Genomic DNA, 144,179 nt, shown 5'->3' with positions numbered 1-144,179 from the left:
CGTTTCAACAGCAGTAACCAGTGTCTGTATGAGCAATTGTTTGAACGGTCTCTTCTCCCTGTTTATGGAATTTGCAGTGTTCGTTTAACAAAGTGTTTTGGTTTCATGCTGACTTTCTGCAAATGGGATCCCTGATTAAAGTGCTTCTTTTGTGTTGTGCCACCCTGGAAATCTATGGAACAGGTGAGAGATACAGTACAACAGGTTAAATGACCTGGAACAGGCTTAAGCCAATTGTAGAGCTGTAAAACTTATACACTGTACTGAGTATGTGTTTAATTTGTGCTCTAGGCTTTTAGAGGAACCAGGTATAACTGGGGCACAGCAGGAAAAGTATGCTGGGAGAAAGTAGTTCAGCTGTGTGTTTATCATGTTGCAATTAAATAACTAATGTAGCAAAAGTGATGATTATACTGTGAATCCTTTGTAGGAATTATTTTTTATTACACATTTTCTATTACAATACCAAAAATAATTTAATAAAGACAAAATTGAGTTATGTGAATATGGTGTCTCTACCGCATATGTGCATACGTTGCCATAATACTATGCTCAATGGCATTGCTAGGCACACAAAATTCAGATTGATCAGATAGATCAGCCCATTCTGGAAATCCACACATTTGACTGTACTTCTTTCTAGTCTGTCATCCAGTTGTATGCCTGTACATTATGTGCCCAGATAGAGACCTGTCATTTACAGTAGCCTCAGATGCATATGCTAGAGCACAATTAAAATCAGAACCCCTAGTGCTCATTTCCCTAGCACTTGCATCCTAGGCATTTCTGCACTCCATACCTCGTGCTGGAATAAAAATGTTGCACAAAGTGCAGACCATAACACTGGCTAGCACAAGGCAGTCCTGTATTAGGACTATAATGCTTAGCACTGTATGCCTTCTAGTACGTCCCATGCTCATCTGAATGAAGCTCAAGTTAGGGGAGGTAGTGGGTGGGATGGAGGACACCTATGTGCCAACCCAGCTGGCTCCTAATAAATACAGTGCTGCTGAACACAGGAAGTGCTGCACTCGTTAGGAAAGTGCAGGTCCTTGTCCTTCAAGAAAAAGTGCCTGTGGATGATAATGGGGCAGGGTGTAAAAAACTTGACAGCTTGAGATTGTTTTTTGAACTTTGCACCCTGCCACACTATTTATACATAAAGGCTTTGATCTCTAGATAGTCTCAGTTGTTCAGCTAGTGTATTGCCCATGGCCTGTGTGAGGCCAACCCATGTATTTATTAGTACAGACAGGTGAACCAAACTCTTGATGCCCAATGCATGGTGCCTAATTATTATATAACATATATATTGGACTGTATTTAAATCTTTGTTAAATACAGTCCAATTATATATCAGCAAGTTATATAATGAAAAAGAGAGTTACATGTAGCATCTTGCCTAATAAACAACACTTCCCACGCTGATGGATGGCTTGCACATTTCTTCAGCCTATTATAAGGATTGCCCTAGGTGCCCATGTCATTTAACACCCTGCTGGATCACATGCATTTAAATGTCTACTGAGTGTAAAACTTACATCACCAGCCTTTAAAAAAAAAAACGAAAAAAAAACAAAACATTCACACTTCAACCTTTCACATTCTGCTCACATAAGTGCTTGTGGCTCCTCTCTTGTCTCCTTCACCCACACCCATAGTAATCACCAAGCAACCTTCTGTAGCCCCCATACATTCTCAGGCTGCAGCTACTCACTGCTCCACTGATGGTAGATACAAAAAAAGAGTATATTGACATTGACATTATTTTACATGCAATTAGACTAGGTAGGGAGTAAAATGATAAAAACAAAGACATTTTAATGGTACAAAAATACAGCTATGGCATCTGTTATTCGGAAACCTATTATACAAAAAGCTACAAATTACAGAAACATAATCTCCCATAGACTCCATTTTATTTAAATAAATCAAATTTTAAAAAACGATTTCCTTTTTCTTAGTAATAATTAATTCTTACTGGAGGCAAAACAATCCTTTTGGGTTTAAAGGACAAGTCAACCCAAAATATAAAATCTTGCCTAATAACATTAGTGTAGTGGTTACATATATACAGTATATATATATATTTATATTATTTGTATATATAATTGCTATTGGAATTTTCTATTCTCTGCCCTGGTGGCTCTAGCATTTGAAACAATGTAACACAAGCCAGCAGAATAACAGACCTGTCTTGCTGGAGGAGACTGACCTTTGTAACATTGTTTTAAAAGAAACAACCAGGAGTTCAGCAAATGCTGCTTTCAATAGCAATTACATTTACAAATAACTTTTAAAGCACTAAAAATGTTCAATAAATTCACATTGGAAAGTTGCTTGGAATTATGTTTTGTTTTATTAGGCAAAAAAATATTTTTGTGGTTGACATGTCCTTTAATTAATATTTTAATGATTTTTTAGTAGAGAAAGTATGGAGATCCAATTTACAGGATGACCCCTTCACCAGGTTTGATTTGTCGAGTCCCATTGAGTCCTATGGAAGGCTTAAAACGCAAGACATGGAAGGCATCAAAGCTAGAGAAGTTTTTGTGGCTTAACGAACTTTTTGGCGTGAAAATTTTGTGACTTTCGGCATGCAAATGACATTTTAGAACATCAGAAATTAAAGTGGTTACTACAAATTTTTTACCATATCAGGATTTTAGCCCAGAAAACCCTCGGATATTAGTAAATGTGCTCCTTAGTGTTGATAAACAGCATCTGAAAAGAGTGCATTAAAAGTCACAAAAGTCACTAAGTTTATACCTGGAATAGAAACCCCTTGTGACTAATAAATGTTCCCAGCTGATTCAGTGCTATGGGTTATGTTACAGAGGTGTTACTGAACTGGGATCTACTCACGTTCTTGATATATAATAACTTATGCTTATACCTTACTTATACACTGCGCTCTGCTTTTAGGGCAAAATGATGTAAAGAAATTGGTGACTACAAAGTATGGACAGCTACTTGGAAAAACAGTGGGTGTAAAGGGAACAGACAGATCAGTTCATGCTTTTATGGGCGTCCCCTTTGCAAAGCCACCTACTGGACCACTAAGATATGCTGATCCACAGCCCCCGGAGCCATGGAGCTCTGTCAGGGAAGCCACGGCACCTCCATCCATGTAAGTCCCTCTAGCATTGTAGTTACATTAAAGCTATAATGTTTTCTTTTAAACTATTTTAATTTATGATGAACTGCTGAAATTTTTTCCACTTTGCCCTACTCTAAAACAAGACTGTGTCTATTATATCTAATTGGCATTTTTCAGGTGTATACAAAATCCAGCAATAATGGAAAAGTCTGTGACTGTATTCAAGGCAAATTCTGTGCTGCCCCCAGTCTCAGAGGATTGTCTGTACCTAAATGTCTTCACTCCAGCAGGCAGAGAGGAGAATGCCAAGCTACCTGTAAGTTTAACAGCAAACTAAGATGGCGTGCCTCTGCATATTTTTTTCAAAACCTTATTTTAACCCATGTAAAGATAATAATATTTTAAACAGCATAATATGTAAATATTTAGCAGCTGCTCTACATGACTATTAGTATAATTTATAGCCATATCATGTAGCCACTCCTTATTATATACATGCAACATATTAAAAAACCATACATATTAATGGCCCAAGGTATGTCAAAAAGTATGTGAAAATATCAGCCTGTGTACATGATATCAGGTATTTTAATTGCATTCTGTCAAATTGCGCCTACACTAACTTATTTTATTGAAAGGGGTAGTTATTGTTTAATATTACTCTCTACATCATACTAAAAGCTAACTGAAAGCTGGACAACCCCTTTAAGAGGTCTGAATGGATCTACCTAAACTCAAGTGCACAGAGAAAATGTAAAAGTATTTAGTTCTTTAAAATAAATGTTTCCTTTTGTACAGGTCATGGTGTTCATTCATGGAGGAGGATTGGTCATAGGATATGCATCCCTTTATGATGGCTCTGCTTTAAGTGTCTACGAAAATGTTGTAATGGTGTCAGTGCAATACAGACTGGGTCTTCTAGGATTTTTTAGGTAAAACATACTGACTATCTCTTCTCTATGTCTTTTCTGTCTCTTCACTGCCTATTATATACTTAGTTTCTGTTTAGTTTGGAGGTGCCACCTGTTGCAGATTTGATTCAGGCTTCATTGACCTATTTTATGTATGTCGTGATTAAGTCTAAGGATCAGTGAAACGGAGTATGTTGCCAGCTTGTGACTGGAGTAAAGTATAGGGTTTGTCATTTCCTGTCGGCCACCTATGTAATAAGGGTTTAAAAAAATATTATTTTAAGCTTTCAATAGTAATTATTCCCTGTAATGCTTGATTTCCCTTTCTCTCTTAGTACTGGTGATAAGGAAGTTCCAGGAAATTTGGGATTCCTGGATCAAGTGGCAGCTCTTCAATGGGTTCAAGAAAACATTAAGGCGTTCGGAGGTGACCCACAGTCTGTCACATTATTTGGGGAATCTGCAGGTGGACTAAGTGTTTCTGCCCACGTATGTACTTCTTTAAAATTTGAAAATCAGGCACAATGCACTGAGAGGGCTGCCTACACACCAATATTTTTGGTTCAAGAATAAAATTTTAAATGGTAGAGTGAACATAAAAATCATGATAGAATCCCTTTAAAGTTTAGTATGACTAGAACTATGAATTTAGTTTGGAATAGTGTCCAGCTGATTTCTAATGATTCATGTGCCAAAACAAAGTAATTTTTCCCAGTTTGGTAACTTTACATCTGAGACCAAGACTGCATAAATTGTAAATGTTCTCCTCACTTTGCCATAGAACTTGGGTCTAGTTACATCTGTCACAACAAGAAGTTGTGTGGCCTTTTGGTCGGTAAAAAACACACGCCAGAAAAGAGTCATATTTACCCCCTCAGACCCGGATTCGTGGAGAGGCCACAAAGGCCTGGGCCTAGGGCGGCTGAAATGTAGGGGCGGCATGCAGGGACCTCTCCCTACAGCTCCATATCGGACTTTAAATGTATGCGCATGAGCGGGGGGTTGTCCAGGAGTTTGCGCATGCACTGTATCCCCTGTGGGTGATGCAATGAATAAGATCATTATTTGGTGCGTTTTCCACCAGTGTTAAAAGTGGGTTACAAGTAGCACCAGGTAAAATGCCTGATTTTGCAGCAGGTAATGCTGTGTTCAAGTTACTGGCTTAGGAAAAGCCAAATGAATAGGTCCCTGGAGCGAATGGAGGGAGAGAAGGAAAGACCCTCTATTCCGTACTCCAGTTTAGTGTTTTGATTTGGCCCAGCTGTAAGTAGCTGCCTGATTAGGGTGCAGGTGAGCAGCAAATAAAAGGGCTGTGGGATTACACAGTAAAGGGCTGAGTTGGAGGTTGGTTCTTGACTCAGAGTAGGCCACTCTCAGAGCGGGGCACAGGGCAGAAAGGCTGCCTGCCTGTGTTAGGAACTCCCAGAGGGAGTCAGCAGGGCTTAAGGTGAAGCCGGAGTGTTCACAAGAGTGAGTCAACGTGGATGTGTGAAAGTCACTGGGGATGGTGAGAAACCCGTAAAGGTTCCAGAGTGTGGAAGTTACCCTGGACGGTGAGAGCCCTGAAGAAGGGACAAATCATGAACTGTATGTTGATGAACTGTGTTCCTAGGAGCTTTATGTTAGTAAGAATTAGCCCTAAATAAACCTGTGTTTTTGCCTGAAGAAGTGGTGTCCCTGTCTCTATGCTCCAGATCCCCTGCTTACCTGCCTACCACAGCTAATTTTCCTCAAAAATTACATGTAGCCCCATATCTCTTTACTGGAACTGAACATTCAGAGAGAAATCTAAACTTGTTTAAAATAGTATTTGTGGTTTAATGCACAACAGTTTAGTCACTGATTAAATTAGGCAATGGTACGTTCTCTGATTAAAACTTTAGTGTGACGTGATTTCTCTTTAGATACTCTTCATTGTTATAATTGATTTTTCAGATATTATCTCCCCTATCAAAGAATCTGTTCCACAGAGCCATAGCTGAGAGCGGGGTTGCAGTATTTCCTAATCTGATGGTCCATAAAACCGAAGATGTTCTTTTTGGTCGAGATGTAAGTTTCTTCATTACTTACAAGACCTATCATGCTTAACTTTAACATATAATTAAACTGTTTAACATCATAGAGAAATGACATAGCTAATTATACCAAATACCAGTTCTAAGCAATTTAACGTGCAAGCACAAGTTGATATTGACAGAAAGCAAACCAAAAATGAAGGTGTTTTTAAGCAGTAGTTATTTGTTTCATATAGCATGTGTAACAAACTATAGTTCTAGGTTTCTGGATTAGGGGCTTTTACCTGTGAACCAGCCATACATACCAAAACTGTAAAATTACATTTGAGGGTGCTGCAACACTGGGCTGTTTCTCGGCTTACAAATAAGCAAGTATCTGTAGCCAGAGATACAGTGTCAGCCTTGATGCAAGACACACGGAGCAGATTTTAGCATGAAAATGCATACTCATATGTTTTGGCATCAAAATCTGCTCCATGTGTCTGCACCTTGGCTGATGACTTTCCTCTGCGTGCCGACACAAGAAAGAATGGAAATGAACAGAGGGCTGTTTCTTGGTTTGTGCTATTACGCAGGCTCAGTGTGGCAGTACCTTAAGGTCATGCACAGATCCACCCTGGCCATGCCAGGGTAAGCACTGATCTGCTTTAAACCAAACCCCATCATGGCTTTTTAAAGCAACTGTCCCAGCAAATTTGAAACAGCTGAAAAATATACACTAGCATTGCATGTAGACTGTGCTCATGATTAAGTGTATTTTGAATAAAACTAAATTTTCATATCAGACTCCAGATAATGCAAAGCTAGGGTTCTGCACCATCAATTAACTGACTTCACAAGGAATGATATGTATTTCTTTAGATTTACATGGCCATTTCAGCTAAAAATGGCTATTGATTTGCACGTGACCTAAAATTCCCGATATCATTTGCAAGCCGAAAATACCAAATATTTGTATTAATTTTTTGTTATACATATGTTATGTGATTGCATGTTTTAATATTAAAAGACAAATGAAAAATATACATACATCTGCACTCTATGGCTGCTTGTACTAAATAAAATCCCATATGGATGAGCCATCTTTATGGCAAAGAAAGTGTACATTGTGTAAAACTTAAGCTTCAGAAATGGGCAGGCTATTCAATATCCTGGTAAATCCCCATATAAACCCTGCACACCAGAAAAAACTTCCTTAGGGAGGTATTATAGTTAAAAAAGCATTTTATTCATCAAAAGCATGATAATGATTATACTTTAACAATATATATCTATCAAGAAACAAGTACATACATACCACTCGCAATCTGATCGAAAAAAAAAGCGGATATGAAGGCAGATACTCTGGATAAGGGAATACCCCAAAGTTTCGGCTCAAACGCCTTTGTCAAGGGGGCTCTCTATTCAATATCCTGGTTCAGAACAATAGCTTCTGTAAAAATGTCCATTCTCCCGAAATTTTTTTATACCTTTTTGAGACCTTGCCTATCCTATCCTTACGTAAGACATTTAGAAAGTACAAACAATGTAACATACTTTTATTTGGTGGGGGAAAAAGGATTAATAAAAAGACTCTTACTGCCCCGGACCATTTAGAAGCATTGGAGCTTCAACATTATTATGAAGTGGCCCATCTTGGCCAAATATTGGCATGGCCATGCTGTACTTCTGATATTGTTTGGGCAAAAATTGAGGCATTTTCTCCCTTACCAACCTAATGCACACATCTGGTCTGCAATAAGAAAAGCCAAGCCCCTTGTTCCTATACTCAAGGTCACAGAATACACTGTGACTATGGTGGAAACTTAGATTCAAATACAAGTTGTTGCTGATATCCTTCTTCACTGTACCAGGTATGATTCACCAAACCCATAAAACATTTTTAAAATGAGAAATTGAAAATGATAAATTACCTGGCCTTCCCTTACTATACCCCAGAGAGGTTTAATTTCTAGTACAGGTATAGGACCCATTATCCAGAATGCTCGGGACCAAGGGTATTCTGGATAAGGGGTCTTTCCATAATTTGGATCTCCAGACCTTAAATCTACTAGAGAATCAATAAAACATTAATCAAATTATGGGATTGTTTTGTATCCAATAAGGATTAATTATATCTTAGTTGGGATCAATTACAAGGTAATGTTTTATTACTACAGAGAAAAAGGAAATCAGTTTTAAAATTCTGAATTATTTGATTAAAATGGAGTCTATGGGAGACGGGCATTCTGTAATTCGGAGCTTACTGGATAACGGCTTTCCGGATAAGGGATCCCATACTTGTATATATAAACTCCTGAATAGTGATGAGCAAATTTTTTCGTCAGGCATGGAGTCGCAGCGAACTTCTGCATTTTACCATTGGCAGAAAAATTCAGGGTGCATACAAAAAATTGTCACGCGTCAAAAAAGGGTGCAGTCGCGTAAAAATAACGCAGGTGACAAAAAAAGACACGGGCGGCAAAACATTTTTTGCTGTTTCGCAAATTTTCTGGCGAAGCGCAAAGGGGCAGGTTCGCTCATCACTACTCCTTAATGATCGTTCCTTGACTGCAAGTTATAAACATAAACTTAAGCAGAAGTGGGATGCTCACACTGGCAGGGAACTGGATGAGAAGGAATAGAGGGCTATTTGAGACCAAACAAAGATCATTGTATTAGGCAAAAAGAAATTATCTTTACAATTCTTATGTATTGGTATTACACCCCAGTTAAACTCCATTTACTATTCCCTGAAGTGTCACAAAAGAAGCTGGAAAGGCTCTGGGCAGCCCAGGGATCTACCTCACTTATTCTGGCCCTGCCCCATCCATGATTTGGTTTGGGATTTGGGCAAGATTCTGCCGAATCCATGCCTCTGGCCGAACCAACCTGAATCCTTAAAATCATGTGACTTTTTGTCACATAAACACGGAAATTGAAAATGTATTTAATCCTTCCTTGCCCTAATTTGCATATGCAAATTAGTATTTGGATTTGGTTCGGTATTTGTGTGAATCTTTTGCAAAGGATCCTAAAATAGTGGATTTGGTGCATCCTTTATATACAGGTATGGGACCCATTATCCAGAATGCTCGGGACCAAGGGTATTCCAGATAAGGGGTTTTTCCGTAATTTGGATCTCCATATCCTAAGTCTACTAAAAAATCAATAAAACATTAATTGAACCCAATAAGGATTATTTATATATTAGTTGGGATCAATTTCAAGCTACTATTTTATTACTACAGAGAAAAAGGGAATCAGTTTTAAAATTCTGAATTTGATTAAAATTGAGTCTATGGGAGACAGGCTTTCTGTAATTGGGAGCTTTCTGGATAATGGGTTTCCAGATAAAGGATCCCATACCTGTAAATATATATACTGTATATTTAAGAAAACAGAAACATCAACTTTTTCTATTTCTTTTAACAGCTGATTGCCAATATATCTGGGTGTGATTTACCTCTTTTACTAAACTGTCTGAAAGAGAAGACAGAAGATGAGATTTTGGCAATTACTCTAGCCATGGTAAGGGAAATATAACTAAGTCACCTGTTTAAAAGCAGTCATCTTATAGGCTGCTATGGGTTACCACACATAATTAGGGCATAATTATCTAAGTATGGCTTTAATTCTGTTTATTTTAGTAGAATTTTTAGTTGAAGTCATGGGGACTGTGTATCTAAACTAATATTCTGTCACTATCAGTGTCGGACTGGCCTGATGGGTTGCTGGGATTTTTCCAAACTGACCTTCACCTTAGTTGGTCATTTGCCCTTTCTGGAGTACAGAGCATTAGCTCTTTTCTACCTTTTCCAGTTTCTGTTTATTACTAATTCATTAATGTCTCCTGATTCCATTTTGCCCACCCTGCTCAATTCTTTGCCAGTACTACACCCACATTTCAGGATTTGGTCAGGCTTTTCCTAGCTGAAGGAATCCCTCTTTTCCTATTCCAACCATCTCATTAAGCGCCTCCCTGCTTCTTTGCATCTGTCTACCACCACCCATCTCCTTAACACTTCAAGAACGTCAGGCTTCTCAGCGTTTTAGCATCTGTTCTGGCAACTCCCTTCACCTTAACCCCAACCATCTGTTAGGCACTTCTACATGCCATCACCACTCTTTGGTTTCTCAAGCCTTTATTCTCTTCCAGCCCCCCATACACCTGCCCCCATTGTGCTTGGCGCCTGTGTCCTTTCTTACCAATTGCTATCCCTACTTAAGCCAGGGCTTTTCTCATACCCTTCCCAAACAAATGTACTCGGTTTTTCCATCACACTGTCTAGCACAGAGGATTTAAGCATACAATTCCTAGGAAAGCTTTTCATTCTGAGAGGTTCTTGCAAGCCCTTCTTCAGGAAGAAGGAGGAATATTTGGCTCTGTATTTCCTTATGCTACAAAGTGGTCTTGCCTGTTTGGTTCTTCATTGAAGCTCCATGTTGATATATACATTTTCAGATACTTTTTAAGGTGGTCCTTTACTAATAACCAAGGCAACTGTAACAAAGCCACTAAAAAAAACAGAAGCTGCAATTGACCCCCCAACTTTCTGCTAATAACACAGCTCACCTAACTACTACTCCATTCGAATACTACACTTGTATAGGCAAATCTAGTAGCAGGTGCTCCTTCATGAATAACAAAGGTCACTGTAACCAAACCATCCAAAAAGCCAAAGCTTAATACTTGCAAATCTAGTGGCAGATGGTCCTTCATGAATAACTAAACCACCAAAAAGCCTGAGTTGTATGCAGAAACTGCATTATGGTATGAACATCTGTGTATAGTGCCATGTAGTGGCAAATCATACCTTTATTATGATGCCAAAGGAAGTGATTAGTGCTCGGTCATATTCTATACTCCTGTTCCTGTGTATTTGCTGTAGTTTGACTAATTGCTATTGACTACCAATTTTTGCTGCCTGTCTTGAAGTTAGCCTGCTCTTGACTAAGCCTGAAGTCTGCCTGTCCAGACTTCTGTCTTTTTCTGGACTCCATTTGCCTTTCTGCTTCTCCCTCATTGGACTGAGCTCAGTTCTCAGCCTTAGATGCTGCACTTTCGGAATGCTCTTGTCTCCATTCAGTCCCAACACAATGAGTACATATAGCTGTACAGAGCAGAAATATCATAAGTCATATTGACATTAGCCCAGCTTGGGGAGGCACATTTGGAGCTACAGTATTTCCTGTCTGAAGTTTTATTCTTTCTCTACTAATAGTTAATGTAAAGTATTCCACTCTAAAAATCTGGCTGAGGTATAATGCTGAACTACACAGTGCAACAAACAGTTGAGCATTCCTTCTTGCTTCCATGTAACTCTGTAAATTAGCTATAAATGTAATGTATTAATTGTCCTGTTTTCATTATTATTTTTCCTGTATAGGGATTCACAATCTTACCTGCCTGTGTAGATGGTGTGTTTCTTCCCAAGCCTGCAGAAGAAATCTTAGCTGCAAAGGAAAGCAATCCGGTCCCCTTTATTATTGGCGTTAATAACCATGAGTTTGGCTGGGAGATTCCTATGGTAAGTATTGAGGTTTTGTTTAATAAACAGTATTAAACTAAAGACAATTAAGTTACATTTTTTAGTTGTAGTGTTAGGTGCATTTCAGCTTTCACTATGGTACATAAGGTTCATTGTATCACTTCCAGTGATGGGAGCCTGCAAAATATATGAGAATACACAAAGTCCTAAACTTTCAGTGCATTTTTCTATTATTGCCTGTTACTAGAAAGCAGTCAATGTCTGGTATATAACAGTATCAAAGCAAAATGAAGCATGATACTCTATTTTAACCATTTTGTACTTTTCCTGTCAGTCCCTCAATATCAGTGGATTCAGAGGTGGAATGGAGAAGAAAGACATTGAGGCACTACTACAATTTTCTATATTGGTAAGATGAACTTTCCAATTGGAAATCTGTGTTTTCACTGAAAATACATGTAAAATGGGTTAATGTTTTAGAAATATTTCAGTCTTATTTGTTGAAAACATTTTAAGATAAATACTGTGGCAGGTTGTATAGCATAGCATGGAGTGAATGAAATGCTAGTAGGTTATTCTCTTCCCCCCAAAATGCTCCAAGCAAATCTCTCCCTTCTCCCTAGGACAAATAAAGACCCAACCAAATTCCAAAACTACAGGAAAATATCTGGATTAAATGTCAAACTATTTTCTAAGATTCTAGGCTTTAGACTAAGCAATATATGACTAAACTGATACATCCTGATCAATGAGGATTCATACCAGGTAGACAGACCACAGATGCTGTACATTGACTGATCAATATACATACCAATACATCAAATACACCTTTGCTATTACTGATGCTCGATATATACAAAGCATTTGACTCTCTCTACTGGCTATACCTATTTAACATCTTGCCCAATTTTAATATCTCAGGCCCCTTTCTAGACAACTTATGTGTTTTATATAATACCCCAATCACCACCATCAAAATATTAGATTTACCCACTTCTCCCATAAAGGTAGGTCGGATGACAGATCAGGGACGCTCCTAATCTCCACTTTTGCCCTAGCTATCGCATGACCATCACTAAACCCCCCGACGAGTCTCCCCAACCAATTTTGCATTCTAGAAAAATTTCAGATTTCAGACCTACCAGTCAAGATTTCTTAAACCAAAGCCTTAACAGTTAATATTCTCTCACACCAACTTAAATGTTTAGAGCATAATTTTCCCTTACAATAAAAAACAACATTCGGTATCATATTTAGGGGTCCATATAACTAAATCTTCTATATAAGGCCACTTTTCCACTTGTGTTTAATTTTTTACAAAGGAAATGAAAAGACTGGTCCACACTCTTAATTTCCTGGCTAGGACGTATTGCCTCCACTCATATGGTTATTTTGCCTAAACTCCAAGCGGTACCCATCGCAGTAAAAATTAAAGAACTAACTATGCTTCAGAGAGCACTATTACAATTCATCTGGGCCAATAAAAGACACTGCATAACCAAATCCACCATTTTCCAATCATATCCCCAAGGAGGACTCAGTGTTCTCAACCTTATACTATATTGCAAAGCTGCTAGGATAAGTCAACTAACACAATGGCATAATCTACCCCTTGGGTAGACTCTGAAATTGCCACAATGAAATTGCCTGATTAAAACCTCCTCATTACTTTGGCTACCTAAACAAGATCAAAAAGTGTACCACATACGAAATCCTATTATTTTATTTAATCTCCAACTATGGTCCACACTTAAACATAAAGTGATGGGACATAGTTCACACAGTTCCTTACAACTGATCACAGACAATCCAGATTTCCACTCCTGATTATGCTCCCACAGATAAGTGATGGTTTGGCTCTTATAGGTAGATAGTTTTATTGTATAGTTTTACCTACCTACTAGCTGTTTAGCATCAGCAACTAAGGTAATAAGTGTTTTCTTCTTGATTCTTACAGCATCTAGATTCCAATGCCATTTCTTCCATTATGGAAGAGTACTTTGGAGACACAAATGACCAAATAGAAATCAGGAACAATTTTCTGGAACTGGGAGGAGACATGCTATTTGTTATACCTGCCCTCAGGACTGCTAAATATCACCGAGGTATGTGTGGGACATTGCTTAGACAATTAGTTCCATACATATTTTAACTTTGATAAAATCATTGTTATTTTAGCTCATTACCACTATTTACAGTATATATATATAGATCCCTCCATTTCAAGGAATCAAAAGTAGTTGGACAATTAAATGACAAGCTGTTTCATGGCCAGGTCTGGCTACTTTTCTTATTATTTCATTAACAATTAAGCAGATAAAAAGTGTGCAGTTGATTTCAAGTGTAAAATTTGCATTTTGAAGCTGTAACAGTGTACTCTCAGGTCCAAATAAGTGTTAGTGCAAGCAAAGCAGCCAATCATTAGGCTAAAAAAATAACCCATTGGAAAGATAGCAGTAACAGTAGGCGTGGCCTAGCAATTTGGTGCATTCTTAAAATAAGGAAGGCACTGGTGAGCTCAGCAACACCAAAATGCCTGGATGACCACAGAAGACAACTGCACTGGATGCTCACATAATTCCTTCCAAAATGAAGAAAAACCATATCACAATATTTAACCATTTCATGAAAATTCTCCAGGACATAGGCATAATATTGTCAAAGTCTACAATTAAGAGAATTGTAAACTGGTGGCCTTGTTGGAGCTCTGGCTGCTCATGATAGCTATCCAGAACCTGTCTTTCACTCCTAGAGTGACTATAACAGAACTAACCTAACTCTAGATTTCCTAAGTGGGTCTGTTACCTGCCCAGGCCCAATCCTGTACCCAACTCCCAGGAAGGTGAGGTCCCAGGCAAGATCTCTCTTTCACTGCCTGAGTAATGTGCAACTAAATTCTCAGGGTCCCTTCAAATATTTTTTGGACATATGAAACTAAGATGTGCAGCTACTAGAATGATAGGAAGAGCAGAGTATGGAAAAGGGAAGGAATGGCTCATGATCTGAATCATACCACATCATCTACATGGTGGAGGAAGCATTACTGCATTGGTTTCTATTCCTACTATTAGAACTGGTTCACTAGTATTTATGATGCTATAAGTGCTGACAGAAGCAGCAGAGCGATTCTGAAGTGTATAATTCTATACCAGGTGCCCAAATTCAGCCAAATGATGCAACACTGGTAGGAAGTTGCTTCCCAGTACAGATAGACAATGGCCAAAAACATACTGCAACAAAAAAACACAAAGAATTTTTGAAGGGAAAGATGTGGGCAAGTCTGACCTCAACCCATCTGAACATAAATTTCAAAGAAACTGAAGACAGAAAGATCAACAAACAATCAGCAACTGAAGATAGCTGCAGTGAAGGCATGGCAAAGAATCACAAGGGAGGATTTAGTGAAGTTCAAGGGTTCAACACTTAGGGCAGTCATTGACTACAAATGATTTTATCAAATAGCATTTGTTTATTACTTTCTACAGTATTTGGTTTCAGTATTGCTTTCTGAAATAGACAGGTCATGATAAAATCTATGCTGCTTTGGTAGTCCTTCTTTAGTGTTACATGACTGAAGCCTGTTGGTGCTAAACTGGTAATGAGGGGACATTTGGGGAGACCAGCAGGCAGGTCAAACACTCATTCAGGTTGGTGTATGTTGGTTTTTGATGGTTAAGTGATTCTACACAAGCCCCATAAATGTATATAAACTTTCATAAACACTGGGAATACATGTGGTGGGGGGGTCAATGATTCAGTAACTCATAAATGATAGGTTTGAAAAGATTTGATTAATGTAACTTTAAATTGTACCCTGCATCCAACACTACTGTTTATTTGCATCAACTAGATTCGGGGCTTCCTGTTTACTTCTATGAATTTCAGCACCGCCCTTCATTGTATGAAAACTCAAAAGATGACTTTGTTAAAGCCGATCATGGTGATGAACTTTACTTTGTCCTTGGTGGGCCGTTCCTAAATGGTGATGTAACATTCCAAGGTAGGAAATCAGTATATTGTGTTATTTCTTAACGTATGAATATCCATATCATTCTCTACTAAAATTAGAGTCTCTGACATGACTTATCTCTTCACAAGGTGATGGAACAGATGAAGAAAAAGTCCTTAGTAGGAAAATCATGAAATACTGGTCGAACTTTGCTAGAAATGGGTAAGGCGTTTCTTAGCTTTTTGTACATATATACATATAAAGTGTATAGCACTACAGAGAGGATTTCCTCTATCATGGGACATATTAACATATTTGCATGTTCATAATAATGCACTTGTAATGCACTGCATACATAATTTTTTAGACTTTAGACCAATTTTCATGTCCTGAGTTAGATTAAGCCAAATGCTGATCTGAATCTAAACTGGATTTAGAAAGCTAAAACATCTGTGAACAAAAATCGATCTTTTCAGCAGAACATTTTGTACAGTGTGGGACTGGGGTGCACAGGGCCCGCCAGGAACCTACATCTTAAGGGCCTGCACCTCCCCATACAAAATATTACACACAAATAAATATCAAGATTAAAATTTTTATTTGGGAAAAAAACTGGAATGGCTGTAACAATATTAGGACAGGAGAAAGACCAGGTTTTTTTTAAAATAAAAAAAGTAGACAGAGTAAGTTCCTGTGGCACCTTCTGTAATGCTGCAGCAGGGAATTCACAAATGGAGCCTTCAATTTAGCCAGTCACATCCTGAAGGTTGGATGTGCTACCTGGAAGTTGTGCCACTGCTAAACTCTGCACTTTTGCTCTCTGTCTGTGATGTGAATATAGTTCACTACCATGGTACCCCCACAGTTTGCTTGTTCACTCACTGACACCCAGTCAGACCCCACCTGCAGCCTTACACTCATAGAACCACACCTATAGAAGTGCATATGCTGGGTGCAGGCCAGCCGCTTGCATCACATAGAGTAGGGTCCATTAATCACGTGAGCAGGGTCCTTGGCTCTGACAGGGTTACATGAGGTACACAGCTACTGCCTAGAACTACAAATGCATGATGCAGGCGGCAGTGGGCCCACTGCCTAACTATTTACTGGTGCTATTCTGATTTTAGTGGGGCCCGCTGCCCAAATACTGTAGGTCTCACTCACCTGGACTGATCAGCTGGCACAAAATTATTTATTATAAGGGTGCACTGCGAAATTAACTAGAATTAAGGCCTAGGGGCCCTCCGGGTTTTTTCCCAAGATCCCGTTGGCCAGTCCGATCCTGATTTTGTTACCCTTTTTGGATGTTAAACAGACAATGACCAGCTAGAATGGCTAAAGAACATGGGGTACATTGGACTCTAACACACAGGATGGGCCTTTGCTATGTGGGAGGATCAAAGGGAAGGTAGTTTAACTACAACTCACTTATGCTGTGTGCAAAAATAATGACATAAACGAAACCAGATGGTTCTTGCAGCAAACTCAAACAGAACTGATTTATTTGTCTAAGACAATTGATCCACAGGACTATGCCATAAATACTCACAATACAGAGGTAAAGCAATTGGTTTGGCAGGTTAAAATACAGAGCAAGCAGAATAGATGAACTACTGTGGAGATTAACTTGGGTAGTTACAAAGCAGTTACCAAACCGTTCTAAAGAACCAGAAACATTATTCTGCTTGCTTCATTTAAATAATGAATAGTCTTTAAAAATACCACTTACTACTTTGTACTTCCCCAACTTTTTGACGGTCACTTGGGAATCAAGTTGCATGAGCCTTCTAATTGGTTGCATGATTTTATTTTACTGCATATTCTGTTTTGTGTACAATACTAAAGGAACATACAGCATTCAGCAGAAATGCAATGTTTGGTGAATATAGGACACTATATTCTATCTTTATTTGCAGGGATCCTAATGGGCCTGGTTTGACAGAATGGCTAAAATATGATGAAGATGAAGACTATCTGGAAATTTGCCTGGAACAGAAGTTGTCTCAAAGACTAAAGGAAGAGAAATTTAAGTTCTGGACTATTACCCTCCCTGAAATAATGATGAGGATAGAAAAGAGAAAAGACCACATCGAGCTGTGAACTATTACCCCATATCCTAGTTAGATAATAAACCCCATAAACAAATGAAATATGCCAAATATGCATATTTAAAAATAGTTTTATAACAGTTTTTTGCTGGCTAACAATGTTTAGTAAAAAGCATTTATAGCATTGACATTGCATAATACATACGGTTAAATTAATGAGTCCAAATATGGGTAAAATTACTTTGCATCTACACTTGGACTTGCGCTGATGGCTAGCCATATTTGAGATGGTTAATTCAACCTTTTGTATTAAGCTTGTTTCATGTTTTTCAGCTGAATATATTGGTAGCATTCACTTAATTTTTTATTGATTCATTCACTTAAGATTCACTTATTGAGCATTCACTTAAATTTTATCTTATTTGTTGGAAAACGAAGTTGTTTATCTTTTAAGTATTTAAAGTTCAGTTGTTTGAAAGTGCTCATATATGATGTGTGCTAGGCACAAAAAAATGTCACGGTTTTTACCCACTATAGGTGGTTTTGCACAGAATACTAGCATAATAGGGGGTGCCCACAAAACAAGCACTTGAATTGGTACATGTTATGTTTGTACTTGACTGTTATTGAGAATAATGCTATTAGGCACGGTGCAAGTTTAGAATAAGTATTTCAGTGACCGTCTTATTTCTACCAATATCTGTCACAAAATGTGTAACTTCATATATGTTTAATCCACATAGTCAATGTAGAAAGTACATAATTACACAGTATGGGAAAGTGTACTAGTATAACAGCCCCCTCGCCCAAAAATGTGGCAAACACTGCGTAATGTTGCATGATCTGGATGACGATGAAGGGGGTAGGGAGGGGGCAGTTCTGCAGTATGGCAATGCATTTATGAACTGGAAGATCTTCACTATTCAATTCTTTGTTCATGGCAACATAAGCGTGGACTGAATTGTTAAAGGAACATAGCTAGATTGTATTTGTGCATCCAATTGCCACAGTGATTGTTTTTTATATATTAAAGGAACAGTAACACAATAAATTCATACATACATTTAGAGGAATCTTTCCAGTAAGGTTTATAAGCGAGAGGGCCTTTTTGTGCCTTGTGTACCAATTTCATGCAAACTGTAATTCCATCCATAGTGTACCCCTTAGAAAATGTTGTAAAGGACAGAATCAAATAAAAGGATTAAACCTGTTTGAATAACATATTCTATTTGCTGTTTTAAACCTTTCGTAACTGCCAAATGTCCTCTATTATAACAGGATAGTCACAAGTATGGGTGTAAAAGGGGAGGGGCTTCTTGAGTATTGGGCAGCGTAAAAGTCAGCCCTGGCCTTTCGAGGTTGACTAGAGCTCTAGGGTGTAGTCTAAGATCTGGATATGGATTTTTTAGATTTTAATTTTACTAACGTGTCCTAATTGGCATGTATGAGGCTTTCTCACTACAGATCAGCAAAAACAAAGTTTTAACACACATTTTCAACTGAATCTCTCAAGAATCAATGCAATCTTAATTTAAAACTTGCCCTATGACAAGTTTCCAAAACTACATCTTTACTTTTATTTGTTTACCTAATGTAGGTAAAAAGTTCTTGAAGGCAAGGGAAACAGTTCTGACCAGGCACAGTTCAGATTAGCCAGCATTAAACATCAATATCCATATATTGGAGTTGCACAATAAAAAACAGGGCAAATAAAAACTAAAAACAATTAAAGACACAATTTAAGAGATGTTTGGCAGCTCTTGTGCAGGTAAACTGAATATATTTAGTAGCTGATTGTCCTTTCTTGGTGTTTGCCAGTGGTTGTTAATCAGTGGTTGCTGATTTTTTTAATAGATATAATTGTACCCTGTAGTATAAGAAAAACAAATATATTCAGACTTTGAACGCCGTAATAGCACATTGTCCACAATTCTTAACTTTGACTAATGTAATATCTGTATTCCAAGCCTCTGAGTGGGCCTTCCAACAAAGAGAGGGGTTGGCAATTGTTAATGTTTATGGAGTTTATCTTTCCACTTTAGGGTAGGAGACCACATGACTACATGGGGCCCAATGTTTCCCATAAGCTTTGCCCTTGTGGGTATGCACACAAGTTTTGAGTCCAGCGCACACAACAAATTGTGTTCCTAAACACTTTTGTGTAAAAATTTACTAACCTTTTCCAGGTTTTCTATTAGATAGGAAAGATGGGCAGATGGGGTTGAACTTTAGATGCCAGTGAAGAATTGTTGGACCACTCCCACTCCTCTCTGCTCAGAACACAAGCTGCCTGTCAGTACTGAGCCAAGTTAAGCACATTCCTATTCATGATAGTTCCCTTTTAAGTAAACAATGATCCTTTTCTATGGTATTCTAAGGGGACTGTACATGAGGATACTGCTTGCATACAGCCTTGGCTGATATTTGCTATGACTTATTCTGCTACATATATGTCCCTTTTTATCAATGGGTCTCCATTCTACTTGTTGCCAGGGCCCTCCACCCAGGTGGTCCAATTGCCTCCTGGGCAAAACTCCTTGCTAACTTAGTAGTATGGGGCGATGTGATTCCTGATAGTGGCTTTGTCTGCATACATAAACTAAAAAAAGAATTGGTAAGTTGGCAAAAGATACATTACCAAGGTGGTTCCTGAGTGTTGTCCTGTCCTTTATGTGGTTATTAATTGGTGGTAAAGATATTCTTCTTTTCCTAGAATAAGCAGCATTTATACTTAATCTTAGTCATCACCAGATCTGAGAAGCAGTAATATTAGCTGGCCTGATAAAGTTACTGGCTAAGGGTGGTGTGACAAGGAGGTCCAATGGCCAGGAAACAGTTTTGCCATAATTACATTCCTTATTCAATTCCATGTTTGGTTTCTTTTGCATGGATCAATCATTCCACACTAGGTAGCACTTCTCTGCCATTTGGAGTGAGCATCATGGGCATTTAACAACTGACTGAAAGTTCATACCTAAATATCTGCCATAATGTGTCCCTGTGCAGCTCACTTCTACTAGGCAAGAAGCAATACATAAAACTGTAATTACACGAAGGGAGAGAGATTGAAACTGTCAAAACTAAAACCCACTGGAAAGTTAAAGCAATGCAGGAAAGAGAGTCAAAAAAATGCAAAGGAGTCTCATATGTGCTTTGGGAGGTTAAAGCAGAATTCTGTAATACAAAAGGGAAGGCATGTGGGAGTAGTAGGGAAACTATGGATATTCACACATATACAACAGGTTATGCTAGTAATAATTTGTAATAGTGGCCATCCAAAATACTGTAAAAGGACTAAGCAAGAATTCTCAGGTCTCTGCTCCACTTGAATAGTGAAAGGAACACTAGGGACAGTGTGGAATATTTTTCTGAATGTTATATTGTTATGAACTGTCCAGTGAACTTCTGCTGGAGTATCTCATACTTTTGACCCCTATTTTAATCAGATGAAACAGCTCTAAGTATGAGAAAATAAATCATTGTGGTTCTAGGTAAAAGCTTATACCTGGCATTCAAAAAAGCTCATCAACATTTCAGTAATGTTATTTTATTTATAATGAAAGACAACATTTATTAAGCCTATTCTTTCATATAATGCCTACTAGTATAAGTATAAGTAGTTTATGACATATTCCATAAACTATACGTATATACAAGTGCTATACTAGTATGCATTATATATGTACACATTACATATGCATTACAATATATATATATATATATATAATATGTTGTTTACCTGACAGACGGCAGGGTCAGTTCCCTTATGTGTTTCCATCTCTCAAGAAAATTTATAGAACATTTGTGTTTCTTATTAAAGTAAATTAACACTTTCATGAGTTGGGGATCTTCTCTGCACCTGTAATGCACCAATGTAGATACATCATAAGCTGGTTCCCAACATCCCGAATAAGTGCAATTGCATCCAATTCACACTGAAGTGCACACTCAACTGTGTGGTTTTAGAGCTATCACCCGCAAAAATCTCGCACCTGCTTTTACACTGGAGTTTTAGGAAAACTAGCACATTGTGAGTAAAAACACAACAATGTATCTGAAATTCCACTTTCTACACTACGCTCAGGGGCGCTTCTGCCATTAGGCGAGTTGAGAAACTCGCCTCAGGCGGCAGAAGCGCCCCAGTTACCAGGGGCGGCAAAAAGCCGCTCCTGGTAACTTTAAGAGCCGAATTTCCGGTTTTTAATTGCGCTCTCTGCACTAGCGATCTCACCGCTCCCAGACCCGCTCCTGCGCTCAGAAGGTAAGCGCTGGGGAGCGGGGGCGGCATCCAGGAGCCGCCTCAGGCGGCGATATGTACAGAATCGCCCCTGACTACGCTTGTACTTGTAGATGAGAGACATTTACTTTACCTCAAGAGGCAAAAGGCTAGAGGGAAACCACTTGATTAGGAAGCTCTTGTGCCCCAGGGTAATCTGAGCTCAGCTCCTTGCACCAGACTGCAGCATCAGAAGGCACAGTGAGCCCTGTCCTGTCTTCTATTGTCATATTATTCTCCTTAAATCTCACTGTTACGTAAATAGGATGACACAATAAAAGAGAGAAAAGGGTTTAAATTTACAAAGTATTTATTCTCAATTTAAATTTACATTTATGGGATTTTTCAGCTTTGCCAGGATATATTAGTTTACGGATAGACATTTATAAGCTTCCATGTGCTTTCCTACCATTAGAGGGCAGCATCATGCCATCACAACTTGTATTAGGTCTGATTTACAAAAGCAGCAACTATAATCTGAGGTGTATAATGATAGATAGCCCATTGCATAAATACGGCGTGGTACAATACCTCTTCAGAAGCTGCCTTTGTGCCATATGATTAAAGCTTAAGTAATTCAGTGCAATAGCAGCTGAGCCTTGAACTTGTTCTGATACACTGGAAAGCAGCTTACATAACATGCTGACAACATCTATTGAGACCATAGCAGCTGGAAGACCTAAAAGAATGGTGAATATTACTATTGCTAATAACATTCTAAGCAACAATAAATAGGACTTCCATTTTTACTGACTGTAACACAATGAACAACTTTGAATATACTCACTCAGTACAACATTGAGCCCAATAGTCTCAAGGCTAAAGGAGTTAGAAACCTGTGCTTCACATAAAGTTATTTTCAGTTCACAGCTTAGCACCAAAAAGTGGGGTTGAATATCAGTGCAGTTGAGGAAACCACTGGCCAACAACAGCCCTCAAGAAGCATTACAGTGTTAACTGTTATAGTAGAAACAAACTAAAAATATTAAAAATGTTTAAAATGTAATTATGCTTTGCTTTAATGCAGGGCTAATCTGTTTTATATGCATGTCTCACAGATTTAAGACAATGAGTGAATTGTTTTTAAAATAAACACTTTCCCAATGCAGAAAGAAACAAAAGAAAGCATTTATCCTGGCAGCAAAACTGGTTAACCGTAAAGCCATCTCAAGTCTGGGCAACAGTGTTTTTTTCTGCAGCTAAAACAGTTCCTTTCTCTTTGTTAATGTGCACTTGTTCATAGCTCCCATGATGTGAAAATTCTTCTGAGGAGTCACATTATTCACAGGTTATAAGACAGTGGTTCGCAAACAGTAGGACTGTCTTGGGAGGTAGGGTTGCCACCTCTGCCGGCATTTGTTGCCAGGTGGGGGGCGGGTAGTGATGTCACAGGGGCAGGGAAGGGGCAGCACTGGGCAGGGCTATGGCACAGTGACCGTGATTGGCCGATTGTCGCGTCAATCTCAGTGTCGTCCTGCCCGGTTTTCCTAATTTTAAAAACCAGGCAGGAAGTTTTGACCCGGACAGCCCTTCCAATAACAGGGTGGCTTTTTGGAAACCAGATTGGCGCTGCCAACATGGCTGGAGAATACCATCACTCATTATACTGTTGTCTAAACTATAGAGATAAATATGAAATTTGTGATCAAACGTGAGAACAAAAAAAAAGTCAATTGGTGCTAAGCAATTCACAATGTAGATTTATCTTGCATGGGGGAGTTTCCACAGCAGTGTTGCTCTACCAAAATAGTGATGGGCTACATATCCATGCATATTCTTTTTTATCAAGGATGCTAGGAGCTATAGTCTGGCAGCTTTAGGATTGTATAATAAAATGTATGCTGCTTAATAAACATCCTTCTTCACTCTCCTGGGCAAATGGCCCAGTTATGTCAATGTTCATTGTCACCATTAATCCTTTACCTGTCAGTAAAAGATGGGGCCAGTTGCACTTTGGAGGAGACGTGTTGCTAGGCATGTCACTTTCCCTACTTGATACCTACTTTTTTTGGCAGCAAAAGGGTTAAGAATGCATTTTCTAGTTCTGAACACCTGGACAGCATTGTACCTGCCCTTCTGATTCTGAATAGTGAATCCACTTGTATCTCTAATTAGGTTTGAGATACCTATTATAGAGAGCAAAATGTAGCAAATGAAAGAGACTAAAGAATGTTTACATCCTTATAAGCTTGGGCTACCTAATAGGGAAAGTCAGGACAATAATGAGGATGATTTAAGCAATATTCTATTAAAATAAAACTGGTAGACATTTATACAGATATGTAATTGTATATATAGAGGCTTATTATGAGTTTGGAAAGCTAGAGTTACCTGCCCTTGAGTGAGACAGTCTTGCCACACAGTCTGCTGCCAGGGCAAGAGTCTCATCTGAGGTTGAATGTTCTAGCAAACTGGTAAGAGTCTGAATTCCAACAGCGCAGGTATACGATGGCTTCTTGTCAAGTATGATAGGTGCAAGAACAATTAACTTCAAAAACAAAATATATAGACATGTCTATAATTATTACTTTTCAGTTCTGAGCCCCTATTTCGTAATCTGATGTTGCACACCTAACCATCAAAAGCCAAACAAACTTCATTTACATTGTGGGGATTCTAATAGTTTCTTTGTGAGCAAATACTGGCCTTCAAATATACTTTGTACAATAAGCTGTAAGTCCCAAATGGAAGGAGAAATGTGTAACATATCAGGAAACATATGAAAATACAGCTTTCCTCTTAATAACCATCGAGTCAGGGAGGAATTTCCAATCCTTATGTTTAAAGTCTCTGTCTCTAGAAAATATACAGAATCTAATAAAAGTATGCAAGTTAAGACTGGGGTTGTCAAACAAGCTCTAGTGTAGGTACAGGCAGGTCATAGGACTAAATTTTAGAGCGATAACTCTGTACTGGTGACATTATTTACCATACCCAGCTCACTGTGATGTTACCGACCATGTCAATCTCTGAAGGGGACCATCAGGTGTGGGTTTTACCATTTTTAAAAAACTTTAGCAGAATTGTGAAAGGGGCAGGTTAGGGCGTGGGATGGAGCGGGAAATTACCAACCCTGACATCACTACTCTTAGTGCCATGTTTACTGTAAGTTGTGTTTCAAAGCAGCCAAGCATGCACTGAGTGCCAACACGAGGTTGTTCACACAATTTTAGATAGTGTAGTGATAGTTCAGAAGTGTTTACTCTTTAGTGTCTCTGATTTAAATACCACCTACCATGATTTCTTTCCGCTATTATTTTGTTGAGTAAACAAATATTAATATTCAAAGCAGGGTTTGTGCAAATGTTGTAGTTCATTCAACTGTTGAAAAGCGTGTGGTAGCAATGCCTGCGTTATGCAAAGGTCATGTGTTTGTTATTCACGGAACTGCAGTTTTATTACCTTTGGTAATAGCTCAGTGAAGTGAAACAATGATTTAATTTAGCAGTTATCTTGCCAGGTTTTTTTTTTTTAAATACCTTGCCAACTGCTTTTAATACCACCATTATGAATTGCTGTTCATTGCAGACATATGAATGTGTGAATGGAGAAACCATAGGTACAGTAGAAATAACAAACATTTGTTTGTTTCATGAGAAAAACAGTGTAAAAGGAGTGCCTCATAGATTGGTGTCTGGAACAAAAAGAATTATGTTTTTTTCTATATAATGCATGTTAATTAACTATGTGTTGACTGTAGATGTTTGGTATATCTGTTAGGTACCTGGAAAGCTGTATGAGCCCTAAACGTCTCCTTAGAAGATTTCAGAAAGGGCTCAAAGTGATACCACCTGACTCCTCCACACCGGGCAATGGCCTTCTGCTGACTTGGACTGTTAAAAGCAAAGGTTGCTAAAGCAGAACCAGCTAGAAGGCCAACATCTTCTCTTTGAGAATGCCACAAGTGCAGAACGTATTTATAACTGAATTCTGAATCCTTGCAGAGCAGGTCCAGGTTCCCACTGTGTCCTGCTCAAAAGAGCAAAAAATAACAAGTTATTAGCCATTTGCTGTGTATACAATAATACTATCAAAATACAGCCATTCTGCAGTACATTTATCTGAAATTTCATAGGAGATCTGAAAGTAAATATTTTACTTAGAGGTGTTTATTTACTAGGAGCACATTTCATTAAAGCAAACCCTAGTACGTATTTACAATAAATCAGAAGAAATTTGACTGCATATCAGGTTATCAAAACATTAAAGTAACAATCCAGCACCAAACCTATCACTAAGGGGGCCTACTAACTTTACTGTCAGATTTTTTTTCCCGATCCTAATTTTTTAGTGCTAAAAGTCGCAGAAAAAAAGTTGTGACTTTTCCGAGAATTACTATGCGTCCAAACGGCTAAAAATCTGAATTCAACAATTTGCCAGCTAAAACTTGCTGAGATTCTGTAGAAGTCAATGGCAGATGTCTCTTCCCTTTCCCATGCATCAAATCTTTAGAGGTTTCGGATTTTTGATGCTGGATTTTGTGTGATAATTTGAGTAAGTCTCTGCAACTTTTTCCAGCGCAGACTCTTTCAGTTCGGATTTTTAAGTAAATGTCAGACATTCGTGGAAATTAGTTTAGTTGAATTTTTAAAAATAAAAAAATGAGAAATGTCAGAGTTTTGGTCAATCTGCTCCTATGCATCCAAACGGCTAAACATCCGAATCTGACAATTCGCCAGCTAAAACCTGCTGAGATCACGTAGAAGTCAATGGGAGTTTTCGTGACTTTCCTACAAGGGCAGAATCATTGCCTGATCTTCTGCTTTCCTTGAGGTAATCACCTCACATTTCCTGCTTCCTACTCCCACTTCCTGCCCTCTCAGAACTACAATTCCTTTCAAACCATCCTGCAATGTTTTCCCAGTTCCCCCCCAGTTATGGTCTTGCTACTCTACCTGTCTCATGATTGCTTATAGGAACCCCTTTAACATGCCATACATAAAGTGGAGGGGCCTATTTATATTATCACTTGGTGATTGTTGTTTCTTCCAACACACTCCTGAGACACATGGAAGTCCTGTACTTGCCATGACGAGGTGGCAAGTACAGGGTTTCCTTTAAAACCACACAGGATTATATCAGAAAGCCAGTCTGGGGACCACAAGCTTAAAGGAACAGTTCAGTGTAAAATTGAAACTGGGTAAAAAAATAAAAATAAAAAATGTTTTCATTATAGGTAGTTAGGCAAAAATGTAATCTATAATGGCTGGAGCAGGGAGATGTCTAACATAATGGCCAGAACTCTACTTCCTGTTTTCAGCTCTTTAAGATTTTAGCAGTCAGTAACCAATCAGTGACTTCAGGGGGAGCCATATGGGACATAACTGTTCAGTTAGTTTGTTATTAAATCTGACCTGTGTGCTTACAAACTAACTGAACAGTCATGTCCCATTGGCCCCCCCTAAAGTCACTGACTAAGAGGTTAGAGAGCTGAAAGCAGGAAGTAGAGTTCTGGCTATTATGTTAGACATCTGCTCACTCCAGCCTTTATAGATTACATTTTTGCTTAACTATATTACAAATATTTTTCATTTTGTGCAGTTTATCAGTTTTACCGATTTTAATTTTTACACTGAACTGTTCCTTTAAAGGAGAACTAAAGTTTAACAGAAGAAGGCTAGAAATGTTGTACATTATTTTTTGGTCTTCGGTACCAGCAAAGGTAACCACAGCCCTTTAGCAGGGAAGATCTGTTCCCCTGAAGATGTCCCCAGTAGCTCCCCATCTTCTTTTCTGCTGATTCTATGTTGCTTTCAGTTACTGAGCTTAGGTACTGATGCACAATATACTGTATATAGAATATAAAAGGTACAATATAAGGCTGATTAGTATTTTATTCAGGTTTATATCACATAGTAGTTCTGAAACCAGTGCAATTAGCATCATAATGTAATAATCAGCCCTGTAGCATCAGCATATATTGAAGACAAACTTTATTTTCTGCACAACCCCTAAGCTCAGTTTATCAACAGCTGCTCAGAGCACACTGATCATGTGCAGTGTCACTGACACTCCTAAAGAAATCCAAGATGGGGAGCTCCTGTGATAACTTTGATGGCCTGGATCATAACTAAACTAAAGAGATGCTGAAACTTTAGGCCGGTGCAATACGTTCAGTATATAAAATATGGCATTTGTAGCCATATATATTTTTAGTGTTTATTTCTCTTTTAAATTTAGTAGCATGTGACTGTTGTCTGTGGTCCTTTTCACTTTAACTATTAATTTAACAAAATTTGTATTCATGGTTTTAGTTGTTTGTCATTTTCAACCTCAAACCATTTCTAACTTTTCTAATAATGTAATTAGGATCTCCTACCTCAAGTCTACTAAATAACCATTTAAACATAGGATTACTTTACCTCAAATAATGATTAATTATATCTTAGTTGGGATCAAATACAAGGTTCTGTTTCACTTTTACAGGAAAAGATGGAAATCATTTTTAAAAATTAGAATTATTTACTTATAATGGAGTCTATGGGGGATGGCCTTCCCATAATTCAGAACTTTCTAGATAACAGGTTTCCGGATAACAGATCCCACACCTGTATATATATCTTTGCAAGAATAAAATTGGTATGCGTGCAAAATCATATTTACATTTTTAAACCAACTTGGACTGATATACATATGAATGAGGATTTATTAACAAAACAATAGACATATTTAATAGGTAAATATATTAACCACATGATAGGCTTGTGTGCACTTGTTTGAAAAAGAAAATCAATCATAGTAGTCAAAAGTCAGTACTTTAAAGATCTAAAAACCATTAGCTGCTCATTCATGCTCTGGTAATCCAAAAGACAGCACACCCAGCAGAGATTAGCAGGGAGAGTAAATATTTCTTTAACTTTCTGTTCTTGTTTCTCTAGGGAGAACTGAAAGGGCTAAGGGTTTATTGACATTTAGATGTACAGTGGAGGAAATAATTATTTGACCCCTCACTGATTTTGTAAGTTTGTCCAATGTCAAAGAAATGAAAAGTCTCAGAACAGTATCATTTCAATGGTAGGTTTATTTTAACAGTGGCAGATAGCACATCAAAAGGAAAATCGAAAAAATAACTTTAAATAAAAGATAGCAACTGATTTGCATTTCATTGAGTGAAATAAGTTTTTGAACCCTCTAACAAAAAAAGACTTAATACTTAGTGGAAAAACCCTTGTTTGCAAGCACAGAGGTCAAACGTTTCTTGTAATTGATGACCAAGTTTGCACACATTTTAGGAGGAATGTTGGTCCACTCCTCTTTGCAGATCATCTCTAAATCCCTAAGGTTTCGAGGCTGTCTCTGTGCAACTCTGAGCTTGAGCTCCCTCCATAGGTTTTCTATTGGATTAAGGTCCGGAGACTGACTAGGCCACTCCATGACCTTAATGTGCTTCTTCTTGAGCCACTCCTTTGTTGCCTTTGCTGTATGTTTTGGGTCATTGTCGTGCTGGAACACCCATCCACGACCCATTTTCAGTTTCCTGGCAGAGGGAAGGAGGTTGTCGTTCAGGATTTCACAATACATGGCTCCGTCCATTTTCCCGTTAATGCGAATAAGTTGTCCTGTGCCCTTAGCAGAAAAACACCCCCAAAGCAAAATGTTTCCACCCCCATGCTTGACGGTGGGGACGGTGTTTTGGGGGTCATAGGCAGCATTTTTCTTCCTCCAAACACAGCGAGTTGAGTTAATGCCAAAGAGCTCTATTTTGGTCTCATCAGACCACAGCACCTTCTCCCAGTCACTCACAGAATCATTCAGGTGTTTATTGGCAAACTTCAGACGGGCCTGCACATGTGCCTTCTTGAGCAGGGGGACCTTGCGAGCCCTGCAGGATTTTAATCCATTGCGGTGTAATGTGTTTCCAATGGTTTTCTTGGTGACTGTGGTCCCTGCTAATTTGAGGTCATTAACTAACTCCTCCCGTGTAGTTCTAGGATGCTTTTTCACCTTTCTCAGAATCATTGACACCCCACGAGGTGAGATCTTGCGTGGAGCCCCAGAGCGAGGTCGATTGATGGTCATTTTGTGCTCCTTCCATTTTCGAACAATCGCACCAACAGTTGTCACCTTCTCTCCCAGCTTCTTGCTAATGGTTTTGTAGCCCATTCCAGCCTTGTGCAGGTCTACAATTTTGTCTCTGACATCCTTGGACAGCTCTTTGGTCTTTCCCATGTTGGAGAGTTTGGAGTCTGCTTGACTGATTGATTCTGTGGACAGGTGTCTTTTATACAGGTGACTAGTTAAGACAGGTGTCCTTAATGAGGTTGACTAATTGAGTAGAAGTGTCTAACCACTCTGTGGGAGCCAGAACTCTTAATGGTTGGTAGGGGTTCAAAAACTTATTTCACTCAATGAAATGCAAATCAGTTGCTATCTTTTATTTAAAGTTATTTTTTCGATTTTCCTTTTGATGTGCTATCTGCCACTGTTAAAATAAACCTACCATTGAAATGATACTGTTCTGAGACTTTTCATTTCTTTGTCATTGGACAAACTTACAAAATCAGTGAGGGGTCAAATAATTATTTCCTCCACTGTATTTCCTGTTAATGGTTTAAAACCGCTTTAAGGGCTCTGGCACACGGGGAGATTAGTCGCCCGCGACAAAACTCCCTGTTCATGGGCGACTAATCTCCCCGAGTTGCCTTCCCCTGCCCGCGACAAATCTCCCTGTTCGCGGGCGACTAATCTCCCCGAGTTGCCTTCACCTGCCATCCCACTGGCGAAAATGTAAGTTGCCGGTGGGATGGCACACGCGGCGGCGCGATTTCGCCTCGCGAGTCTTTTTCGGCGATTTCCCGAAATCGCGCCGCCGCGTGTGCCATCCCACCCGGCGACTTACATTGTCGCCGGTGGGATGGCAGGTGAAGGCAACTCGGGGAGATTAGTCGCCCGTAAACAGGGAGATTTGTCGCGGGCTACTAATCTCCCCGTGTACCAGAACCCTAAACCATGGAGGAGCAGTAGGAGTTTCAGGGAGTACGTGTGTATTTGTGAGAGTCTTATAATACAGAGATGTAAATTGAAATGTTGTGGGTAAGCGGGAGTTTCCCCAGCAGATGCATTTGCACTGTAAAAGGTATATAGTGTCCAGCAGGGTAATTGGATGTTACAACTGGGTAACTAGCACCTAGTAACTAGACTAAAAGCTGAACAGGAGACGGACTCTGCAGAAGGTGAATTAAAGAAATGTAACAATAATACTAAAAATGTTGCATAACAAAACATATGTTCTTGAAGTTGTCAGCATCAGATAACTATATACCATTTTAAATTGCTGATGACAGAGAGAAAGAGGCAAAATGGAAAGGACTTCTCTAAGCAACTCTTGTTTGCTTAGAGTAGGCCAATCTATAACATACTAATGGGGTAGTATGTATTAAAAAGGTCAAAACTTTGCCCAGGTCTGATAGTGACAGTTCTGACTTTATCAGATGCACCAAATCCCACTTTTTTCCGATTATGCCAAACCCCAAATCCCTCATAAAAGATTTGGCCAAATACTGAACCAAATCTAAATCCTAATTTGCATATGCAAATCAGGTCATAGAAGGGTTTACGTGACAAAGTCACATGATTTTTAGGATTCGGATTTGGTTTGGGCAGGAGCCTGGATTGGCTGCATCCCTACTTTCAAATAAGTAAATTGGTTGCTATGGGTTACTAGACATGTAGTAAACTATAGTAACAACATATATGGCAAACAATAGTGCCTGGTTCGATTGTTCTTGAGTACAATGCAAACTACAATGCCAAACCATATAAAGAATATGACCAAAAGCAGATGTTTAAGGTCTGTATTTAGTTAAGTGAGTGAAACAGTGTAGCAGTGCCATCTGCCTTTTAGCTACCTGGCTAAGGACAGCTTACATGGTTACAAAGAAGAAGATTTATCAAAATTTGAGTTTAGCGCTTAATACATAAAAACTCAGCAACATTCTATTCATTCTTGTGGAACTTTTATAAACATATTAATCAAATGGTGAGTTCAAACTTTTGATAACATTTGTACATTTCTTAAAATCCCATAGGAATATAGAACATGGAGTTTTTGTGCATTAAACTCACATTTCAATAACTCCCATAATTGTGATTTTTATCTGCAGTTTGCCATTTTAAAAAAAAATTGGTAACAAACTTGATCTGTTCTAGACTTTTGGATTAAGCTTGATTTAGGAGATTTTACAGAGCTGGCAATAATGATGTTGGAAATACATTGAGAGTTAAAACTGCCTGTTCAGCTCTAGGTTACAATTGCTATACATTTGTATGTGTGGGCAGATTACACTGGCACCAGCACCAATGCAATAGGCACTTAAGGCAGTAAAGCAGGTAGCAAATTATTTTACATTTATAAATAAAAAAAATCACAAGACATTTTACTACATTCTCTTCATTTTGTGGTAAGCACAAATATAAACAATTACCTAGAACAATTGCTGCAATTGTAAGTGCTGCCTCTGCTTGGATTAATTCTGATTGAGAATTGATTAATAATATAACCAGGTATTGAAGGCCTCTGCAATCTGCAACAGCAGTCTGGTTTTTGTGATGAGAAATAAAACCTTAAAAAAAAAGTAAAAATGAGAGTAAAAAAGCCAAAAAGTTCCAAGTTTCTAACAACCCCCAGTATATATATCAGCATGTAAAACACAGAGCACCCATGGGACTTAAATTATATGCAAAAATGTAGTGGTGTAAATCAACGTTTCAGTCCTACACAGAGGACCTTCATCATGACATCACAAGACATCGCAGGCATTTAATAATAACCCAAAAAGAATAAGGGTACTTACTGAGCATCTCACTCAGCAATGCCATACAGAATGACAAAGCAACAAGCTACTACTACAGAGTAAGCAGGATAATGATAATACAGGATGAAAATGAATTAAAAATTATTTATAATGGCCAGTAGGGAAATTATGAATTGAATTACGAGTTGTTTTTTCTCAAATATAATGTGGCCCACATATTGAAAAACTCAGGGACACAAATGTTTGTGATAAACGTTGCCTACCAACACCAAGGCAGATCTGCCGAACAGCTTGAACTGCAATGAGAAGTACATCCTCCATGTCTGATGTCAGCAGCCGGACCAGATGGTGTGCTCCACTGGCAGACGCAACAGCATTTCTCACATCATATGGACCCTGAACCAAAATACTCAGTGCGTTACTGCCAATTATATTCAGCTTGTATGAAGGGGTTTCCAGAAATTCCACTAGCAAGGATACACCTGGAAAACAGTAAGAGGTATAGTAGCAATGAGGGATGCACCGAATCCAGGATTCGGTTTGGTATTTGGCCAGGATTTGGCCTTTTTGGCAGGGTTCGAATTCGGCCAAATCCACGGTACTGGCTGAACCGAATTCGAATGATCATAAATTAGCATATGTTAATTAGGATTTGGAAGGGTTAAATGTTAGGGGGAAAAAAAGTTCACCACGCGCTAACTAGCGCTGATTTTTTTCCCCTTTCTGGATCTTAATTAGCATATGCTAATTAGGATTCAGTTCGGTATTCGGCCAAATCCCTTGGGGCCGAACCCAAAAAACTGGATTCTGTGCATCCCTAGTAGCAATAAATTAATGTAAAGTGCTGTATAACTTGCTGGAATCCAGAAAAGACATCAAGCACTCCGGACCAGCAAATCCGCTAAAATGCGATCTTTATTTCTTCATGTTAAAAACAAAGTGCCTGACGCGTTTCGTTCGTTAAACTTGCTGGCTCTATATAAATGATGATGATAAAGATGAACATAATTAATTAATTATGATGTAGTATAAGTAAGTACTCATTCACTACTGAGCCAGCATGGTGTCAGTTATTTTTTCTTTCCAGTGCTGGGGTTCTGGGTTTCACGAGGGCACTCAATCAAGGTGGAATCTGTGTGTTCCTCCCATGTCTCCCACACTCCACAAACACACAATTAGGATAATCAAAACTGGGACAGAACTTGCAGTAGGCACCTACCTCTGATACATTCTGTAACACTGGCCCTGCACATCATGGAGCTGGGGAATGAGTGCTGTTTGGTGACATGAGCAGGCGTGATACAGGGCAGTAGGGTTTGTGGTAAGTGGGGGTCAGGTGTGGCTAAGGATGGGGACCAAGTAGGCATCCTTATCTTAAACACCTGCAATATTTGGTCTGACTATAGTAGGAAATATATACTACAGTATATGCTTCACTGGGGCAGGAAATTATGTGAATGATCCCACTATAGTTATAAAGAATAGTAATGAAAGAAGTTCTTTTTCAGTGCTATGCCCATTAGTTAATGTTCTGGTTTTATAGCACTGCAAAATAAGCTAATAGAGTAGTACTATTTTTTTCATGATTATTTGGCCACAAGATGTTTTACATCATTACCGCAAGCAATGCAGCATTAAAAAAAGGCTTTTCCCATTATAAAGCTTTCCATCTCCCACAGTCCCACTAAAGACCAATGTGCATGCAATGTATTCTAATATAGACTCCATGGAGCCTGAAGATCACGTGCCTACTACTTCAGAATAGTAGTAGTGATGAGAAAATGTTTTTGCCAAAAGACACCCATTAACTTCAATGTTAATTGAAGTTTTGCCCCTTTTGTGGATTTTTCAGGAAAACAGGATAGATTTGCTCATCAATAAGCAGGACACCAGTACTATGCTGCAAAGTTCATTTATTGATAGTGCACCACTACGTTTCAGGCGAGCATGCCCTTTATCAAGACTATGAATATATTAAAGGAGAAGGAAAGTCATTTTGGCATTTTACTGCCAATAGATTTGCCACATTAGTGCCACCTAGAACAATATATTTATTCAGGGCCCCCATCAGAAATCATGGGCCCTCACACAACAAAATTTTCTAGGCTCCCCTCCTCCCACACCCTGCCCCCCAAACATTGGTAGCCAGGGCCCCCCAGTATCCTCCAGCTCCCCCCCCCCACAGCATCCTCCAGTTCCCCCCCCCACAGCATCCTCCAGCTCTTCCCCCCCACAGCATCCTCCAGTTCTTCCCCCTACACTACAGCATCCTCCAGCCCCCCCAGGCATCCTCCAGCTCTTCCCCCCACAGCACCCTCCAGCTCTTCCCCCCACAGCACCCTCCAGCTCTTCCCCCCACAGCATCCTCCAGCTCCCCCCAGAGTCCTTCCCAGCATCCTCCAGCTCCCCCCCTCCCAAGCATCCTCCAGCTCCCCCCTCTTGATATGTGCCCCAGCGTCCCCCATGCGTCCACCTGCAGCACCCCCCAGTATACTCCAGCTCCATCCCCAGTGACTTCCTCCAGCTCCCCCACCCCAGCTACTTCCTCTGGCTCCCCTGTGGCTTCCTCTAGCATCCGCCAGCTCTCCCACCAGCGACTTCCTCCGGCTGCTTCCTCTTGATATGTGCTGGCTCCCTGTTGCATCTGAACATTTTATAAGGTTGCTCTCCGTGTGTACGGATAGCAACTGCCATTTTAAGTAGCTTCCTGTCTGTAGTTTAGCTGTTATAGCAGAGATGACACATTCCTAAGGGAGGGGGGAGGGAGTTCGTAGCATTCTAGTGGGAGGGGGAACAGGAGAGGGGAGAGAGGAGAGAGCTGCGCAGAGTCCCCGGATATTTCTGAGAAAGGAAGTCAGACACTGGAACATCATGTTTAAAAAAAAAAAAAAGAAATCCTGGGGTTTTTTTTGATAAAGGACTCAGTGCAGCATTACTGTGAATGCATATGGATGTATTTACATAGACCTTTCTGATAAAGCTTACTTAGTTTTTACCTTTCCTTCTCCTTTAAAAGCCTTTCTGGCGTTCTACTTTCCTTATATATGCAGAAGGTATTATATTGGAATCAAAGCAAAATCTGTAAGTTGGCTTAGATCATATCTCTTACTGATACAAAGTAGTGAGAAATCTCAGTAACTTGCTAAGCATTACACTAATAAAGCTAAAAAGGGATGTTAATTCACTAGTACATTTATTACCAGCTTTTTTTTACAAAGTGCTAATAATTCTTTACATGGTTATATAGGTATGTCTGGTCCTCTATTATCTTCATTTGGAGCCCGTGGAACAGGTTGTCGCATTTGCAAGTCCACAGGGAGCTGACACAGATCTTGATCGACAATCTAAGGTTTCCATAAGACTGAGTACAGTAACATAACCAGTCATTCATTTTCCCATTGCTTTTTTACTTTTAAATAGGAATGCACCAAATGCTTCTGAAAGTATTCTCTTCCCAGTACATCTAGTAATTATTAGCATATTTGGTAACTCTTACAATACTGCAGCAGCAACAAAAAGGTCTTCCAAAGGCTTAGTTTATTCATTAAATGAACCTGATACACAGACCCCTGATGCCTTAAGTCAGTGCTGTCCAACTGGCGGCCCGCGGGCCGCATGCGGCCCGCGACCCCCCTCTGTGTGGCCCCCCACCTGTCTGGCTGCTTTGATGGCTTACTCTTGTGTAAGCTTTAAATGGTATCAGTACTGTGATTAACTGCCCCCCCTGCATGGTTCTCACCTCAGATTCAGGCTGTAATCAGGCTGTATTGTTTAAATATGTAATCCCCTGTGTTTTTCACACCTTTTAATACCTGCATTGTTCAACCCCTGCAGTGTTCACACCTCAGTCTCAGGCTGTAATCACCCCCATTGTTCCCCTGTTCACACCTCAGGAGCAGTAGAAACCCACAAATAAACCCTGCACACTACAAAAAGAACATATACTGAGGTGGTACTGCAATTAAAATGTTTTTTAATATATAGTTATTGTGCAGACTGTAGGAGCAGTCCCAGCATTGTGTCACTGTAGGCTGCCTGTGTGTGCCATATACACAGGCAGCATAGGGCAAGCAGAGTATGGCACACACAGGCAGGGTAGGGAAGGCAGAGTATGGCACACACAGGCAGAGTAGGGCAGGCAGAGTATGGCACACACAGGCCAAGTTTGGCACAAACCAGCCAAGAATGGCACACACAGTGAAAGTATGGCACACGCAGGCAGGGTAGGGAAGGCAGAGTATGGCACACAGGCAGGGTAGGGCAGGCAGAGTATGGCACACACAGGCCAAGTATGGCACAAACCAGCCAAGAATGGCACACACAGTGAAAGTATGGCACGCAGGCAGGGTAGGGCAGGCAGATTATGGCACACACAGGCAGGGTAGGGAAGGCAGAGTATGGCACACACAAAGGCAGGGTAGGGCAGGCAGAGTATGGCACACACAAAGGCAGGGTTGGAAGGCAGAGTATGGCACACACAAAGGCAGGGTAGGGAAGGCAGAGTATGGCACGCAGGCATGGTAGGGAAGGCAGAGTGTGGCAGGTTTTTGCTGTACTACAACCATTAATATGGGTATGGTCATGTGATAACATGGGTGTGGTTTCAAGTGGGTGCGGTTTTAAAAAGGGGAGTGGTCAAAACTGGCTTCCATTATCGGCCCTCCACCACGTAGGTCGGAAAAATTCCGGCCCTCGGTACAACAGAAGTTGGACAGCACTGCCTTAAGTAATAAATAAAGCTTTATACACTAATCTGTAATATGATAGCAAGTTGTACAGACCTATTCTGGCCGCAATTGTTCTCTGTCTTTCCTTGTCTGCTCCTGCTAAAGCCCAAAGAGTCTGCAAAATTTCCTCCTGAGTACGCACTGTTCGTGTTCTCTTGAGTAGATGAATAAGGGGAGAAATTCCATTTTGTTCCATGAATGTCTTCTGTGCAGTCTCATTATTGGACACAAGTCTAACAGTAAAATAAGTGATTTTAGCAGAAAGATAACATGGGAATCTCTACAGCACTGACTGACAATAGGAATATAAGGGGTCATATGAAAAAAAATAAATTACAAAAAATAAAAGATACAGGAGATCTAGAAACCAGAAAAGACAGACAGGAAAATGGATTTGATGGAAGTTAAAAGTATCTCCAAGGAATATTGTTATTGGTAATTTATTGGATGGCTGCAATTATGGCACCATTGTGAGGATAGTGTAAATTTTTTAAGCAGTAGCTGTGTTTGGAATAGTTTGGCAAATATGTAACTTTGCCACTATAAACCATATTTTGCAGTAACTTAGCAAGGACACTGCTGTATTTCTTGGGTAGATCATGGTGCTGGATTGATGGAATGGCGTCAAGACCGTTGTACTGTAAAGGACAGTCATTTGTGATCCTATGGTCTGCAAAGTGTTAACATTGGCTTAGCAGGGGGAATTAAAAAGGCAGACATATATATAGGAAGAACTTACAACCTCACTAATAGCATTTACTGACCCTTGCCTCTGCTCATTATAGGTACATATGCCCCAGTGGGACACATACAGTTGGATTATAAAATGCTAACAGAGTCACAGCACTCCATTTACAAAGCTTTCTAACAAGCAGCATCTGTACTAAACTAAAAAGGACAAAATGAGGGAATTTTAGGGGTCTGTTGGGCATTAACAATATTGCATGATCTCCAGTAGGGGCAAATTTTAAGCCAAAAGGTTATTATAGTTGTGTATCTACTGCCTGGTCAAAGACAGGTGTAATATTCTAGACATTAGCATCCTAAAGCGGCATTACTGGAGGGACTACTTGAGCAATCATTGTCAGCACAACATTAACATGACTCAAATTAAAATGAATAGATGATAGAGTCTATGAAGCAAAGCTAGTTTAGATCATCAACTTAATTTTAAAATCACAAGGATATGCTGCATAACATGCTTTTATCAAACATCCCCATTTCTGTAACAAGCACTGTAGAAACACAGATTTTTATAACAAGTATATTACCTGTTTATGGTTTTGATGGCCGACATCTGTACATCCTTGGTTTTAAATTTCAGCATCTGATGAAGATTTGTCCCTATATTCTCACAAATAAAGGCATTTTGGTTGCTTGGATTTCCCTCGGCAATATTTCCAACAGCATCACTCCATGCAACCAACAAGGTTTTCTGTTGGCATTCATAAAACAGTCTCACCAAAAGTGAAACCAGATCAGTTTGTTTCCCCAAGGCATCCTTGCAAATTGGTGAAGCAGCGGCCATTAAGGCCATAGCTTTTAGAACTGGCTGCAAGACTTCCTTGTTGTCTTTTTGATTGATATTAGATAGCAATTTCATAAGTACTGGAAATATGTTGGCAAAGTACGTTTCAGAAAAGCTCTTTTCATTTATCAGCTCACACACTGCATCTAACACATCAGGAACAAGTTGTCTGGGCACACTGGAAACCATAGAAATTAGTGCAGCAGCATGATTGTCTTCACAGACCTGTTTCTTTGCATTTGAGTTTTCCAAAACAAGTTTTAGAATATTTAGTGCATGTTTCTTTACATTTTGGGAAATGTTTTTCTCAAGAACAGTGACCAAGCCTAATACCAATGATTCTGCTAGCAAGCTGTCAACATGGGAAGTCAAGGCATCTTCTTGTTGCCCTATCAGCCCAGCAATGACAGAGCATGCACTAATTACATGGTCTTCTCTGTCCGAGGAGAGCAGTGCCACCAGCTTCTTATATACATTGAGGTTTTGATCAGTAAGATACAGAAAATATCTCAGAAGGTCCACATGCTCATAAATGGCACAAATCTCTATTACCCCTTGACTTTGCCTGTTATGGAATGTGATGTCTGCACCATGTTTAATCAGTAAATTGACCATTTCTTTGCTCCCACTTGCTATAGCTAGAAGTAATGGGGTATTCTGAAAGTTGTCACTTGTCAAGGTTTCCAGTTGTTCTGGTCCAGAGGACTTTATGAGGCGTTCTATCAGTGATATGTGATTTCTGTAAGCTGCATGGTGTATTGGAGCCCATCCATTCTTATCAGACTCTTCCATATTATTTGTGTTTCTCTATTAAATAAAGTATAGCTTAAGTGACTGTGTACAATAGTATTATTATATTGACATCTAAAGGGGACAAAATCCATCCCTAAAACATATGCTTTTGTGCCCTCTAGCTTTCCAAAGTAGGCAACTAAAAGAGAAAAAAAGGATTAACTGGTGTCTTAACTAGCCATTAGCCCTTAGCAAATTACCCATAGTAAGTTCAATTTAGGGCCCAAAACCCTACATTCCTGGCCCCCTCCTGCTTCCTCTGTGGCTACACTGCTGGGATTAACCAATTAGAATCAGCCCATGTAGTGCATAAGTGCACAACACCCGGGCCGGACTAGCAGTCCCGGAACCATTCTTTTAGGAACCTAGGACATATATAAGCTCCGTACTGGACTTTCCCAGGTATCCTGACAGTGACCTTGTCACAACACCTACTAACCAAAAAAAGGCAGCAAATGGTATGTTTAACATATAATGTTCTTTATATGGAAAATATTCACAAAACAGTAAATACAATTATAATGCATAATATACGTACCACCAGTTGGACAAAATGTAATATACAGAAAAAGCAGACACGTGTGGATTAAGAAAACCCCAACGTTTCAAAACACAGTCCTTTGTCAAGGGGATTCTAGAATCCCCTTGACAAAGGACTGTGTTCCTAAACGTTGGGGTTTTCTCAATCCACAGATTGTATATTATATACACAGAATGTATATTATGCATTGTAATTGTATTTACTGTTTTGTGAATATTTTCCATATAAAGAGCATTATATGTTAACATACCATTTGCTGCCTTTTTTTGGTTAGTAGGTGTTGTGACAAGGTCACTGTCAGGATACCTGGGAAAGTCCAGTACGGAGCTTATATATGTCCTAGGTTCCTAAAAGAATGGTTCCGGGACTGCTAGTCCGGCCCGGGTGTTGTGGGTTTACCTGAGGCATCTCAGCTGGCTAATTAAAAGGCAGCCTGAGCAAAGAAGAATGCTGCAGTCTGGGGGAAAGATACAGGGAAGCTGCCTGTGTGAGCTGACTGAGAGATTTTGAAAGCACTACAAGGTTTGAACTTTGTTTTCCTTTTCTCTGTGTGGGAGACAGGTGGTAGGTCTGCTCCTGGTTAGTTAGGACAATTGACCTGTGTTAGGTAGAGCCCATTATGTGGCAAGGATTTTATTTTGAACAATTTTGTAATTTTTTATACAAGTGAAAATAAACTGCCTAAAAGAGAATACACTCTCATGTGTTGTAATTGTGCCAAGGGCTGCTTTGCCCCCCAGAAAGCTGGTCCCCGCTACCTAACCCCTGACAGTGTGCATTGAGTAATTGATTTACAGGTACTAAATATCACAAGTGCAGTTGATTGCCACTGGTAACTGCACTGTACTGTGCAATATTTGCCAATTTTACACCTAAATCAGAATTCAAAATAGTAGGTAGTGTTCAGGGCTACATTAATTCTGATCAATGCTAAAAAACAGAATGGCAAGTGTAAACACAGCAGATCAGGTCCTAATTGGAGGATCTTATTGCAATAACTAAAGAAATGCTAAAGAATTAATTGCTAAAGTTACTGTCTCCCATTATGATTATAAACTGAAGTCCAGCAATTTTTGGGTAATTGCTACAGAATATGTATATCCTATTTAAGAAAACCTTAATAAATATACAGCTCCATACATTTCAAACCCAAATATACCCATTTTCATCCTTAATGAAAATGTCAGACACCTGAAAAGTAACTAGTATTTACCCCTAGCTTTATGATAGTTTATCAAACATCATACAAAATGATTTATTTAACAGTACAGGACTGCAGCATATAGATGTGCTATCTTGACCACAGTAGGGTCAGTCACTATAGCAGGGTTTATTGTGGGACATCTGAAACAAAATAAGTGCACCAATTAAAATGGAAAATAAATGTGTATGAAAAATATGATCTGCATCAAACAGCAAGCTGAAAAGGTAACATATTTTATATCTCCGAAATTAGCCAGAGCATTGTTCCAGAGGCATACAATGTGAATTTTAATTTTCTTTTAACACCTATACTAGTGGATATACTATTTATCTGACTGAAATAGTATAGTTCCTTACCTGATTTGTTGTATGATCCCTTGAGTTTAGTATGGGAGAGAAGAATATAAGTGGCTCATGCTTAGCACCTCTACATGCAATACAGAGGGAATCCTGTTGATGATCCCTGATGATCTGCTCTGCTGAGCTGTGTGCCAAGGGCTGATCCGTGGGTGATTCCCTGACACTTAGCAACTCAACCATATGCAGGCTGCTGTTGGTGCTTTGCTCCCATGGCAGCCACACAAAAGCTGTTCTCTTATCAAGAAGGCCCTCTGCAGGAACTATATCAGGGAAATGTGATGGCTTATTAAATTTGAAGGGAATAATACTGAAATGCCCTGTAAAAGAAAGAATAAAAAAAAATTTGAGTATGTGTGTGTTTATACATAAACTGAAACTTTACATTTTTTTATTAAATAAATAATTAATTTAAAAAAAATCTGGAGATTCTCTAGAGCCAACTTTTGATACAGTAACAGGTATTTCAGGGTAAGTATGTGTAGCAATATGTTATACAACAGTATGTACCATCTTTGCACTGTTAGGGAGTGATTTTGACACATTTTTCAGGACAGACTGTTTTCTCTGTTTTTTTAGGGTCACAGATTATACTGAAATCAGAGCTTTCACAGTGCCATTGTAGGACATTCACAAACTTTTTCACATGGTACAGCTTTGCAGCTAAATCCTATGTTTCAGAAATCAGCATGCATTTTGTTTCGCTAGAAAAGTGCCATCTTTTGTGCAGGAAAAAAATGATTAAAATGCGCTGCCTCTGTCATTATTATGCAACCCTTCCCTTCCACATCAACCAATTAAATTGAAGCCCACCCCTGTCTGCCATGTTTGGGAGAAACTGACAACATGAAAGCCTTTTTTTTCTATAAACAGTTGTAGCATAGCAGAAATGAGCTTTTCTAACAATATATGGCAATGTACATGCTATTGCAGCATAATTTAACAACGTAATTTTAAAAAAATGTCTTCTTATTGACTCCAATGCATTCTTACGAAAATTCGCTCTTTCAGACAGCACTTGTATCTTGGACATAGATAAACTTTGTACTTGGCACTGGAGTTTTAAGAGTGGGATAGATGTGGCATTTGGGAGAACATATTTGTTGTTTGGTAACCACTTTCATTAGCAATTCGACAGTGTTTCGCCTATGAAGGGGATCTTCTGTAATGCATTTTCCACTTACTTTCCTTGCTGTTCATGTAGATTTCTTTGCAGCCACCAGTCAAACTCCTTAGAAATGATCTGTATTTATCACAGGTAGTGGGGTCAGTAAGAAACTATGTTGCAAAGCAGCTCATTTTAAAAAAATTAGAGGAGACAAGTTTCCTGTTAAATTTTTTACATTGTCAGACCCAGAGACCAGCAATGGATAACCAAACACTGCTTTTAACTGCTATTACATTAACAAATAACTTAAAAAAACTTTTAAAAGTATTAATAAATGTATGTCAGAAAGCTGCTTAAAATTACACTTTCTCCCATTAGGCAAAAAAAAACAATTTTTGGGCAGAGGACTGAAGGGGTAACTGATAACCCCTACCTACAACCCTCAATATTCTCATAACTTACGTCAGTTAAAATTTTGGGTGCACTTTCAGGTATCTTTTCTGAAGTGAAATGTCCCCTCTAGGATTGAAAACAACAGGGAAACAATACTACCAAGAGAATGCGAGGACAATGCCACTTAAAAGCCAGAAGAGGGCGCTCTCAGTATATTTATGATCAGTGCAAAATGTAGACAAGCATACTTTTGTAAAAATATGATCTGTAGTCCTGTTTTTTAAAAGATACCTGTTAATATTTACAACAGGGCTTTTGTAAAGACAGAGACGGAAATTGCCCTGGAACCCTCAGAACCAGAAAGGGCACTAAAACTTATGGCCCCAGTGTCGGACTGGCCCGCCAGGATACCAGGAAAACTCACCGTGCGCCCAGAAGTGGGGCCTCCTGCTCCTGACCATTTGGCCTAATCCATGGTCATTCCCTATTTGTGAAAGGGAAGAAAGAGGAGAAATACATGGAAGAATAGATGCTAGCATGTAAATAAAAGAGACTAGGAAAAGAGGAAAAATAGTTTGGAAAGCGGGCCCAGGGTCTAAGGATTTCTGGTGGGCCCCTGGGTTCTCAGTCCGACACTGATGGGCCCTATCTCTTACTAAACTACTTCTTACAGCATCCCACCATCACCTGGTGCATAGAAGGGTAGTGGATGAATATCCTTTCGAAGCATTGCTTTTTCATACTAGTGCCCCCAATCATCTTTTACTGCATAAGTAGCCCTTTTTAGCACCATCCTTGATTCAGATATAATAATTTTAAAACATTAAATAAACATGATGCTGTTTGAGGCTGCTCATCCTCAATTATAGAATGCAGAGACACACATTGTGTAGAAATCCATGGTAGGGTACAGCTATGTACTTACATGGAAATGCTGAGGGTGACATCACACTGAGTGGGAAGTCCTTACTGCAATGCACAGAATGATAGATGGCATCAATACGCTAGATTAGTCAACTGATTGCAGTCTATCAATAAAACAAAACTCTGTATCCTGCTTGTGAAGCTTGCCATTTCTGTTGTTAGTAAGGAAAGTAAAGAGAAGTGATTAAATGAATGCACATAAAGTATTATCTATACATATGTATGATTTAGATGGCAGATTCCATTTCATCTCTCTGCCCGTTTTCTACATTGATCTGCGATATAAACCTGGCTTTGTATTTAATTATCATTAATAGCTACACATTCAGAGTTGACAATCACAGTTTAAGACCACAGATATCTAAAGGCCTACACACACAAATTGTTCAGGACTACTGTAACAGGTAGAAGGGGGTGGAATAATCCCTCTTCCTTTACTACAGCTGCTGACCTCTGTTACTGACCTCTCTTCTACCTGGGCCCTTGCAAGGTGTTGGAGGAGAGACTTAGTGCTTCTCATCTGTACAATATACAATATTTAAAAACAAAATGAGTCAGTGGTCCTTAATCAAACAGTTTATTAACCTGCAGTAACTTGAAACAAGTACTTTCTGAACACAATGGTGAGACAATGGATTCTCAGCTCATTTCATGGCAGAGGGGTCCCTGTCTCCAGACAGTGGTCCTTACACTTATAAAGCTGTCTCCTGGGGAGTGCTAACTCCACACTACTTCTTCTCCGCTGAGCAAAAGCTACTTTTCCTAAGCTGTGTTCCAGTGTGATTTTTTTTTTTTTTTAATATTACAAGTGAGGAACAGGGGCTAGGTACATTTGTCATTTTTCAATATACTGTTAAAAGAGCCATTTTAAAATATTACATGTAACACTATTTTGGCTTAGATTAGGCAAACCCAGGCTATTAGTGTATTGTAGAGCATGTGTTACATGCAACCCTTAATTCTTAGGCGGGGCCTCCGCTATGTGGGAGAAACGAAATAGGAGCTGGGGTGTAGTTGAACTACAACTTGTTGAGGTTGGGTGGTGTGGATGGTATAAATGGACGCCAGAGAGGTTCTTATGGTGAAACTATGATACAGATTTATTGTCCCAGACAAAGTAGTGGTGAAATCAGGGTAATCATATACTCACAAGTAGTATAGATGGTACAATTGAAATACGCTCTGATGCAGACGAGAGGGTATGCACCTTTTGGTAGAGTCTGGGCCGGGATACACACCTTGTCAACCAGTACCCCTTTGGAGGTAGGCCAGGTAATAGGGACTCCTTCAGGTTGATAACCTCTTGTGGATGAGTCCTCCGGGTGAGTAGGATAAGGGGTTATCCTGCCTGTCACTATCTCTACTCCATGGCCCTGCACTGCGGCAACATTGCCGGATAGGAGAACTACTCCTGGATATATTCACTCCTTTGGTGGGGCTAATGGCTGCCCTTTCTAGCTAGAGCTGACTATGCTCACTTTTAAGTGCTTTTAAATAATCTGCTTTGCTTGCTTGTCCTCGTTCACAGGTCCCTGTCCCTGACTTTCACTAGAGGTATAGTGTCCTCTAGGGTACAATGGCTTCTGGGGCCTACAGTCTGCTCCCAGGCTCAGATGGAGCTCTGCTTAGGAAACAGCATGCAGCCAAAAGAGGAAGCCACTCCTCCTTGCTAGACACTATATCAGTCGGCAAGGGGAGTGGTCAACCAGTTTAAACCTATAAGGAATACAGTTACCATATGGGAGTTTTAACCTTATACGCAAGCATGTTGCAGGTAAAACTTAGTCCCTTTGCTCAGTACTAATCTTAAATTACTTATATAGGTCAGTCAGTGTAGGACTGGCCAGAAGGGATGACTTTGACGTAGTTGGCCAGCTTGAAGTATATTGCAATGTACGGACAAACAATCCCTCTTTTTGGGGTGGGGAGGGAAGGCATTTCTTAGTAGCTGAATGCACAGAAATGTCCTAATGTTCTATTGTATTTTGTGGTCACAGCCTCATTGCACCCCCGCCTAATGGTTTACAATGTAGTGGTTGAGCACAACTTTCCCTTTTTCTTGTGTTATTGAATACAGTTACATAACTGAACCTGAGTAGAAGGGCTCTGCCCAATAACAATTTAGGTGTGAAGAGGTAGGGTGTAAAGCCATAGGGAGCTTAACCATATGGGTCCCTACATACATAAATAAAAATGTTTCTCAAACCAGTGAAGTGCTCAATATTGTATGCTAGCAAACACTACCAATTCCATAGCAGCAATGCTACAAATGGAACAGTCAGATGTAAGTGTATGAATGCTGAAGCAATCCTTCAACAGCTAAAAAGGCTGTGTATTTGTATTCATCTTTACTAAAACTGCCATGGTATAATTTGCTCCTTACAGAAAATGTTGATGTTGTATCCAGTTCTATCCTACACCTCTGAAAAAAAACCATTAAAAAGGTATCAAATGCCAGCTTGTGTGAGCTAGTATTTCAGTTGCAAAAAGAAGTATACAACTTGAAACAATTGGTATCACTGAGAATAAAAGGCACCAATACACTGACTGATCCTGTATGGCAGGGATCCCCAACCTGTGACCCGTGAGTCACATTCAAATGGAAAAAGTGTTGGGGAGCAACACAAGCATGAAAAAGTTCCCTGGGGTGCCAAATATGGGTGTGATTGCAGGCCCGGATTTGTGGCGAGGCCACAAAGGCCCGGGCCTAGGGCGGCAGAAATTTAGGGGCGGCATGCCGCCCAGCCGCACCAGAATTTTTCCCCATGCGGAGTAATGGGTAGAGGAAGCGCTGAAACTTTAGCGCGTCCTCTCCCCACGGCTCCGAATGAATGAAGTGGCATGCAGAGGGGCGCCCTATAGAGAAATCTGGCCCTGTGTGATTGGACATTAGTAGCCCCTGTGTGGACTGGCACCCTACAGAAGTCTCTGTTTGGCATTATGCTAGGTTTTTATGAAACCAAAATTTACCTCCTTACCAGAAATTAAAAAATGGGCACCTGCTTTGAGGCCACTGCGAGCAACATCCAAGGGATTTGTGAGCAACATGTTGCTCCTGAGCCACTGGTTGGGGATCACTGCAGTATGGGTATCTGGCCAGTCAGCACACAGACAAAACAAACAGCGTAGGATAAGGCAATGCCACTTTTTGGTACCATTTCCATTCAGGCTGACAGTCTGAATGATTGGCTCTCTAGGAAGTGAAGAGCTGCATCTCCTTTTCACTTCTTCATCCGCTGATGTACCTTGATTATAGTAATTTTAAAACCTGTTTGATCAATGATATGACCCATATTGATGGTACATATACCAAAAATAGTACATGCATAGGCAGATTCATCCTAGTTTTTTAGAATATGAATTTTAGATGAGGTTTGTCATTCTCACACTTTACAAATTACACTTCTTTAAAACATGTAATATGGCATCAGAGTTATCAGAATATTCACAATTCTAAAGGGATCAGAGATATTGCTTTCAGAATGCCATTTTTATACAATTTGTGTTGGAAAAATCAGTGCATGGATTAAAAGAATACTTACTGTGTTTCTATGGCACTTTGTGCCCTTGAGTCTCTACCAGCTTCCTTGCCTTCCAACCTCCTTGGAGATCTTTTCCATGCTAATCCTAATTAGTGTAATGTTTGCATACAAACATGATCAGATGTCTTTAAACTCTGAAAAAGTGATGTATATTTTAGCTACAGCATGTTATCTGCCAGGAGGAGCAGTTTTTCATACTGTAGGCACTTGCACAGTTGACAGTTAGAAGAAACTCAGAACTTTAACCCTACAGGGACTGCTTGTTTCCATGACCTCTATTGCTCCCATAATTGAAATCACTTGCTGCTAAAAATACAACTCACAATATTCTAAACTTTGAACATGTTTTTCATTTATTTGTCATTTCATTTTTCATTCACTTTAGAAAATGATTAGCCATAACTACAAGAATCTTTTATGTATATTGACAGAGCACAAGTTTATTCATGTAACTAATGGTGCTTTTTTTATTTAAATATAAAATTAATTTAATTATAAATCTCTTTTCAATAAGGTGCTGTATTTGGTCATTTGCCTGCAAGATGTTAAGGCAGAGTAGCCAGATTCTGCTGAAACAAGGCAGTTTTTGTGGGAGAAAATGCTAATTGTCTTCCTTCTGCCCTGAAATTACCGAACGATAGGACTGTTTTATCCATGTGTAGCCCCTCTTTAGCCCATGTGAGTAACCCATAGCAGTGAATAAGATGTGCATTTCTATATAGGTGATCTGTATAGTCTACCTGCTAACTGGTTTCTATTGGTAATATTGGTAGCAAAGTTTACACCTTGTATTTACATATGCCCCTTAAATGCCTTAATTCTGCAGGTTTAAAAAAAAAAAAAAAAAAACTTGTAAAAGGGCTGTTGTTGAAATTGCAAAAACTAGTTTATTCCTCTGAGCAACTTGGCTTACATAAGAAAATATGCCTTTTTGTGGAACAGCTGCATAGGTCATATTCTATGGGCAAGGTAGACCAGACTGCAAGTCACATGGAATGCTGGAAACTCTCCATAAAGCAGTCAGAAAACAAGTGACTACGGTTATAAATACCCAAACCGAGGCCATAATTAGTACAGCTTCTTTCTGCAATGCTTTGATAGGATAATTCCAGGAAAACCAGGGAATGGCTGGTAAATTTTTTTAGCTGGGATAAAGACAGCAAAGTGACCCTTATGCAGTAGTGATAGCCCTGACCATGTCCTAGCATTAAACATTATTTTTCTAAACAACCCAGTACAGTAGTAGTTGAATTAAAACAAGCAATCCTAGACTCACAACCTGATAAGTTTAGTGAATCAGGCACTAATGGTGTAGTGGCTCTATCTAAAATAAGGCAAAATTGACCATATACCCCAGTTGTCAACCCTGCACTGTTTGAAACTATTAGCCTGCAACATTAAAACTGCTGCATGATTTTGCACTAGGTACAGCACCCTTGTACTTCATAACTATTTTACAGTACAGTGACATTTTTCATCTACATTGCTGGGTATATACAGTTGAATGTATCAATTCACAGTATAAATATATTTGCTTATGCGTGCAAAGGGTGCTCAAGGCCATACATAGTATGTCTGAGGATGAGAGTTACTAAAGCCAATTGTTTTCCAATGACTTATACACTTTTCTTTTGATTATTGTTGCTTAGTAATGTACTTAGTACCCAAACCCTCGCTTTCCTAACTAGAACTGAAATGTATTTAGTTCAACATCAGTGCTGGCTCTTTTGTGTTTATTAAACTATGTAGGAATTAAATTACCATATAATGAGCTCACTCTGTCGTTTCAAGCTGACTTAAATGAGATAATGTTACCTGCAAGTTGGAATATTTTAGCAATGAATTGTTTTTCACAACCTCAAGTTACATGAAACACAAGCCAGTCCAGTGAGGAGTCTGTATGCCAGTCCTTCTTCAGACTGTTTTTTTCCATATGATGACCTTAGTCAACCACTAACTGACTTACTAAATTATCATTTACTCACTTTAACATATATTAAGAAGTATACAATTAAAGTTTTTGTTCTATACTAGATATATACTATACTTGTTATATTTGTTACTTTTGCTTTATTTGTGTAATACTTGGTCTGTGAGTGTGGAAACCCCTAAGAAACACTTTGGAGGATCAACCTTTGGTAATCCTGCAAAGATAATGCAAAATAGAATCTTTTCCATTGTATGTTGGGGGAGATTCCAACAGATTGCCCTGGATTAGGTAGGTGATGAATCCTTCAGGCATGAAAAAGCAGGATAAAGCAGGGGCAGCAAAGTACACAAGGAAATGAGATAAAGCTGGACAACTATACAGGTTAAATTTGGCAAGACAGTTCAAGGCTAGATTGGATACAAGGCAAAAAAAAAGTAGTGTCGAATGACAGGAATTGGTCCCTGGTTTAAATACAACAGGGCCTTACAATGGTGAACTGATCTGTATGATCATAATTTAGAGGCAGGTTTCCTGACAAGCATTGTGGTGGATAAAATCTAGAGCCATTGAACTGCAATGATCAGCCAAAACAGAAAACCATACCGATCAATAGCACCCAACAGTACGTATGTGAAGTCATATAATTTATAATTTACAGTGAGCAGTTACTTTGCCCTATATATAATACCTAACCTTATTATGTTAAGTATGGCAAAAACATTAAGGCAAATTAAAAATAAAAAAAAGGGATACCTATAATTCATCAGTGCCAAGTACCCGGTACAAATAATGTAGTGAAGCCACCTCTCCTAGCTGGGTCCTTTGACATTGTTGCCATTGCCCTAAGCCTTTTACCCCAGTGCTCCATGTAGAAAAGGGGTAGTAGGCTGCCTACCTTTCCTATCCCTAGTTATGACCCTATCTATACTTCTGTGCCCCCAACAGCTATATCTATGATTTCAACAGGGAATTATTGGGCAATATAGAAGTCCAGTAGGATGTCTGATTGGAAAGCCATATATACTTAAACAAAAGTAGTAGTAGTAGTAATTTACTAGTAATTTTATAGTAATAGTAGTAATTTAATGCTAAAAGAACCGGTGGATGATGTTTGACTCCGGACATACTCTGAACCATTCAGCGAAGGGCGCTGTTTGTGACCACAAGTGGTGGTAAGTAAGCACTGAGCTGTACCACACACTAAGGTGCATTCAGGTACAAAAACTAGAACATGCAAAATATGAAGGCAAATTAAAAATAAAAAACAGAGGGTTACCTACAGTTTATCTGCTTATGTCAAAAAAGAGGGGGGGAGTTATTTTAGTGGTTAAACTTTAATAAAAAAAACAGAGAAAAAACTCACGCCTGGGGTTCCAACGTTCCAACGTTTTGGTCCCTCCAAGGGTCCCTCCTTGATAAAGGTCCCAGGAGGGACCGAAACGTTGGAACGCACAGTGAATGAATAAATAAAGAATTGCCGTGAAATGGTGTGCTGGTCCTGTTTATAGGTATATATATTTTTATATATATATATATATATATATATATATATATATATATATATATAAAGCAGAGAGGAACGGCACTCACAGGCAATTTTTCACACTGGAATCATCACAAGGCATCATAGTCAGTGAGGTTCTTTATTAGTCCAACGTTTCAGTTCCTACAGGAACTTTCATCAGGGACAACAAAATTGCATTGCACATTTGAACGCTATTTAAACTAAAAATGGCGCCAAAAGCAGGTTGCTAAGCAACCACAACCAACAAATAAACAAACAACTTGGTGTGGGAGTAAAACACATATAACATAAAAGAGACAAAACAGTGTAGGGTCTCATGTGCGAGGTACAAACAGCGAGGGAACACAGGAATACATTAGTAAAAATCGGAGCGATCTCCTGAGCGCTATAGTAGTAGCGCTAAAACTTACCCAACACTATGCCAGCGCCAGACCCAGGTACCCCTTGCGAGCCACACACTTTTTGCCGTTGGACCGGGATGTCACTGTGGGAGAGGGGAGCGCTCCCCTTGCCTTACCCAAGTATGCCGCTACCTGTCACAACATGCGATCAGCTTGCAAATAGGTTGCTAGGCAACCCGCCAGTGGTGAGCGGACCCAGGCGGTCCCTATGTTGCGGCGGTACACCAGTTCCAAGGTTCTCGGGGGACAGCAATAGTCGCTTTTATATTCTAGCCCAGGGCAGAACTGAGAAGGCGGTCCCTGTCAGGGGATCAGCCGTCTCTGTATGCCCTATCAAAGGCTGTAAGGATCTCCCCTGGTTCGGACCCCCAAAGGGGGGTGTGTTCAATGGTGTCGCCATTTACATAACTCACATGGGGGTTGGAGCTAGTAACAGAGGCATTACCCTGCGCAGGGTAGTAAGAGACAAAAACAGACAGACAGGCAGGTTGCGGATCCAGGGGTGTAGTAAAATATCCCCACGCGGGGTACCTTAGTTGCTCAGTGATTTGTCCAATAATATAGGGGGCACGCCTGCTACCCACCTAGTGTGTGCTCAGAGGACCACATATATGGCAAAAGTGCGAGAGGAGAAAGGAAGAGCTGTTAATGTACCCATTCCAATATACCCAGCAGGGCTGGAAAAATGTGTGAAACATTGTAACAGATATACGGATAATATGTATATAAGAATTGTAACAGTAAACCATTAGTCTGACAGCGCTGGGAACAGCACCAGCCGCTATAGTGGGAATGCAAAAGATCCAGCAGCAAAACCAACGACTTATGTAGTTCAAATAAAGCATCCCAGGGGTAGTGTCTCATTAAGGCCCCGTGGGGCCACGCAATCAAGTTTATGGATCCAGCGGGATTCACGACGGAGTAGGGCCAAATCTCTGTTACCCCCTCTAGATAGAGGAGGTTGGTAGTCTATGGCCATGCATTTAAAGGTTGGGAGAGTATGTCGCATGAGGAGGAAATGCCGTGCCACGGGTTGGTTAGATTCCCCTTCTTTAATGGCCTTACTGATGGCCGAACGATGGTTTCCAATTCTTTCTCTAAGGGTGGTCACCGTCTTACCCACATAGTATAAGCCGCATGGACACGTAATGATATATATTACAAAAGTTGACAGGCAACCAAGTCTTGAGCGTATTTTTAGTCTCTTGCCCGTGTGGGGATGTGGGAAGTCAGCCCCAGTTAATAAGCATCTACAAGTTACACAGTCAGGACATTTATAACATCCAAGTTTCTGCAAAGAAGATAACCAGTTTTTTTGTTTGTTACCTGTACCTTTGAAGTCAGTTTTAACTAACAGGTCCCTTAGGCTGTTATTTCTTCTGTATCCCATCAACGGTTTAGGGGCCTGGTACAGCGACAGGGACTCATCTTGGTTAACCATGGGCCAGTTCCTACGGATGCTGTTGGATAAACTCTGTGAGTTGGAAGAAAAGGTAGTGGTAAAAATCAGTGGAGACGATTCCACATTTTGCTTCTGGGGTTTGTTGAGTAAGGTTTCCTGGTTATGTTCAAGGGCTCTTTCCAGCTGGGTTAGTAGGAGTTTTTCTGCGTACCCACGGTCCAGGAATCTATTAAACATTTCCTGGAGTTGTGTTTTGGCAGTATCCGTCGAGCTGTTATTCCTGATTACACGTAGAAATTGTGAGTATGGGATACCCCTGATGGTAGTAGGAGGATGGTCACTGGATGCATGAAGGATGGAATTGCGGTCAGTGGGTTTCCGAAATAATCTTGTGCCACGTTTCAATTGGTCTTTAAAAATATTCAGATCTAGGAAATCAATGTTCTCCTTATGGGTATTCATAGTCAGTTTGATTGGACAATCAAGATTATTCAAATATTGGTGAAAAGCCAATAGTGATTCTTCACCTCCGGTCCAGATGAGAAACAAATCGTCTATGTAGCGAAAATACGCTAGAATGGACTTATGTAGGAGCGGAAGTAAGTAGGTAGACTCAAATTGTGCCATATATAGGTTGGCATATGATGGTGCCAAGGCACTGCCCATGGCGGTGCCTGAGATCTGGAGATAGAACTGATCCTCAAAACGAAAAAAATTTCTTGTTAGGGTAAGCTCAAGTAATTGTAGCAGAAATTCTGTAGGTGTGTTGCCCGTATCGTGGGTAGTCAATACTTCCCTTACTGCCCTAATACCTTGCCCATGTGGGATTACTGTGTATAGGCTTGTTACGTCCATGGTCACTAGGATACAATCGTCAGGAATATTGCCCAATGCCTTTAGCTTATTAATGACATGCGTCGAATCCTGGGTATAGGAGCACATGGCCTTAACCAAGGGCTGTAAAAAGGAATCCACATACATGGAAACTGACTGATATAGAGACCCCACCGCGGAAATTATAGGTCTACCCGGGGGTGATGAGAGAGACTTGTGGACCTTGGGCAGTGTATAAATGATGGGTGTACGGGGGTGATCGGTTTTAAGAAAGTTATAGTCATTATTTGTGATCCACCCTGCGCTAAGGGCCCCAGACAGCAACGTGTCAAGTTCCCCTTTAAATTTGAGAGTAGGGTCCCCAGGAAGTGTCCTATAGGTCCGTTCGTCAGAGAGTTGCCCCAATAATTCATCCCTATAGTAGGAGTAATCTAGTAGCACAATAGACCCACCCTTGTCTGCTGGTCTAATGACCAGGTCACGGTCATCCTTCAGAGTACGGATGGCCTGGCGTTCCAGTGGGGATAAATTGTAATGTGTCGAGTTTGTTGTCCCCAACTGCTTGGCCTCTAATGATAGGACTTTACCAAAAGTCCGCACCGTTGGTGGTACGTTGGAAGGTTCAAAAGTGCTTTTACCCCTAAATTTAGGCTGTTCCTGTATAGGTGAATTTTTGAAGTGCTCCTTGAGCTTAAGTTTCCTTTGAAACCTATGTATATCTATGAGGGTATCTAGGGTATCGGGTTGAGAGGAGGGGACAAAGGAAAGGCCCTTGGATAATAGCGAAATTTCACCTTCTGTCATCGTGTGTTTGCTAAGATTAAATATTATATTCTCCTACTCTCAAATTTAAAGGGGAACTTGACACGTTGCTGTCTGGGGCCCTTAGCGCAGGGTGGATCACAAATAATGACTATAACTTTCTTAAAACCGATCACCCCCGTACACCCATCATTTATACACTGCCCAAGGTCCACAAGTCTCTCTCATCACCCCCGGGTAGACCTATAATTTCCGCGGTGGGGTCTCTATATCAGTCAGTTTCCATGTATGTGGATTCCTTTTTACAGCCCTTGGTTAAGGCCATGTGCTCCTATACCCAGGATTCGACGCATGTCATTAATAAGCTAAAGGCATTGGGCAATATTCCTGACGATTGTATCCTAGTGACCATGGACGTAACAAGCCTATACACAGTAATCCCACATGGGCAAGGTATTAGGGCAGTAAGGGAAGTATTGACTACCCACGATACGGGCAACACACCTACAGAATTTCTGCTACAATTACTTGAGCTTACCCTAACAAGAAATTTTTTTCGTTTTGAGGATCAGTTCTATCTCCAGATCTCAGGCACCGCCATGGGCAGTGCCTTGGCACCATCATATGCCAACCTATATATGGCACAATTTGAGTCTACCTACTTACTTCCGCTCCTACATAAGTCCATTCTAGCGTATTTTCGCTACATAGACGATTTGTTTCTCATCTGGACCGGAGGTGAAGAATCACTATTGGCTTTTCACCAATATTTGAATAATCTTGATTGTCCAATCAAACTGACTATGAATACCCATAAGGAGAACATTGATTTCCTAGATCTGAATATTTTTAAAGACCAATTGAAACGTGGCACAAGATTATTTCGGAAACCCACTGACCGCAATTCCATCCTTCATGCATCCAGTGACCATCCTCCTACTACCATCAGGGGTATCCCATACTCACAATTTCTACGTGTAATCAGGAATAACAGCTCGACGGATACTGCCAAAACACAACTCCAGGAAATGTTTAATAGATTCCTGGACCGTGGGTACGCAGAAAAACTCCTACTAACCCAGCTGGAAAGAGCCCTTGAACATAACCAGGAAACCTTACTCAACAAACCCCAGAAGCAAAATGTGGAATCGTCTCCACTGATTTTTACCACTACCTTTTCTTCCAACTCACAGAGTTTATCCAACAGCATCCGTAGGAACTGGCCCATGGTTAACCAAGATGAGTCCCTGTCGCTGTACCAGGCCCCTAAACCGTTGATGGGATACAGAAGAAATAACAGCCTAAGGGACCTGTTAGTTAAAACTGACTTCAAAGGTACAGGTAACAAACAAAAAAACTGGTTATCTTCTTTGCAGAAACTTGGATGTTATAAATGTCCTGACTGTGTAACTTGTAGATGCTTATTAACTGGGGCTGACTTCCCACATCCCCACACGGGCAAGAGACTAAAAATACGCTCAAGACTTGGTTGCCTGTCAACTTTTGTAATATATATCATTACGTGTCCATGCGGCTTATACTATGTGGGTAAGACGGTGACCACCCTTAGAGAAAGAATTGGAAACCATCGTTCGGCCATCAGTAAGGCCATTAAAGAAGGGGAATCTAACCAACCCGTGGCACGGCATTTCCTCCTCATCCGACATACTCTCCCAACCTTTAAATGCATGGCCATAGACTACCAACCTCCTCTATCTAGAGGGGGTAACAGAGATTTGGCCCTACTCCGTCGTGAATCCCGCTGGATCCATAAACTTGATTGCGTGGCCCCACGGGGCCTTAATGAGACACTACCCCTGGGATGCTTTATTTGAACTACATAAGTCGTTGGTTTTGCTGCTGGATCTTTTGCATTCCCACTATAGCGGCTGGTGCTGTTCCCAGCGCTGTCAGACTAATGGTTTACTGTTACAATTCTTATATACATATTATCCGTATATCTGTTACAATGTTTCACACATTTTTCCAGCCCTGCTGGGTATATTGGAATGGGTACATTAACAGCTCTTCCTTTCTCCTCTCGCACTTTTGCCATATATGTGGTCCTCTGAGCACACACTAGGTGGGTAGCAGGCGTGCCCCCTATATTATTGGACAAATCACTGAGCAACTAAGGTACCCCGCGTGGGGATATTTTACTACACCCCTGGATCCGCAACCTGCCTGTCTGTCTGTTTTTGTCTCTTACTACCCTGCGCAGGGTAATGCCTCTGTTACTAGCTCCAACCCCCATGTGAGTTATGTAAATGGCGACACCATTGAACACACCCCCCTTTGGGGGTCCGAACCAGGGGAGATCCTTACAGCCTTTGATAGGGCATACAGAGACGGCTGATCCCCTGACAGGGACCGCCTTCTCAGTTCTGCCCTGGGCTAGAATATAAAAGCGACTATTGCTGTCCCCCGAGAACCTTGGAACTGGTGTACCGCCGCAACATAGGGACCGCCTGGGTCCGCTCACCACTGGCGGGTTGCCTAGCAACCTATTTGCAAGCTGATCGCATGTTGTGACAGGTAGCGGCATACTTGGGTAAGGCAAGGGGAGCGCTCCCCTCTCCCACAGTGACATCCCGGTCCAACGGCAAAAAGTGTGTGGCTCGCAAGGGGTACCTGGGTCTGGCGCTGGCATAGTGTTGGGTAAGTTTTAGCGCTACTACTATAGCGCTCAGGAGATCGCTCCGATTTTTACTAATGTATTCCTGTGTTCCCTCGCTGTTTGTACCTCGCACATGAGACCCTACACTGTTTTGTCTCTTTTATGTTATATGTGTTTTACTCCCACACCAAGTTGTTTGTTTATTTGTTGGTTGTGGTTGCTTAGCAACCTGCTTTTGGCGCCATTTTTAGTTTAAATAGCGTTCAAATGTGCAATGCAATTTTGTTGTCCCTGATGAAAGTTCCTGTAGGAACTGAAACGTTGGACTAATAAAGAACCTCACTGACTATGATGCCTTGTGATGATTCCAGTGTGAAAAATTGCCTGTGAGTGCCGTTCCTCTCTGCTTTATTATACACTTATTCCTCTGTTCAGGCACCCAGGTAGCGTTCCTAACTCTTGGTGTGCTGCTTTTTGAACTGTTTGTTTCTATATATATATATATATATATATATATATATATACAGAAAAGAACAGAGCACACCCTAATAGTAATCAAATGCCCCAGGTGCTTGCAAAAACCATGTATATAGCAAGACAATGAGCCGCACACGCAGGGACTTTGTTAGAAAACAAAAATTTTTTTGTTATATATATATATTGTCTTGCTATATATATATATATATATATATATACCTATAAATGAAAGTCCCTGTGGGGGACAGAAACGTTGAGGTTTGCAATGTTCCCTTTGTTTTTTGTTTTTCTGTTATTTCAATAAATATTGATTTTTTTTACTTTCATCAAATCCTGTGAGTGCTGACATTACTTCTCCAGTATATATATATATATATATATATATATAAATAATTTGTCAGGTGCCATATATATATATATATATATATATATATATATGGCACCTGACAAATTATATATATATATATATAGTCAGGCCACTGAACTAGCCCAAACTAGTTTTTTTTACAGGTCACTGACTAGTAGACACTTCCAGTGTATTAATATGTTTCAGGAATGGAATCAGAAGAAAGAAGCAGTGTCTACATAGCTAGTGACTGAGTGTGTGTGCGGGAGTCACACTGCAAGGATGACTGTCACTTATATAGTCTGCACCTGTTGTGTGTGGGAGTGGGACTCCTTGAGCAGGGGAATAAGCAGGGGAGTGGTCATGCTCATGAGTATAGAGTGAGCACCATAGGACTATGTTTGCAATGGATTATAGTACAGATCAAACTATGGTTAACAATTTTCTTCCAGTCCCTATAGGATGCAGCCAGCCGCCAATGGCCCCTTATCTTCAGTTACACAGAAACAGCCACTATGCCTGCGCAGTGTACAAGGTGATTGAGAGGATGTATAACCTTTATAGTACTCTCCTTGTGATCTCAGAGCTGTGTTACGTGGGGCGTCAGCAGGTGATCAATACATGGCTGAATCACAAGCTCCCAGAGCTCTCTTTATCAAATGGCAATTCATTAACACAGTTATGATTTATAACCGCCCAGTCCACTGTCAGCAGAAGCTAATGTTAGCAGTGTTAACCAAGCAGCAACTCATTCTGACAGGAAGAGATGTCTGCATATGATAACTCAGTAGTATACTCCTTGCTGGGAACTTGGATGATACAAACAAACGAAATATAAAACAGTTGAGCTCATGCAAAATCCACTTAGGCATTCAAAATGCAGACTTTGCCACTGATTCTTCTCAAAGTAAAATCTATAACAACAGATATTCGAGAGTCTGGAGAAATAATAATCCACTCTTAATTCCTATGTGTATTAGTAGGGGCTTTATTTTATGAGCGCTTCGCAAGATTAAGTTTCCATACAGTATTTAGTGGCTCTGAAAATAAGTGTGCCAGCTCATCAGGGGTGGCAGATGTTCAGATCCATAAATACCATTCTTATTCTGCCATCAAACTACATTAGAAATAATGCTGATGTAGTGGCACTGACTAAGCAGCTATTCATGATGATGTCAGAATCTGCCCAGACACGGACGATCCCAAGTTCCCTTATGCTGGGTTGATACTGATGTCACACACTATTTTAGCCTGGGGGATACTGTGTGTGAAATGAACAGAAGGTTAAAAAGAGGTCTAAGCTAAGCCCAAGGAACTGCTGCACGTAGGGTTGCCAACTTTTCCTAATAAATAACATTGGCATGAATATTCATTTTTACCGGCCATGCCAGTAAACACTTGCAACCCTAACTGCAAGTAATAAGGCCTAAATATTCAAAAGCTTCTTCATAAGTATCCATGTTAACTTGAATACAACACCTGCCTTGAATACTTTCCCTTAAACCATTAAATATACTACGCACCATTAAGGACCATAAGTCAAACCTTTATTTAACACAAGAAACTGAAGTTCTATCACAGCAAATATGTTAGTATGACAAATTTACCAAGAGTATCTGCCAGAGGAGGGGCAGGGGCACTCCTACCATGAGGCAACATGACAACCAGTGAAGGCAAAAAGTTGCTCCTAGTAAGTTTAAGAGGCAAAATTTCAGTTATTAAACTGGAAATACAGCTCTTTTAGTGTGATTTTAGCAATACAACCCCTCCTGAATCCTCTACAATCATCATCATTTATTTATATAGCACCAGCAAATTATGCAGTGCTTCACAATAAATGAAAACAAACAATGATCTTAAAAGGTTTAACAAACAAGGGTATACAATACAATAGGAACAAAGGGCTCTGCTCCAAAGAGCTCACAATCTACATGGGTTAAGGGAAGGGTAAGTGGAGGGGTAGTTAGGGTGTGGAATTGTGAAAGCTGCCACAGGATTGTCCCTTCTTGCCCTCCCTAGCTTCTCTCTCCTCAGCATCCTCCATGGACAGGCCCTACACCAGGTACCACAAACCTAACCATATGCTTATTGGCTGCTATCCTGACACACAATCTGTCCTCTGGTACTTTTGCTGCTTTGCCACATTCCAGGACCACTGTAAACTTTGCTACGGAACCTTTTCAATGCTGCTCTGTAGGTTAAATATGTCTAGTTCTATGTCTTCTTGTCTGTATAATCCTGGGCAAACATAAACAATGTTTACATTTTCCCTGTGCTTGACTTTGTGCTTTTTTTGTACACTTTTTTGGGGAAAAAGACAATCTTATCAGTTTCATGGTCCTTGGAAACCACTCTGCCACTGATGCAGTGTGAAGGTGCAACCGTGCAATCTTTCCCACACTGGGATTTGGACTGAAATCTAAACTTGAAAATAGTTATTTCGTCACTATCTTTCTTAAGGCTAATAGCACATGGGTCATTATATACTGGAAAAATCAAATCGCTGTGTTCCATATAGGCACAGAATCAGATATACAGAGGATTTAACAATGTATACTCCTGTATTCTGTAAAAAAAATCAGTATCTACACAAGTGCATGTATTTATAAAAACTTTTTTTTTTTAAGATAGATTGCCAAGACCAAAGCATTGGTTTTACAGGCCTTAATCATGGAGATTTTGATTGGTTAGGTTTGTTGATGTGGCCTGTACCTTGACGACCTGCTTGTACTACATTGTAATTTGTTTGGCCCAAGGTTGGGATGTGGCCCTTACCCCAATGGCCTGCTTGTACTGCATTGTGAGCTGATCGTTTCAGCCTGACATCACTTATATCAAGGTGGGCACATTGGTAATAGATCCGCTCGTTTGGCAACCTCGCCAATGTTTCTGACTCCTGCTGCTATTATGAGGCTACCTAACTTCGTAGCGTTGCTCATCTAGGGGTTTTTGTGCTCCCCACAAAGATTTCAAAGCACTTAAACTACTGAGCAGGTCTGGCGTTGTGCACATCTGCCTGGTAACTCCTAAATTATGTTATGTGGTCTTTTTGTGCCCCTTCTGCCATGGTACACCCCCTGAGACCACTTTAGGCAGCAGTGTTCATGCTGGAGGAATGGGAGGCCGGTGAACTTTGGAGTGAGGTTGTAAGATAAACCTGGCTGATGCTACTGGGAAACTGCTGCCAAAGAGGAAGAGGGAGGAGTCAGCAAAACCTGACAGCCTTACCTATCCTTCCTCAGAAAAGAAATGTCCTCTTACAGTTATTCATCATCTGTGATTCAGAAACACAGAGGCAAATAGGGTTTCCTCACCCCCCACTCCCCCCCCCCTTCCATGCAGTGCTGTGTTTTGTTGTAACTTGACGCCCTCTGTTTCACACTAGAGCCAGGGTAACAGTAATTCCTTCACACCTCCCCTATTCTTTGCTAGAGGGAGGGGGGCATTCACTCGTTGGGACAATAGGGTCTTAGGCGCTTCCATTTACAATACACTGACTAAGCAGCAGTCCGTGATGATGTCGCAGCCTGCACCAGATATGGAAGCAGGGAGGATCCTGCCTTCCCATAAGCTGAGGCGGCGCTGATGTCACATGCCGTGTTAGCCCGGGGAACACTTAAATAGCGAGGCTGTGTGTGAGAGAAACAGAAGGGAATTACTCCTCACTGAGAGATAGCCAAAGCCTCTAAACTAAGCCCAAGGGACAGCTTGCAGGGAATATTCCCTTGTTTTACTCAGAGGATCTTTCAGCAGCTCGGCACTTCTACCAAGTAAGTCAACATCGTGTGCTTCTGATACTGCCACTTCTGTGCAGTTGGTCTATTTGTGAGGACCTGCTGACAGCTGTAAATTCATAGGGACACAACATCCTGCTCACTGCTTAAATACCTTAATGGATCGATATTACGTGACTGGAGTCAGGAATTTACTTTTTGATTTAAGTGACCTTGGAATTGTTTAAGTCTTCTGAATAGTTAATACATTTCATAAAAAAATAGATACTTTTAATATTCTGACAGCTACGCTTTGAAAACGAATGTGTGTGTTGTTAATGTGCTGGGCTGCACTATGTTCATTGACACCCTTTCACTGCTGGTGTCAAAGTACTGTAAAGTAGATGCAGCTTTATCCACACTACTATTAATGTTATTATTAAATAATCATAGTGCTGACATATTAAGCAGCATAAACTGGGTCCTGGAACAAAACCGTGTTTCTCTGACTTTTTACCATTAAGTGGCTGCACTGCAGAATTTACTGAAAACATCATGTAAACTTCTCACAAAGTGTTAGCTCTTTCTTTTATAATATCAATAATGGACAAATGGAGCTTCTTGTGATGATGTGCCCAACAATTTCACATAGCAGCAAGAAAAGATAGATCACATATAGTTAAAACCATAAGGATTTAGTAATAATGACGGTACTATATAAGAATCTCTCAGAACTACAATTCCCAGTTTCACACGAGGAACACCAAAACATGCCCATCGCCGTTCTGTAGTGATTATAATCTAAGTGTTAAAAAAATGAAATTTCCAGAATTCCTCAGCAGTTCCAAAATGGAATGTTTCTGCTACAATGTTTGAAAGGGGGTTAAAATGAGAGTGCAAATTCCTGTCCTGCAATACATTCAGAAAGCTTTTAATCATGTGGTTTTAGGATTATCGCTTTTCAAGCCTTGAAAATGTGTCAGTACAGGCTGACTATTAACGTCTTGTGTGTGTCTGTTTTGTTTCCCCTACACTTAGAAATGACCCTCAACCGAAGTGACCGGTTTAAGAGCCTGGAAAAGAGGAGAGGCAGCATGCCATTCTCTATGCATCAGCAGCTGCACAGGAGAAGCATGCCCGTGGATGATAAGGAACTGCATGGCAAAACCCCGGCATCTCAGCTATCTAGCTTGGTCCGCTGCCCCTCGTACAACCCTTCAGATGAACATAGAGAAAGCTGGGCATCAGATTCCTCTGACTCTGTCATCTCCTCTGGCAGTGACTCTGAGGATCACGTGTACAAAGTCATCCTGCTTGGGGAACATGGAGTGGGAAAGTCTAGCCTGGCCAGGATATTTGGGGGTGTGGAGGATTTACATGATGTAGAAGAAGCAGGTGAGAATATTATTGAGACCAAGGAAATGTGTGTTTGGAAGAGAAGATGGAGAATTCGATTTATAACCAGACATGCACTAAAATGCACCTAAATGGTTTTAGATCAATATTTAGCCATCAAATCTAGTTAATAAACTTTACAGTGCAACCATGGCATACACATATATTATTGACAAATGTATATGTAAGTCTGTAAAGTTATGAAACCCCCAATTTGATTCTTTTTCTTTTTCATTCCCAGGAAATACATATGACAGATCTATTGTGGTGGATGGGGAAGAAGCCTGTCTTTTAGTCTTTGACATTTGGGAACAGGTATGTCATTTCCCACTATTTTCCACTATAACTACTGGTTTGGAAAGTGTTCTATTAAGAGAAACATTTCAGCCCAGCAAGTAACAGTATTCATAGGCATACAAAATTTAAATCCTATAACTTTTGTAACTTTCAACTTTACATAAAATAGATTGCTTAAGAATATAGATATGAATCAGACTTAAGACATTGTGGAATAAAGGACAGCTGTGACTTTCAGCTGTAACATCAGCATACATTGGAGAACTTTAGATCAACTTTTAGATAAACTTTAGATTGACCGTTAGGGCTGTAGAATAGGAGCTTTAAGCAACAACCTCGTTCTGGGAGTTTCACCTCAGTCCACACCACTGTTTTATTGCAAGGGCAAGGAACATTAACGCTAATAATTAGTAATTAAACCTTGATGCCAGTATGTAAAGAATAATGATTCTATTTTGTTGTTTTCAGGATGACAATCACTGGCTGCATAACCAGTGCATGAAGATGGGAGATGCTTATGTTATTGTTTATTCCGTTACGGACAAAGCAAGTTTTGAAAAGGCTTCTGAGCTCAGAATACAGTTACGAAGAGCAAGACAATCAGAGGATATTCCTATAATTCTAGTTGGCAACAAAAGTGACTTGGTCAGATCACGAGAAGTATCAGTAGAAGGTAAATTCATAATGATATCCATGCACGGAAAGCTCAATATAATATATATGTGTAAACATTTACTATGGGGATGAAAGTAAAATGGGTCAGTGAAAAGAGTTGGGAATATTAGTACTTTTAAAGTAACTTTTAAAGAGGTAAAATTAGCAAATATATATTCACCATTTTATGCTAAGGCATTTCCCAGAAATGCAATAATAATATCCCAGAGCAATAATACCAATAATAATAGATTTGCTGCATACTATACATGTTCCCTATCTATCAGTCCAGTTCTTCTTTGGCTTGGTATATAGTTTATACTGTAAAGAGATGCTGACCATATTATGGATATGATCATTACTTACAGTGACATTATATAGCACAAAGAAATATTTTTAATTATTAAGGACAACAGAAAAAAATAAGGGATGTATCTAAAACTGCACTTAGCAAGGATGCAAGTGTCGTCATATTCAGGTACAAAGGTTCAAACCTACCAATTGCATTTCTCTAAAATGTACCTTAGTTTTAAGATGATTTGGCAAACTATACAGGGTGCAAGCTGAATATTGTTAAAAGGACCACTAGGCCCAATAGGTACAATACCAAGTTACCAATAGGAACACATATGCTAGGCAGTAGATTGAGTTACGGTATAGTTTAATTGTAGGTTGATTTTTATGAAAGCAAAAGAAAGACAAGTTTAATTTACTCTTTTATCCCTGTTTCAGAGGGACGTGCTTGTGCTGTTGTGTTTGACTGCAAATTCATAGAGACATCAGCCTCTCTTCACCACAATGTCAAAGATCTCTTTGAAGGAATAGTGCGCCAGATAAGACTCCGCAAAGATAGCAAAGAGGACAACGCCAGACGAATGGCTAGCAGCAAAAGGAGAGAAAGCATTGGGAAAAAAGCCAAGCGATTCCTTGGGAAAATTGTAGCCAAGAATAACAAAAAGATGGCATTCAAGCAGAAGTCAAAATCGTGCCATGATTTATCCGTGCTCTGAAAACATTTAAAGGGGCCATGTGCAGCCCTACAGAACTGAAATATATCAGGACTTCTGAAATGGAGATCTACATGGAAATAGATACCGATCTATAACTTGCATATTTTCATTTCTATTTAATGCCTTAATTATCAGGGCTTGGAAGCTGAATAAGGACTTTGGCTCTGGGATGGACTAAAATTTTTGACGGTGTGTAGTAAATGAAAAGCTTTGTGGAAGTGACTGCTTGCTGTCCACATATAGCCTCCGGAAATTGGTTCAGACTGACAAAAAAAGATTTTCATCTACTTCTGTATTAAAACTTGAAAATATGTGCGCAGGCTCGTACATGCATCCTAATTTTCTTAAAGTCCATGTATTGGAAATCACATGCACATAAAGACTTCTGTATTGAATTATTCTGTAGGCTACTAACATTTTTTTTGAATTGTAATTGCACTTCCATTACTTGTTATCAAAGATGGATTTACAATTTGTTTACATAAAGATTTTATAATAAACTATTTACTATTATAATGCTTGTACTTTTAGCATTAGACCACCAGTCAATCAATTTATTAGCTATTCTAATAAGGTTTAATAATAAGAAAGGTTATCGTTCAATATATTTTGCAGTTGTCTAATCTCTGAAGTAGAAAATTCCAGTAGCAGTGTCATTCCTGTTTAACAAGACCCCCACGCTACAGGAATCAATGACCTTAACAGACATTTGGATAAAGGGAATTCACCCCCAAAACATGAATTGGTATAAACTTAGAGTGGTTCTCTGAGCACTATTTTTAGTGGTTTCTGAGATATTTAACAGTTTTATACACCTAAGCAGACTTTCAGTTCAATAGCTTTTTCTATGCACTTCCTGTATTCATTTAACCATTGGATGCTAACTGTCAGCTGAGCCAAAAGTCTCATAATGTAAATAACTTAGAAACCCTAAATTTAGAGCAACTTGGAAACCTTAAATTTAAAAAATTAGTTGAAATTGTTAAAGTGCTCAGATAAGAGCGCCTCTACACTGTGCATAGATCAACCTGAAAAAGGCAAAAGCATGCCTTTTCAGGCCAATCTCTGTTCCATGTAGCAGCACTCTGGCTGATGATGTGCCTGTCAGTGCAGCAACACATTGAGGCTTAAAGGAGCTTATCCGTTTTGCTCTGCTTGTCTACAAAATGCAGACAGAGAGAAATGGACCCCACACTTAGAATGCCATTGACCTAAGGTAAATACAGAGAGACATGGGAACATAAAGGAGCAGATCCACCTGCCATCGAAAAGCAAACAGAATGGGACCCTTCACTTTGGGGTGTATTTATTAACACTTGCAGGTAGATGTTCAAATCTTATTGGCGATTGGTTGCTCTGAGCAACATCACTTGTGTTATGTTAATAAATTTGTGCCCCGGCCCTTACAGGCAAGACAAAAAATTTTCCAATGTGGACTCCTTAGAAAGTTCTGCAAACAGACAGGAAGAGAAGTTCCTGGCACTCTCAATGGCTACACAATATGTCTGTATATGTATCTTATTTATTAATCTGTGTTTACAGATAAATAAATAATGCAGGTACAAGGGTAATGCCACATTTAATTTCACCATGTTTTGTGGCACATTGCCCTTATATACACCCAGTTCACATAGACCTTTCCACTTTAGTTGTATATATCTGTGCTACATATTTTGATATAGCAATAGGTGAGTGACTAGAACTATTACAAACTAGGGGGGTTTATTGGTGTTGTGCTAAGAAAGCATCTAGTGTAATTTACACAATACACTGATAAGTCAACAAAATAAAGAACATCAAATGAAGCAGAAATTTGCTATAAACAACCACATAATTATTAGGGGTGAAAGGAATGCACCCTAAAATACTTGAATTAAGTGCAATATGGTTGATTTAAAATTTAAAACCACATCAATACTTATCAATAATGTCTATATGAATGTGCACATAGTGTACCCTCCAGTATGTTTAATGTTGTACACATTTTCTGCTGTTCTAGTAAGTTTCTATCCAACAGAATCTATAACATCATTTGATGCACTACTCACAGAGAGGTAAAGTCATTTGCCCAAGGTGACATGGATCTGGGAATTGAGCCCAGGCTATAGTTAGGCTCAGAGCCCAGTGTTCCAGCAAATGACTAATTGAGGTTTTCCTTTTAACTCCTGCTACAGGACCCATTCTCAATTTACATATCAAGGAATGAAAGCAATGGCATTTTGTAACAGAAAATTAAATTACAATTACATAACCATGAGATAGCAAAACCTAGAAGCTAATTTCTAAATGCAAAGTGCAAAGAATGCACTGAAATTTGCTTGCATTGCTTTTCAAATTTGTATTAATGCATATTCCGTTATACTTCCACCTTGCTTAAAACGACCTCTTTGTATAAGAATTTGTTGGGCAGTGGAAATATTCAGTGATGTATAAAAATGCAACTAATGAATTACTAATTCAGATGCTTATTTGCATTGGCAGATCACAAGAAAGTTACAGGTACCAAAAGGCAATTGCTCAGTTCCATTTAGTCCTTTCTGCCTTCTGCTTCAAATCATACACTACTGTAACATAGTAACATAGTAAGGTTGAAAAAAGACATACGTCCATCAAGTTCAGCCATAATGCCTATATTTAAACTGCCTAACTGCTATTTAATCCAGAGAAAGGGAAAAAAACCCATCTGAAGCCTCTCTAATTTGCCTAAGAGGTGGAAAAAAATCCTTCCTGATTCCAGGATGGCAATTGAACCAGTTCTTGGATCAACTTGTACTAAGAGCTATCTCCCATAACCCTGTATTCCCTCACTTGTACTGAGAGCTATCTCCCATAACCCTGTATTCCCTCACTTGTACTGAGAGCTATCTCCCATAACCCTGTATTCCCTCACTTGCCAGAAAGCCACCCAATACCTTCTTAAAGCTATATAATGTATCAGCCAGTACAGCTGATTCAGGGAGGAAATTCCACAACTTCACTGTACCTATCGACACAAGGGAAACCTGGAGCTACCACCACTTCCTAACCAGGTGGTAGCTCAGGATTCCCCTTTGCACCGTTCATCAATAGGCGCAGCACACTTGTGTCTAAAGAATCAAGCACCAACACCATTGTGAATAGCACCAGATGCACTTCCATGCAATTTGTGACAAAATGCACTAGCAGTTACGGTAATGTTGCTCAATTAGTATAAAGGCAAAGTGCGATTATATCAAGAGTATCCCCCATTTGCTACTGCAAGGACACCAGTATTCTGGGAAAAATGCTGCATTGTGGGAAAAAAACATGTCGATTTCATTCAAAATTGCTCACTGTACTTGCAATACCCTCATTCATTTACATTTATTAATAACTTCCTCTGGTTTTTTAGTTCAGGACCCCTTTTAATAAAATAAATTACCTTGTTTTAAACATATAAAGAACAAAACAAATGTCACTGAAAAAATATAGTTTGCAAATATTCACAAGCTATTAAATTGAGCCTGGGGCAAGCCAGTTAGTGATTGGTGGGTTTTAATGATAAAGTAAATTATTAACAGTGGAGCCTTTTTCCATTAGATCGCTCCAGTGCATTTCGCTTCTGTCCTTCAAGACTTAGAAGAGGTAGGATGATTTTTTTATTTGTCGCTTAATAGATTTTGCATAATTTCAGAGGCAGCACATTAGCTGTAGAGGAAAATATTTTCCCCCAAGTAGAAGTGGTTGTGGGATACCCCAGGGCTGCAAAGTCCCATACTACCTGTTTTGTTGTAACAATTACTCTCATGGCACAGGGGCATTCTTTTATTTTTCTCAGTCCTCTTAAGGATAGTATAGCAAAATGCCTCGGCAGACTGATGCTTTCACTTTAATAAGAATAATACTTCAATAGCAGGAACATCCAGGTATCACTTTGAGAAAAGGAAATCCATTTTCCAAGCTACACCTATCAGAGAATATATCTGCCATAGACAGCGCTTTTCCCTATTCAATCGAATAAGAAGAGCCTGTCTGGGAAATGGGTTGTTCAATTGCCATGGTTGCACTGGAAAGGTCTTTGGTGATCACAAAAAACCTTCTGTACCATAAGCCCCAGTATGTGCAGCATTAGCATTTTATAAAAAAGAATATATATAAAGCATATAAATCTTTGTGAAAAACAGACATAAATTAGTATATCTGTTGGGAAAGGCATTGGCATAAAACTGGTTAAGCTATTTTCCATATGCTAAGTGACAGAACTGAAATATTGTTTCGGTCACAACAAACAGGAAGGATTAACACAGAGCGTATTATTGTTACTGTAGATTAATATTAATTTATTTCAAGGTTACAGATCAATAGGTTATTACTGCAACAGCAGACTAGCAATGGATGAAACTGTCAAATGAATGCACTGATTTATACTATCCCAATATGCTGTGCCAGTTAATAAATCAGCAGGAGCAAGGGTGAGCCCTGACAGGCTTATTCCTGTTTATTATAGCAGACTGACCAGACTTTACATTCAGAAGGGTACATGCATAAAAGGCACTCCGTGGGTATACATTGATCCCCGAGTGCATTTTGTGCCTTTTTTAACAAAGTAAATCTCATAAACAAAGGATATCTGAGTATCCTGCAGGAGCTGATTTAATGGTGACTATCATTCCTATTTAAAGCAAATCCCATGTTACCAGTTTGCATTAGTACTGTGCCCGCATGCATTTTTCATTAGCATCTTGCATTGACAGTTGGCAGGTTGGAAGATTTACTTCTAAAATGATGTTAAAAGAAGTTAAAATAGGAAAATGTATTGATTCTCTCTCTAATCATACAAGCACTATTCTGGTTTGCTACACCATTGCCGTCATCAGAGAATCTGATACCATTTAAATCCATGCAAGCTTATGATGCACTGCTTTTTAAAATGTGTTTATTTTAAACTGAAATGACCAGGATGCAGTATAAAATGGCTTCCCTGTATATAGAGAGTTTATACAAGGCTTTCCACGCAGTCTCACACAAGTATATTTTAGATTTTACTGAAAAGGAGTTGTATACAGCAGCTCTGGAAAGTTATGCACCTGCTTCTGTGCCAACAGTTTGGGTTTTTCCCTGCTCTGTCTCATTTGTTTTTCCAGTCTCCAGAAACCTGTGAGCAGTAACAGTTTAACTATATCACTTTTTAACAGACGTGAAATCACAATTAAGTTAGCTTCCAACACTATGAAAAAGAAGGAAACATAACAGATAAAAGAAGGCCACAATAACTGCCACAAAAGGTTGTGACCCTATGTGCAGTCTTTAAGCAAAGAGTTGATAATCAGTGCCTTTTGTCATAACTGAGAGCTGCCATATCCTCTCTGCTTAGTCGCTCTTCTGTGAATTTCAATAATGTCCCTTTGAGTCCACCTTTTGGAGCCTTACTAGTACTTTTTAAATGATCCTGCTGACACTTGATGGTGCTGGCATTGCATACAGCTAAATTTATTATCCACAAATATACAGGACACCTATTCTATAGGTTTTCTTTTGCTGCTTTACTGTCTATTTGCTACTATCTATACCAGTGATCCCCAACCAGTGGCTCGTGAGCAACAGGTTGCTCTCCAACTCCTTGGATGTTGCTCCCAGTGACCTCAAAGCAGTTGCTTATTTTTGAATTTCTGGCTTTTGGGCAAGTTTTGGTTGCATAAAAAACAGGGGTACTGCCAAACAGAGCTGCCCATTCATATAGGGGCTACCAAATAACAGTCCTTATTTGGTACCCCCAGGAATATGTTTTATGGTTGTGTTGCTCCCCAAGTCTTTTTACATATGTTGCTCATAAGTAAAAAAGGTTTGGGATCACTGATCCATAGTTTTAATAATGTGTCTGTCCCCTCTTGGAGACTGTAAATGTTTTGTATTCATATCTGTTTCCTTCCCTCTGTGTTTTTAAATGTATAGATTTTGTAATGTGTTCTGTGTTATTATAGATCACTAGATATAATATACCATCATTTCCCGATGGATCTTTAACAATATGTAAAACGAAATTGCCTCTCTGCAGATACATGTTTGCTTTCAGTTCTTGGTAGTAGCATTACTCCACACAGTACCTGGGTAATAAAGATTTTCCATAGTTAATATTTGGTGCAAACTTACAGCCTTGCAGTCCATCAAGTTCAACCCCCCCAAATGGGCTCCATTGTACATATATACACATACTTATACAGACCTATACACTTACATAGTTAAACTATATATATATATGAATATCACTACTAACTGTTGATCTTAAGATCCTAATAGCCTTGGGCTTGTTTGTTCAAGAAATCATCCAAACCAAACTCTTAAAGGGATCAATAGTATCTCCCATTACAACATCACATGACAAGGCATTCCTCAACCTTACTGTACTCACAAAGATAGAGACAATATGTTCAATGCCCACCTCAAAGTCATTAGTAAACAAGTTAAAATGAAAAGGACCACGGACAGACCCCTGTGGTACTTCACTAACAACACTGGTCCAATTAGAAAATGTTCCATTTACCTCCACTATTTGTAATCTACTCTGCAGCCATTTCTTTATTCAAGTGCAAGTATTATGTTCCAGGCCAGTATTCTTTAATTTAACCAGTAACCTTCTGTGCAGTACTGTATCAAAAGCTTTAGCAAAGTCTAAGTAGATGACATTCACTGTCATCCCAGAGTCTAGTGTCCTGCTTACCTCAGAAGGCAATTTAATTAGTCAGGCAAGATCTATTACACATAAAACCATGCTGGCAAAAGTTCATAGTATTGTGATTTGCAATGTATTCAAGTATATTATCCCTTATTACCCTTTCCAAAAGCTTTCCTACCACTGACGTCAAACTAACAGGCCTATGGTTTTAAGGCTGAGAACAGAATGCCTTTTTGAATACTGACACCACATTAGCAATTTGCCAATCTCTCAGCACAATACCAGAACACAAGGAATCCTTAAACATTAAATAAAGAGGTTTCACAATAAGAGAATTAAGCTTGATTAGTACTCTGGATTGAATACCATCTGGTCTTGGATCTTTGTTTACCTTTACATGTTCTAGTCTCTTTGCATCAATAGTTATATCACTAGAATTGGATCTGTTAAAGGAAAACTATAACCCCAGAATGAATACTTAACCAACAGATAGTTTATATTATGTTAAGTGAGATATTAAAGCCAAACTGGAATATATATATCATCAAATATTGCACTTTTACATCCTTTCCCTTGATCCACCATTTAGTGATGGGCTGTGTGCTCCCTCAGAGATCACATGACCAGAAATAATGCAGCTCTAACTGTAACAGGAAGTAGCATGGGAGCAAAAGGCAGAACTCTGTCCTTTAATTGGCTGATGTGGCCTAGCATGTATGTGTGCCTTGGCTTGTTTGTGTGCACTGTGAATCCTATGATCCCAGGAGGCGGCCTTAATTCTTAAAATGGCAATTTTCTATTTAGGAGTACCCAATAGCACATACTACTAAAAAAGTATATTTTTATGAAGCAGGGGTATACATATGAGCTTGATTATGCGATATATTTTATAGAGACCTACATTGTTTGGGTGTATAGGTTTCCTTTAAAAAATGAAACATTTATTAACTTGTTCCTCTATTGTGTAGACTGAGAAAAAATAACAGTTTAGGGATTTTTCAGCTTAAATACAAATAAGAAACACAATGTGATTAAGATTCCTGCGATATTACATGGAGATCTGGTTTGTGTTGCCAGCTACTTTGACATCTTGTAATATTTTACTCTGGAAGGTGTTACATTTTGGGGATAAATGACACGCCTTGGAAAAAATATTCAAATCCATATAATAAAAAGAAATTACTTTATGGAAATATTCAGTCTACATGTATTGCCTAATTTAGAGCAGCAAGCCTAAAACCCACTAAACACAGTTAAGTAAACAAGATGATATTTAATTACATTCTGAATAATGTACCTGTCTAGTTTTCACATATGTGTATACTTTTGCTACCCTTTCAACACTTTCTGTTTTACTATGAGTAATTAAATATACTTTTGGGAAAACACAGATAATAGGAATGATAATTGTTTGTCTGTTTCTGCAATGCTGGTTCTGACTCTTGAAACAATGTAGCAGAAGCCAGCTGTTCTCCAGCAAAGACATCTTTTCCCTTTTGTTATATATTCAGAGTCAGAACCATCAGTGCAAAGAATTAAAAGGGAGAGACAATTCTTTCAGCACCAACTGCATTTACATATAACTGTAGAACAACTGAAATGTTTTAATGAATGTATACTGGAAATTTGCTTAGAATTACATTTTGTTTCATTAAAAAAAAAGGGTAAATGGAATTAAATGTGTTGTTCTATAGCCTCACATACAGATGATGGGCTGGGTGCAAAGTACAAAAAAAAATGTAAACTGGTATATTTTTTTGACACCTTGTACCCTGCACAGCTAGCAGCACCTGAGAAGAAATGTCCTTGCTATCCAGAATTGGGCACAAGGAGCTGTGCTTTGAATATGAATACTGCGTTGCCTTCATCCATGAGGGACAAGTTGGGGGGCAAATAACAATCACTCTTACCACCCCTTACCTGTCTCCCAACTTGCTCATCATTCAAAATGTGCAAAAGAAAGTATTATAGACACAGGGTGCAAAGGAGCCCTGGACACCTGATTATTAATTTGGCACAAAGTGTATACGTCAGGTATGCCCTGGATGTAAATACATCGGTAGATATCCAAGCTTACCTCTTTCTTATTTTCTAAAATAATTTTTTGCAGACAATTTGATGGGTCCGAGCCACTAAGGTGTAAACATACATTTTTTTCTGTGAGCTGGTGAGATTACTTTAGATGCATGCACAAATGCATATTTTAAAGAAGTACACTGAACAGATATAGATAGATGACAGATAGATATATAGATTAATAGCAAAAAAGACACAGAACATTTGCAATGTTTAGCTCTTTCAAAAGTGTGAGCCTTTCATATAATACTCTTTGAACTTGAAGCATTATTAGGTCATTTTAGGACAGAGCTTTTCCTGTACAGTTTAGTAAAGTATAAGGATGTACAAGTAGTCTTCTTTACATGGAACTGAATCCTAATCCTTGTTGTCAGAGCTCCACTAGAAGTAAATGTAACCTGAAGACGGCATTGTCATTGTTTGAGAGCTTGAGGACAAACTTATCTGGCAGAATCCAGTATGTTCCTGAAATCCATTGGCAGTAATTGGTAACTTTACTCTAGTTTTAGAAATTTGCATTAGGATGAAAGAAATGTTAGACTGCCACAGGCGGAACTCAAAGCACTGACTTCACTAAACCATTTTCAGCTGGAAACCTTGCATAGCTGTCATGCAAAAACATCAGCTTGTTTTACAGAAAACGAAATAATTCAAGAAACAAATTCATTTATAATCCAAAATGCCAAACAAAGGCAACACTAAGGGGCTGATTTACTAACCCACGAATCCGACCCGAATTGGAAAAGTTCCGACTTGAAAACGAACATTTTGCGACTTTTTCGTATGTTTTGCGATTTTTTCGGATTCTGTACGAATTTTTCGTTACCAATACGATTTTTGCATAAAAACGCGAGTTTTTCGTATCCATTACGAAAGTTGCGTAAAAAGTTGCGCATTTTGCGTAGCGTTAAAACTTACGCGAAAAGTTGTGCATTTTTCGCGTAAGTTTTAACGCTACGCAAAATGCGCAACTTTTTACGCAACTTTCGTAATGGATAGGAAAACTCGCGTTTTTACGCAAAAATCGTATTGGATCCGAAAAATTCGTAAAGAATCCGAAAAAATCGCAAAACATACGAAAAAATCGCAAAGTACCGATCATTACGAAAAAAACGCAATCGGACTCCATTCGACCCGTTCGTGGGTAAGTAAATCAGCCCCTATGAATGAAAGAATCTTTTTTAATCACGTTAAAGTAGACAATGGTTCAAAAACGTAACTACAAATATATATGGGGAGACTTTTTAATGTATTTGTCATGATAGCAACACATACTGTAGGACACCGTTAATTTTAGCTGGATAAAAATATATATATTACAGAAAATAACCCAGTAAATGTAAATGGTGATTTGAAGGGGTTGGGGGTGGCTACAGCTATTTTTTTGTCTTGCAATAGCAATTGTTTGGTTTAAAAAATATCCTGGAATTCTTGGAAGAGTTTATTACAAACAAATCATGCTAGAATAGGGTTTCAGGTTTTCCTTTTCTGTGCCAAGAAATGTGTGTTGATGCAATGAATGAGGAGTTTCCCATTTCAAATGAGACTCTGGGCTATATTAGTAAATAAACCTTAATAAAACTTACCCATAAGGCCAGAATGGTAACTTGCTGAATTCTTCTGATGTCCATTTCCTGCCCTGAAGTGCAGCACCAGAAAGTGGACGCAATTTCTGGTTCAGTTGGGAAGAAACGACAATAAAAATAGCCTAGCCACCTAGCAAATTTATACTACAGGCACCTATCATATTGCTGTTCAGGGGTTCTCACATTAATATTATTAATATTATTAATAAAATATAAGCAATCCGTTTTTGCTATAACCCATCAGAAGAAATGGATTTGAACAATTAGCCAATCAAATAAGTATGTATGTATGTATATGTATGTATATCTTTATTTATAAAGTGCTGCTTATGTACGCAGCGCTGTACAGTAGAATACATTAATACAAACAGGGGGTTATTAAAATAATCGATAAATACAAAGTATAACAATAAATACAAGATAAATACAGCTGCAATGTTAAGATAAAATGCTATGGTGTTTTTGTTGTTACAGAGCTATGGTTGGAAGGTACTATTTATACTTGTTTCTTCTCCTCTCCATTACATCTCAGGTATGTGTAATATTTCAAAAGCATTGTTAAAGTATCAGTTACCAATTAACCTGATTTTGCCAAAGTCCATAATTATATTTTTATTTATTACCTTTCGATCTTTTCCATACTCTGTAGTTTCAAATGACCTTTAAAGTTAAATTCCATGGTCAGGTGCACTACCAGTTAAAAATAAGCTGAAGCAGTTTGTGTGCCTTTCCATCAAGAGTAATTTCTACAAAACACTGTAGGCCTCATTTACTAATGCACTTCAGAAAGCACCTGTGTCCAGCCCCTTTCTTCCAGCTGCCATAGGGTAGGGGGTAAGTACATGGCTTCTTTGCACCCTGCACCCAGGGGGTAGGTAGGAGGTGGTAAAGGCCACTTATGTGCTTTCCCTCACCCTCTAAATACAATACTGAATTTAGGCAGGGCTATTCATGGGGCAGCATAGGTTATTATACTCCAGAATGGAGGTGCAGATGGCAGCACAGGGTATAACGTGAAAAACATGGCAGCTTGCACTTTGCACCTTGCCCCACAATCTGTAAATGATGCCTTATGTGCCATGTTACTTAGATACGTTATACATTGCTAATGGCATCAGAATGATGTTCAGGAGGGTAACAAATTATTTTTTTTACCAAATAATGAAAAACATCCAGATCAGTGATTCTGTCCATTTTCTATTGAGATTTTTCATTTCAAATCATTCTGCTTTTAACTTGCTTGTACAGGTATGGGACCTGATACCATAATGCTCAGAATGTAGGGTTCTCAGGAAAAGGGGTCTTTCTGTAATTTGAATCTCCACACTTAGGTGGTCAGATATATGATTGCTTGAGCCTTCGGGCTCAAGAAAACAATGCATAAAACTGCCAAAGTTTTTCTTTGTCACAAAAGACCATTTGAGGAAATTTAAGAAAATTGCCATGCTATTTCTGCTCTAAACCCAGCACTAGTTAGCAAACTCATGTAGGGTTTCCTTTATGATTTCTTATTTGGGATCTAGTTGTACTGGTTTATTATTACATAGAAAAAGGAAATCATTTTTAAAAATTAGAATTATTTGATTAAAATGGTGTCTATGAGAGATGGGCTTCCCGTAATACAGAGCTTTCTGGATAACGGATTTCTGGATAACGGATGTCATACCTGTAATTTTATGTATTTGTTTATTGTTTTTTATGTCTTCAGAAATAGCAATACACACAATACCTACCTATAAATGTTTTGTTTTGATATAGATCATAAATTCCTCTTCCCAAGTTAAACAATATATTGAGGTTCCTGAAAATTACAAAGGCTCATTTCCCTGGTACCTTGGCAAGGTAAGAAAGAATGGTTTGGTTGCCCATCTAAACAACAAAGGCACACACATATATATTGTATTTTTATATATATATATATATTTATATATGCATACATACACATGCAGACTTACTCAGGTCATTTTGTAAGCTCTTTTGGATTAATGTTATCCCTAAAAATAGAATCTTTTTTAATTGAAAGTGACATTTCTTGGAAAGTAGTCAAAAAGAGTCTTAAATAGAAAGCAGTTGATGGTTGCACATATTAGCAGCACTAATAAGTGAGTAGTGAGAAGCAATAATCTACTCTAGTCTTGCTTAAATAGCACATTTATATCTATTAAAGTACAACTTAAAATATATGTTTGGTTCTCCCTGTGTGTGCTTCCTAGTTTCACTTCTAGCAAAACAAGAAGGCTCATTTACATCCACAAGCACAGTGGGCAACTTTTCCCTGTAGTGAGTTGCACAGGGTTCTTGGTCAAAATGTGCTCCTTGCTTCTCCCCGTAATTGCACACAATGCCACTCAGTCCTATTTGCGTTCTGTTCTGAATTGTGCGCTCCTGCACCTATTGACAAGCATAATGAGTATTAAATCAGTTCTTGGGTCATGAAGTTGATTTCTAGATGTAATCTGAGTCCCTTAAAAAAAGGTTAAGAAACACTAAACCAGTTAATAGGTGTCACCTTTAAAAAGCACTGGAGTCACTTATAAGTAGCCAACTGCTGCATTAATAACAACTGAAATGAGAGAATGGCTTAACTTATAGCTGTATACAGTCAATGCAACATAGATATAGAACTCTGAGAAAAAGTTAATAGGAGAAAAGCAAAAATGATGTTAGAATTATTATCATTTTGTCACTGAATATGCAAGGCTGACTTAAGATTTCACCTTGGCTTCAAGGCTGCAGTTTCTTCCCTTTTTTAGCATTGTTCCAATAGCAACATAAATTTCCATTATGAGTAGAAGGATTGTATGCTTCCATTAACCTGTGGACTGATCAAGGTTTTGCATTAGTTACAAGCTGCATCAGAGTCTGTCTCTGTTACATATTGAAAGGCTCTGTTATATTCTGAAATGAGAAGCCAATTTGCATTTTGTAAAACCTGCTACTTTTCTACAGGCAGTAATGTAATGACAAGGTGATTATACTAAGGATGAACAGAATCCCAGAATGGGTTTGAGGTCCCAGCATTTTTTGCAGCAGAAACTAAACCCAAACTCTAGGGGGCTGATTTACTAAGACACGATTTCGAATCCAAATTGGAAACGAACATTTTGCGACTTTTTCGTATTTTTTTCGATTTTTTCGGCGTCTTTACGATTTTTGCGTAAAAACGCGAGTTTTTCGGCGTCTTTACGAAAGTTGCGCAAAGTCGCGATTTTTTCGTAGCGTTAACACTTGCGCGCAAAGTCGCGCCTTTTTCGTAGTGTTAAAACTTTAAAGGCGCGACGTTTCGCTCAAGTTTTAACGCTACGAAAAAATCGCGACTTTGCGCAACTTTCGTAATGACGCCGAAAAACTCGCGTTTTTACGCAAAAATCGTAAAGACGCCGAAAAACTCGCGTTTTTACGCAAAAATCGTAAAGATGCCGAAAAAATCGCAAAATTACCGATCATTACGAAAAAAACGCAATCGGACGCATTCGGCCCGTTCGTGGGTTAGTAAATGTGCCCCTAGGTATCATGCCACTTTAAATGAAAAACAGAAGACAAATTTTTGTTCATATATTATAATTTTTTTTTTATTTCAGTCAGATTTAACACGCAAATTAAGGTTGACAGTTGGTTTGGTATGCAGACATAGCTTTTGTTTACTATTAGGTATTCATCGAAATCTAAATATAGATTATGGATTAGGTGCATCATTAAATTAAAGTCTGGACTCTTGTGTACAGTGATGCATTGGGCCATACTGCCCTAAATGAAGCTGGTAGCAGGGTAGCAACCCAGACAGGCAGATACCCTAATGGTTCCAATGTGTTAGCCATGGCAGCTGGCAGTAGTCATGAAGAACAAAAGTGACATTTTCAGTCCAGTGCTCACTTGTGGTACACTGTGCTAATCTCCACAGAAAACTTTTGCACAACATTCAACAAAATATATATATATATATTGCATCAATCCAAAACATTCACAACAGAAGTGCCTTTAAAGAAGAAGGAAAGGCTAATAAAGAGTTAATCTCAAGCTGCAGGCATACCTTCAGTTCTCTCAATAGTGTCCTTAAGTCTCCCCCATATTTCTCCCGTTCAGATGATCAGAAGTCTCATAGTAAAAAAAAAAAAATGCTAAGCTCTGCAAAGAAATTTCCGATAATGCCTCGCTCCTGCACCAAGACCCATGTACATGCTCAGTTAGTAAGACTATGAGGAAGCTTCCTGCTGATTGGCTCAGATCCACATTCCTAAGGGGGGGAGTGAGTTTTTAGCATTCTTGAGGGAGGGGGGAGCAGGAGAGAGGAGAGAGATGCGTGTCTTGGCACAGGAAAACAAGGAGACAACAAATGCTCCAAAATTCTTTTTGACAGAAAACTCAGTGCAGTGTTTCTGTGAGTGCTTATGGCTGTATTTACATAGACCTTTCTGATAAAGATTACTTAGTTTTTACCTTTCCTTCTCCTTTAAGTCATATATAATAACAACCAAGCCCTTTTTTAAATGCAGACATTTTATAAACAGTGCCATCAGTTAATTCATAGAAATGTTTTAAAATTATTTATTGCCTTTTTAAAAATAATATGATTAATGTAAAATTGCAGGAATGTGTTTCCTGATTTCATAGTATTCTTCATTACAATTACGAATCAGAACATGATGACACCATGTTGTTGCATTGAAATCTATCTGGAGAGACTGGAACTGAGTTAGCATGTGTTAGTAATAAGCACTTGGGAACAAGCTGTATTCTCATTCTAGGTGCCTGCTCGTTATCCTATTTTTACTTTGCCAAATATATTCTACCAATTAACCTTACAGTAAAACGGTTTTCTAGATAATTCTTGCAACAGATGGTCAATATAATACAGAGCTTGCTGGAAATGATGAAGAAATATTTGGAGTTGATCCAGAGTCAGGCTTTCTTTATGCCCTCAAACCATTTGATCGTGAGAGGAAGGCATCCTATACGCTCCAGGTATGACAAATCCTATTTAATCGCTATTAAATGGTGTTCTAAAATAAACACTTTTGTGGTTAAAAAAATGCGCTTTTTTTTAAAGATTACCTTATGTTTACAATGTAGTAACAATCCAAGCCCTAATGCTTGTAGCGTTTGTTGGATTTTCTAAAGTAACATAGGTTGATAGAACTGAAGAAACATAAAGTTTTAAGTAAAAGGGGAATTCCATAATCCTAGAAGCCAGGGAAGGAGATGACTGGAGAGAATGGTGAGGATTTGGAAATCAGTGGTTATTAAAACATGGGTGTTTGGTGGCAGCAATGACCAGCATATTGATACCGCACAGCATTGTCTAATGCATTTTTCATTAACTTCCCTTGCTTTTTTGGCAAACTGAAATTCCGAAATGCTGCCTAGTAAGTTGGAGCAGTTATTTCAGGTAGCTGAAAATATGGCACTTTAGTGGTGGACAATAGAGAGATATTTCATATCACAATGAAGATCATATTATTGGCAAGTTCTCAATACTTTTTACTACTTCAATTTTACACAGTGATATTCCTCCTACTTATATTAGAATATTTTAATTATTTATGGTGTTCTGTTACTTGAAAAGCATATTTTGTATTCACTTTAATGCCTCACAGCCAAAAATCTTAGAACTCCTTAATGCCAAAAACCTACAAAACAGTAGGAAGGTTTGTCAAGAAAAGCTGTCATTGTTTTGTCATGCCCTCATTATTTTGTACAGGTAACCCTGAGAAAAGGTGTGGAGGAGGAGATATTATCCCAGATGGTCACTATTCATATAATGGTAAAAGATGAGAATGACAATATGCCTGTCTTTACAGAGAACACATTCTATGGAATTGTAAGCAAAGGAACAAAGCAAGGTAACTTCTATTATGTAATAAATTGCTCATGGTATCCTTTATGTTACCTTAGCATTATATTACAGTTTTTTTAACTAACTGGAGATAAAACTTATCTTGTTCTTCAGCTTATGGAAAATTAGAACACTGTGAGCAAATGGAAATGTCAGTTAGAATAGATTGTTAAGAATCTGGCTTTACTGAAGTGCTGACAGACAGCCAGAGTGTTTAGTGACCACTACAAAAAACATTAAAAAGTCCATCCATGTAATATATTGTACCTGCGGCATGTTCCTATTGATGGGCTGCAGACCCACTACATTCTTTTCCAGCTTTAGCTCCCCTTCTTTATGTGTCTTCAACCCTGTGATAAAGGAGAACTTAGCGCTGGTAAAGTAGTTTGTTTGGGGGGAATTTTTCATTGCAGACGAGGTCCTTACGATAGCCAATATAATGTAGTATTTATAGGATTTGTACGACCTTTGTGCCTATATGTGGATGCCCATAGTGGTTGTTGCATACCAAATCTGTGAAAGATTGAAAAAAAAATAAAAAAATTGGTATGGTATGGATGGGTCTATTCTAAGCAGTGTTTTCATTGGTCTTCATTATTCAATTTTGATGGACTTGATAGATTACATTTAGAGGTCTGTTTATAATGCTTTGTAAAACTGCCAAAAAATGGTGTAAAAACCTATAATATAAATGGCGAATTTATCAATGTGCATTTTATTTTATTCTGTCTGAATGCCAGATTTAACATCGCTAAGTCGATCTATGTGGCAAAGCCTGACAATGCGTGGTAAGATTACCCACTAGGCACCCAAGGCACTAGCCTAGGGCTCACCTAGTGTCAGGGGCCCGGTTTCAGAAACTGGAAAAAATGATCAGATTATGGATCTGATTGCATCACATCTTTCTGGTTTCAGAGACCACACTTTGTGGCTGCGCTGTCGGCGGCTCTGGCCTTATGGGGTACATCTGAGGTGATGGGGTTTAGAGAGTGAGAGTGGAGGGCGGGGCACTGCATAGAAGTAATAAGGATATGCTAATTTTTAAACTGTAGTTTAGGGTGGGGGCCCCCCTCCCAAGGGCCTCATTTAGTATTAATCTGGCTTTGGTGTTGATATGAGAAAGAGTGCTTCATTGTGTAGGATGTTTAATCCTTTTCACCTGCCATTTAGAGATGGAAACAAAGGACAAAAAGCATGTGACTGATTATTCCAAGTCCTCTCCTTAATGTGTGGCTGGGGATCTGCTTTCAGATGTCACTACAAAGCTTCCCACACCCTAATGCTCTGCACTGAAATGTCAGGGCAGATATACTGGCTCATTTTAGCTTGCTTATCTCTTCAGCTGGGCTGGTTTATCATAAGGCGATAGCTGAATATTACTATGTACCATGGAAAGCTCATGCTGAGATGTGCCAAGCTATGCACATGGCAGTGTGCCTCATTTATAGGGGATTCTTGCTTTGCTCTGAGGGACAAGTTTTAATGGCTATTTTTAGAGCTTCCAAAGTTCAAGTACCATAAAACGGGAATATCCAGGCTAACAGAATATTGAATAGAGGCAGAAATGCGTCTTTGCAGTGTTCCTTTAGTTATTTGAATGCATTTGACATGGGTAAAGTTACGAAAGTCACATAAATGCAGGTTGACATAGAAAGGCATGTGTATCGGAGCTGAAAATAATTAAAGAAAAGAAGTTTGTGTTTGTGAACATTCCATCCATTTCCTGTTCTACTAAATCTCAAATCATAAAATGGATTGTAACTAAAGCTGCTCATATAATGGCATATGTTTTCATGCCATTTGTTAATTTATGTATGATGATAAGTGTGCTTGTAAGCCGCGGGGTCTTATTCTGGTGACCCCTATTACAGGCCAAACAGAGCGACTGACTAACAGTTTTATTTTTCACTTAATTCCTCCTTGATTTTTTAGAGAAGTTGTAGTAGAAAGAGGTATTTAGTCAGATTCTGCCTCCCAGCACGGATAAAGAGTTGCCACACCACCAACTTACCTTTATCTTACAGGCATCCCTCTTTTGACTCAGACATGTGCAATGCAGAAAAATATTCCTATTTTACACTACTGTGTATGCGCAAGCCTAATTCTTCACATAGCTTTTTTTCTAGAGATCTAAATATACTATTTTTATTGCTTTTCCATTAGTTTATAAGAGGTGTTACTAGTAGTTTTAGTGTTGCCTTAGTAGCAACAAACTACCTTAGTGCTTCCCATAGACCTCCTATTGTTCTGTAGTTCTTTTATAAGAAACCAGAAAAGTGACTGGCAAAGCATCTGAGGATCATTATCACTGAAGATGTCTACACATCTAAAACCTAACGGTTTTGGTTAATTATTTTTTAAATGATTTTTTAGTAGACAAAGTATGGAGATCAAAATTACAGAAAGATCTCTTATCCAGAAAACCCCAGGCCCCAGCACCTGTAAGCTTTTGCCATTTGAATGAATTCCCATAATATTTTTACGCATGCTAACAGTGGTCTGTGTTTGTTTACTATTCAACTCAGATATAGTCAAATGGAATATCAATTCTACTTATATTAGGGTAGTATGTGGCCATTTAGATAAAAGGGACTAGGCAAAAGTCTATTTATTGGCATAGGTTAATGCCACATATTTTACAATATTTGTGTAGTACAAGTGCCAATAAATAGGTTTAATATATGCTAGCAATAAATATGTAAATAGCTTATAAATAACTGGCCTAATGAGTATAATAAACAGAAATGGCCTGGGGTATGTACAAACATCTGTCATCTTAAGCAAGCACAGTTTTTTCCCAACACATATATATTATATATATATATATAATATATATATATATATATATATATATATATATATATATATATATATATATATATATATATATATATATATATATATATATATATATATATATAATGTAGATACTGCAAACCATTAAAGCTCTGCTAAGCACTTTAACAGTTAAGAATAACCAGCAGAAATGGAGACAAATTATACAAAGCCAATCCCCACAATCCATTGCTATTAAATCACATAAACAAGTCAAGAGACTTTGACACAGGTCTTTGGTATATGAAATAAATGAAGTGACATGTTTGAATAACATCATTCCCTGCTGGGATTCCCCATTCTGAACTGCTGGCAGAACAGGAATGTAAAAGCCAAGGGTGCGAGCAAGATGAAAGTTGGATGAGAGGACATTTCCGAGTAGAAGTTTAGAAATACTTTATTGTTAGCAATAATGAATGCTGTACAACACAGATAAACTTCAAAGAAATCACATTCTAAATTTATATAGACCCGTTGCTGGCATGGGTCAGGAGACAACTTTCCAAGCTAAACAAAACAGAAGAGTTCCTCTGATTGTGTGGCTCTGCCGCAGGGAAGGGATCATTTTTAGCTCTCCAGTACATAAAACTGCAGTATATATTGACAGTTAATTTCTTATTAGAATTAATTTGTGTATTAGAAAGGCCTGTCATATTCTTATGTGAATTGTCTACTATGTTGATACCACATTAACATACTGTCATCCAGAAATGTCAAGGCATTATTACTATCTCATGTAAAATGTAATACAATATGCTCCCCCCTAATGATAACTCTGTTTCTGATACAATATCAATGCAGGCCACTGGTATAATTAACTGTATAAAACAGCATGCAAACTGTACAAAATGGTATCCGTGTCTATGGGTGGCAGTTGTGCTGACAATGGTAGGGTGGATGCATTCACAGCAAAACAGAATTCCTTTGCTGGCCACCTGCTCTTGCCTCCCCCTGCACACTCACAAACTGCCTGCTCCCCCACCCCAGTGCAGCTACTAACTATGCAGTGCGGGAGGAATGCCAGCAAAAAAATGACCCCCCCAATCCAGACATTTGAGACCAGCCCACAAATGCAGGCCTTTTGGAGGTCCAACCTTGGTCAGGGCCCCCCTTAGCTCATAAGATTAATACAGTTAAAGGAAGACATTGTTATATCAGCCATTCCATTTTTAGTTCCAACAATATCCATGATATTAAATATAGTAATAGAGTATTTACAACATCTTACCCTTACTGACTTTCAAGTTGGGATTTCAGGTGTGTATAGGAGGAACATAGAAAATATTCCCAAACCTCACTTTGACTGGCCTTTAGACCCATTTAGGTCCCATTGTAACTGCTCCAGTCCTACAGCTGGAATCTGCAGATTTAGAGTATGGCGGGAGTTTGACACTCCACTGTAAAGGTACATTTTTGAATGCTTAACAAACAAATCTCTTTTTTTTGGTTACTATAATTTGCAGGAGTTGCTTTTATGCATGTTAATGCAACAGATTTAGATGATTCCTCAACACCCAATGCAGACTTGCGTTACAAATTGATCTCTCGTTACCCTGCTAGATCCTATGAAAATATGTTTCAGGTAGATCCAAAGACAGGAGCAATCTCATTAACAGAGCAAGGTAAGAGCATTTAGATTACAAAATGATATAAAATTCAATGTAAATTATTTAAGGTAGTTTTTTTGTTTGCATACACTCTTGGATAGGCTTGTGATATATGACCAAATTAACCTATTAATGATTATTCATTATATCATTTCATGTTCTTTAGCATTGCTCATGTGTGTGTCTGTCTCCAGAATGAAATAAGGAAACAGGCCAAATTCAGGTCCTGGTGGACTGGGTACAAATTCAGTAAAAATACAATATTCAGTAGTATAAATGATTTCTGATCATCTGCTTCAGTTCCCTGGCAGGTCGTCAGTTTTAAGGTTCACATTCTGCCATTTTTGGAGAAAAGCCAGTTGGCACTGTGAGAAATGAGAAAGTGATAACAATTAAATTTACAGATTATCAATTCAATCAGAAGCTTTTCTGATTCATTGTGAGCTAAGGCAAAAAAAAGGGGGGCAAATGTGTCTATATTCTTAGCGCATGATATGTCGCTTATAAAACTCAAGAAAAACATCCATCCATCCAATACAGCAATGTTATAGATGAATGCACATTTCTATGCATTTTAGTCCAGAATACAACTGTCAAAATATATCAATTATATCAAAAAAGATAAAGAAACCTCGATAATACAAAAAAAAAAAACTACCAAAGCAAGCTTTCCATATTTTGTGAATCACGCTAAAGAGCCAATCCACTTATAACAATCAAAAGCTCAGTACATTTACATATGCATATTTTGCAATGTTCTCAGTTTGACAAGCTAAGAAATTGGTTGCTTTTAAAAAATTACGACACCCAGCATTTTGTGCCGCTAACAATACATTAATTGCTCCTAACTGTGTGTCAGACATGTGATGAATTCATTTTAGCTGTACAATACATTCATTTTCTGTAAGGCTTATACATTTAAAATGCCAAGGACACAAGCATTTTACAGTACAAAAGAACTTTAGCTAATGTTCTTAGGTGAAGTTCAAACACAAAATCAACAAAACAGTTGCCTCCCCCCAAGTTTGACTTCATTTCTCAGCACAGAATAAAAGTGAATCATAAAACACAGAGCTTATGGGAAACATTCATCTCAAACACAAATGCACTGTGTGGTATATAGCTGCACTGTTTTACTTGCATCACAAAAATGACTCAATAGTTGCTTCTCCAATAAAATTGAGAATTCATTCCCCTATATGTAATAAAAGGGTTACTGCTCCTGGGCAAACATTGTGCCTTTAAGTACATAAACCCCATTCATCTTGTAATTCCATCTGGCAATGCCAAACCTCCCCCTCTACATCACAAACTTTACAGAAAGCTCAGCATTCCTCTAAAATCCAACCTTTGGCCAGGGTTCCTCTTGAAAGTCCACCCTTTAGCTCATGAAATTAGTAAAGATACAGGAAAATGTTTCAATCATTCTTTTATAATCTCAATGAAATCTATGAGAACAATTACATATTCTTCACAAATCTCACCCTAAATGAAGTTTAAACTGTATGTACTGTAGGAGAGCATATAGCATTTTCATTCTAACGGACCTGCCACTGCCCCAAGAACCAGTCTCCCACCATTCAGCCCTAACAGTTTGCCATTGCTGTAGAGCCCCAAGATCCTTCTCCACCCTCCTTTAAAGCTAAATCTTTGAAACATTTTACTTTTGTAGTTTCCTTCCTCCTGTTACATGGGACATAATCTGAACATGGAAGTAAAGTCACATTCTACTTTCTGTCCTGCCAAGCATGTTCAGAACAAACCAGCAGTCCACTAAGAAGTATCTGTATAATAAGTTGCTCTTTATCACAGACCTTAACGCTGGATCCAAGACCATGCGGCAGTTCTCTAAACTTCAAAACGGAGAGTGGCTATATGCAGATAGCAAAAGGAAGTGTGCAAAGTCCATAAAAATGGACAACAATGGGTTTTTTTGCATTTTACGCTCTGCAAGTTTTTTCTCAGAATTTTAGTGTAAAAAGCAGACACCTACAACTATGATTTACCAGTACAGACTCAAATGAGAATCTGTGTTGGGCACACTGCAGCATCATGTTTAAACATTTTAAGCCACGGAGGCCTTCAAGGGGACCGGTCACCCCAAGACATAACTCCAAATTAGTTAGTTAAGCAAAATAAACGTTACTTACACTATATAAATAATATAAATCTTGTTTCCTTCCGTCTTGGAATTACTCAATCAAAGCAAGCAGGCAGGCACCATTTTGTGGACACTGTTATGAAGGCAAACTTTGTATCACCCCAAAATCTTGTTTATGTTACAGAATGGGGGACCTGATGCCCATGCCCATGCACTGGCTATACAATTAGATGAGGAGGAGGGAGGGGGAAAGAGAGATGTGCAGTGATATCTAGGAAGTGCTGAATGGAAATAACGGATTTATACTTACGTAAATTCCTTTTCCCTCAGTCCCGAAGGCAGCACTTACTAGAGAGAGATGACTTCCACCTGGTAGGAAAACACCACACCCCCCAATTAATTACTCCACCCCCTCATCTCCTATAAGTCCCTCTGCTTCCCTCTAGCCCTCAGTGATTTTCTCAAGCAATAAGACACATACACAATGCTGATAGAATATTTACTGTAAGGGAGGGATATTGTGCTGCCTTCGGGACTGAGGGAAAAGGAATTTACGTAAGTATAAATCCGTTATTTCCCTCACGTCCCTTGGCAGCACTTACTAGAGAGAGTTGAGTAGCAGTACGTCAAGGGGGTTTTTTTTTACAATTTGAATAAAGTACCGTATTTGCGAACGCCACTTCCCCAGGGGTACCTACGTTCAGTCGGTAATGCTCTGCAAATGTTCTGAAACTTGCCCACGAAGCTGTTCTACATATCTGGTCCACTGACACGCCTCCAACTTCTGCCTGTGAGGCTGACACTGCTCTGGTAGAATGTGCCTTGAGGTTTGGAGGTATTGATTTCCCTGAAGCAGAATAGGCTAAGGAAATTGCCTGTTTTATCCATCTGGAAATGGAAGTTTTTGAGGCACGCTTCCCCTTGTTCTTTCCCCAAAAGGAAACGAAAAGGTTATGAGATATACGAAAAGGTTTTACCTTGTTTAAATAGAACAAAACACATCTTTTGGCATCCAGTAAGTGTAGCTTTTCCTCCACTTTATTTCTTGGTTCTGCAAAAAAAGCTGGAAGAATGACTTCAAAGTTTCTATGAAAATTAGATGAGACTTTAGGTCTGAACAAAGGATCTGCTTTGAGAATGATCCTGTCTGGAAAAACTTGTAGACACGAATTTTTACATGATAAAGTTTGCAGTTCTCCTACGCGTCTGGCTGAACAAACTGCCACTAAAAATACTGTTTTAATGGACAGATGATACAGGGAAACTTCTTCCAAGGGTTCAAAAGGAACATTTTGTAAGGCTCTTAACACAACGTCTAAGTCCCAATTTGGAGTTAGGTTATTTGTCTTAAGTCTAATATTTTGAACAGCCCTGACAAATCTTTTGATCAATGGATGCTCCGCCAAGGATATGTTCTTGAAAGCTGATAAGGCCGCAATGTGCACCTTAAGTGTATTTGGAGCTAATTTCTTCTTAAATCCATCATGTAGAAAATCTAATATGATTGACACTGGAACATCTTCTGGAGTTAGTTTCTTATTTGAGCACCACTTCCTGAAACAAGACCAAATTCTTTGATAAATTTTATTTGTAATTTCTTTCCTGCTCTGTAACAGAACTTCAATGACTGGTGAAGATATCCCTTGTGCTCTCATAACATCCCTTTCAGTCTCCATGCTGTGAGCTGAAGAGCTGCAGGGTTTGGATGCAAAATTGGTCCCTGGTGTAGGAGATTTTCCTTCACTGGAAGGAGCCAAGGAGGACTGACAGAAAGTTGGAGGAGACTGGAGTACCAACTCCTTCTGGGCCAGGCAGGAGCTATTAGAATCACTTCTGTTGAGCAAAGTGCAATTTTCTTGATCACTCTTGCTAACATAGGGATAGGCGGAAAGACATATGCTAGGCTGAAATCCCATGATTGGGCTAGAGCATCCACTGCTTCCTCGCCTTGGCCTGCTGTAAGGGAAAAAAATCTTTGATGCTTTGCATTGTACTTTGAGGCCATGAGGTCTATTTCTGGAGAACCCCAGACCTTGCAAATCTGAAGAAATGTTTCTGGATCTAGACTCCACTCCCCGGGGAGTATCAACCTGCGACTTAAAAAGTCTGCTCTGATATTGCTGTGCCCAGAGATATGGCGGGCTAGAATACTTTTTAGATTTTTTTCTCCCCAGCCCATGATCTTTTTTATTCTCATTCCCAGATCTTTGCTTCTGGAACCTCCTTGGTGATTTATATAGTAGGCTGTTGCCACATTGTCTGTATGTATTAGAACATTTTGGTCTTTTACAATAGTTTTGAAGGCAAGCAGAGCTCTCCATACTGCTTCCAACTCTAAGGAGTTTGCTGCCTGATGACCAATACCTTTTTCCCAGATACCTTGCTCTACCAGGTTTCCTAAATGTGCTCCCCAACCTTTGCCACTTGCGTCTGTTGTGATGACTAAAGGAGGAATTGGAAATAGGGATGAACCTTTTGAAAGATTCCCTGGGTGTAACCACCAAGTAAGAGATTTCTTTATTTCCGGTGGAACATAGAGTTTCTTTCTGAGTGATGCCTTCTGATGATCCCAAACTGAGTTCATATATTTTTGCAGGTCCTTCATATGGGCACGACCCCATGGAACTGCTTCTAATACTGCTGAAAAAAGACCCAAAATTTCTAAACCCTGCTTTATTGAAGAAAAATTTTTTGTTTTGAAACTTGCGCACTCTGTCTCTGATTTTTTCCCTTTTTCCTGGAGGAAGGAAAATTCTTCCTTCTTCTGTGTTCCAGATCATTCCCAAAAACTTTATCTCTTTTGTAGGATTTAGATTGGATTTTTCCCAATTTATTAACCAGCCCAATGACTGGAAAACCTCTATTGCCTTGAATAGGTTCCTTTGTAACCCTAAATCGGTTTCTGCTTTTAGTAGACAATCGTCCAGATAAGGAATAATAGCAATACCTTGAGTTCTTAAGTACGCTGCGACTACTATTATTACCTTTGTAAAGACTCTTGGTGCACTCGATATTCCAAATGGCAGGGCTGCGAATTGAAGGTGTTCTGTTCCTGCAGGTCCCCTTATGGCTACTCTTAAGAATTTTTGGTGACATTCCCTTATGGGAATATGAAGGTAGGCGTCTTTTAGATCTATAGTACACATCACATCCCCTTCGCGAAGCGCTAACAGGGTGGATCTTATTGATTCCATTTTGAACTTCTTCTTGAATATAAATTGATTTAAATATCTTAGATCTATGATGGTTCTGTATTTCCCGTTTGGTTTTGGTACAAGGAAGATTGGGGAGTAGACCCCCCTGAATTTTTCTTTTTGGGGTACCTGAATCAATACTTTCATTTCTTTGAATTTTTGGATTGCTAATTCCATGGCTTGTTTTGCAACCCTTTGTTTTGGTGATTTTTTCCCATTCCTGAACGAACCCCTTCAATCTTCCTCCAACTGGCAAGGCGTCATGCTGAGAAAGGTTTTTGATTGAAATTTGGACGGCCCCTTCCTCTTGAAGATCTTCCTCTAGATTGGGTATAATTTCTATCCCCTGATGTTTTACCACTCCTCCAGTCTTGTCTATACTTGTAAGAGGTTCTGAAACCCCGAAAGGAAGGTCGCTTGTATAATTTCTTGTCTTGAGGTAAGCTTCTCACTTTATCATCAGACTTCTTTTCCACTAGAAGTTCCAGCTGGGATCCAAAAAGTTTTTCTCCCTCAAATGGAAGATTAAGCAGACGGTTTTTGGAGGCTATATCTGCCACCCAGGGTTTGAGCCATAGAGCTCTTCTGGCTGAGGTAGCAAATGCTGTAGTTTTAGCCAATATATCCACTGAAGATAAAGCAGCTTCAGTTAAAAAATCAGAGGCCGAGATCACCATAGGCAAATCTGCTAAAAGATTTTCTCTTGGTACTCCCTTCTTTAAGGCTTTCTCTAGTTGCAGGATCCAGACCTTAAGAGATCTTGCCACTGAAGCCGCCGCTATTGCTGGCTTGAAACCTGCTGCTGCTGCCAGATAGGTTTTTCTTAGGGCCCCATCTGCTTTCCTATCCATGGTGTCCCTGAGACCAGTACTGTCTTCTAACGGTAAAGTTGTTCTTTTGATAGTTTGGGCTACTGGAGGATCCAATTTTGGAGGTACATCCCAGAATTTAGTGTCCTCAACCTCAAAAGGAAAAAGAGAATAAAACTTCTTTTGCGGAGCCCATTTCTTATCTAAGACAGACCACTGACTTTTAATTTTGTTCTTAATAGCTTCATGCACTGGAAAAGATGGTTTACGCTTACTTATGTTTGCAAACAATTTACTTGATTTTTTAGGGGGCTCAGAAGACTCTTCTAACCCCATTGTATCTCTGACAGCCGCAATTAGGGCCCCTATATCATCAACAGGAAAAAAATCTTCAGATTCTGAAATTTCTCCTTCCTCTGACTCAGATTCATATTTAAACTTAGAGGTACCTTCCCCAAATGATGTATCAGATGAAAAATCCTCATAAAATGGACTGTCAGCTTGCAATACCTCTTTATTTGGCTTCTGCTTAAAAGATTCAAAAGCCTGCATCATAGCTCCTTTCATCCAGGACACTAGTCCCTCAGTCCCTTCTGGGGAATTGACAGGATTTTTTATTTTTCCTTTACATGTATTGCGTAACTTTTCACCTTCCACAGGGTTAAATTTTATATCACACCCAAAACAAGATATGGAGGCTGGTTTCTTTATCTCTTTTCTTTAGTTTTAGCCTTCTCTTTAGACTTTCCCTTCTCCTTTTCTAAAGCAGTGTCAGCCATTGCTGAAACAACATAAGCACAAAATGGCCCCGTGTCATAAGCAGAACAAAAAACAGCTTTAAGGAGAAAAAAAGCATCTATGGATGCTTACTTACTGGCAGAGTTGGAACGCTATGCACAGGACCAGCACGGGCCAACAGCAGTACCCCTGGGAGCGGCAATGATCCGCCATGCTCGCTGGTTTAAAACGGCATTCCTTTTCCGGATATGACGTTTGCGTTCCAACGCCTGCATGCGTTCCACCGGCGCCGCTGATGACGTCATCACATCGCGCTCTCACCTGCCGAACACAGAGGAGTGCAGCGGCCGCCGGTTACAATACACAGGAGGCACAATCATTTGATAGGCGACCTGGTAACAGCCCTGATTTCCACAGGGAATGCGTAAGGGTAAGTCCACCACCACGCAGGGGGCACAAACATCTGTAAGGCGCCCTGGTCATACGCATTTCTGGAGGCCAGTCATCTGAAAGGCGCCCAGGTATATAAAAAAAAAAAAAATACATGGTGTAATCCCTTGGGTAGGAAAAATACACTGAGGGCTAGAAGGAAGCAGAGGGACTTATAGGAGATGAGGGGGTGGAGTAATTAATTGGGGGGTGTGGTGTTTTCCTACCAGGTGGAAGTCCTCTCTCTCTAGTAAGTGCTGCCAAGGGACGTGAGGGAAAGTTAAGTTATTGTCTGCCCCGCCTCTATGCCTAAGGCATAGAGGAGGGGCAAGCAATATGATTGACAGCTGGGGTTTTTAAATGCCTCTATAATGAATTTGGATGTGTTAATATAAAAATAATTTTGGGTTTCATGTTTAATTTGAAAACGACTTTTATTATACCGCTTTTTATGTCTGGGTGACAGGTCCACTTTCAATGCCATCATTTCTGTTCACTGATATGCACAGCTTTATAAATGGTGTTAGCATGAGATTCATTCATTAGCTGCAAATCTGTTACACGGTTACATAGTTAAGTTGGGTTGAAAAAAAGACCAATGTCCACCAAGTTCAACCCCTCCAAGTGAACCCAGCACACACACACACCTATACTGACCTATCTATACACTCTGGATGTACCACTTCATAAAGGCAGGGCTAAATTCCAGGGCTTTCATGCTTACATGAATCCTATACTTTGTATATTCAGCTTGTTCAAAAATGAGTAGGAAACTGGCATCTTGACATATGTTGTAGATGCAAGTATCTTTATTTAAATAAAAGCTATTTTTTTTATTAGCTCTTGAACTTCTATTCTTTATTGAACCCTATTATGAGCTTGCCAGCTTCAACAAATGTGGAAAGGTCATTTGGAAAAAGACGGTGCTATATTATAAGTCAGGGCAACCATTCAGAAAGCTTTATTACATGATTTATGGAAACCAAAATAAAAAAAAGGTCCCAGTTCAGGTAAGAGAATATTAGAGAGAGCTCTCCAGTTGCAGATGTGTTTCATTGCGCTGTAGGAAATATAAAACAAGTCGTCCTTTGCATCTTTAGACCTACAACTATGTAGAAGGCCTTTGATCATGGTCATAATGATGCTGCATTGTGCCAAAAAAGGGGATTTATGTTAAATCATCAAGCGCTGCATTTATAAATGAGTAAATTATTAACTGAAATATTGTAAATTGATACATTATTTTATTACTATTAATTGTTTCTCAGGTGTTTCTTCATTATCCAAACTGGAGGTGAAGCATTTCAAACTTGAAGTCCAGGTCAAAGATTTCGGAGATGAACCCATGGGATATACTTCAGTCGCAAACCTGGAAATCAGTGTTGCAGAGAATACCTGGATTGCCGAAAGTCCTGTTCTTCTTCAAGAGAATCAGAAAGGTGGCTACCCTCGGATCATTTCCGAGGTTAGTAAATAGCTAGTAAATAAACAAAATATCATAATGACTTGATAATATACACAGTGGTGGAGAGTGCAGGTAGGACTTTCTTCAATATAGAGTGATATGGATACAATGATTGTTGTAAGGATAAGAACAAACCAGAATGTAACTATCTGTTATAATGGAGAAGCAGAGTACATCTTCTATTTGCACTATACATATATTTTATCATTTCCTTCATTAATCCCTTTGATTATGATGACCATTTGGGATTATACAGCTATTGCTCAGCCCTTTACTTTACAGCAGAGCAGAACAGATATATAATAGAATGGTGTACACATTGCTTTACTTGGTCCACCCATATTACTCAAAAAATATGTATAAAGAATTGTCTCAGTGTTTTGGTCCCTTAACAACTCCCCCCACAATGTGCCTTAGCAATCTGATCAATAGTGACTGATGTCACAATTTTAATTTTAACTGGATTTCCAGGTTAGAGACACCCTTAGGAAAGGGTTTTCTAAGAAAAATTTAGCAAGGTTGGATGCATTGGCCATTATCCTCCAGATATTAAGAGCACAGATGATATAGCAGTCTATACATGCTACAGCTTGGATGCCCACTTTTTATGTAGTGGGACTGATGAGACTGGCGAGGAATGGTAGAAGGAACAGGTACAATTAATATTAATGGTAGATTAAGAAAGAGAATCATACTATACCAAACAATGGATAGGTGCATCCCAGTGCCTCATGGTACCCCACTCTCCTAACGCGTTTCGCACCATTGGGTACTTCATCAGAGAAGATACCTATCCATTGTTTGGTATAGTATGTTTACTTTTTTTTTTAATTGTTTGTTTAATTTTGAACCAATAAATGGTTGTTTATTTCACTGAATACTTTGTAGAAGGAACAGGTTAAAGATAACAGCGTGAGAGATAGATCTTAAACCAGTAACCATTGTAAAAACATATAGGGTAATGTCATACCATCCAACATTTGCTCCAATTTTAGAAACCCACAGCAACAATCAGCAGGTATATAATTAAATATACAGATATATAATTGCCTGTGTTGGGTCTATAGAACTTAAGCCAGCTTTGTGTGCATTATTTCATAACCCTCATAGAATTTGGGATTAGGTAATGTAATCAAAATATGCACAGTAATAATAATAGAAGAATTTAGTTCAGATGATTTACACATAGCAACCAAATGATTATTTTCAACCTGCTGACAAAACAAGTACTGTACATAGAGGTCTAAACAGCCCCATCTCAACCCAATAAGTAGTGACTGTCAAGTGCAAGCAGCTCTCAATTCGAGGAGCATACTGCAGGCCTCTGTGCTCTGAAAAGGCACGTGGGGCCTGCAACCTTCCATCTAATGCCTAAGGCAGTATGCAACGTGCAGAAAAATGGCTTGTTATCATCTATATTTATACTTTGCACACTGCCTGGGGCATTGTAAATGACCCCTACTGCCTGCTTATTGGCTTCTTCAAGCAATTTTGCACTTCTCATTACATTTATCTTCTTTGCCCTTCTGGAAAAAAGGGAATCCCACAGAAAGCAGACTGGATAATCTCCTGTCTGTTAATAACACGTGATATTAGAGCTGCTGTGTTTTCTTTTCTCTTGTCTTCCCTCTTCTGTTCACAGAACAGTCATTCTATCACCACATATCTTTTTAACAAGGTCATATACATGATGGAGAGCAGAAGCCAAGCAAAGCCAGCCCTAAAATCCATTAGATGCAAAGTAAACAAATGAGACATTAGAATTGGAAGGAAACTTCTAAGAAAGTTTTAGGAAAGCCATTTCTGATTTATACATGGCCCATATAGAAGGCTTATTATCTCATTTTCTCCTTGTTAGGAGCTGTTCTGCAGTGTGGGAGGTGAAGGCCTCCATCTCATCTGAAAAGAGCAGACAAAGCCATATTTTAGCACTGTTAGGCTGTCCAAACACAAGTGTTTGTAGCTATAATTACCATGGTAACAGTTCAAATCTGCTTTAATTGCTTAACTGCAGATTACGGTATCCACTTTGATTGCAACATGTTGTCCCTAGCTGCCTTTGGCAATATGCAAGCACAGAGCACTTTTATTTAAAACTTGATTGTTTTTGCTTTCATGGTGCAAGCTTTAATGTTGTAATCTTACTTTTATGATATGGTTTATTATTGTAGTGATTTGATAAAATAGCTTTACAGTTTTTAAAATGTCATCTAAAAATATTTTGATATATTTGTATAAAGTATACACAAAAACGTGTAGTATAAAAACATAAAAATCACACAGAGACATTGGAGGTAATGTAGTAATAATAATAAAAATGAAAAATCCTATCAATGTTGAACAGAAATGTGTTACCTGACTTTTAGGGTTTGGATTTGGTTCAGCTGATTTCTGCAAAAAATGCTGGGATTTGTCCAAATCCTGAATTTAGTGCATCCCTAGGGGAAAGCAAATGTTTTCTTGGTTGCTATTGGTTACTGCACCTTTTGCAAACTTTGATCTTTTAATTACATTAAAGGGGTTGTTCCCCTTTAAAATGTAACTTTTTGTATAATGTAGAGAGTGATATTCTAAGACAGCTTGCACTTGGTCCCCTATTTTTTGTTATTATATTTAGCTTGTTCAACTTTACAATTTGGTATTCCAGCCCCAATCTGGCTCCTAGAGTCTAAATTATCCTCCCAACCAGGAGTGGTTTGAATCAGAGACTGGAATATGAATAAGAGAGGGCCTGAATATAAAGATAAAGTAATATAAAATAACTATAAGAAGACGTTTTTGACTGCTGGGGTCATTGCTCCCCCTTAAAAAGCTGGAAAGAGGCAAAAGAATGCAAATCATTTAAAAATGATACAAAATGAAGACCAATTGAAAAGCTGCTAAGAATTGGCCATTCTATAACATAATAAATTAACTTAAAGGTAAACTTTCCCCTTTAAGAATAGTAGATAGTAGTAGTAAATAACAATCATAAGTTCATACTGAGATGAGTTGTAGGAATGATCACTACAGTAAGATTCTGTATTCAAAATGTGTTTACTATTTTTAAATAAGAGACACTACACCTTTAATAAAACCTTGTAATTTAACAGCTGTTAGGGGATATTTTAAGCTAAGTACAAGTCATAGATGAGTGGTTTAGGTACATCAGGTTTCTTTTGAAACCCACAACCCTGTTAATGCTTGATAAGAGCAAGGACTATCTGGGCATATTTATTCAAACTTTAGCATTTTATAGAAATAGCACACTAAAAACATCTGAAAGCTCCAGAATAGTGTTTGTAGTCTAGAGAGGAGCTGAACCCAATGTCTTGCCATTGAGAGGAATGAATCAAGCTAAATCTTTTGGCTATAACAAGGAACTAATTAGCTACTGTATGTTCAACATGAGCACTAGTAGAAAGAGAACACAGAAATTGGTCATTTTAGTACGAAAACATACAGCCAGCATTACTTATTCTTCCTTTCAACAAGCAAAAATAAAAAAGACTATTTAATTTCAGTTTTCCACTCAGTAGGAATATGTTTAAGGTATAAGGAGTCATTTACAACAACCCAAGGCAGAAGTGCTGGCAGAAGTGTGGCCCGGACCAACACTTCTCCCTTTCTTGCACGTACAAATGACGTGTTGAATTTATGGGCTGAGGCGCAAACACAGAGGCTACAGCAATCCAACTAGTGTGTTTTTATATTTTGCGCCCTGCCATCAACTTGGTTAATCACTCCAATAGAGTTAATGGTACTCAGTTAAACCCTGAACAAGTTTTGAGTTAAGTCCCCTATCCTAATGTATTATGTAGTTATGGGGTGAGGCATATACAGTAATCTCTACATTTGCTTTACATCGAGTAAATAAAAGGTACTCTAGTACAGCAAGATAAACACAACTGTGAATAGCAACATGAAGTAAATAAATTATACCCTTAACAGGTGAAGTGGAACAGCACTGAACTTCATTATTCCCTGAAAGGAGACTTTAGTGGAGAGGTTTTCAGAATTGATGAGGATGGAAAAATTTACATCATGAGTGAACTGGATAGAGAAACACAAGCAGAGGTAAGCAACAAATAGTAGAATATATGTTAATAACCGAGACATACAGAAAGACGGTTCCTTACTAAATAAGTGCAATTTTCTTTGGACTTTTCTTCAGTACCAGATTGAGGTCTCTGCTATGAATGATGAAGACATTCCATATGCCGATCATTTACTGATAGTTATCAAAGTCATTGATGAAAATGATAATACACCGACCTTCCCACAGGACACATACCATGTAGATGTTACAGAAAGAACTACAAAAGGTAGAAAAACCTAACCGAAAGTTGCTGTAATGTCATGTAATTCTGGAAGGCTCAACAGTCAGTATCCATGGCTAAAACATGTACATGGTATAGCACATATGGCTTACTATTTAACAAAAATTTAGTAAGATGAAAAAAAGAGGCATTCCTTCTCCAGTACCCATGTATCATCCAACAACAACTAGACTGCACAACACATCTGTATTTTCACAGAACTGGATTGCCTTCTGGTGTAATCTAGAGCCATGTTTTTTTGCATTTATCTAAAAAATTATTTATTGGTTCTGAACAGCATTGCTGAACAAACATAAGCACTCACACACATACATATCTATATCATCTATAAACATCTAGCTATACACACACTCTCATAAACAAGCACATAATTCATTCTCCAAGCATTTTACCATATTTACGTGTTACAATGCAATTGTTTTACTTGCATCACAAATATGATGTCCTGAGACATGCTCTCTGGGACCTCATAGTACTAAAAATACTGTGTGTATGAGACAGAGAGCAAACAAGGATTTTCTAGAGGTTATTTTCATTTAAAAGGGTTGGAGCATAATCCACTTCAGAAATGAGCAGAACTGAAACAGCCTTAGAATCTGAAGGTCATGTTGTCATCAAAATCCCTAAGGAAAGAAACCTAATTCCAGTCAATACAAGCAGGCGGCTTCACAAATACCTATGACATAGTAGACTTCATAAATTAGCTTTGTGCTACTGGAAAAAAAGACAAAAAAAAAAACCTTTACTGTGAACACAAAGTTTGCTACCCCTTGCACCAAGGTGTGACAGCTAAAGATGAGGGCTATTTATTTAACTGTAATGTAAAAACACCAGTGGAAAATCTAAAAGTTTTTACACGTATGCATCAGCCAGGTGTATTTCTAAATTACCTATTATTCGTTGTACTCTCCCACAAACCTTTACAGTAATTTACTTTTTCTACAAACCTCCAACATCATGTCAATCTTTGCTTCGTCATGCACATTGCCACATGTAATAATGCGATGCACAATAGCACATAATTTCAGCAAAAATCTTCCAATTTTGGCAAATATCAGCAGGGCTGATCTAGGGGTAGGCAGAAGAGGCATGGGTCTTGGGTGCAAGGCCCACTGGGGCTGCCCCCCCCCCCTCGGGGGGCTTCCAACTCCCGCCCCCATCCCTCCTGAGCACATAACTCGGGGAGGGAGGTCCAGATGAAGCACCAGTGTCCCTGCCAGTCTAACCTAAGGTTAAACAAGGATGTTTATGAGACATTCTCTACTAATTTACTTTTACAAAAGTTTACTGCTTCCTCATCCTTCAAGAAATGTAGGTGTAGCACAAATGTCCTAAAAAGAAACCTGAACCTTATCTTAACTAACCATTTATAACCCACAGCTGAACTTTGTAGGTTATAGAACAAAAGCTTTCAGTACTACTTAGGCAAAGGTTAATTGCAATATGTACCTACCTGACTTACAGGTCTTTTGAGTGTCTGGCCAACCCACTCATCCCTATAGAATAAAATGAGGGACAAAAACACCAATTATTTTTCTACAGAATATATTTACATTATACAGGTACGGAATTTTTCAGAGCTTTGAAGCTTCACTAAGGGGCACATTCATGAAAACGCGAGTTTGAATCCCTAATGGGATAAATTCAGAATGGATACAATAATTTCTTAAGATCGCATATATCACGGATATGCTTACGAAAAAATCGTATTAGTCACGATATTATCGTATTGGCGATCCGAAAGTCACAAAATTTTCGTATCTGAACGATCGTAAAACGCAGGAAAACCTTTCCAACTTTGATCCTTCTGTGCATGATTTTGGAAGCCTGAAATAGCAATCAATGGCACTCTGCAGCTCCAACCTGGCCCAAGGAAAGTCACAATACTGAAGCTTGAATGAATCCGAAACTTTCATACTTGGCGTGTCAATACGATTTTGTCGCACAAATTTTGTCGCAAAGTACAAAAAAGTCGCGAAACATACAAAAAAGACGCCGAAAATAAGCCGAAGGAACTCGGAGCGTTCGTGGATTTGTAAATCTCCCCCTAAGAGTATTCATTTTTTATCTTTTATAGGTACACTTCTTGTTCATCTAACAGCTACGGATGCTGATGATAGGAACACCAAGAATGCCCAGATAAGGTACAAAATTACAAGCCAGGAACCAAAACTACCAAAGGATTTCTTATTTCACCTTGAGGAACATACTGGCCATTTGACACTGCAAGATGCCAAGTTAAAGGCAAGCATTGCAAAGAAATACAAGCTGGAAATCTCAGCTACTGATCTTGGGGGAGATCCTGAAGGTAAGCACTAACCTTCTACATCAAATTATATTCTATATACACAGTATATTGTGTGTCGGTTCCAAAACTCAGGTAAGTAACAGGAGCAGAGAGTATGTGCAGTGAATCAGCAGAAAAGAAGATGGGGAGTTGCAGGGGGCATTTTTGGAGGCACAGATCTTCCCTGCTAAAGGGCTGTGGTTGCCTTGGGCTGGTACATAAGCCCAAAACATAATCTACTTCTTTAGTTAAGATTGAGCTGTCCTTTAAGCTACTGAAAATTGTCCATATATTGCAATATACTTCAAGAATTTATAGGACATTGAGAAATTTGGTGCATTAATTTATTAAAACGTGCCTGTCCCTTTAAGCAAAACAGGAATTGTTTGTCCATATATTCCAATACTTTTCAGGTACAAATTTACCCATTGTTGATAAATGAGTATGACTGTGTTTAATACCAGCCAAAGATAATGCCTACCTTTCAAATGCCAAATATATTTATTTGTATTTTGCCTTGCAGGTCTGAGCAGTACCTGCTTCGTTTTCATAAATGTGATCGATGTAAATGACAGTCCTCCAGTATTTGTAAAGAACAAGGTATCATAAATTCTGTTTATGTTCCTGTAATTTTAGTATTTTTATTACAGGTCTACAATTTGAAGCAGTGATATATGTATTTTTTACTATACCTGATTCCACAGACCAAAAGGGCATATTTATCAAGGAGTAAAGTTAGAGGTTGCTTCAGTCTGCCAAAGTGAAATTCAGGAGCTATATATTAATGGCGGAAAGTGAGAGTTCAACATTTGATAATTATCTTTTACAAATCCCATACTAATTAATAAAGAGCAACGGGCTTTCACTATTTGATAAATATGCCCCTGTGTTATGCAACTTTTTGTACAAAAGTTCCACAAAATGTGCTCATACCAAAAAAGCAGAAATATTTCCCCTTTGAAGATTTTATGGGAGATAAGTAATAAGTGATAAGTAATAAAATTCAGAAATAGAAAAAATTGCACAAAATGGCATTTTGTTAGCACAAAAATAATGTATTTTTCATTAAGAAGTTTTATTACATATACTGTACTGTGCACTGGCGCAAACTATTATACTGTTGCAAGAAAGGCAAAGGACTTACAAAAGGTACATATGCTAAAATGAAAAATTGTTCACAAGGTGAATATTTATTTGCATTGCAAATATTTTTCCTGTTAGTGACCTATATTACCTTCCCCCATAAGGGTTTGTAGTTAAACATTTTGTTTTAGTATAGAATAGCTTTTTTATACTTAAAAACTCCATGCTTCAAGGGCCTTAGCTAAGGGTTATCCAAATATTCTGCTAGATTAGGGCAAAATGATAAATCCAAAATGACCAAATCACAGATTATTTTACATTTTCTTAAACATAGTAAACTCCTCATTGGAAGAATTGATGTTAGGAATGAAAATTCCTTTCCCAATCCCTTTCCCTAGTTTGTTTTTTAGTATAATTTGTTAGGAAAGTTTAATTTTGTACCATGTTATGGACTCCCTCATCCTCTTACCACTTATGGGACCATATAGTAACAAAATCTTCTCCACTTATTGTAGCCTAAAGCAAATATCTTATTAATTAGACAATGCCCCTGTTATTACAATGTTCCATATCCTCATATGTAATAAGAGATACATAAAAGTTCCCCCTCTGTGTAACTACAGTAGCCTGTAGCAACCAATGCAATGCTTGCTTTTAAATGGCTGATAAGTAAATGTTTCATGATGCCTTCATTAATGCCTTAATGCTCTTGAATGAGTATACTGTATAAGCTTTTAAATATTCCTCTCTTCAGATCATAAATGGAACTGTATACTGTATATCATGGCTGTCCAACTGGAGGCCCGCAAGCCTGATGCCACAATTACTGTGCTAATAATATGGCAGTGCCTTGTACTGAATGATAACTAAGCTAGCTTAAATTCATGTTTTATTAATCTTTTATTTGTCTGGGTTTGAGATGCTTAAGCACCATTTGGTTCCCTTTAATCCTTCCCCCCTAATCTGGTTCATTGAGTGAGATTAATAGACATTTTAATGCTCCGGTATATTATAATTCAGAAATCTCAAATTAAAAGCTGCTGTGTTCTTTCCTACACGTGGGAAACTGTGACCCATGATTTGTGTTCCTGGAACCTTCTCTACAACAACAAGCTGATGTTTGAGTGGTGACTGACTGCGGCTGTGGCATGCAGTATTGTCGGAAGGAGGAATGGAAATAGATATGTGCTTTTCTCTGAATTAATCATTAGTACATGAATACAATAATATTTTCATTGTTTCCTATTTAACCCAGTTTCAAGTGAAACGTAAACACATTGTTTTCCATGAATGAATGCCAATGCTCCTAAAATGGCTAAAATAAAGAGGGTTCATTGAAATGAACGTCTGTTTAAACTCGAATTTTTCAAGTTTTAAAAATACTTTCAAAAATTCTGGATTTTTAAATGTAAACTCAAAATATTTGTACGCGTGATTCAACCATTATCGTGACATTTTATAAATACAACAATGACCAAGTTTAATTCAAATTTATACCATGTCAAGTTTATATGACTAATTTTTTGTAAATCAGCCCCTCAAAGATCAGAAAATAGGGATTTTTTTTTTTAAAGGAGTTTGTTAGCAAGTCAGGCACACCACTGCAGTCTTACAATACCATATGCAATGGGCTCCAACACAAGTGCATGAGAGCTAATGAGCCACTGAAATATAGAGTGGGATATAGAGGTATACACAGCAGAACTGATTGTGTTTCTTTGAGATGTGTACCAGGTAATGCATTGCATGCCACACCTACCTGTCTTACATCCAAGGGAAGATAGCTTTGTTTGATGCAAGTGAAGAACTGTGTGAACTTGGAGCAATTAGGTGTTCCTAATAAACATTATCCACTATCATTTACTTAAATATCTCACTGTGGACTTCAATGGGTAGGAAGCATTCAAAACTGAAAACTGCCAAACCGTTACCTTTATGATCAGCTACACTGATGTCAGGAAAAAAAACCACTTTTTTTGTCAGAACAGATTTTATTCCGCAGTTTTCCACGTTTTTTTAATAAGTGACAACTTGCTGTCTAAAATCTGGTGAGTTTTTTATTTTTCTAAAACAACCGATTATGGAAAAAAAATCTTGCAAGAATGAAAAAGAAACCAATAGATGCCAGAAAACCTAAGCAAGTTAAAAAACGTTTTCTGACATTGTTTTGGCTGAACCAGAGCATTGCTGGATCATAAATCTGCACCTTACAGTTTCATTAAGAATTCAACAAAAACATAAAGTCTATTACAATTGTGTTATTACATTTATATATACAAGGCCCTTGAAGCATGGAAAGAACAGCACATATTATTTACACACAACATCTAGGCCTCCCTTATCTGTATTCTCCTGCAATAGTCTCTTTTCAGTTTGATTCAGATATAAAGCAGTATTTTATGGATGTCTGTTTTTTTGCAGCAATTTGCTACTTTTTAAAGGAACAGTAACACCAAAAAATGAAGTGTATAAAAGTAACTAAAATATAATGTGCTGCTGCCCTGCACTGGTAAAAGCTGTGTGTTTACTTCAGAAAGTCTACTATAATTTATAATTTATATAAATAAGCTGCTATGTAGCCATGGAGGCAGCCATTCAATAGAGAAAAGGCACAGGCACATAGCAGATAACAGATAAAACACTATTGTATTCTACAGAACTTATCTGTTATCTGCTATGTAAGCTGTGCCTTTTCTCCTTTTTTCCAGCTTGAATGGCTGCCCCCGTGGCTACACAGCAGCTTATTATATAAATTATAGTAGTGTTACTGTAGCAAACGCACCAGTTTTACCAGCGCAGGGCAACAGTGCATTATATTTTTATTACTTTAAAGCTCTTTCATTTTTTAGTGTTACTGTTTCTTTAAGTATTTTACTTGGATGTGTGTGCATTTCACAGTTTTCACTGTATGCTCCACCTTGTGGCAGAATTCAAAATATATCTATAAGAGGGTTGGGTTATGGCTGGGTTAAAATATATGAATCTATAAAAGCATCTCTAAATACTATGAAGTAGAAAAAGATAAAATGACAGTATCCTTTTAAAATAACCTCTGCTGTTCTGAGCCCTTATGGAGTTCAATCTAAATATTTTTTTGTTATCTAAGAAACCATAAGCAGCTAAACAAGGACAGATTGCCATTAATTATGACCCACAAGATGAATGAACATATTCTGTAAGTTTTCCCACTAACAAAGGTAGACAGTCTGCACTAATCAGATCATTAAGCCTTATGGATAGATGTAGTTTCTGTCACTTTCAGGTCAGACCTGAAGTCCTGCAGAATAACAAGCTGAGACAGATCTCGGATCCTATCAAATGACCCTTATGCCACACAACTGGACACTGCATCCACACCCGGTACAGTGTTAAGGAAAAAAAATTAAAAGGGCAAAAATTGAGTTGCATAGAGTTTGTATACAAATAGAACAATGCCAAAATATTGGACTTATTTATACGGTTTCCAGTTTTTACATTCAAGGTTGTTTCTAAATCAAATAAACTCGCATATCAAATGCTTGCCTATTTATTAATAAGGAAAACTCATCTGAATAAAGAACTCAAATATTTTTTTATTGCAAATAAACTCTTTGTGAAAAAAAAGAATTAAACTCGAACATTGATAAATCTCCCCCTATGTCTAGAAACACAATACAGGCATCTTGTGTAGTTCTTGTGAGTTTTAGGAAATGCAGAACTTGCCAGAACATTGATCAGGCTCAGTAGAATTGCTTTCTGAAAGGCAGTCACTACATGTGCATTTTCGGAACTGTTATGATAATAGAATTCTTCCATCTTCACTTATTTAGAAAATGAATGACATTTCAATTAGAATGGGCAAGGCAAGATTGCATAGCTTTGGCTAGTGTCCAAATAATTTGAATTATGTCACAAAAACTCAAATGTCTGGTAATTATTTAAGTGCAAAAGACCCGAAAACTCCAATGTAAAAATTTGCCATCTAAAAGCTGCTTACTTATTGTAGCTTTAGCATATTCCTCTTTTTACTGTAGCTATAGACCCATGAAAGATCCATGTGGCAATATGTGTCATTTTATAAAGAGTGCTCAGTTTAGAGCACAAAAGCCCATGGCTCCATAATCAAATCAAGCGTTCCTATAGGGTTGACCTTTGGATCAGGCATTTAAATTTGCATTGGAACATTACATTTCCATCCAAATAAATAAGGTAAGCACAGGTTCCGGTTCTTTGCCACTCTAATTTGAGAACATCTTGTTATAGAAATAAACATAAGACATAAGAAGCAGCTCACTAAACTGAGCACACATAAATGGGATTACTTTTATTGATTTCCAGTAGATTGAAATCATGATGTGAAGACCTTCTTCATATTTCATTTGTAGCGAGTAGGCTAATAATCAGTTGTAAATGACTTACCAAGATAGATTGTGTCCATGACTTATAAATCATTTTCCCCTTTCCTAGTGTCTGTGATGAACTGACTAATGGCTGCTAGATAAGCCATAATTTATACATGGTGTGAGTTAACACATTTACATTCTGCAGTCATAATACTGCATTCAATTTGCTTCTCTACACATGTCTGGGTCCAAGCTTGGGTTCCCTGCTTGCACACATTTTCTTCATTTCTTTTCAAGATGTTTTTGAACATTGAATGGATGAGTATTAAATGCAAAGTTAAACTCTTCCTTTTCTAAAAGCTTTGCATTTAGCTGAAAATAGCACATGAAAGACACATGCAATCTTCCCTTTCTGAGCAGAAAAATTATTTCAAATGTTCTTATATAACTGTTATTTTCTACAAGCTGTCTGTCATTGCATGACATGATTTAAGAGAACAAAATACCCTTTACTATAATGCGTCTGGTGGTTTATTTAAAGGAATGCTGTTGCAGGGATGGAACAAGAAAAAATAACAGTTGCCTAGTGGTTCCTGAACAGATGTTCAGGAAATATGTATGTGTTTTAACTAAACATGGCAAACAGGAAGATTGAAGCTACTCCATGTTTGGTCCTTGCAAGCTAGATAATTAGATTCCCAGTACACAGGTAATCCCTGTGAATAATGAACTTCTGATAACAAAACTGTCACAACAATGGGTGAACAGATAGAGCTGTTTAATGGTAATCAAATTATCTTTCTAGCAAAACAGCATATATAAAGTAGCTTTCCCTGTTTGCTCTATTTTGCTCAAGACATAACAAAAATGATAGATTTGTCAGGATTAAAATAATAGGCAACAATTATATTTAGAACAAGCTCTATTCATTGGCCTGTAACACTCAGACTGGGAGCTTACCCCATTTATACTACCTGTGCTATACTTTAGACTTTTTTGGTTCTAGCTTCCTCAACTCCTGCTGTAGGATTTAATTTTAAAAAGGCTACGGACACACCAGGCACGGGCTTCAGATAAACACAGGCTGAGTATCAGCCCCTGTGCTCTGATCAGCCTACCCTCTGGTGTGTGTTTGGTGGCATGGAGGGGGAATTTAATATAAATAAGGCCCTGGTTTACTGAAGTTAAAGTGCTATCTTTACTTTAGTTATCAAAATTATCTTTCTAGTTTTAAGTCAGTTTATTTGAAAGCACTTTGAATAACCCTATCCCATGTGAATGCTGTAAAGTCAATTATTTTTTTAGTTAAATGGATTCTGTCATGATTTTTATGGTATACTTTTTATTTCTAAATTACCCTGTTTACATAGCAAATCATTCACTCTACCATTTATAAATTTATATTTAGCTGTAATTTTGGTGTGTAGGCAGCCATTTCAGTGCACTGTGCCCAGGGTTGGACTGGGCCGCCGGGACACCGGGAAAAATCCCGGTGGGCCCCGGCCCAGTCCGACCTTTGCCGGCGCTCCCCGCTACTGACTGTTCCTCCCCGACGCGTTCAATTTATACGCGCTCGGGGAGGACGTCAGGCGGGGGCCCTTCGGGGGGGTTAGCGGGGGCCCTTCGGGGGGGTTAGGGGGGCCCCTGGGGGGGTTAGGGGACGCGGCTGGGGCACCTGCAGGGCCCCTGGGGCGGGAGCCCCGGTGGGCCCTGCACCCCCCAGTCCGACCCTGACTGTGCCTGAGTCTGAGCTTTCAGAAGGAGCCAGCGATACATATTAAAACTTTTTTCAGATAACCTGAACCATGACAGTATTCCTTTAAATTCAATGAAAAGTTTTATGCTATTAATGTTTCTCCCTGTTACGGCTTGCAGATCCTATCATTAACCCAATGTCTGTTCTTGTCAGTTTGCTCCATTTTTAATTCCAGAGGATGCACAGACAGGAATGCTAATTATCACACTAACAGCAACAGATGAAGATGAACAGATAGAAAATAAAATCATAGACTTTTATATACAGTCAGGAAATGAGGATGGAACCTTTGGAATCACAACTAACCAAGAACAATCCACAATGACCATCTTCCTTGAAAAGGTAACCATGTCTTAGATACTGTCAAACATAATGCACAGTTGTTCAAACAAGATTCTAATGGTAGTCTGGCCACAACTTCTCAAATTAGGTATTACATTTTATGAATTTGATTTTACTATATATGAGCATTTGTCGTTTTACCTGAAGCTTGCTATAAAAAGCTAATCACTGATTGGTTGTCTATTGGTTACTTCCCATGGGCAAATTTGCCCTTTCTTGATAAATGAACCCCAGTAAGTCAAATGTTAAGGAATATTTTAGTTATACAAACTAAATTTGGATAATACTATTATACACAGGAAAAATATTGCATTTCTGATGATATTTTAACCTGTGACTGTACCAATAATACAAGAATAATGCACACCATTTTCAGTTTGTTCAGTTGCCATTGTGATCCTATAGCTGTGGCCACAAAGGTAACGCAACCTTGTATTGTTCTTATGTTATTGTTCTTATGTTTTACATATGTGCATATTGCTTCTTTAAAGATCATGATATGAATAGAGACTATGCTGTAATACATTATGAAACACATGGTAAAAATGCTTTGAATAGGACCTTCACCCTGATGTACTGTAAGAGCTACTTTATACAAGCAAAGCACACTGTGGCCTTGCCTGCTGTTTGGTTATTTAACTGCAGTGAAAAAGTTATGAGCTGTTTCCAGAGAGATATGAAAAGAGAAAGTCAGTGAATGTTATCTGTATATGCTAAATGTATTCAACAGACAATAATAAGAAATGCATTATTTACTTGCAGCTAACCCCTAGTTATTTATTTCTAAATGTATGTGTCAAGAGTAATTCAACAGTACAGTATTATGTAAATACATACTGTAATTAATTGTACTACTGCCAGAACAAAGAAATAGAGGCCACTGTAAAGCCTTCATGGTTTTAATGCTGATAAATAAATGGAAAGATTCCACAACCCCTGCATAGGAATGCAATACTGTATCAGTGATCCCCAACCAGTGGCTCAGGGGCAACATGTTCCTCACTAACCCCTCGGATGTTGCTCCCAGTGGCCTCAAAGTAGGTGCTTATTTCTGGATTTCTGGCTTGGAGGCAAGTTTTGGTTGCATAAAAATGAGGTTACTACAAAACAGAGCCTTCTGTAGACTGCCAGTACACATAGGGGCTACCAAATAGCCAATCACATCCCTTATTTGGTACCCCCAGGTACATTTTTCATGCTTGTGTTCCTTCCCAACTCTTTTCACATGTGAATGTGGCTCACGGGTAAAAAGTTGGGGACCACTGCTGTATATCATAATTTTCCTCCATTGCTTTCTTGCTCACTTTAGCAATAACACTCTTATGTCTAGGCTAACTTCACATGGAATCTCTCAGTATGGGTAATAATGCATTCTGCTCTTTTTCTGGATTACTACACCAACTGGGTGCTCTATATGACAAAGCACGGCAGCTCCTACTCATTTAAATGATCTGGAATAGGCTGGATCTAGCAATTTATTGTATACCAGTATGTATAGTTAAAAATAACATATGTGTATACCCTACCCTCAAAATAGTTATTAGGATTTTAATGTGATACAGAAAAATTCATGAAGACTTACAAAAAAAATTAATAAGACTAAAAAAAAAAAAATTACAAGAGACAATAAGCTGCTGTAGAACATTTTGAAGGCATTGATCTTTACTTCTATAGGGTTACTGAATCTCTTGGTTATTACATTAAGGGGCAGATTTTTTAAAATGTGAGATTATAGCTCACCATAGAAAAATTAACCCACTTTGTATTCATTCCTATGAAATTTTTAAAAGCGTATTTATCAGTGAACATTACAGTAGCACAACATATTTTCAGAGCAAATGCACTACCTGTCCTGACCTCGGTCTGGAGCAGGATCTTATTAAGTGTATCGTTGGTCAGAAGTCTAGGCAAACATTGGGTGGTCAGGGTCTAATTGCAGAATGGCCCTACATTGCACCTGGACCAGGCACATGTGCTTCATTAGTTAGACATAAGAGATACCTACACATTACTTTTTTAAGTATGTATTAAAATGATATTGGTAGTATCTCTTGAACCTCTTGATTGCTAATTAGTTGTGAACTTCCCTCTCTATGAGCCCAAATGTACAGTAACCCTATGACATAGGCCATAGCTGTGTAACTGAGAACCATGGGCTGGTCACTGTAAGTTTAATCCAAACCACTGAATTTTCATTAGTCAATCTGCTGCAGAACTCCATATTTACCAGAGACATTATAAGGATTTAGGAACAATGTTGGATCTGCAGTACTGTTACTGCATTTGCTATAATCTGTTTAAACAGCCTTTTTGCTTGTGGCCAAGCTTTACATGTAGTACCAGCCTATGTACAAAATACTATTTACAGGAAACAATAACATAAGCTAAATATTAGGCATTTTGATAATTCAACATCCCAGCAGGACACATCAAGTCTTATAGGAATGAAGACATCAGACCTATTTTTACATGTTTAGAATTGATTTCAACAAATGACTCAAGCGGTGTGAAAAGTTCAGCACCATTATTTAGAGGAGTTGGCTGCCAGGCAACATCCTAAAAATTAAAGCATTAAACAAACAGTTTCATTGAATAAATCTATTACAATACAAGCTCCCTGTCAACCAAGAACACAGAAGAAGCCATCATTGAATAAATCTATTATGCAAGTTCCCTCTCCACCAAGAACATGGAAGAAACTAAGTTGCTTGTCTTTTCTAGAGATTTCCATTCTAATGGAATAAAATGGTAGCATCACATCTCCCCATCTCAGCTCTATATAGCACTAAAAGTGACTGCAGAGATGGGCATTGGTGCCCAGCATGCAGCCAGTCTCAGTCACTTACCCACAGCCACCAGCAGCTGACTCAAGGATATTGCCAGGAATTATAGAGATTACATTTTATTCCTAGTAAAGAGAATCCTAAAACGTAAATTATATGGGGAATTTATCTTTAAATACACTTAAGTACACACTTTCCTATTCTTCTTATCTGGTTGACAGGGTTGCTGATCAGATTGACTACGAGGCTTCAGTTTTATTGGTAATCGTTTTTTTTATTGCCAAAATCCCTATTCAGTCTCTCTCCCATCTTCCATTCTGACTTCCAGACTGCTGCCTGGTTGCTTGAGTGTTTAAGCCCTTGCAACCTGCTAGTAATCAAAGCAAAATGAAAAATGTCTTAGAATAACTAACTACTAATGGTGCTTCTAAGAGGTCCATCGGCCCCTCCACCTTACTACCCCTAAACATTCATGCCCCAAAGTCCAGCTGTTTTTAAAGTCCACTTTCTCTGACTCCCTGTAACTGTGCATAAGGCATGTAAGCATTCCATCTTCTGTCCCCTACCCATCCCCTAACTTGCACATCATTGTACATCACAAATACAGCAATGCAGAATGATCATAGTGTTATATTCTTGAGGGTAGCTACAGGGGTCTGTGCTATGAATTTTGCATTGAAGGAAGGAAGTTTGAGTTTACAGTTTTGCGTGCAAAAAAAAAAATTCCACCTTCTAAGACTGACATATAGCCACCTCCGTACCCCAGCAAACCAGCCACCAAATCACTTTGGAAGCCTTCAAATAAATGACACTACTACTTGGTATAGAACTCCTTTAACAGTAAGTGAAAAAAACAAAACCACAGCAGAGGTTTGAAATTGGAATGCAAAACTAGAGTGAATTTAACTGTTGAGCCGAGTTGCTTTTTCCCCATCCAATTTGTCCCTTTTCTATTAAAAGTTATTAATTACCTTGTGCACAATTCTTTTATTTTATATTAGATTAGTATTTGGAAAAAACATTTCTATAGACTCCACTAAAACTCTGCAGAATTAATACTTATTATTTAGAGTTTTCTTTCTGCTGCCTGGAATTAAATCATTGAAACTTCTCTATGTTCTCTGTATTTGTCATCCCCCTGCAGGTCTCCTGAAAGTACAATGAATTTTGAAATGTTGTTTAAATGCTCTCATCATGTTAGGGATGCTGGGAGTTCTGCTCCCTGCTGCACTCAATTGGCACTTTAGAGAGATGAGTGGGTGGATAGGTCAAAGCACAGGGTGTAAAGGAGGCGTATTTGGGGGAGTGCAGTACTTTACTAGAATATGTGAAAATAGATTTTATATTAATCAGTTCTAAGAGAAGCTTATCAGTTTGATTAAACTGCTTTTCGATGGTCTTTCTGAATCACAGTGGGTTAAACCATCAGTCTCCTTCATTAACAGCAAGCACATGAAAAAATTGAAATGCTGACATTTTCCCACGCACCAGAACAGAAACACAAAAGCTTAAGCTGCAGGAATTTGGAGTCATTAGATGCTAATGTGCAGCTTTTAACTAAAAAATACAAGTCCCAGGACAATGAAGAAGTTAAATGTTCATGTAATTTTGAAATACACTATATATGGGTGATACTGAGGTTATGTATATATACTAAATCTGACAATCAAACCAAGTATGGAGATAAAAAGGCCAATTTTATGTTTGAACCATCCCACCACATACATTTTTGAATCAATTATCCCTGCTGTGTAGACAATGGTGATCACAGTCTTGACAGAGACTAAAGGTTCCCATACATGGGCCGATTCTAGCTGCCGATATCGGTCCCTTAGACCGATTCGGAAGCTAATCGGCCTGTGTATGGGCCCTATCGACGGGACTGCCCGACCGACATCTGGCCTGAAATCAGCCAGATATCGATCGGCAGGTTTAAAAATCTAGTCGGATTGGGGACCGCATCAGCTCGTTGCCTATACCCGTCGTTATCATTCGATCGTTTGGCCCCAGGGCCAAGCGAGAGGATCTTAAGGTGTATGGGAACCTTAAGGGCACTGCCACACGGGATGGATTCTTGGCCTGTGGATAAATGTATGCTAAAAATCAGCCCCTACTCTCCAGAAAATTTTCCATGGGTGGGGCAAAGTCATCAAGCAAAAACAACCTGTTCTTCTAGAGCCTGTATACAACAAATAGTTTGTAGGAAATCAATTAATTAGAAAAGCCCCTTACAATTTACATTGTAAATAGTAGAGAGTATAAATCAGGATTAGTGATTATGCGCGAATCTGTCTCGTTTTGCTTCGCTGAAAAATTTGCGCAATACAGAAATTCATGGCAAATCCATGCCTGCCGAAAAATTTTGTTCATCACTTATCATGTTAATCTGCTGTGCACATCGCTGCTAAAATTTTTTGCCCACATGCACTTACCCATTTTACCAAAACAGATCCCAGATGTGTCAGTAAAATCAAGACAGAAATAGATCACAAGCATATTAACCCTAGATTAACCAGTATAATCACACAAAAAAAATAGATAACAAGCATGTTAAACCTATATGTGCCACTATAATTGCTATGGAAATTGGATAATCTGCATATTAACCCCAAATGTGCCAGTATAGTTATTACAGGAATCCACCATATTAAACACAGACATGCCACTATAATAACTGTAAAAAAATCACAAAAAATGTCCATTAAGCAGTCCATTCTGATATTTACCGTGGCAAGGCAATGGTTTCAAACTGGTACCTGCTTGCCAGAAGTAACATTGCCCAGTGCCTTTTGGGTCTTAAGGGGCCCTGGTTGTGTTGTAGAATGGAGTAGGGAGGGCAGAGCTGTATTACCTGCATCTGCTTTTCCCCTACACTGCTTCCTACACTACTGGTTTGCTTCTGGACAAAGTTTGAGTTCTGGTATGTATGGGGGTTGGACAAAAGTCTGAACCTCCCTTGCAGCCAATCCAATACCCACACAGCTGTACCAGGACTAAAACTTAATGAGAAAATAAGAAGTCTAGAAAGCTGGAAGGAGAGAGAAGATGCAGCCATTACAGCTCTAACCTCCCTACTCCATTCAGTGAGGTATGCTAAATTCCAGGGGGGTGGCTCTTGCCCCCCATGCCCCTCTTTGCGGATGCCCATGATTCAGCCCCTCTATTTTTTAGTGTGTCTCTAGCCCCAAAAGAAATGTTTGTGTACAGTACATTTGATTTTATATACTGCATAGAAGGTTCAATCGAAATGCATGGCTTGCAGGTGTACAAAAGACTTGGATATATAGGGGGCCATTTACTAACGTTGAAAAAAGTTGTGACTTTTTACTATGCGACAATTCAGAATCCGACAATTCGCCATCTAAAACTCGTCAAGATCATGTAGAAGTCAATGGAAGATATCCCACCCTTCCCTGAAAGATCTTTCTTTGCTTTGAAACTTTATAGGATCACCAAGGTGTTTTATAAAGAGATTTAAAGGGCTAAAATGATTTTCACTTAAACCCTGTTTACTAAGCTCCCTTCAGTTATTGGCCTATATAGTTGTCAGGAAAGCCACTGAACTAGCATTGTAGACTGAATAATGGCACTGAACCTTCAATACTACAGCAGGTAGGGTTTAAGGTAGGGTTGCCTCCTCACCCCTTTAATACCAGACACATTGTTTAATTTGCTGCCATGCAGCATGCATTTAAATTACTTGCTACTTAGATATGCAGGATGTGGATTTCATATGTGGCTGGTATTAAAGGGGTGAGGTGGCAACCCTAACAGCAGGTGCCCTTATGCGTTTAATTAGAATTACAGACCAACTAAGTTCTAAATATGAAAGAAGAGATTTCCAGTAAGTGCAAAAAAGGGACTTTTGCTGTTTTTAGGGGAACAGCTTCAGTAAGGGCGTGTATGAGGTTAAGAGTTTCTCCTCTTTCAGTCAAATAATTCTCTTTAGATGTTTCTTTCTTTTCAGTGCCTGCATAACCATCAATTTGACAGTCTTTCTGTGGAGAAAACAAAGAGAAATAATAAATCTGATATCTGTTTCTAGGATCTGGACTATGAACAAACACAGGAATACAATTTGATTATTACCGTAAGGAACAGGGCTGAACTGTTAGGAACAGAGTACAGTCCAACTTCTACTGCTGCAATCCATATTATGGTGGTAAATGTGAATGAGGCTCCTGTTTTTACCCAGAAGAAATATGAGGTCAGAGTGCCAGAAAGTGCCCAGGCTGGTTCAGTTATACTCGCTGTTGAGGCTTCTGATCCTGATATATACCACCAGGCGGGCCTAATGTAAGTGCTGGTAATATACATAGTAAATGCTAATAATATACAGAAAGAGACAGCTAGAACCCACAATACTTTCGCAACCACTGGGGTTTCTTGAAGGCACTTGGAGTCTTTCTGCTTTTCAGAGGATATGTGCACCCACAATGGAAAGCAGAGGTGCTTCAAGTCCCAGAATCCATAACTTTACAATGGAACAAGGTGAAGAGTGCAGGGTTGGGGAACTGGTCCTAGTGAGCACACATAGGCTATCATGGTATCCTTTCAGTATGTGTAATCAGGTATGTCTGCATTAAAAAAACAAATACAATTATATTCGAGGCTTTATGCACATAAAATCAAAAAAGGGGGGTCATGTCTTACAATATTATTATATTATTATTATGCATTTACAATATTGAAAGTAAATGTATAAGGCCTTGCTCTAAATCTTTGAGTACGAGTACAAATCCTACCCGGCTCTGATTAGTTTATTCCCAATGTATTGCTATACAACCATATATATTGAAACCAGCAGTATAAACTCAGTGCTGTGTTTCTCAGAATTTCTATTTCCTCTCCATCATGCCATTCCAACCGGGTGAGGGCTTCTTGGCTTTATCCCTTTTGGATTCTGTTAAGCAGTAACCGGCTGAAATACAGATACTGTAATTATAGTTGTATTATAAATATAATCATTTATACAGGCTTTACAGTGATTCTACATTAGTTCCTGGCCTTGCTGAGCTTATCTCTGCCATATTTAAACACATATTTAAACACATTATACTCATATTTATCAGTCAACAATTATCCTTCCTGTTTGGTTTTGGAGCAAAAGGGTATTCATAGAAAAATGGGGGAGATCAATATCAATATATTATCAGGGGCAGCAAAAATCCACTCCTGCTGACTTCAAGAGACAAAATTGCATGGTGGGGGGGGGGGCAAGCCTTTATATCATTTCCAACTCTGCGTTTAGCTTGGGGTGGCAACAGGAGGCTGGGAAATAATAATCTTTTATTCATACAAGTTTCAGATGTAATATATTTAATATATTCTCTCTCTACATTTATGCAATGTAAAAATCAGTATCCTCGTTCCTTAGTTACAGCATTAGGAATGATTCCAAGAGATGCCTGTCCATCCAAGAGCATTCTGGGAAGATTCAGCTTCTTCATTCTTTGGACAGAGAAGTCTTTGAAGACACATACACTGTGCAGGTGTTGGTGCAGGAAAAAGGTATGTTCTGTATTGTGTCTGACAAGCTAATTCATAAGCATGTTTCAATATAATACAGATATGGGACCTGTTGTCCAGAATGCTCGGGACCTGGGCTTTTCCAGATAACGAAAACAGATCATTTGGATCTCCATTGTTTGATAAGAAATGTTTTAAACATTAATTAAACCCAATAAACCCAAACAATAGGGATTCATTATATCTTAGTTATTATTACAGAGAAAAAAGAAACAATTTTTAATCATCTGAATTATTTAATTAAAATGCACCTGGTTTTTATGCAACCAAAACTTGCCTCCAAGCCAAGAATTTAAAAATCAGCACATGCTTTGCATGTAAAGCTTAATTCAGTTTAACACTGGGCTAAAAGTGCAAATGTCTGACTAATAGTTATGAGCGAATATGTCCCATTTCCAAAAAAATTTGTGAAACGACAGAAAAATGTGCAAGACACACCCACTTTGACGTGACCGCGCCTATTTTGCCACCATTTTGATACAACTGAGCCCAATTTGACACGACGCCAGCAAATTTTGCATCCGAAATAAGGAAATTCGCTGCAAATCCATGCTCGCCGAATAAAATTCGCTCATCACTACTGACTAAACTAAGTCTAAGAAAAGTTACTCAAAATGTTAACAATATCAATATAAAGTTTACTCCACTTTCCTCAATTTGTTAAGTAACTCTCCAAATCAGCCCTAAATGAAAGATGGCTTCTACATCCAAAGTCAATTACCTACAACGAAGAAGAAAAAAAGCTGCAGAATAGGACTTTATTTTCCATTAATATCTTTTAGGTCCAAGGTAATGAGAAAGGCCTTAACATTACTGGGCTCAATTCTTTAGGGGTCATAATCCATACCCTGATCTGTCAAAGTCACCCATAGCTCAGTTTACAGGGCCAAGCCTGTGGGCATAGAGAAAAGCTTTAGTCCCATTATTGATGTGCTACACGACCAACTAAAGGAATATGCTATCTGCTCCTGTTATGAATTCAGATTCTTCTTATTGTTATTGTATTCTCCTTCCCTTGGTTTATGTTTTTTGTTGTTGTTTTAAAATGTATTCAGTTTGAGTTAATGGGAATAGTCCTGCCATTCGCTCCTGATTTGCCATTGCCATTAAGCAGCTTTTTGATTTTCTAGGGATGTTTTATGCTTACTGTAAATTTCTGTGATACTTTGAAATGTTATGGTAGGTTGGTTTCCTTCCTTTTTATTGCCCTGGGAATGCTCATATATATGTACATAAAGGGAAGAAACTTTGTTAGTACATGTATGGGATCTGTCATCCAGAATGCATGGGACTAGGCTTTTCTGGATAATGGGTCTTTCAGTAATATGCATCTCTATACCTTGTGTACTAAAAATGTAAGCTTTAAGTAAACTCAATAGGATTGTTTTGACGCCAGTATGGATCAATGCAGTGTAGTTACCATCAAGTACAAGGTACTGTGTTATATTACCAAAAAAGGGAAATTGTTTTTAAAATATTCAATTATTTGATTAAAATGCAGTGTATGGGATATGGCCTTCCTGTAACTGGAACTTTCTGGATACTGGATTTATGGATAACTGATCCGATACCTGTTATTGATAAATGGTTGAATTATACTTTTAAAATACAGCCTGGCCAACACTACTGAAACAAGACATCCTTGAATAAAAGCAGACTAAAAATATCTTAGGGCATCAGCACTTTACTTTACAACACAGTACTCAAAGATATGGCTATATTATTCCACTCAGCATTATTTTTAGTATTTTTTCCAGACCTTAGTCTGACTCACTCCTCCATATGAGTTTCAGACTCAAATGTCTCTTGTTCAACTCTTTCATTGCCAGGGATAGCTGCACAGAAATATACTGTTATTTTCACTTTGTGATCTGAAACTGCTCCTGCATACAACCCATGCAATAAATCTGATATATTTTAGTAAGGATCATCACCATCATAATGGTGACTTGGATGCTGATTCACAAACACTGATGTCATCCAGAGTGTGTATGACAATGAATGAACATCTTTTGCTTTAAACCACTTTAATAGTCAGCACCCCTGTGCAGTCCCCAGACTGATTCTGCTTTTAACAATTACAAATAACTTATTATTATTAATAATAATTATTAATAATAATATTATTAAATTGTATCTCATTCAAAATCAATGTGTTGCTTGCTGCTTAACTACAAATTGGTATACACAACGAGGTTTGACAGTCTGGTGTCCTTATTTTACACGGACAGCAGCTACGTAAACATCCCAAACCTGGGCCCTGGATAGCTTAAATAGACGTTACTGGGCCCCATGCCAAACTCTCGTTTGGGTCCCCTCTCTCACATACTTTGCGTACAGTGAGATGTTTTGCAAACATATATTAAAAACATTGAAATATAATTCAAACTCTAGTCAGCCACGACCTCCACCTAAGCTGCTTTTACTTCTGGGTCCCCTAGTGGCACTGGGCCTGCTGTCCTTATTTAATTACATTGGATCACTTAAGTTTGATATGATAGAAGAACAATAGCCCCATAGATGTAGAAAGCATGTTGACTCACATAGGGTTTGGGTGCCAAGCCCCAAACCTACAGCCAAAGGTAGTAGATTTAGCCATATAAGTAAAATGAGAGGGCACTGAAACAATATGATGGTTCAGTTAAAAAAAAGTATATTTTTATTGAGTATGTCCATTAAAGCCTTACACATTTTGTACCACATTGCACTTTGTCAAAACTGTTTATATAGGAATAATAACCAATAGGAATACTAGGGTAGGGGAGAGAAAGAAAAAAACTTTATGTATAAAAAACAAAAAAGAGCATTGCGCAGGATTGAAAAAAGTATTCTCTCACAATCCTGGGCTTAGTATTTTTTTCTCTCTCTATTGGTTGTTAATCCTTTTATATGCAGTTTTCATTTACTCTGTGTGCCTATGACTAAGTGCCACATAGCAGGTGTAAAGCGTTTATGGACATGCAAACTCAATAAAAATATACTTTAATTGAAATGTTATGTTGGAATTTTTGAGTGACTGCTTTTTTTTGCTGATATGGTTTAACCCCCATATAACCACATGTTGCAAGAACAGAGTTAGCACCATTGTATAGAGCAGTTTTTTGGTTCAAGAACCAAAAAAAATGCAGAACCTTTTGCGAGAAGCCATTTAATTCATAGCATGGTTACAAATATATGAAAACATTCATGTATATATTCAGGTGTATATGTCATATATAGCCCCAAATCTCACTGAAAATTGTCATTCTCTCCAAATCTCATATGAATCGGCTTTGAGGCTGAGCCCCTCAGCCACTGTTCCAGTTTCCCCAGGAGGGCCAGCACAACAGGCTTGTGACATGAATAAGCTTGACAATAAACAGTTAGCTCCAGATACTTGCACATAGGTGCATTATGTAAAGGGTTCTTCGCTAACCCTGTGGATCGAATTAATAAATACGCTTCTTAAAATCCAATAGAATGAACAGCGGGTGAGTTTTAATGTATTAAGCTCTTAACTCACATTTTGATAAATCTGCCCCTAAGTGTTGTGTGTAACAGTTAATAAAGGACAACTGTTTTCAAAATCTAGGAAATATCTCTGTTAAATATAAAAATACTTTTTTGTTTACTCAGTATCCAAAGACATGGGTGTGTTTTCCACAGGACTGCTATCAGAATAACTGGGGACTCATACAACCAGAGCCCTTATTAAAAATCCAGAACCAAAGAAGGTCCATGTACTATTATTGTTTATTTCAAAAGGTTTTTGATTCAGGATAGGGCTAAGTTGAGAGATTTCAGAAGGGTTGGTGAGCAGTATTTGAATGGAATTCATTGTTTATTCATTAATATATTATTAATGAGGACACCATTTTCCATAATCGAATGAAATAGTGTGTTGCATGTAATTAACCAAAACAGATGCAAATTTATGTATTTAGTGGTTCAATGGCTGCAACTTGCCATTCTCCCACAATAACACTTGGTGGACTGCTGGTGAATATGCTTCATTGATGGTGTAAACATAGGAAGTTGCACAATGCCTTGGGTTCATAAGAGCCCAATTGCCCAGCGTTGTAACTGTATGGTACTGAGCCCCACAGCAAATTGAATTTAGGGCAGTAAAATACTGGAAAGTTTACTTTTTTCTTCTAAGATATATTGAGATAGCTCAATTATGTAGGGCTTCACTGGGCCCTCTACACTCCTGGGCCCCCCTGCAACTGCAGAGTCTGCTTCTTTTGTAGTTACACCCCTGCAATTGCCCTTATGCTTCTAGAGATTAAAGGCTAGACACAAATAACATTAGAATAAGGAATCATGTATGCCTACCCATGTAGCCAATGTTTTCCCAATTAAACCCACATATTTTTTTAACCAGTTTTAAATTAAAGCAAGCTGCAATCATGCTTGATATTTATATTGATAGTTATTGAATTAAATCAAATGAAGATTGCACCACAAAACAAAAACAGAACAATACTATGAAGAAGGGAGTATTAAAGACAATTTGGCTAATGTCTAACGCCAATTTTTTTTTTTTTTTTTTAAATCTTTTTAGGTTGGAAGTGACAGTGAATTGCACTTTAACAAGCACTTAAATATTGTCTATAAGAAAGATACTTAAGACATGAGAACTATGCACAAATTACACAGCTCCCCTTGGAAATGCATTACAGACTAATAAAGATGTGTTTATTATAATAAAAGATGAGACACTGATGTAGCTTCATACCTCTGCATGGGTGCCTTTCTTTCTCAAGGCTTCTTCTCAGTGAAAGAAATATATTTTATAGAGAACTAGCTGGGGGCTTTATTCTCCCAGGCAGTGTGTTTTATGAATCGGGGGGTCATTTCTCATTTGGAAGAGGTGAAGGAGTGACGCAGGCTACAGGCTGACTAAGCCACAGCAACATCTATTTAAGGAATTTAAATTCAATAAGATGTTATTTTGGTAATAATTACTTAGCAGCAAACATCCACAACATGGCAATTCTGGATCAGTCAGAGAGAAAGCCTGCATTGATTTAAAGACACATTAGGGGAAATTTAATACAGCTGCAAAGTTTGCTCCAGGTCTGCTAACAGGACTACTAGATTTTAGGCTGATGTCAGACGTGGCGTATTCTCAGCAAGCCGAAAATTGTTTGCCAAGAATACGCCCTGCTACTGTAAATGCCCCCTACCCGTGCCTACACCCGAATGAATGAGATACGCTCGGGTGCAGGCAGATGTAGCCGATATACGCATAAAAACGCGAGAGACTGCAAAGCGTATCTCATTCATTCCGGTGCAGGCACAAGTAGGAGGCGGAGGGTGTATTCTCGGAAAACGTTTTTCAGCTTGCCGAGAATATGCCACGTCTGACATCAGCCTTAGCAACTGAAGAGGTACATCATTTAGCAAGCAATACACCATTTTATTTTTTAGCCATGATGCACCATTACTTCCCATAATTCCAGCATAGCTGATGTTAATCCATGCACCCTTGTACCTTATTCCACAAAGCAGGCACAACTAGCAATTTCACACACAGCACAAGTAAGGGCTAGTACTCACCAGCATTTCTTCCTTCGCTCCCCTGTGGTTTTGTACTCCTGTGGTCCACTGCAGGAAGAAATGCATTTAATTCTTCCATATAGGGCTGTACTAACACAGGTGCATGTAAGTGATGGATGCAGGTGGACTGTAACATGCTCCGTTCCACCTGTGTCTGAAAACAACCACAGTGGAAATCAGGAGAACACCACCACAAGATAGCACAGATAAAAACGCCTGTCAGTATGAACCCTTAAAGGACAATGAAAGGTTAATATAAATAAAATGTAAGTTTAAAGGCATTCTTATTAAGTACTTACTGCATATGTAAATTCCCAGATCCCTGCTTGCTTCTCTGAGATATTGTGCTGGCAGCCTACAGCAGTGTGAAGACTCCAGTGACATCACTGAAATCTCTCTCCCCTTGCTGTAGCTGCCAGCGGCAGCCTTCCTATTCTCTGAGCATGTGTGTAACTTGATCCTGTCTCCTGTTCTGAGCTACACATGCACACCAGCCAATCAGAAGCAGATCTGCCAGAGGGGAGGGGGGGGAGGGAATGAAACACATGTGCAGTATGAAGCAAGGAGGGAAAGGAAGGGAGAATACCTTTTTTTTGGCTGCCTGTTCTAGAAAATGTGAAGTAAGTGTGACTGAGTAAATATTTGATTAGGTGAGCCAAAAGTGTGGCGATTTTACTAAACAATAGGAGGACTATTGGGCAGTATGCTTTTTAAATTTTGACTTGCATTCTCCTTTAAGCTGAAAATGGATTGAGGCAAATTACTTTGCAATTTGCACTGACCTTTGCATGAGTAAAATAAACCCAGAGATTGGAATTTTCAATTAACATTATTCAATTAAAGCCAGGAAACTGTTAAAAGAAAATGTGTTCCCAAGCAGTGACTAATAAACTGCAGCTCTCTACTCCGCTTATCAATAAAAAGAGAATGTATATAAAACTTTACACCTAGTTCTTTGAATCAAAACCAGCACACAAATTGTTCTGACAGCAAACACAGCAGGACATTGTCTCAAAAAGGGGATAATCCTGGGATAGGATTCAGACCTCATCCTCTACTCCTCTATTCCCCCAACACCTCTGTAACTATGCCTACCCACCAAATCTCTGCAGCCCCATGCCACAACCTGGACCTTTACATCATGGCTTCATCTCTTTACATCACAGCCCCAACCCTCTAAGTCCTAGACAAGAGGTAGCACAATATCCTGGGAAAACTGTTATGAATTCCTGTATATTAACCTAAAACCACCAATAGCAGAAATTTATTTTTCTTCGTAAAAAATTAATTGTTGTGCTCTTAATCAATTAATGAAGCTTCACTAGAGAAATGTTGACTGTCCAAAAGATGTGAACTTTCATCAATGTGAAGAGAATGATCACTAATTTAAGGTAAATTTGATTAAATGTGTTGTACTCGTCTGTTAGTAAATTGCCAAAGTCATGGTGAATTTTCATTTTTGGTAATATGTCAAATTGTAACTTTGGCTTTTTATTAAATATGCCCCATTGTGTGTTCTGACAAACATAAGCCATGCATGTTAGTCACTGCACACACGGGGTAGCAGTGTCGGACTGGGACCCCAGGGGCCCACCAGAAAACCTTAGACCCTAGGCCAGCTTTCCAAACTGTTTTTCCTCCTTTCCTCACCCAACCTCTTTATTCTCCTAGTCTTTTTTGTTTACATGCTAACATCTATTCCTCCATCTATTTCCCCTCTTTATTCCCATTCAGAAATAGGGAATGACCATGAAACAGGCCAAATGGTCAGGAGCAGGAGGGCCCACTGACACCTGGGCCCACCGGGAGTTTTCCTGGTATCCTGGTGGGCCAGTCCGACATTGTGGGGTAGTATCGTGCCATCAGAAAAAGAAAAGAAAAAGCTGCGTGTGCCATTGCCTTTAGTTCTGTTTATTTTTGTTGCCCCAGACATTTTTCCCTCTTCTCCTCACAAATCCTTATGGGTCTGGAGCTGACTATTTGCAAATTAAATGTACTATTTGGTTAGAGGTGTATTTATTACTCCTGAATGTACTTTTTTCAAGGAACCAGGCTAAATATGTCATAAAATGCCAAGAAAAGTAAAAATGATATTCCAAAATAAATGTAAAAATATACCCTTTTTATAAATATTATTTTACTATATATATATATATATAACTGGGAGTACAACAAGAGGATAATTTACTAAACATTCCTTCCAAACAATTAGCCCTGTTGACGATTCTGGAGCTGTGATGCTAAAATACACCTGCAGAAAAATCCCCAGGCGGCTTTCAGCCTAAGATGAAGTCAGCTTTTTTTTCTTAAAGAATACCCAAAGTAGATGTGCTGGTGAATAAACATTATTATTATGCCATGTGCCATGTTTATGTGCTGTACCATACCAAGTACACATAGATGGTATAGGGATACTTTAATGGCCCTAGTTACTGCAGATTGATATTTTGTTACCTACTGTACTGTCTGCAGGTAGGCCCCCACTCTATAGAGGACATTCCTAACAGTTCCAGTATGAGTAGCCTGCTTAGTTTTAAAACCCCAATGCATGATCCTAGATGTACATTGTATCCACACTGCTCCCCCAGTGTCAAATATGTCAGTTGGTCCATATTCTATGGTTCTAGCCATTGGTTAACACATATTACATTCATTAAGTATGTGCCTGCAGGTCTCCAATAAACATGTCAATTATATTTATTTGTATACAGCATAGTATTGTAGACCACTAATAACCCAAGTCTAGTTTGAGGATGCACTATAAAAAACTACGCTCTACCTTTGTAACCTGATCTTTATCTACTGTATGGTCACATATTTCCCCCAAGGACAACAGACCTTAGTTGAAACAGCAAACTTTTATGTAAACAATCTTAACCTGGCCAGTTCTAAATAAACAAGGTCCTACAGCCCCCTTATTAACTTAATCGCATTTCTATGGACTTTCTTTATTTCCATTTTGCCCTCTGTGAACCATATAACCTTTTAAGCACTAAAATTACCCTGACTTTCTTCCAGTCTGTTGGCAGCCTACCAGATAAGAAGTCTGAGAAGCTTAAAAATATTTTTCAAATGGCAGAAATGCAGTGCATTCAAGGTTGCCTTAAAACAGTTTTTCGTGTTTAATATATGCCATTATATACTGTTCCATAACCCTGTGGTGATAACAACTGTGTCTTTGCTTCAGAAGCTCTAAAATAGTTTATATAAATAAACTATAGAGTAACTATAGGGATGCCAGTTAAAGTTTATTAAAGCTATTGGACCACTCTGCAGAGCTCTTAACAGGTAAGCTGTTCAGGCAAAGGTAATCAGCAGTCATTCGTTGGCCTATACAGTTCTATAGCAAGTTTTTTATGAATAAAGGCACTTCTTTGCAAGACATTTTACTTTACGTCTTGCACACAAATGCACACGTGCTGAAATGGTGCATTAGAACTTAGTATACAGTTAATGGATTGCAGTTAGGCGCACACTGCAAGGACCTTTTTAAACTGCATTTACTTTCCAAATAAGCTTTTTTCCCCTTGTGCTTTTGTTCTTATATGACAAATACTATTAGCTGTTGTCCATTGTTATTGGTTAGTTAAAACTGAAAGGAAAATGCCGCTGAATCACACTGTTACTCATCCCCATGGTTTAGTCTCTGATATTAAAGGTAATTGAGAAAATCACAGTGGAGTTTAAATGCAGATCATTGGTGCAATTAATCTCTCCAGGCTGCCACCTACTAGCAAAGGCTCCCTGTTTTTGTGCTGAGAAACATCTGCCTGGCAAAAAGAGGGCCCTGAGATGGTCTCTTTCCCCACAGACAATGCTTATTTTCATTGTGGCAATTAGTCTGTGATTACACATAACATATAGCTTGAACTATTACCTCAATAGGGTTGACTGTCTGCAAGCCTGAATGAAACACTACTAGTTGCTCAGAGTCCTCGGAGGTGTGCTAGCACAGGCTGCTGTTATTGGGCTAAATACAAATGCTTATGTGTTTTATTCAGCATATACCTGTACCTATTTTATCAATGCTCTAGGAACCTTCATATAAATAGTATAATTACATCCTTAAAATCTTACAGATATTTATATAATCCTGGCCACACATGTGGGCTGAGTTTCCTAATATCTGACTGATAACAACCCGGGACATGAAAGTTGGCCACACATTTGGATGGACACCTTAACTGCAGTTTTATGAATCAGGCCATTTGTTGGCTCTATTTTCTTATTTTTTTTTATTTTGGGGGCAACCCACACACAGATCATTATACAGTTTAGCCAGAAATATACACAAAAACTGTATGTATATGTGCGGGCATCTCTAATTTAGAGATAGTATTTGCCAAGTACTATGCTCTTCTGTGAACGTGTACAGGGGCAGTATACCCCCTATTTCAACATGAATAGCTCAATGAATATACTTGTTGTTCCATATACTGAATGTATGGTGTTTGTTATTTCTCCCAGGTCACTGTTTCAGGAGAAGACAGTAGTAAGAATAATTGCCAGTACACAGAAGAGCCCTCTGTATAATGAAGTGCTCCTTATCTCAATGCCTAAAATGCAACTTAGGGAAGAAATGGGTTTGTTTCTACAGAGTTCATTATCTCATTTTAAACCAATTAGAGATAATTAGAAGAGAGGTGGTAGTGCAAAAATAAAAGCAATTTGGGTTTTACAATACCAAAACAACAAATTAAAATATGCAGAATACATTTTCAATACAAGTCCTATTGATGTTCAAAAAAGGTATTTATAGGTGTGTATATGCAACTTTAATTCTTGCCTCAATGTTAATGCTTATTGATGCCTATTTATAGGTGACCGTGGTCTATCAGCTACAGCAGATGTTGTCATTTACATCCTGGATGTCAACGATAATATCCCAATTTTGGTGGGAGACTATTCTGAAGAATATTTCTGCACCCCAAGAAGAGACAATCAGAGAATCATCATCAGGGCTTTTGACCTAGACTCAGTGGAAAACAGTGCCCCGTTTACCTTCACACTTTCAAATGAGCCAACACTTCAGTCAAGATGGAGGGTAACGGCACTTAATGGTATGTATAGGTTTGGAACTATAGTTGTAGATCACTCAAGCATCTAGGCAATGCAACAACCAATATGAATGAAATAGTCTAATTGGTTGTTAGCATATCCTTCAAGACGAGATTTTTTTCCCATGCTTCCTCTATCCATGTGTAATTAAACTGCTTAACCTGAATTGAATATACAGGGTGAAACTGTACAAGCAGCCTTTCAATGCTTAGCTAATTTCATGCAATGCATAAAAATATGGAGTCTTTGCATTTTTGATGTATTAATATTGAGTGAGTGGGTAGCACCAAGCGATGGCATAGCTTACATTTACTCCATTTCCTAACATAATCTTTTAAAGCCCTCTAAACCCTGCTCAGCCATGGAAAAGATGATCATTGCACAAGAATTGTCCTGACCCTACAACTCCCGCTGGGAATACTGTCTCTAGTTTAATAGTAGCCAGAGTAAATCTTAGGGGTGTTATTTATTATTTGCTTTAGGTTTAGTAACCCATAGCAACCTGCTTGCAGATGTTTGTTTTTAAACTGTAGACAAGCAAATGCTACCTGATATTTAGAACCAAAGCTGAAGATTTTGAGCTGTGAGAAATGTTATTTGTTTTCTGTTGAACTGCATCTCCCTGTCAAACACCTGAGCAGGCAGTATAAGCAAACATATCAACTCAACTCAACTATAATAATATTGTCCAGTCTATTGTAAAAATGTAAAATATGAGTATTAGAAACCTGTGTGTCAGTAATTAAATATTGTTTATTTACAATTTAGGGACACATGCCTATTTATCAATGGGGATTAGTTACCTGGAGCCTAGGGTGCATTACGTTCTAATCATTATAACAGATAGTGGGACACCCCCTCAAAGTCAGCATGTGCACCTTCCAGGTAAGTGAATTTTATTTTATGAACATTTACATTTTTGATAATTATTACTTCTTCCAATATTTTCTTGATTTTTCAAATATATTACATAATAACCTAAAATGCATATTGGCCATTTTATGTGTATTTAAAGCACACAGGGGACAATACTGGAAAAGAGGGAGGGGGTATATATAATTTTAATGCATGAAAACCTTGAGTGGATCTGTGTTTTGCATTGCTACCATGCAGCACTGGGAGTCTGAGGTCAGTTTAGCTTGGGCATTCTCAGCAAAGAACTGTCCTCCCCATATCTACATGGGTTTTCTCTTAGTACTTTGGTTTCCTTCCACACTCCAAAATATTCAGGCAGGCTAATTAGCTCCTGCCACCTTGAAAGCAAAACTGAAACCTGGATAGGACTGCTGGGCAACCAAAATCCCAAAAGTGACACAGGAAAAAGAAAAAACAAAGTTACCGCAACTGGATGTGCAAATATCAAACTAAGGGGGAGATTTACCAAGACCCGACTTTTTCGCGCAGCGTGTGATTTTTTCGAGCGCCCGCACGAAAAATTCGGAAAGGTTCTGCCACTGTTTACAATAGTTCGATACGAAAATTCCGTGACTTTCGGATCGCCAATACGATATTATCGTGACTAATACGATTTTTTGGTAAGCATTTTCGTGATATTTGCGATCTTCAGAAATTTCCGTTTCCAATCTGAATTTTTCCCATTTGGGATTCGAACTCGTGTTTTGCTAAATCTGCCCCTAAATAATTTGCCTGGTGGTTTTTAGTGTGTGAATGACATTTGCACCCAATTCTTCAGCTGTAAGTGTGCTGCACTTATTGAGGTGCGAAGGGAACCCTGGAAGTGGCAGTAACTCAAGAGTTTCCTTACATCAATAGGCACAGCAGCGCTAAATTCAGTTAGCGGGGAGCCTGAAATTTTCTTTTCTGGGGTGACTTTATGCCACTGGCTGAGGTGTGGGGACAGTGTCAGCAGCATAACTAATCTCAGCCAGGCCCCCCTGCAGAAAGATCTTTTGAGAGGCCCAGTGCAGTATTAACAAACCCTACCAGCCCTGGGCCCATTCCCTCCACCCACTCTCTCTCATTCCCCAGCCTGCTCATGTATAGCTCCCTGCCCACTCATCAATCTAAGAGTGGGTTGGGAGTAAGGATTTATATGCGAGTAGGCCGGAGGACATGAAAGAGCGGTTGGAAGGTGTTCCCCAGGCCCCTCTCCTGACCGTGGTGTCAGCTTATTCTATTTCTACACCACTGGACACTGGGTACAGGTGAAGGCAAAAACTGCTGGAAAACTTGTAAAGCATCTGTGTGTGCATCTGTGTTGTAATGTCTGAGACAGATGCATATGAGGAACCTCCTGATTCCAAAAAACTGGATTGTCTTCAGAAAGGAAGCAGAAATAGCCTGGCAGGGTTCCATTTTGGGCCCAAGCTGATCTGTCATAACATCAACTAACCAGGGTAGAACTATTGGCTAACCAAAGAATCCTTAGTTGAGACCTGAAAAACCCTGCTAGTAATGATGAGCAAATCTGTCCCGTTTCGCTTTGCAGAAAAATTTGCGAAACAACATTTTGACGTGACTGCTCCCATTTTGGCGCGACCGTGACTTTTTTGACGCGCAACAAATTTTTCCGTGGCTAATTTTCATGAAAATGCGTAAATTCACTGGAAGTCCATGACTGCCGAAAAAATTCGCTCATCACTACCTGCTAGTATTAATCCTTATCATTGCCCTTTCTCTGGCAATGCCAGCACTGTACTTTACACAAAAGCGGTATATCAGCAAGTGAGCCAAAAACAAAGATGGGCACTTGGCCAGCATCATGGTGCCCCCATAGCAAGTCAGAACATGTACCCCTGATGCCAACATGAGCACTGCGTGAAGATGCATAGCAAAGCATCACACAGGCAAGGAGGCATTTGCTAAACAGAGGGTACCTGGGGACAAGTGTAATAATAAATAAGAGCCAATGTTCCTTTAAGGTGTTCTCTTGTGCACTAAATTCTTTTTCCAAGCACACAGAGCCAATCTAAGAGTGCCCACAGCTGCTGTAAAAAAAAAATAGCATTTTCTCTAGTATTCAGTGCATATTTTAACTGTGATTACAGAATGGTTAGGGAAAAGAAAGCAAAACTTTTCTGCTGTCAAAGAAAGGGGGCTAGATCCATTCAATCATCCAGGTCTGGCAGCCAGACAACCAGCATGGCTGCAAATCCATTCAGAAAGTGGAGGGGATCAGTTACTGAAAACACCCACAATGATAGGAAATACTTTAATGCGCCTTCATACTTGTGAATGAGCCTTGCCTGCCTGCAAACACCCCTGCACCACCAGTGATTGACAGGGTCTGCACCAGATCAGTTTCAGTAGTAGTAGGTTTATTATGTTACCCAAATGATTTGACCTGCATTTTACACTGTACGTCAAATCATTTGGGTAACATAACAGACCAATGAATTTGTTGGTGTTGCTATGGTCAAAAAGTCCAAAACATACTGTAACAATTATTCCTGTAATGACGAGGAAATACATTGAATATGTACATCTAATCAGCACATGTGATATTTTGCCTATAAATTAATACATAAACATAGGTTTCAATTATCACACAATTTGTTCAACCTTTGTTACAAAATCTTCACACTATTATAATACATAAGTATAGGAAAAAATCAATTATAGAAACTTTTTAAGGACAGAGGCCAACCAAAAACAACTTGAGCTTTTTAAAAAGTTAACATAATTTTATGCAACTTTGTCATACAGGATAATAAAAGCCATCGGAAGTTAGCAGCTTACTGGACTTTGTATGGGGCCCTCTGATGGGCCTGTCCAATCTATACCTGGGATAAAATTGGCTAGACTGGCAGTTTTAAAAATATGGTCAGGGTGAGAAAACACATTGATATAGGGGCTGACAGCCAACATTCCTGTCTTTGTGATCCGTTCAGCCCATTATTGCTCACCTCAAGGGCATATTTGGGAAAAATCCATTTGGCAAGATCTTTCAACTAATGACCAGCTTTAGACTGTAAGCTCCACTGGACCAGGCGCTGTTGTAAATGATGAACAATCTCAAGCTGGAGAAAATTAAGTTTAATAAATATAAGCCCAATAACATCTTATGAAAGGTACTTTTGCTCTACTGTTCTACTAGCATTTACTCATATACTGCTATCCATTGCAAACTGCATATTTAGCAAAACACTTCAGTTTATAACCCAGTTGTCAAAAACAAAGGCATTTCTGCAGCACTGCTTCACTGACATAACGATAAATTAGATATTCTCTAGAATAGTTGGATATTCTCTCCATTTCCTCTAGGAGTGCATTACATTTTGTATTGACAATGTTTTCTTGCCCCAGTTTGTTTTGGGGGAGTCATGACAAATGTACATGTGGGGAGCAACATAATTTATTTTTCATTATTTAACTTATTATTATTATGAGATCAGAGTTCTAGTGTTTAATAGCAGGCGGCAACAGCGACCTTTCCTCTGTCATTGATCCCTCCTTGACCTTGAATCAAACAGTAATCTGTATCTCACCACTATGTCCTCTATTTCCCTTTGAGTGGAAGGTGATATATCATAAATGAATACAAACTAAACTCCTGCCTCTGACTTTTGCTGACTACAGTAAATCGTCAGATAAAGTTCCATACTATTGTAACATGGAGTTCCATGCGCAACACCGAGTGGAAATATCCACGGGTTTTGGTAACTTTCCCCTACATTTTCTTTATAGTACATCCAGGCAACAGAACCATATTTTCATTTGCCCGGTCAGCTTTAGACATTTCATGTAATAAATATGTAACAAAATAACATAATAATCACAGCTCAGTTGCAAAGTATACAAATATAATGTGCAGTAAAAGTTATTGTAACATCATCGTGACATCTAACACCCTTATCCAGTACAGCCATTCGCTCGCCTAATACTTTTATATGGTAATTGTTTTTATCACTAAAAAATTGCATATGCTGTAAATAGCCCCTAATAGAGGTAAATATAGAAGCAGGGTTTTTCTACAATATGTCATAATTAGTAACAGTACCCTTGCATCTTCTGTTTTTTTTTAAACAAAAGGCATTGAGCCATTACTTGAACCTATCAAATAGTGCTCCCCTGGGAGTAAATTCCGCAGCTTTCCTACTCTCGCTGTACAAAAACAACCTCTACAGCTGAACATGAGCCTTTTCTTCTAATCACAAGGGGATCCCCTGGTGCCCTGAGGTTTACCAGAGTGATCAAAAGCCCAAAGAAGCTTTTGTTATTGACATTGTCCAGTCATTCTATGCTCCTTACATAATGTCATTTAATGTTATACATGCTACAGCAGGGATCCCCAACCTTTCTTACTTGTGAGCCACAGTCAAATGTAAAAAGACTTGGAGAGCATCATAAAAGTTCATGGAGGAGCCAAATAAGGGCTAAGATTGGCTATTAGGTAGCCTCTATGCACACTATCAGCTTACAGGAGGCTTTATTTGGTAGTACATCTTGTTTTTATTCAACCAAAACTTGCCCCTAAGTCAGGAATTCAAAAATAACTACCTGGTTTGGGGGCACAGAGAGCAACATCCAAGGGGTTTGTGAGCAACATGTTGCCCCCGAGCCACTGGTTGGGGATCACTGTGCTACAGTCTTTTCTACCATGATCTATATAATGGATAAAACATATTTTGCCATAATCGCTATATTGCCAAAAAACACGAGGACCTTAAATGTTACCATAGTTAAATTCATCATATAAACAGCCACAATTACTTTAATATTCATTACATGAATCAAAAATGTATATTATCATAGAAATATAACATGCTCTCCACCCATTTACTGCTTTCCACTTCAAATATACTTTAAGGGGGGTATTTACTAACCCACTATTTATGTGTTTACATAGAAGGAGGCCTTTCACCTTTCTCCCCTCCAATGACAATACAAATGGGTTGAAGTGACGAATGTGGAGTGACTTTAATTTTTTTATAAAAAAATGACAGCTCTGCAACAATGTGCCCACATAAGATTGCCTATCTTGATAAGCTGATAATATATAAATGAATAATAGCAATTGCAGGATTGGATGACTAAAATGTTTCATGTTGCCATTGATGGGAACAGATTAGAAGCTTACTGGTTTTTTTATTTTATCTTTTTCATTAAATTAATTCTTAGAACAAATCATTCTGGGCTCATAAATAATGTGTAAAATGTAAATCTGACTTCCTCTTTTGTAAATTGGAGTGTCCTAATAACTTTCTTAATATGTCACTATGTTTCAGTCATGGGTGTACCTTGTGCCCCCTGGGTCTGCCAGCAGAAAGTATTGTGGGCTTCCCACCATGACCTGCAACCTTTCCCTCCCATTTGCCACCTATTGTTACACAAAAAATACAAATAATACAGTATAGGTATAGGACCTGTTATCCAGAAAGTTCGGGTCCAAGGGTATTCCAGACAAGGGGTCTTTCCGTAATTTAGATCTCCATACCTTAAGGGCTCTGGCACACGGGGGAGATTAGTCGCCCGCAACAAAACTCCCTGTTCGCGGGCGACTAATCTCCCCGAGTTGCCATGACCCGCCATCCCGCTGGCAAACATGTAAGTCGCCGGCGGGATGGCACACGCGGCAGCGCGATTTCCCGAAATCGCGCTGCCGCGTGTGCCATCCCAATGGCGGGTCATGGCAACTCGGGGAGATTAGTCACCCGCGAACAGGGAGTTTTGTCGCGGGCGACTAATCTCCCCCCTGTGCCAGAGCCTTAAGTCTACTAAAAATCAATAAAACATTAATTAAACCAAACAAGATTGTTTTGCATCCAAAAAGGATTATTTATATCTTAGTTGGGATCAAGTACAAGGTACTGTTTTATTATTACAGAGAAAAAGGAAATCAGTCTTAAAATGCTGAATTATTTGGTTAAAATTGAGTCTATGGGAGACGGGCTTTCCATAATTCAGAGCTTTCTGGATAACGGGTTTCCGTATAAGGGATCCCATACCTGTATTATATAAGTACAACTTTCTACAGCAGTACTCTTCCTATATGGCTTCTTGCAGTAGATAGAATTGTTGTTTAACTCTCAGAACTGAAGAAGCTGGAAGAAAACTGTTAGAGAAAAAAATTCTTACATACAGGGTATAAGCCAATAGCAATTCTCACTTTGCAGTGTACAATGCAAGCTTTCCCCTAGAGAAAAAAATATTTACTTTGGCAAGAAATATTACTGCTAATGGTTTCTTTTCACCAATGACTGAATCATTCATTCTACTATAAGTGTATTGTGAGTGCTGAAGTACAAGTCCTGGTGAAAAACATTGGTTTATTTTTTTAGAAGAGTAATGGTGTGTGTTTGAGACAGATATGACAGATCTTGCGCAAACTGTGTCATATATATGCAGACATGAGGAACATACTGTAGCTGTTAGATTTGCAGAGAATTATTTTTTCTACATGGTTATGGAAAGCAGTGGAGACATTGTAAAAGTAACTATAAGTCCATGAAAGAGGATGGAGCCATCATGTGCATTGCTCACACGTCTCCAAGCAATGAATTACAGAGTACACAGCATCCCTTGTAAACAGTAGCATTCCCATTTACTAATCCACGAACGTCCGAAAAGCGTCCGAATGTGTTTTTTTCGTAATGATCGGTATTCTGCGATTTTTTCGGAAATTGTCGCGACTTTTTCGTAGCCATTACGACTTGCTCGCAAAATGACGCAACTTTTTCGTAGCGCTATGACTTGCGCGAAAAGTCGCAACTTTTTCGCAGCTTTCACGCCGATTACGAAAGTTTCGGATGCATTCAAGCTTCAGTATGGAGACTTTTCTTGGGCCAGGTTGGAGCTGCAGAGTGCCATTGAGTCCTATGGGAGGCTTCCAAAATCATGCTAAGTCTGAAAGTTTCGCCCGCCGCTTACGAGCGCTCAATACAAAAAAGTCGCGACAAGATACGAGCAAATCGTAATGGCTACGAAAAAGTTGCGACTTTTCGCGCAAGTCGTAATGGTTACGAAAAAGTCGCAAACAATTTACAAAAGTCGTAACGGCGACGAAAAAATCGCAAAAAATACGAAAAAGTCGCAAAATGTTCGTTTTCCAATCGGAATTTTTCCAATTCGGATTCGTGGGTTAGTAAATCAGCCCCTAAGCCTTCAATGCCCAACATCAGAACTAGGGCTTCTCTTTGACCTTCTCTTTGATTATAAAAGCATAATTTCACCCCCATTAATCCCTGTAAGGCTAAAGGAGACCATACACATTAAGATCCACTCATTTGGCAAGTTTGCCAAATAAACAGATCTTCTCCTTATATGCCCACTTAAAGTTGGTTAGCCCATTGGGGGTTCCCATACCCGCGCAAGATAAGCTGCCAAATTGGTTTAAAGCACCCCAGCTGTAATCTGCCCGTGTATGGCCACCTTAAGCCTTCTATGCCTATTACAGAAGATACTTTCTAAACCTCAGTGCAGTAACCCACCTCTGCTGTAGGGTTATTTTTCCAGTATTTCTAACTATGTATACCAAAATGCCCTAAAATTAAGCACTCACTTTAGAGGCTAATGCCATGCCTCTGCTCTTGAGGTACTATTTTCTCAGATTCCCTTCCAGTCCCAAATCTGAAATATGTCTATGTTTCCTAACATCATGCTGACAGTGACATTTTTGTTGTGTTGGCAGCATATGTAACCAGTCTTCATTTAGTTTGGGCACCAGTTCTCTCAAATCAGGGGCCCAGTAATTCCAGAGGACTTAGGGAGTATTTTTTATTATGTTCCATCAGTTAAGTAAGGGAAGGTTATCCCTAAAACAGGATAAAAGGCATTTACATATATATATGTAAACATGATACAAAACAGGATAAAATTGTACTAAATTGCACGATTTTACAATTAGGGTTGCAGTTACAAAATGATAAATATGAAAACCTTAAAAAGTTGGTGGCATCTTAGCTTGGAAGAGTTTTCGGAGTTTGCTATCTAGTGATTTGCAGTATGGTCAATTGTTTTGTAAAGAAACATTGGATTGATCTGTAACATTGAATTAGAGTATTATGTACACAGAAGCTTATGTTGAAAACAACTGTACCCAGGCATTGTTACAGCCATGTCAATAGTTCTTGTGGCGGAACATTCTATAAGTGTTTTCTGTTAGGGCAATCATTTCAGTATTGTATAATACAGTAAAAGAATTGTGTTCCTGCAGAAAAGTTGGAGCCCTGTAGATATACAAACAATGGCACCACTTACTTGCCTAAATCCATCTTCCAAGGAAAAAAAAAACATTTTCCAGTAGTAGATTTTATACAATTCCTTCTATGTACAAAACCAGTTCTGCAAAAGTGGAACATTTTAATATGGCCAGAAAGTCATTAGGCTGTAGAAAAGGCCAAGTATAATTGCAAAATAAAACGTTTAACATCAGCACTTTGCTTTTTCATTACAATGGAGACGGCTCTTAGCTTCCAGCAATTCCTTGACATTTTGGATCAAACAACACAAATAGATTTTAATCCTTGCAAGGAACAAAGTTCAACAATAACAAAATAATCATGTTTTTTGGCATTTATGCTAATCTTCTGGCAGCCTTGTGATGCCTTATTATGTCTTAACCTCTCACAAACTAAGGGCTTATCTCTGTTACTACCTGAACCTCTTGTGACTGACCTGTGGTAAAAGCTTTTTGTTTGTAATAGTGATAAACATTTTATTACTGCTGTTATTCTACAGATTAATGTTAAAATATTGTTCTACAGATTAATGCTAAATTATTGTTCTACAGATTAATGCTAAATTGCTGTTCTACAAATTAATGCTAAATTGATGGTAACATTGACAAAGTAACTTCCAAACTGGAGGAATAACAGATGCAGTAACAATGGGCCAAGCTGCACTACTGCAATGACCCAATGCAACAAAACAAATGTTTGCTTTCACTGGCATTTCTGCAGTTTCTAAAAATTGTTGCCATGTGCCCAAAATGTGCACATTGCTAGTGAATGATACTAGTGCTAGTGCAAGAGCTGAACTACATGGTCAGCACTATTGAATTAACAATATTTTTCTAACAGGCTGCCCAACAGGAACTTCATTGCTAGAAAGTGATAAAAACTGTGATATATTTGTGCAACTGACTGAAAGATAAGACACAGTCTTCCAGTTATTTGGGAATGCCCCAAGCTGTAACTCCCACTGACTGTCACAGGAGAAGAGAAAGGTGTAGACTTGTGATAATGGCAGTAACAAATTGCTACAATGATAAATCAGCTTTGTGCTCATTCAACAGGACATAAGAAGCTGCTTCAGGTGCAGCTCAGAATGTGACTGAAATTGCTGATGGAGATTAGCACTGAATTTCTATGCAGACCATTGCTAGTTTTGTTTTTCTTGTGTTTACATAAAAAATCCATTTTGTGTATTGTGCATAGACCTTTATTGCACATGATGTTAACTTGAGTTCTCCTTACTAAGGAGAACAAATTCTTCTAATTACTAGACTTCCCTCCCCAGACTCCATCCGTAAGCCATTACTAATAATTAGCTTAATTAAAGGCAACAAGACAGCGCATTTCCACTCCGAGACCTCTTGGTAGTATATTAATCTCAGTTAGAGCCTCTCAACTAAGAAGTCCAATAAGGAATTCCACCCTTAAAGGAAAACTATACCCCCAAACAATGTAGGCGTTTATAAAAATATGTTGCATAAACAATATGTATGTATTTATATGTAAAACCCTGCTTCATCTAAATAAACCATTTTCATAAAAATATAGTTTTTTGGGTAATACTAAATAGAAAACGGTCATTTTAAGAATTAAAGGCCACCTCCTGGGATCATAGGATTCACAGTGCCCACAAACAAGCCAAGGCACACATACATGCTAGGCCACATCAGCCAATGAATGGACAGAGTTCTGTCTTTTGCTTCCACACTTCTTCCTGTTACAGTTAGAGCTGCATTATTTCTGGTCACGTGATCTCCGAGGGAGCACACAGCCCATCACTAAATGGTGGATCAAGGGAAAGGATGTAAAAGGGCAATATTTACTGATATATATATATATATATATATATATATATATATATATATATATATATATATATATATATATTCCAGTTTGGCATGATTCTTTAATACATAATAACATAGTAACATAGTAAGTTGGGTTGAAAAAAGACATACGTCCATCACGTTCAACCATAATGCCTATATATAACCTGCCCAACTACTAGTTGATCCAGAGGAAGGCAAAAAACCCCATCTGAAGCCTCTCCAATCTGCCGCAGAGGGGAAAAAATTCCTTCCTGACTCCAAGATGGCAATCAGACCAGTCCCTGGATCAAATAACATAAAATAAATATCTATTGGTTAAGTATTCATTCTGTGGGTATAGTTTTCCTTTAACTATTTTGGTTTCATTGCAACAGCATTATATATTGTAAGTGCAATCTTCTTTTATTTAAATGTTTAGAAATAATATGCCATGATAATTACAGTGTATATACTTTGCTTTTGCTTGGGGGCCCTTGCCCAAACTACAGACCAGGGATAGCTTCTGCCTCTGACACTGATTTACTCTGATAGACTCTAGGAGTGCCCTTGGCTTGTATGCAGTTTTACTGCAGCACCTCATCATGGACATTTGTGCCAAGCAGTTGTGTATAATGTACTTTAACTAGTACAGCAACACGCAGAAAGTTACCCTGCAGGCTTTTCATAAGAGATCTTTTCAGTGGTCAGATAAGTAAACCCCAAATCATTCATTCTACTAAACAGAAAGGCATCACAATGCATGATTAGGCCTTCTGTCTCAGAATCTGTTATGCAGAATGTTCAGGACCTGGGGTTTTCCAGATAAGGGGCTTTTCATAATCTGGATCACCTTAACTCTGCTAAAAAATCATTTAGACCTTATATAAACCCAATAGGATTGTTTTGCCTTCAATAAGGATTTAATTATATCTTAGTAGGGATCAAGTACAAGGTACTGAATTATTCGATTATAATGGACTCTATGGGAGATTGCCTTCCTGTAATTTGGAGCTTTCTGGATAATAGATCCCATACCTGTACTACATTGTTTCTTAAGCTTTTTTGTAGTTGAACTGACTGTCTATAGCAATAATCAGATTCATTTGATTTATGTTATAAACTACAGACTTGTCAATGTACTAACCAGTTGTTATTCTTTCATGTTGACAGTGACTGTGTGCCGTTGCAGCACCAGGGGGTTTTGCAAGATAGAAGTGGAAAAGATGGAAAACATGCCAACAATATCATCTGCTCTTGGCATCTTGCTGGGAACTTTAGGAGCCATAGGTATGAACCAAATACCCTACATATGTATGTATGAAAATTAATAGCAAGCTACAGAGCACTGACAAATGCGAACATATATGTTAATTTGTATCACTGTGCTATTTTTTTCAATCTGCACCAGACCTAGCAAAGCCAACAGCTGTGCATTGCAGCTAATTTTATGAGTTGATTCCATAGCCAGCAGAAACATTCAGGTTAAGGTGCCGCTAAAGACCTTGAATGCAGAACTGCCTTGCAGTGCCTTTCAGTGGCATTTCTGCCATCAGGTAAAGTCAGGGCCACTTTAATAAAAGGGCAAAATGGGCATTTGCCTTAGGCCCACCATGCACTGGTCTTTCATCTGCAATAGCTTTGGCAGACCCCTTATTATAATAAGAAAGAGGTCTACCCCAAACCTTATATTAAATATATATATACAGAGTTTATGTGCCATGTGGTAAAAAACATAAGGGTTGATTCACTGCGATAACGCTTATCACATGCTTTTTTGCGTTAAAATAGACGCGGAAAAAAATGCGCAATTCGCTAAAGTATTATCGCATGCGTTAAGTCGCATATCGTGTGCGTTAATTAGCATGCAACCGTATGCGTTAATTTTACTGCATTGCGTTAATTAGCGGGCAGAAACAATACTAATACATGATTCACAAACCCATAGACGTAAATTAACACAAATATCCTTTTAGTGAAAAACGCGAAAAATAAGACGCAGACACTATTAAAACCAGGGTCCCCAAACTTTGCACAGTGGTTTATACTATATAACTGTGGTCCAAGGTTAGAAAAAGTGGGCAGAGCCAACAACAGATCAGATTTCATTCAGTGACTTCACGTTTTTCAAACCAACATGAAGTTTGTTCTCAAACTTCCCTTTCTAGTTACAATTATTTTATAGCTATGACAGTTCTAATTCAGCTTTCTAATGTAATAAAAGTCTGGTTGCTGCATGGGCTTGACGTTGTACCAGGGCCGGATTTCTCTGTGAGGCGCCCCGAGGCCGCCCCTGTGGCTATCCCCCTCTGCGCATGCGCGAACGCGGCCCCCAGTGCGCATGCGCGAATGCGACCCCGTGCGCATGTGCGAACGCGCCCGCTCCCCAGTGCGCATGCGCAAACGCTTCTTTAAACTCCCATACGGAGCAGTGGGGAGAGGTCCCAACTGCTCCAAATTTAAAAACTTTCTTGCGGCGGGGCGGCATGCCGCCCATAAACTTCTGCCACCCTAGGCCCGGGCCTTTGTGGCCTTTCCACAAATCCGGACCTGTGTTGTACACAAATTCTGAGTGTTGTTGCAAGATGTGACATATATTTATTGTATTAACAACTTGTGTTTTTTAGGTTTCTTCTTAATTATAATCTTCGCACACATGTCACTTGGAGCCCCCAGCAAGCAGACTAGAAAATCTGACACTGTGTAATGCCTGTTGCTTGAAGAGAAAGAAGTGTGTAAAATCTGTAAAGCTATTGGACCAAAAGCTTTTGGCTGTCAGGAATAAAGCATTTATTTTAGCCTTCAGCCTTTTGTGCTTTAAGAATTCAGACTGTGCATATAATTTCCTTTGTTTTAATATCTTTAAAATAGGGGCCTCAGCTCTGTAACCCCCATGAACCACAATTCCCATAATCCTTACTTAGCCAGTAGGCTGTATGTTAAACATTTAACCTAAAAAACTATCCATTTAGTATCTTTTATATGGATGAAATTGTTAATTTAAATGTGGTTTTAGTTACATATCTTTGGAAAGCACCAGGTTTGGACTGGGCCTCCGGAACACTGGGAAAAAACCTGGTGGGCCCCGGCGGCCCAGACCTGATCCCGCTGATCCTTCGGTCTCCCTCCCCCGACACGCTGTGGGTAAGTTTAATTTACGCACACTCGGGGAAGGGGATCAGAGGGGTGGGGGGCGGCTGGGACCATTGGGGGGTGCAGGAGCCCCTGAGGCAGAAACCCAGGTGGGCCCTGCAACCCCCCAGTCTGCCCTGGAAAGCCCTATCATTTCCATGACCCTTTCTGATAAAATGACTTATGGGTTTTGGGATTAGCTATCAATATGGATGCTGCAAGAAAATGAGAGAATGTTAAAAGTAAAGATTATTTTTTGGACACTAAGAAACTCACTTGCGTAATTAGTTCCTTCAAATCCCCACACCTCTTTATTTCATATGATTTGTTTTCTAGCTGCTTCATTTTAATGCTTTAAATAAATATCCTTTTTTACTGAAAATCACTTAAACATAAAATAACCCAGCTTAGTTACCATCAAATACAAGGTACTGTTTTTTTTACTATAGATGGGAAAAAGAAATCATTTTTAAAGTTTAAATTATTTCCTTGTAATGAGCTCTATGGGATATGGCTATTATTTAATTTAAAGCTTTCTGCATATCTTCTCCCATACCTGTACCTGTGCTTTATCTTATAGCATATCTTTTTCAATCTTTAAATTGAATGGTTGATAAGCACTAAGTACTATCTTTGTGACTATGACTCCTAATGTTACTATTAGCACACACAATAAATGACTGAATTGTTTAGACATGCCCATAAAACATTGTCATCTGTACTGATTGTGAAAATTCATATGCCTTGTAAACAATGTTCAGTAAAGAATGTAATAAAATTCATTAATGGAAAAAATATGTGTAGTGCATCCAATTTTTCCTTTGTGTGTATTAAATATAAGCTTTGTAACCCGAAGTTCCTTATTCACGAGTTATACATTTTACTGCTTGTGCCAGGGTGCAGTGTAGAGAGGGAAACTTCTTACTGAAAAGGGATTTTTTGTACCAATACATCACCTTCTAAGAGTCTAAAAGAAAGGTCTTAAAAAAAAAATGCAATTTGTTTGTTATTATTTATGTCAGTTTTACATTCCTATAAGATAATAGAGCCCAAAACCACCAATATAATTGGTAGGAGGCAATCAGGGAATTGTTTTTCAGAAAACTGCTAATAATCACTCTAATGAGTATAATTGAATTACTATTCCAAATTCTACTAATAGCATTTTTCCGACAGCATAAAATTATGCAGTAACATTGCTAAATTTGCCATGGGAAACTCATCTTCACTAAATATGTAGCCTACCAACTGATCAGATAAACCACAAGACAATTCAAGGATTTTCCACTCTTCTTTCAAGTAAATTTCCATTTCTAAGATGTTCCATTTTTGGATAGTGTTCTGCTTTGTAGAAATATTTGTTCGCAGCTTATTATATATATAATAGATCGTATAATTGTTTAGACTGTGCCACCCAGTCAGCTATTTGATTAGTGGACAACTAAATCTATATTTTAAAATAAACGACATCAAGAACTACATTTGAAGGGAATTTTCCTTTGCAGAAAAGAGCTTTGTGGCGTAACTGTTTTATAAACTGCCCAAAGCCTGGATTAAAGTTGGCAAACTGCTTCTGGTTTCCACATTTAAACTTGTTATGAGTACCAAGGCAAGATGCCTTATATGCTGTGTTTAGATTAATGATTTTCACTCATCAAGGTAAGATACACTGGCACCTTACAATGCAGTTTGTATTTACATTTCACTATGTACAATCCTCATCATTATCAGTGTACCACAGGTTCATTGGGCAGGTTCAAAAACTTAATTTGCCAGTGTACTATGTCAGCTAGTCATTGGTGCTTTAGCAGGTGAGAATCATGATTGCTCACATAATGTACCGAATTGACCCATGTATGGCCACCTCTGCCTGGCTAAAGGTTCTACCACTCCTTGTAGGAAACACTTAACTCTGCCGTATGCTCTGTATATACCTGTCCTGAGTCCCTACAGTTAAATTGGTACTGGTTGTCTACAGTGGGGAAATGTCATTCACTCACTCAAGTCACATTTTCCTAGCCATTTCTTTTTAAGAGTATATACTTAGGGGCACATTTACTAACCCACGAATCCAAATCCGAATTGGAAAAATTCCGATTGGAAAATTAACATTTTGCGACTTTTTCGTATTTTTTGCGATTTTTTCGTCGCCGTTACAACTTTTCGTAAATTGTTGCGACTTTTTCGTAACCATTCCGACTTGTGCAAAAAGTCGCGACTTTTTCGTGGCCGTTACGATTTGCTCGTATCTTGTCGCAACTTTTTCGTATTGAGCGCTCGTAAGCAGCAGACGAAACTTTCAGACTTAGCATGATTTTGGAAGCCTCCCATAGGACTCAATGGCACTCTGCAGCTCCAACCTGGCCCAAGAAAAGTCACCATACTGAAGCTAGAATGAATCCGAAACTTTCGTACTCAGCGCGAAAGCTGCGAAAAAGTCGCGACTTTTCACCCAAGTCGTAGCGCTACGAAAAAGTCGCGACATTTTGCGAAACATTTGTGATGGCTACGAAAAAGTCACGACAATTTCCGAAAAAATCGCAAAATACCGATCATTACGAAAAAAACGCATTCGGACGCCTTCGGACCATTCGTGGGTTAGTAAATCAGCCCCTTAGTGTTCTTTAAAGGAGAACTAAAGCATAACTAAAGAATTAGGGCAGAAATAGAATATATATGTCACAAAATAAGGCCTATTAGTAAATCAGATAATTAGGACATGAAAGCTCTAAAACCAGTATTATTAGCTTCAGAATTTAATAATCAGCCCTGTATCATTAAC

The 144,179-nt window shown here is 38.7% G+C and overlaps 4 protein-coding genes across 4 annotated transcripts; 3 read left to right on the top strand and 1 right to left on the bottom strand.

Moving 5' to 3' along the window:
* Positions 1-9: 9 nt before the first annotated feature.
* On the top strand, positions 10-17,553 carry ces3.7 (carboxylesterase 3, gene 7). The gene is made up of 13 exons (XM_002943419.5): positions 10-183; positions 2,926-3,130; positions 3,278-3,416; positions 3,899-4,032; positions 4,347-4,500; positions 5,947-6,060; positions 9,441-9,536; positions 11,396-11,536; positions 11,832-11,906; positions 13,455-13,602; positions 15,348-15,497; positions 15,596-15,668; positions 17,363-17,553. The coding sequence occupies exons 1-13, from the start codon at positions 123-125 to the stop codon at positions 17,544-17,546; spliced, it is 1,674 nt and encodes a 557-aa protein (XP_002943465.3). The 5' UTR covers positions 10-122; the 3' UTR covers positions 17,547-17,553.
* LOC105945786 (ankyrin and armadillo repeat-containing protein-like) lies at positions 16,932-44,243 on the bottom strand. The gene is made up of 13 exons (XM_018093194.2): positions 44,099-44,243; positions 42,857-42,915; positions 41,673-41,992; positions 38,523-39,586; positions 37,306-37,484; positions 32,788-33,006; positions 32,195-32,332; positions 25,495-25,739; positions 24,102-24,258; positions 22,302-22,449; positions 21,234-21,353; positions 20,133-20,203; positions 16,932-19,361 (listed from the first exon to the last, which is right to left on the bottom strand). The coding sequence occupies exons 2-13, from the start codon at positions 42,870-42,872 to the stop codon at positions 19,342-19,344; spliced, it is 2,697 nt and encodes an 898-aa protein (XP_017948683.2). The 5' UTR covers positions 42,873-42,915; positions 44,099-44,243; the 3' UTR covers positions 16,932-19,341.
* Positions 44,244-61,573: 17,330 nt separating this feature from the next.
* Positions 61,574-65,515, top strand: rrad (Ras-related associated with diabetes). Its single transcript, NM_001016726.2, is given in 5 exon segments — positions 61,574-61,703; positions 62,685-63,041; positions 63,283-63,356; positions 63,807-64,011; positions 64,725-65,515. Coding segments are annotated over 4 exon segments (912 nt in total). The 5' UTR covers positions 61,574-61,703; positions 62,685-62,686; the 3' UTR covers positions 65,003-65,515.
* Positions 65,516-68,582: 3,067 nt separating this feature from the next.
* cdh16 (cadherin 16) lies at positions 68,583-142,192 on the top strand. Its single transcript, XM_002941993.4, has 18 exons — positions 68,583-68,605; positions 75,770-75,827; positions 77,054-77,137; positions 80,117-80,257; positions 80,994-81,135; positions 85,427-85,585; positions 94,110-94,306; positions 98,237-98,362; positions 98,460-98,610; positions 100,703-100,933; positions 101,436-101,512; positions 108,227-108,415; positions 115,244-115,494; positions 116,576-116,709; positions 127,089-127,328; positions 128,095-128,211; positions 139,439-139,555; positions 140,893-142,192. Exons 2-18 carry the CDS (start codon positions 75,774-75,776, stop codon positions 140,970-140,972), a joined length of 2,490 nt encoding a protein of 829 aa, XP_002942039.3. The 5' UTR covers positions 68,583-68,605; positions 75,770-75,773; the 3' UTR covers positions 140,973-142,192.
* Positions 142,193-144,179: the final 1,987 nt, after the last annotated feature.

The sequence above is a fragment of the Xenopus tropicalis genome, chromosome 4, assembly GCF_000004195.4.
Source record: "Xenopus tropicalis strain Nigerian chromosome 4, UCB_Xtro_10.0, whole genome shotgun sequence".
Classification (NCBI taxonomy): Eukaryota; Metazoa; Chordata; class Amphibia; order Anura; family Pipidae; genus Xenopus; species Xenopus tropicalis.
This window is presented reverse-complemented; position numbering and strand designations above follow the sequence as displayed.

Excerpts from the sequence above, each read along its gene's own strand:
- ces3.7 (XM_002943419.5), top strand. The coding sequence starts at position 123 with ATGGGATCCCTGATTAAAGTGCTTCTTTTGTGTTGTGCCACCCTGGAA. Across the intron at positions 184-2,925 it reads CCTGGAAATCTATGGAACAG|GGCAAAATGATGTAAAGAAA; the intron begins GTGAGAGATACA and ends CTCTGCTTTTAG. Across the intron at positions 9,537-11,395 it reads TGGCAATTACTCTAGCCATG|GGATTCACAATCTTACCTGC; the intron begins GTAAGGGAAATA and ends TTTCCTGTATAG.
- cdh16 (XM_002941993.4), top strand. The coding sequence starts at position 75,774 with ATGGTTGGAAGGTACTATTTATACTTGTTTCTTCTCCTCTCCATTACA. Across the intron at positions 94,307-98,236 it reads ACCCTCGGATCATTTCCGAG|GTGAAGTGGAACAGCACTGA; the intron begins GTTAGTAAATAG and ends TACCCTTAACAG. Across the intron at positions 116,710-127,088 it reads GGTGTTGGTGCAGGAAAAAG|GTGACCGTGGTCTATCAGCT; the intron begins GTATGTTCTGTA and ends GCCTATTTATAG.
- LOC105945786 (XM_018093194.2), bottom strand. Across the intron at positions 22,450-24,101 it reads ACTGTCTCACTCAAGGGCAG|GTCTTCCAGCTGCTATGGTC; the intron begins GTAACTCTAGCT and ends CCATTCTTTTAG. Across the intron at positions 21,354-22,301 it reads CAAAGGCAGCTTCTGAAGAG|GTGCAGAGAAGATCCCCAAC; the intron begins GTATTGTACCAC and ends GGTGCATTACAG.